At 37.4% G+C, this 144,179-nt stretch overlaps 7 protein-coding genes, 1 non-coding gene and 1 pseudogene across 9 annotated transcripts in view; 6 read left to right on the forward strand and 3 right to left on the reverse strand.

Moving 5' to 3' along the window:
- The first annotated feature begins 18,714 nt into the window (after window positions 1–18,714).
- On the forward strand, window positions 18,715–20,674 carry LOC143607195 (uncharacterized). 2 transcript variants are annotated; one of them, XM_077082736.1, is made up of 3 exons: window positions 18,715–19,179; window positions 19,213–20,205; window positions 20,371–20,673. In XM_077082736.1, exons 1-3 carry the CDS (start codon window positions 18,799–18,801, stop codon window positions 20,602–20,604), a joined length of 1,608 nt encoding a protein of 535 aa, XP_076938851.1. In that variant the 5' UTR covers window positions 18,715–18,798; the 3' UTR covers window positions 20,605–20,673. The 2 variants fall into 2 exon arrangements, with proteins under 2 accessions (XP_076938851.1, XP_076938847.1); XM_077082732.1 differs by having other exon boundaries at window positions 18,715–20,205; window positions 20,371–20,674.
- Window positions 20,675–39,531: 18,857 nt separating this feature from the next.
- Window positions 39,532–43,271, forward strand: LOC143605545 (sulfite exporter TauE/SafE family protein 4-like). The gene is made up of 12 exons (XM_077081623.1): window positions 39,532–39,757; window positions 39,843–40,002; window positions 40,948–41,148; window positions 41,363–41,424; window positions 41,527–41,572; window positions 41,664–41,716; window positions 41,816–41,902; window positions 42,141–42,191; window positions 42,273–42,512; window positions 42,600–42,693; window positions 42,932–43,072; window positions 43,154–43,271. The coding sequence occupies exons 1-12, from the start codon at window positions 39,617–39,619 to the stop codon at window positions 43,231–43,233; spliced, it is 1,356 nt and encodes a 451-aa protein (XP_076937738.1). The 5' UTR covers window positions 39,532–39,616; the 3' UTR covers window positions 43,234–43,271.
- A 667-nt stretch (window positions 43,272–43,938) lies between these two features.
- LOC143605554 (homeobox-leucine zipper protein ATHB-22-like) lies at window positions 43,939–45,412 on the reverse strand. Its single transcript, XM_077081631.1, has 3 exons — window positions 45,301–45,412; window positions 44,301–44,650; window positions 43,939–44,223 (listed from the first exon to the last, which is right to left on the reverse strand). Exons 1-3 carry the CDS (start codon window positions 45,410–45,412, stop codon window positions 43,966–43,968), a joined length of 720 nt encoding a protein of 239 aa, XP_076937746.1. The 3' UTR covers window positions 43,939–43,965.
- A 15,957-nt stretch (window positions 45,413–61,369) lies between these two features.
- LOC143605565 (F-box protein PP2-A15-like) lies at window positions 61,370–63,940 on the reverse strand. Its single transcript, XM_077081638.1, has 3 exons — window positions 63,601–63,940; window positions 62,070–62,188; window positions 61,370–61,985 (listed from the first exon to the last, which is right to left on the reverse strand). The coding sequence occupies exons 1-3, from the start codon at window positions 63,919–63,921 to the stop codon at window positions 61,526–61,528; spliced, it is 900 nt and encodes a 299-aa protein (XP_076937753.1). The 5' UTR covers window positions 63,922–63,940; the 3' UTR covers window positions 61,370–61,525.
- Window positions 63,941–69,339: 5,399 nt separating this feature from the next.
- TRNAR-UCU (transfer RNA arginine (anticodon UCU)) lies at window positions 69,340–69,412 on the reverse strand. The gene has a single exon. It is a non-coding gene; the product is annotated as a tRNA-Arg (tRNA).
- Window positions 69,413–71,457: 2,045 nt separating this feature from the next.
- LOC143607212 (uncharacterized) lies at window positions 71,458–75,968 on the forward strand. The gene is made up of 7 exons (XM_077082744.1): window positions 71,458–72,205; window positions 74,010–74,154; window positions 74,295–74,348; window positions 74,420–74,511; window positions 74,597–74,832; window positions 74,903–75,070; window positions 75,238–75,968. Exons 1-7 carry the CDS (start codon window positions 71,574–71,576, stop codon window positions 75,333–75,335), a joined length of 1,425 nt encoding a protein of 474 aa, XP_076938859.1. The 5' UTR covers window positions 71,458–71,573; the 3' UTR covers window positions 75,336–75,968.
- A 6,497-nt stretch (window positions 75,969–82,465) lies between these two features.
- Window positions 82,466–85,340, forward strand: LOC143605570 (cytochrome P450 76A1-like; annotated as a pseudogene).
- Window positions 85,341–105,208: 19,868 nt separating this feature from the next.
- On the forward strand, window positions 105,209–108,217 carry LOC143605581 (cytochrome P450 76A1-like). Its single transcript, XM_077081644.1, has 2 exons — window positions 105,209–106,132; window positions 107,449–108,217. The coding sequence occupies exons 1-2, from the start codon at window positions 105,209–105,211 to the stop codon at window positions 108,058–108,060; spliced, it is 1,536 nt and encodes a 511-aa protein (XP_076937759.1). The 3' UTR covers window positions 108,061–108,217.
- Window positions 108,218–142,540: 34,323 nt separating this feature from the next.
- LOC143605590 (cytochrome P450 76A1-like) overlaps window positions 142,541–144,179 on the forward strand; it is a 3,050-nt gene continuing 1,411 nt past the window's right edge. The window contains exon 1 of the mRNA XM_077081650.1: window positions 142,541–143,504. Within this exon, the coding sequence (XP_076937765.1) occupies window positions 142,581–143,504 (924 nt within the window). The 5' untranslated portion in view covers window positions 142,541–142,580. The remainder of the gene's footprint in view (window positions 143,505–144,179) is intronic.

Consider the following 144,179-nt stretch of genomic DNA (forward strand, 5'->3'; position numbering starts at 1 on the left):
AATATATTTGAGAAATTATTAATAAAATGTTTGAATTATTATAAATAAAATAATAAAATATACATTAAAAATAATATAAAAAATCAACAATTTTTTTATATACTTGAGAATGTAAACAAAAAAATGTATTATTATGAATAAAATAATAAAATATATATTAAAAATAACATAAAAAAGATCAACAATTTTTTTATATAGTTGAGAATGTAAACAAAAAATGTATTATTATGAATAAAATAAAAAAATATATATTAAAAATAATATGAAAAAATCAACAATTTTTTTATATACTTGAGAATGAGAATGTAAACAAAAAATGTATTATTATAAATAAAGTAATAAAATATATATTAAAAATAATATAAAATAATATAATATCTGCGATGTTGATTTGAAGTATAGATCACATCCGCGGCGGATCGCCCTATTCGTCGCGTATTGGTCTGCAGATCATATCCGTGGCGGATAGGGCGGTCCGCCGCGGATGTGATCCATAGTATATTATGTTAAATACATAAGCTCTTGCCCTCTTACCTTTCATCCCTAAAAAACGCTTAACCTTCCATTCAAAACATCAACAGATTATACCAGCAAAACCCCCACCAGAAAATAATGCGGCGGGGTTCGAAAATAGAATCTAGTTCAAAAATAGAGGTGGCTGTGTAAATGCTATTTTGGAGTCCGTTATTATTAAAAAAATAAAACCATATGTTGGCTATGTAGATACTATTTTGAACTTATGTGCTATTAGTGCAACTGTCGTGAGCTAGTGGAACACTTTAGTAGTCCGCCTTCATAAATACCAACAGTGTCGTAAATTGGCATTGTGGGGAGCTACACTGGTCAGCCGCATTAATAAATAATAATTTATGTCACATATCAACCTACTTGGGGTTGAAAATGATTCATCAAAGATTGCAGTGATGCACCCATGTGTGGTTCATCTAACAATCTGCGGTTTTTGATGAATTCGGTGTCACCCCAAATTGTTGCCTTGTTGATGTTAACCGATCAGTGACTCCATAATATCAGCAAGGGATGACACATCTGTAGGAGGAGATATGAGACCATAACTGTACCTATATAGGGTACATTATTTATATTTACCCGGTAGTGCCTGCCGGATTTGACATCCCAGTGGCTGGAGTGCTGTGACCAAAACTGGTTTGCTCACTTCCAGGTGAATGGAGTGTTGCGACTAAGCTTTGCTGTGTAGATGCTATTTTTGGAGTGGTTATACAGAAGAACTACTAATAAGCCGGTATTATTACAAGATGGGTAAAAAATAATCGTTGTATAGATGTTTTTTGATGTAATAATTCAAATTTGTAATTCTTTATTGGTTTAATATAAAATTTGTGTTATTATTATTAATCTACGATTTTGTATAAATATTATTACTCACAATATTTAAAAATTATATAATACTATTAAAGATAATACAAATTAATAATGGTTTTATTTTGTATAAATATTATCACTCACAATATTTAAAAATTATATAATATTATTATATATAATACGAATTAATGGTTTTATTTTGAATAAATATTATTAATTACAATATATATAAATATATATATAATATTACTATAAATAATACGGATGAATGGTTTTATTTTGTAAAAATATTACTCAGAATATTTAAAAATTATATAATATTATTATAAAATCAATCGTTGGTGGACGACGATTAGCGATGATCCTTGGCCTACCGACGCCCCAGACTCCCGAGCCTCATCCATCAGGGACCCGTTGCACATAATATAATATAATATAATATAATATAATATAATATAATATAATATAATATAATATAATATAATATAATATAATATAATATAATATAATATAATATAATATAATATAATATAATATAATAATATTGAATTGTGTTTTTGTACAGGTACGTACACATGCTTATCGCTTTGACCATACATGGTCATCACCTAGGGGTAGATCATTGCAACCTCTGTGACCTGTTTTTTTTGTGATGTCTGCTTACGGGGAGACACTGCAACCTAGCCCGCGCGTTCAGAGACGACTTCGCCATTAATTGGCACAAGCAGGGTCGCGGGTCGTTCGTCGGTGGCACATACGTTACGCGGGTTGCGATGAATTTGGGCTACATGGACCGACTGCCTACCCTACCCATTCAGCCACCGATTCTCCTGCGAGAGCTGGACCGTGCACGAGCACAAGGTATGCGCATCATCCGGAAGATTAACGGCCAGTTGCACCTGGTCACTGATCCACTTGGTCCACCCTACGTCGAGGTCCCACTTGTCGAGCCACCGCCAATCGAGGAGCCGAAGGTGCATATTCAGGACGTCGCGGTTGACAATGTGGACGGTGAGGGCGAGGACGGTGATCAGGTGGGCGAGGACGGTGATCAGGTACGCTCTATTTTACCGTTTAAATTCTTTTTGTATCTTTGTGTTATTAACGTTGATTTATCGTGTTCATAACAGCCACCACATCATGACTCGCAGCACGTTCCGCGTACATATCTTGCAGTGCGTTTGGATACGGCCACTGACTCCCGGCTACGGAGACCAGAGCATGGAGTGTCACAGCTCCGAAGTCAGATGACCTGGGTGGTTGGGTTTATGTCTGCCCAGCAGCATGGTGACCAGTACACAGCACCAGCTCCACGTTTCGACTAGGAAGGGAGCACGTCAGACGATGACGACGTGAGCGGTGCTGCATTTTAGATTTGTTTTTGCATGTTTTTTTCTGAACTCGTTTCGTTTTTTTCGAACTCGTTATGCATTTATTATTATATAAATCTCGTTCTGTTTATTTTGTTCGTTTTTAATTTTAAAATTGTTGTTTCGTTGTAACTTTAAAACCGATCAAAAAATGGTTACACCCGACTAACAAAAAAACAAAACAAACAGAACTCGTTATGTATTTATTATTATTAGTAGTAGTAGTAGTATTATTATTATTATATAAATCTCGTTCTATTTATTTTGTTCGTTTTCAATTTTAAAATTATTGTTTCGTTGTAACTTTAAAATCAATCAAAAAATGGTTACACCCAACTAACAAAAAAACAAAACAAACAAAATGCAGAAATAAAAATAAAAACAAAAAAAAGACAAAAAAAACAGTAAAATAATAAAAAAAAGACAAAAAAAGCAAAAAAACACACATTTTTCCAAAACACCCCACCAATCCGCCACTGATTGCCCAATCCGTGGCGGATTGGGTGGGTGTTTTTAATTTCCTTGGGTGTCTCTTGTAGAACCCTATTTTAATCCCTATTTTTTGTTGAAATCACTTTCTTTTATCATAAATCTAATAGGTATGCAAAATGTATTATTGGCTAAAGCAACATCAACACTTTGAAAGAAGGACATATTTCTTGATTTGTACCTCACAACTGTGAACAAATATGGGATCGAATGCATGTCATAACTCCAGTGCTGTTAATGAACAGAAAAATAAATATTCCAACTCGTTTGAAAAAACACCATAGAAGAAAATACAACCATTGAAATGAAACAATGATATAAGAACCTCCATCAAGTTTTCCATATCTATAATTCTATGCTATATATAAAAATAATGGCAAAGACCTCTTAAATATTAAGAGGTCCAATCAACAATGCATAATGTACAACACACATTCAAACGACCGATGATATCAATATCTTTGTAGTCTGCCTTCGTGCAATTACGCATCATTGAAGTAAGCTGCACCAATTTATAAAAACAACAAATCAAAATTCAGTGTAATAAATTGTTTCATAATGACATATATATTTTTTAACAAAAAAAATACCCTCAACATTCATTAAAATAATTCAACTGTTACATATATGTAATAAACTATTTTATATTGACATTCATTATAGAAGAACAAAAAACTATCCTCAACATTCATGTGATTATATGTATTAGTTTACATACTTAATATGTTAACTTTTAAAGATACTATATATAAGTTGGACTAATTAAAAAAACTATAAATCAACATTTAATGTAATAAATTATTTTATAATGACATGCCTATTTTTTAAAAGAAACAAAATTAAATTATTACACGGTTTGTATAAATTTTTGATACACTCTATAAATTTTGGGCGCAAAAAACTGTTAGACAATGTAATTCAAATATGAGGAAGTGGGTTAGTGGAATGACACATGGCAGAATTTTATTTGTTATGTAAGTTTAAATGAAACCTATTTAAATACATGATTGGTTGTTTAAAAACCCTTCAATATCTCAATCTCCTTCAACCACAATGAAGATAATTCTCAACATAACACAAATAGATCACAATGTAATATTTAATCCATCTTAATTTGCTTTCATAAGTTATATGTTGGTAACTATTAATGTCACACCCCGACCAAAGGCGGCGGAACATGCCGGGATGCGACGGATTGCCCATAAGCGCATGACATTATTTAAAGCGACAATATTTAAACAACTCATTTAATTTCACAACATCAAAATGTCACATAACGAACTTGTTCATACAATAATCATCACAAAATATAGCAAATAAATATATTGTTCATTTTGCTAATATCCTAAAGGTATTTATGACGTTTTCTTCAAGCTCCCAATATCAACCTAAATGCAAACCTGTAACATTTCATAAAATAAAGTTTATCAACACAAAGGTTGGTGAGCAATTCATAGATTTTGAACAATATGTATATAATAAGAAAAGCCATAATCTTGTATACAAAACAACAAATAAATAACAATAATTTGGACAATATGAGGTGGCTAATAAGAATACATTAGCGGCACCGTCTATAAGAGAATACCAAATAGATTCGGATTTCTTGAGGTCGTTAATAAGAGTACATTAACGACACCGTGCTATAAGAGAATACCAGATAGTTCACGGATTTATGATTCAACCCTCCAAAAGCGGTAAACACATAAGCATATAACCATGTAAGCATAGAACACCAAATCGGGCATTTATTTAAGTAAAGTATACAATAACGTTTTGTGGTTTAAGACTCAAGTATAAAGCATTTAATTTGAATAGGTATGAAATGTCACCGTCAAAACGAAAGATGGAAAACGGGGTATGAAAATACTCACATTCAAGTATAAAACTTGGTTAGGAAAAAGTCGGGTAAACGGAAGGACGGGTCTATCGAGCAATTCCTAAAATAAAAATAAAAGCCTTGTATTAGTAAGGTTGTTTTATGAAAACTTTAAGATAAAAGACACGAAATGTAAACAATTAAAGTTTAAGGTTTATAAAGTAACTATTTTAGAAATTATAGAAATAATCCTTTAAAATGTAAGTTTGCTCGAAACCGGGTTAAAGTATCTAACATTAATATTTACTCAACCTATATAAAGTAATAAGGTGGGTAAAAACGCAAGAATGCAAGTCCCTTTGGAATAAAGATACTAAAACGGGTTTTAACGTGTGTTTGAGTTGTTGGTTCGGGTCTTGATAATAGGTCAAACCTAAAGTCAACTTTCCAGAATATTAAATGTTATGAGATAACTCATAAAAATATATTAACACTTAACCAAGTATGTAGTTCTATTGTTTTAGAACTAAAAACACACGTTAAGCGAGTGTTCGGTTTTGTCGGTCCAAACTTTGTTATAAGATCAAGTTGGATTTAACATTCCAAGTACTTTAATAAAATATTTAAAATCAGTTTGTAAAGTATTTTTTAAATAAATATACAAGTCTTGATAGTTAAAAACACACTTGTGTGTCTTAAGCGAGTAAACGTCGGTTTAGTTCGGTTTGATTCGGTTTCCATCTCACAATAAGTTCATAGATGGTTTCCACATGCCCAAATTTCCAAGAACTTGTATAATAATGTACAAATGAAAATACTTAAGTTTTACAACCAAAAAGTTAAAAGTAAAGTCTTTAAACAAATGTTCGGTTTACGGTTCGGATCTAGTTTCGGGTTAAGACCGAGTTTAGAATCTACTAACCCACACCATGGAACTCATAAAAATTGTTTTATAAACTGAGATCTAACATTAAACATGTTTAAACAAGTATATAACAATAACTAGTAAGCAAAAGTTCGGTTTACCGTTTAGAGCTATTTACGGTTAAACCGAAGCATAGACCCTCAAACTCATAACCATGGAACTTGTAAATAAACTAAAATGAGAAGAAGTTAAGCATGGTTAGTAAGAAATAATAAAGTTAGATGGTTAGATGCGAAAAGTATATAACAAAGACCACGAAAGTCCTCCATGTAGCATTGTCTTACGAGGCCTGAACCTTAACTGACCGGGGCCGGAAAAGTAACTACCAAAGGTAACAAGGGTTGTATTCTATATATGTTGTGCCATATGATTCAAGTGTTAGTTTAGAGTTAATAAGTTGGTTAAAATGTAAGAACAAACTCAGTTTGACTTTGAAAGTCAAACCCGACAATAACATGAAAATAACCTTGTATGATCTTTAAATTTGAGAGAGGAAAGATTTTATGAGCCGGAATTAATGTTAGAAAGGGCCTTGTATTTATAGGATGAGCTTAGAGGGGTTAAACAAGTGATTTAGAGGGTAAAACTTGGATTCAATAGATCAAAGAACCAACAAACAAACATGTGCAGCAGGTCTGGTCTGGAGGGGGTCGCACCGCGCGACCGGAAGAAGCTCCCCCGTCGCGTAGCGCGGCGGGGTGCATGGCTGGAATTTTTGAAACTTTGAAAAATGACCTTTTTGGCCCCCGAAGTTCGTTTTAAGTGATTTTAACGCGTTTTAAGGCCCGAAAATGATGTTTTCAAGACCCAACAAGTGTAAAACATTATTGTAACATAAAAACCATAATTTTGATTATATCATAAGTGTCGGTTTACAAAACAGGTCGGTTTACATAATAAACGGTTACAAAACGAATCCAAACGAGTACAAATGGGACCGAATTTGACGAATGTCACAATTATTTTTTGTTAATCTTATATGTTAGGGAAAAGCAGTTTACACATCCAAAAAACATGATGCAGAGCAAAACTTCAAAGGGCAAATAACAAAAGGACAACAAACACTTCATCACTCACCTACAGTAAGTATAAGGTCTATTGTTTTTTAAAGTCTTTTTTTACCTAATATAACTTTTGCATGTCCAATTTTGTGCAGGCTAATTCTGATTGTGTTGAGGTCATTTCATATGATCTTAATTTCATTCCCTACAAATCTGCTATGCAACATGGAATTAATCAAAATGTATCTATATTTTTTTATGTTCCTTTTGTTCTCATTTGCTTATTTGAAAAAATGTTGACTATAGTTTCAAGGGTTCAAAAAAAATGCCAAGAGACTCAAAAACCTTTTAGAATGGTGTTTGAGTGATGTTATTAATGTTGATGACTCTGACGACAATCAAGATGCTAATGACCTACAAGATAAGCCGTCGGTTTTAAACCCCAATAAGAAAATCAAAAAACCCCGTGTCTCTGTCCAGAAGCGTAACCGAGTTACTCATGTTAACTCTTAGATCTACTAAGTTCAATTTTGTTTAGCATTATATTATGTTTTGCATGTTTGTTTTTGTTATCTTTGGTATGTTATCTTTATTTTAATTAATGCTTTTTGTTTTTTAGCTTTACTCATGTTAATTCTTAGATCTTCTATGTTTACTTTTGTTTAGCTTTAAACTATGTTTTTCAGTTTGTCATGTTTGTTTGCTTTTGTTAACTTTAGTATGTTATCTTAATTTGAATGAATATTGAAGGTATTTCTTTGTTCTTTTATTAAATATTAAAAAAGAAATATTGTTAAGTTAAGTATGTTATCATAATTTTAATGAATGTTGAGGGTATTACGTTCATTAAAAAAACCTCATGCAAAAACACGAAAATAACATTTTAAATTATTAATTTCTTAAAAACTTGTTCATGTTATAGAGAATTGTCATTGTTGGTTGCAAGAGTTATACAATTAAGGCATAGTATCTTAAATCGTGCAACTTCATGCAATATATAAAAGTTCATTGATTAAATATTTTATTTTATCAAATGCTAAAAAATCAAAACAAGACCCTTTTATTAAATTTTAAATATATAACACACTCTGAAAATGTACCTTGCAAAATGACCACTATTAGAAATGGAAATTCCATCCGAAATAGCCCTTTATGTATCATAACTTGAGAAATTCAAGACCCCTTTTGCAAATAAAATGTTTGCCAATACATTCTTGTCAACCATTTTCTTGATAGTTTTCCCTCAAAGCCTTAGAACATTTATAAAAATATACGTACACCTAATAAATATGAAAAAAAAATATGATTATGAATTTATTTTTTATCTTTGATTAACTAAACCTAAAAAAGTCTTAACATACAAAACCATATGCCGAAGTGAAGGTAATTATAATATATGTGGAGTAAAATAAAATCAAATTATATCTTTAAACTTTCTCCTACTTCTAAGCAAATATACTAGGAGGTTATGAGTTCATGGGTTGATAAGTATGATTACGATATTACACAATATGTTACATTTAGGTTTTATTGACTATAAGAACACCAACACCAATTTATGGACATATGTAACTTAGATACTTATAAAAAATATATGTCAATATTTTTAAGATTAATCCAAAAGCTACATAAAATATATAAAAAAGGGTAAATATATAACTTATGCTTGTTACTTGAACTTTAAAAATAAAATTAAATACAAAAAATATATGAAAAAGGTAAATAGATAACTTATGCTTGTTACTTGAATTTTAAAAATAAAATTAAATATAATTTATGTTAACAATTACTAAAACAACGTGGGTTCCTTTTTTTTATGGGTGTTGTCACACCCCGATCAAAGGCGGCGGAACATGCCGGGGTGCAACGATTGCTCATAAGCGCATGACACTATTTAAAGCGACAATATTTAACAAACTCATTTCATTTCACATCATCGAAAATGTCACATAACCAAATATTCATAACTCAAATACAACAAAATATAGCAAATCAAATATTGTTCAGTTTTGCTAATATCCTAACGGTATTTGTGACGTTTTCTTCACCGAACTCCATAATCAACCTAGATGCAAACCTGTAACATTTCATAAAATAAAGTTTATCAACACAAAGGTTGGTGAGCAATTCATAAGTTTGAACAATAGATATATAGTATGAAAAGCCACAAAACTAGTATACAAAACCATAAATAATAGCTATAAACTTGGATAAATAGTTATCGCTAACAAGTTAGCGACACCCAACTATAAGGGGTTGCCAAATAGTTTAGGATTTTATAGTTATCGTTAATTGCATTACGTTAACGACACCTTGCCATGAGGGGTTGCCAAATGGTCTAGGATTTATAGTTCCACCATCCAAAAGCGATAAACACCTAGTCAAATAAGCATAGAACACCAAATCGAGCAATTATTCAAGTAAGGTATACAACAACGTTTGTGGTTTAAGACCCAAGTATAAAACATTTAGTTTAGATAAGTTGAAATGTCACCCCCAAAATAAAAGATAGAAAACGGGGTATGAAGTTACTTACATTCAAGTAATAAACTTGAAAAATTGATTATTTGGAGATTTGCCGGAACGACGAGTTTAACGTATGAAGCCTAAATAAAAGAAAGTCTTGGATTTAGAAAGGTTGTCTTGAAGATCTTTAAATAAAATAATTGTTGCAAAAACTAATCAATTAAAGTTCAAGGTTTAAAATGTAACTATTTAAGAATTTATAATAATAACCCTTTTAAAAAATGTAAGTTTGCTCAAAACCGGGTTAAAGTATCTAACCTTAATATTTACTTAACCAATGTTAAGTAATAAGGTGGGGAAAATGCTAAAATGCAAGTTCCATTAGGCTAAAGATACTAAAACGGGTTTTTAACGAGTGTTCGGATTGTCGGTTCGGGTCTTGACAAATGGTCAAACCCAAAGTCAACTTTCCAAAATATTAATTGTTATGAGATAACTCATTAAAACATACTAACACTTAACCAAGTATGTAGATCTATTGTTTAGAACTAACAACGCATGTTAAGCGAGTGTTCGGTTTTGTCGGTCCAAGCTATGTTATGAGATCAAGTTGGATCCAACTATTCCAAGTACTTAAGAAAATAATTAAAATCAGTTTGTAAACTATTTTTTTAAAGAAATATACAAGTCTTGCTAACTAAAAACACACTTGTGTGTCTTAAGCGAGTAAAAGTCGGTATAGTTCGGTCTCCATCTCACAAATAGTTCATAGATGGTTTCTACATGCCCAAATATCATAGAACTTGTATATTGGTTTATAAATGAAGAAAACTTAAATTTTACAACAAAAAAAAGTTAACTACAAGTCTTTTAAGCAAAAGTTTCGGTTTAGTTCGGTTTCCATCTCCCAACGAGTTCATAGATGGATTCCATATGCTTAATATCAAAGAACTTGTAAAAATGATTTTTGAAACTCAAATCTAGCAATAAACATGTTTAAACAACTATTTTAACAAAACTAGTAAACAAAAGTTCGGTTTGGACTAGTTTCGGTTAAACCGAGGTTAGTCTTATACAAACCCACACCATGGAACTTGTAAATAAGATGAACAAACTAAAGGGTTAGAAGTTAGTCATAAGTGATATGGATAATAAGTTATGTGTGTGTAAATATATATCAAGAACACGAAGTCCTCCATGAAGCCTTGCCTTATGACATTCGAAACTTAACCAACCAAAGTCGATGAAGTAACAAATAAAGGAAACAAGGGGTGTGTATTATATATATGTTGTACCACCATATTCAAGACTTAGTAATGTTAGATGAACAAGTTAGAATGAAAGACTATAGTTAGTTTGACTTGAGAAGTCAAAACTTCAAGAATACATAAGAAATAACAACCTTGAATCTATGGAGTTTGAGAGAGTTTTTGGAGATGTAGCAAGAGTAAAATGAAGAAGATGGGTGTGTATATATAGGGAAGGAGTGAAGGGTTGGGTATAAAGATTCTTTTATGGTTTGCATAAAAATGGGTATGTTTAAATGGTCAAACAATGCATAATATAAAAATATATATATTTTATATATTTTAAATGACAAGATCCAATATTTTATATATTTGAAATGTTCGGGTTACAAACGGGTCGGGTTTACATAACAAAAGTGACCCGAAATTGACGAATGTCACAGGTGTGCTGCTTTAATATAGGGCATGTCACTCTAACCTCCTATATCATCTTCTTTAACTCTCATAACTCGGATTATCACTCCTATTTAGTAGTTTTTAACAAGTTTTTCCAATGATAGGTATGCAATGTATATTTTCTTTTTCTGTTATGCTTTTATGGTTTCTTATATGTTCTTTTGTAGTTGCATTCTTTGGTTTAATCCCCCACAAATCATTCTAAACGTAAACATGCCTTACATTCCCATATTATTTTAAGTCCTCTCCGTGAAAGCTTCAAGAATTTCAGTTGATCGCACACTACAAGACTTCATTGACATTAGAATCCCATTTGGTGGAAAGATAATGGTTATGGAAGTGATTTCAAACATGTGTTACATGTTATTAAACGCGACACTAGAGCGCAGATTGTAGACTCAAGTCTTCGAATGTCGCCTTTATGGCCCATTACTAAAAAGATGTGATTGACCATAAATATGAGAGCATTAAACGATTCGTGGTTTTCTGATTTTCTTTTTTGAGTCGGTGATGGAATTGAAGAATCGATAGAATGCAACTTTATCTGCATCCCGGATTACATGACTATTCCTTTCATTAGCAAAGAAAATTTATAAAGGAGTTGTTCAATGCAATCTTTCCATCAATCGAAAACAGTGTAACATCCCAAAATTTCACCAATAATATTTTATATAATATTTCTTATAATAGACAAGTTTACTTGGGTTAGTAAATAAAATAATAAAGAGGGAAAAATAAGTAGGCTAATGAGATGGATTAATCATGAGCTAAAAAGGAAAGATGGGCCTTAGGTCCATGTGATTAAGGGAGTATAAATACCCCTTAAACCCTAAATCTTTCCATTTCCATCCATCTTATCCATCTTATTCTCCCAAAAACACCATAAAACACACACTTAAGCCAAATACACCACCTTAGCCGCCGGCCACCATCCAAACCCAAAACCAAGCTTTGTAATATTGAATCTTCGATCATACAAGTAAGCTAACAAGTCCTAGATCACGTACCAAGTTCAACACAGTTCGGAGAGAGTTCTAAAGGTACGTTTTAAGCTTAAAGGTTACATTTTTATGAACGTTTTGCCATGAAACTTGACCCTAGAGTAGATCGGGTCTAGATGTGTAACATCCCGAAATTTCCAAAATAATATTAATTATATTACTTAATAATAGAGGGAAAGTTTACTCGGGTTATCGGGAAATAAATAAATAGAGTAGGAGTTGGTATGGGTCGGGCTAGTGTTGGGTAATGGATATGGGTTATGGACTTGGGTTATGAAAGAAGGAAGGAGAGTCCATGGGCTTTAGCCCATGATCCCTAAATATAAATACCATTAATCACCATTTAATCCTCATTCTCACATATTCCATACACCACCAAAACACACACTTAATATTTCTCTCTAGTTCTTCCTTATCTCTAGCCTAAATCAAGAAGGAAACCAAGCCTCGACCCGAGGTAATGATAGTTTAATATTGTACGAGCCTAAAACGTTAGTTATAGTCGCGTAACGACGAGCCGACACCGTTAAACCGTTTAAATCACAAGATCTGGGTGGAATCGGGTATAAACCGGACCTAAGATGAGTTTAGGGATCACCCTAGCTCAAATCTGGATCAAACGGGACGAAAAACGATGAAAACGGTGGAAGAACGAGTGAGATCTCGTTTTTCCGGCGAAAACGCGGTTTTCCGGCGATGACGGCGCCTGAAAGGCGGCGCCGAAAAAGATAAAGGTGTCAGGGAATATTCCCTGACCTAACCCTAGTTCGCTAAGGAAACTTAGAGAACTAGAGGGTGATTCTTTAGCTAGTTCGCTAAGGAAACTTAGAGAACTAAAGGGTGATTCTTTAGCTAGTTCGCTAAAGAAACTTAGCGAATCAGAGGGTGATTCGTTAGCTAGTTCGTTATGGGAGCTTAGCGAATCAGAGGGTCAATCGTTAGCTAGTTCGTTATGGGAACTTAGCGAATCAGAGGGTGATTCGTTAGTTAGTTCGTTATGGGAGCTTAGAGAATCAGAGGATGATTCTTTACCCAATTCGTTAAGGGCAAAGTAACGAACTAGGAGTTTAATATAAAGACAGAATGGTCCATGGACTTAGAAAAGAATTATATAATTACATAACAGCCCTTGGAGTTTGGCAATTTATGAAAGATACCTTTAAAGGTTAATGGGTAACGATTAACTAACCAGGTAATGATTTAATGAAGTAAAACAGCTTAGACGTGTAAGACTAATTAAGTAGCAATGAGATGACTAGAGCGGTACTTAATAATGTAATTATTAAACAGTTAGACGCGCACAACTCAAGAAGGAATAACCAGTAGCATAAGAAGTAACCAAGTTCAGGTGAGTTTCTAGCCCCATTTATGTGTTATGTTTTCGGGGCTGTGTGCATACTTGATGTGATTAGTTAATACACTTACCTTAAGTGGTAAGTGTATGCTATAGATGTTATACGAGGTAGCTATTATACAATGTTTGCCGGTACGTGAACGATCTTCGGATATGGCACGTATCGCCAAGGATAGTGATTGCCAAGTGGTTATTAGTGTGTATGAATGCTATGATGTGACTTGCTTATTATGTAAATGATATGAAGCGTGTTGTAGACAAGTAGAGGTAGAGTGTGTTAGAAGTGGCAAGAGTCTAGTAAGAGTGTTAGTGGCATGACGATAGTACGTGGTAGGGTAAGCCTATACGTGACTACGTCATTAAAGTGGCATAACGTTATACGTTATTAAAGTGGCAAAGTGGTAGGTGTAAATAAGAGGCTAAGTGGTAAGGTGAGCAGGTTAGATAGTGGACTACGTGTTTTCGGATACGTATATGATGCATGTAGTGGTTGTATGATAAGTTGCTTGAATAACGGAACTCACTCAGCGTAGCTGAATTTTAGTATGCACGCAGGTGATCAGACCAAAGAACTAGCATGAGGATGGCACATGGCATGGATTGAAAGGCTGGCATCTGAAGATGGAAGAAAAGATGTTTTAAATATAATGTTTTGTGTTATGGTATCAAAGAAAAGATCTAATGTTTTGTAATGAATTATTTAAGTTGACGTTTCCGCGAAAGTTTTAATTAACTCTGATTGTAAGAACTGTGTATGAGTAAATCCGACGCTAAAGTAGGGCTACCGGGTACGGGGCCTTACAAGATGTTTCATAAAAATACAAACTTGATGATTAAAATGGACGAAATGGACTCATAGGTATAAACGGTTCATAAAGGAAACCCTATATCTAGCCTAGAACGTTTTAACCTCATAAAGGTTTAAGCTTTATGTCTAAAACGGCTTAGATCTTGAAGCCGTGATGGTAATGGGTGAAAAACAGTTATGAATGATGGTAAAAAAAAGGGTTAAAAGCTCATGATTTGAACCTTAGAACAGTAACTGAGCAAGATAGAAACATAAAAATGGAATGATGAACTGAACTGGGTGTTCTCGGCCAAGATTGAGGGTTCTCGGCCAACCCATGTCCTCGGCCAGATACGGAATCTCGGTCAACGAGAGTTCTCGGTGACCTAGGTTCTCGGTGACTGGGGTTCTCGGTCAACATGAGATCTCGGTCAAACCTGAGTTCTCGGTCAGATCAGTGTTCTCGACCATCTCTGTTCTCTGTTTGGATTTGATCCTGAGTCCAGTTGGGCCCAAATACCATAATGGACAGTTGGGCTAAGCCCATATCTAATATAAAGCAAACTGGCCCACTATCTTAGGCTTATCAATAAGCCCAACTTAGAAAATAATTTAAAATGTTAATGGAAAATGTGTTAAGACAGTTAATGAAAATAAAATTTTTTCATGTTGACCTGACAGCTTAACCCCAGCCAGGGGCTCTGCCCCTTAGACCCCGCTAGGGGCTAGCGCCCCTAGAACCCCGCTGCCAGGGGGCGCTGCCCCCGGACCCCGTTCGTTGAGGGTAATAATTAAACTAGAAACACAATATGGGGTGTGATAGTTAAATTGATACGTGTAATTGTTATACAGTTAGTCGTGCTCAGCTCAAGAAATGGATAACCATAAACGGTGAGCGTAACCGCATTCAGGTGAGTTTCTAGCCCCATTCCTTGTTATGTTTTCGGGGCTGTGTGCATACTCTATGTGATTAGTTAATACACTTACCTTAAGTGGTAAGTGTATGCCTATTATGATATATGTGTATGTTATAAAAGAATGCTTGACGGTACATGAACGATCTTCGGATATTGCATGTATTGTCAGGAGATAGTTTGATGATGTGATTATTTATATATATGTTGTATGTATGAAGTATGTACGTTATAGAATATGAGAAGGAAAGAAAGTACGTAAAATATATAAATAAAAAAGGAAAGTATGATATGAAGGAATTGACGGTAAAGGGTGACATGCCCTAATAATATCTGTGAAGAAGGGTGGCAGACCCTAATAACATCTGTGAGGTTATAGGGTGAAAGGCGCTTTAAGGGTGGCAGACCCTAATAATATCTGTGATGTTATAGGGCGAAAGGCTCTTTAAAATGTATAAGTATGTACGTAAAGAAAGATAAAATATGAAGTATGAAAGTAAGAATGAAAGTATATACTTACATATGTATGAAAGAAAGTAAAGAAGGACAAGTATGTAATATAAGAACATATTGTATATTGATTGTATTAACTAGAACTCACTCAGCGTAGCTGACTTTTAGTATGCACGCAGGTGAGTAGAATGAGGCAGTTAGCTTGAGGAGGACACATGGCAGAGTTGGGCGAAGCTGGCATATGAGGATTTTGCTATGATGTTTTATTTCTTTAATTTAAGTTATGTTTTAAAGACAAAATATAGATGTTTGTAACGAATGGTTTAAGTTTTATTATTTCCACGAAAGTTTTTAATTAACTCTGATATTTAGAACTGCGTTTATGAGTAAATCCAACGTCCAAATTAGGGCACCGGGATCAGTGCCTTACAAACAGTGTATGTACTTCGGATTATATAGCATCTAGAGCAATATTATCCACAAGAAATGAGAGTGTTGACGAGGTTAACGATCAAATGATCGACAACTTTCAAGGCAAGGAAAAAATTTATTATAGTTTTGACGAAGTTGAGTACGATAACCACAACTTTTATCCGACCGAGTTCCTAAACTCACTAAATGTTAGTGGTTTTCCGCCCTCATAAACTTTGGTTGAAAATTGGATGTCCAATGATATTGATACGGAATATCGATCCATCACGTGGTTTATGTAATGACACAAGATTGATATGCAAAGGTTTCCACCATAATGTTATTGATGCCGAAATAGTTGTCGGATAACATAGTGGAGAAAGAGTATTTTTTTTATGAGAACCCCCCCAAGTCTTTCTGAAGATGACATGTTCCCATTTGAACTGATAAGAAAACAGTTTCCTGTTCGACTTTGCTTTTCCGGACCATCAGTAAAGCTCAAGGTCAAACGATTCGACCTGATAACACGTTGGCACATGTTCGACTTTGTTTATCTACCAGCATCTGTGTTTTCACATGGGCAACTTTATGTGGCGTTTTCTAGAGGGATATCAAGGGAAAATACAAAGGTGTCAAAGATTTCGGACGAGACGGAGTATACACCTCAAATGTTGTCTATCGGGAAGTGCTACGTAATGTATGATCTGCATATGTCTATCAAAATGTAAACACATTCATCTTTATACGTTTTGTGCCTTTGGTTTTTATATATTTAATTTATTTGAATCATTTTTATTGTTATTTTTCTTATCCCTCAATAATCAATGATTGTATGCACGAAAATTGGTTATTTAAAAATTCAAAGAAACCATATACATTAAAAACCTTCTAAGTAGCATATATTGAATGTGATAGACTTTTACTTTTTTTTCCAGAGTCCAAAAAGATACTTATATAATAATATTTTTGTTTTACATGTAACTTTCCATTATAACCTAACTAACTTAATAAACTTATACTTTTTACATTTGTGAATTTGTGGAAGTGTTAATGCCTAAAATAACAAATAAAAAATTGTTAATCAAACGCATTATATGACTTTTATGAGTTATGACTGTATCAGAATGAACGAGAATTGGATCAAAATACATGGAGAAATTTAAGCTAAAAAATCATGCAAATATCCCTATTCAAATGCTAATGCTCTTTTATATAGCTCAATTTCTCTTATCATTCATTAACACAATTCATCAACATAAGAACTACACAATTCACAAGTGTGAAAACCTTCCTGACTAAGTTCATATACTATATTGATGCTATTAACTTGAAACAATAATAACAGTAAAAAAAAATTATATAATATAGTTTTATAAAATATTATACGAATAACAAAACTAACGAAATAGAGTACTATTATAGAATATCTCACGAGTTGACTTACGAACCAACATAAACAACTTCAACGTTGTAAAACTGCCATTGGCGCAACACGCGGGCACTCTACAAGTTTGTTTAGAGTCATGCAAAATGTATGTTGTTTGTTGCATATATATATATATATATATATATATATATATATATATATATATATATATATATATATATATATAAAAGTGTAAACAAATAATCTCATTATGTTTCTTAATGTTAACAAAATATCACATGACACCACATTCTTCCCTATCAAATTTGTCATCAAATATTTTATGTTACTAGACACTCTATGTATATGAATGCTCTTGTATATATAGTTAATGTGTTTAAACACTAATTAATCATTTGGTTTTGTTAATGATCAAGATTATATAATCAGTTGTAATATTACTTCTCAATAATGGTGACCGTATGTGACATACATACATGTCCCTAAACACATATTCATTAGGTTTTCAACCATGCAATGATCAAGTGATAAGCGCCCCACCTTTTCATTCATGTGTCCTGAGTTAGTAAACAGCCCCATCTAATTACTTATTTCAATCGGTTTAATTTGTCTTTTTACTGTTTAAATTCACTTCTTTTACTTTTTAATTACGAATTACCCTTACCCTTAACAATATAGATTTAACTTTAGTTCAACTTTTTAATAAATTTTATGAAAACAAAACGAATGTTGGTTCCGATGATTTTAGTTTTACTTACTTTAAAACACAATGCTTTATACATTTAAAATGCTTATTTTCATGTACACTTTAATATAAATCGTATTCAGAGCCTGCCCGAGATTATAAATCCTGTCGCAACACATTTTCCGTCAAATCTTACAACTTTTAACACCCTAGTAGCTCGCAGATAATATACCTCTACTTAATTATTAATTGTTGATGATAGTATTTTGGTTTTAAAACAATCCAAAAATCTTTAATTAACTAAAACAATTTTATTCTTTTTCTTTATAACAAGCTAACCACGTATACTAGAACATATAATGTCTAGAGACGTAAAAGCGTTCACGTATCTGTTTCGAATAACTCTTCTTACTTTATCCAATAGAGTAAACTTGCCACCAAACTATTCTGCATGATGTCCACGTGCCCATCCACAAAGCTACGTGGCAACCAGCCATACCACCTTACCTCCATGAAACCTATTCGGTTCCTTAGCGACAACACCTTCAACAAAACTACACATTCCTATAAATTCAGTCACACCCTTTAATTCTATCATCCTAAACATAAACAATCATATAATATATTATATTATACACTTTCTTTAAAATATTTCAGTCACATTTTGTTGTGTTACATTTTATCAAATTACAATGGCTTCAAATAAGGATATTAGAAGGAAAGAAGAGGTTGCGGAGAAGGCAGCTCGGACGGCTGCGGACGAGCTTAGGGATATTAATCGGCAAGGCGGTACCGGTAAAGTGGTGGTGGAAACAAGTGAGCAGATAATAAATGATGAAAACCGTCCCGGGATTATTAGTAGTATTATTCATACGGTGACCGGGACGTTGGGGCACGCGAAAGACGCGGTTACTGGGAAGACGCATGATGCCGCGGATGTTACCGCGGAGAAAGGGCGGGAGGCCGCGGATAAAGGGAGGGAGTATAAGGATTATAGTGCGGCGAAAACGAAGGAGGCGGCGGATGTGACGGCGGAGAAGGCGAAAGAAGCTAAGGATTTTACGGTGGACAAGGTGGCTGCTGCTAAGGACACCACCATGGACAAGGCGGCTGCGGCCAAGGATACCACCATGGACAAGGCGGCTGCTGCCAAGGATACCACCATGGACAAGGCGGCTGCTGCCAAGAATACCACCATGGACAAGGCGGCGGCTGCCAAGGATTACACCGCTGACAAGGCGGCGGCTGCCAAGGACACCACCATGGACAAGGCGGCTGCTGCGAAGGACTACACGGTGGACAAGGCGGCTGCTGCTAGGGACACCACCATGGACAAGGCGGCTGCCGCTAAAGACTACACCGCAGATAAGGCGGTTGCAGCCAAGAACACCGCCATGGACAAAGCGGCAGCAGCCAAGGACTACACGGTGGACAGGGCGGCAGCTGCCAAAAATACCACTATAGACAAGGCGGCTGCGGCCAAGGATTACACGGTTGACAAGGCTGCTGCTGCTAAGAACACCACAATGGACAAGGCGGCTGCAGCCAAGGACTACACGGTTGACAAGGCGGCTGCCGCGAAGGACTACACCGCAGAGAAGGCAAGAGAAGCAATGGACAAGGCGGCCGCAGCAAAAGACTATACCGCCGAGAAAGCAGTAGAAGCAAAAGACGCAACAATGCAGAAAATGGGAGAATACAAAGATTATGCAGCTCAAAAGGCGTACGACACAAAGGACTACACAATGGAGAAGGCGAAAGAAGCCAAGGACTACACCGTAGACAAGGCGGCTGCGGCCAAGGACTACACCATGGACAAGGCAAAAGATGCAAAAGACGCCACAGTGAATACGACATCCGAATATGGTAATTACGCTGCTCAAAAGGCTATCGATGCAAAGGATTACACCGCTGAAAAGGCAGTGGATACTAAAGACTACACCACGGAGAAAGCGAAAGAAGGTAAAGATACGGTGGTGGGGAAGATGGTCGGATTAAAGGACGCCGCGGCGGATACTGCGAGAAAAGCCATGGATTTGTTAACCGGAAAGAAAGAGGAGGCTAAGGAGAAGTTGTCTGAAACTAGTGAGTCCACAAAGGTTAGTAAGATGTGATTAAAAGTTAAAACCAAACTTTTAGTTTATTTTTATTTTTTTTAGCTTAGCAAATATATAATAATGTAGCATAATGTACATCTTGTGTAATAAAAATAATATTTGAAGTAATTAATTAATAAAAATAATGTGAATGATTTATTTGGTTAGGAAATGTTTGATGATGTAACAAAAGAGGATGCAAGGAAGCGGATGGAGGCTATGAACCTGAGAGACAACGCTGATAAAGCCACGGTGGCGGCTGTGGAAGTCGATAAGAGAGGGTTAGGGACGGGGATGAAGGCGGTGGTGGACGTCTCCGACACGCCATTGGGTGCGTCCGGAGAGGTGCTCCGGCAGGCACACATAAGAAAAGTTGAAGAGGACGAGACACGTAGGCAATAGGGTGGTTTTGATGTTTGGTTTATGGTTTGGGGATTTTGTTGGTGGGTTGTGTTATGTGGTTTGTGTTTTCTGTTATGCATTTTGGGTTTTGTAAGGACATGGTCCCTTAGTTGTTTCTTTTGTTCTATATGTTGATATAAAATATATTTAAACTTATGTTATTACTTTCTAGAATAATATACATTATCGTTAAGGTGGCTGGTGATTATGGTTGTGTGAGGTGGGAGTGTGTTATTGTTTGGGTTTTGTGAATTAGTTTTTGTGGTCGTGTAAATCACCTGTGGGATCTCTATGCTGGTTTATGGAGTATTCACTTTCATAAAAAAATTGGATAAATAAAATAAAAAAATTAACAAGACTCAAAATTAACAAGATTTGTTGACTTTTTTAAGGTCAAATTACCTATTACTTTCAAGACTCAAAATTAGCAAGGAACTACAAAAAATAAAAAAATAAATAAAAAACCAACAAGATTAATGTTTCTCTGTGTTTGCAAACATACTACTTTTTGGTTACAAATATGACATGGGTTTTGTTAACGACATCCTTTAGAGGTGTTGAAATGGAATGTGTCCATGTTGGGTGACGAGTTTGAGTTAAAAACGGATCATTTGAATCATTTTCACGACACGGATTATTTGTTTTAACTTCTTTTTGGGTACAAATATGACATTGGTATTGTTAAGGACATCCTTTAGAGGTGTTGAATAATGAATGGGTGACGAGTTTGCATTAAAACGGATCATTTTTGCGAGTTTGGGTTAAAACGGATTATTTTCTCCGTATATAGTACATCAAAATGGGAGGGCTGAGTTGAATTGCGAACACCTATTTTGTCCATTATATGATATACTTTCTTAGAAATAGTTAAATGTATCAATGATCACATTTGATTACAAAAGATTTAAATTAGTACGGTATCTAAATTTTTAGAACAGAAAGATTCAAAGACATGAACTAAAAGTCAAATTATTGTGATGTTTGAATTTCCTTTTACATAAACAGGCCAAAGTTTGAACTTTGAAGGCTGGTATTGATGCGTCAGGCAGAAGCTGCAATTATCGATATGAGGAAACTAAATCTCACACATAATACAAGGTTTTTATAATGTCGTATGCAGTTAATACAGAAATGCAAGAGCAGATGGTGAAGCTAACATACACAATACATTGCAAGTGAACTTTGGGCAACATTATCACTCATTTAAAGTTATATTGTAATTTAATTATAGGGAAAATTCCCTAAATAACTCAAATGAAGAGAGAGAAAAATAAAAAGATCCAAAAAGTTTCAAGTTTCCCAATATAACCCAAATAGTTTGTACAGAGGCGACACATAGAAAATATAAACGACGAGATTTAAGAACCATTTAAAAGCTGACACGTGGCAAGATTCTGACAAGTCCGACCATATTTTTGAAAATCTTGGGGGTTCCGTCCAAATTTTTTCTTTAAATTATTTTATAAAAAACAGTCTCTTCAGACGGTTTTTTTATGTTTCTTATCTGGTCCGTTCATATTTTGATTATCCCTAACTTCTTCATTTTCATCTACATCTTCCTTCATCTTCTTCATCTTTATCATCTTCATCTTCAATGACCATGTTGGTTTCTTCAATCAATCAATCAAATTAAAGATTTTAAGAAAAAAAACGGATTTCACAGTTGAAAAGAAAAAAAAAAGGCTCTTCAAAATCTATTGTTTGCAGCCAATTCACACAAATTTCTTCAACGAATACACAAACCTTACTATAAATCAATTCCATTATTCAAGCAGGATCCTAAACAACACACGTAAATCAAACACCTAGCTAAAATTAACAACACATATCTGCATCTAATCAGAACCTGGATATTTGCTTCACCGCGATCCTTGTCGCCTTTAGTCGAATTCCAATCTATACCTCTTGAATCCGGACGCCTACGTTCCGGTCTAGGCGTAAGAAACGGCAACGGATTAGCCGCCATTCCGACTCCCACGTTTCCACTCTGATCCGGCGTCAATGAATTCATACTCCTCTTATATTTTTATTATTGGATGATGATGATGATGATGTGTGACACCCGGTAAATTCCCAATCCCTTAAACCAAGTAATCAACCTAAATATTAGGTAATTATGTTATGTGCGCCCTGCGCGAGCGCGCCATGTTAGTCAGCGCGTGCATTTGTTATGTGCGCCCTGCGCGAGCGCGCCATGTTAAGAATCAGCGCGTGCATTTGTTATGTGCGCCCTGCGCGAGCACGCCATGTTAAGAACCAGCGTGGGCATATGTTATATGCGCCATACACGAATGTTTTGGCTTTATGTTTTCATGTACCTTAACGTTATGTTGTCTAATGGGTTGACCATCCCGCATGATGCTAAGGCGGGTGCATCCTAAATCGTTTGTGCGCGTGCGGAAGGGAACTAACCTCCCCGCATGGCGGGAACATTGAGAGCTAGTTTGTCTGAAGCTCCAAGATGGAATTGACTTCAACATGACTGATCACTATGTTGAAATACCAAGGCCACCTGGAGAATCTACAAATGAAACTCAATGTCCCTAACTACGAGAAGGTTACGCACCTACCCGCAGCAAAGAAATGTCCTTCACGCAGAAAGCTATGCGCACAAAGTAATACGCGCAGAACACTTAGTCTATTCTCCAGACGTAAGGAGATTACTCCCGCCCAAAAGGAAACAGTAGCGTGTTTCAGAGATTTTCCACTTTTTACTGTACACGGACAAAAGTACCTGAAAAAGCACACTGTAACACGAAAAGTCAACTGTCAGCCACCCTATTCTCACCAACCCCAGACCTGCATGTCCTGACCAAATCAAAAATCAAAATCTTTTATCCACTACTCCACTTTTAAATAAATAATAATAATTTCCATACTTTATCATCATTACCCCTAGATATGAAAAGATTACAATCCCCTAAAGCAAGGGATTGTGTTCCCTTGAGTTTGCCTATAAATATGTAACCTAAATTATCACCCAAAACACACTTCAAAGAACTGCAAACTTGCACTAATCCTCTCCCAAGCATCCGTTGTTTTCATTTCCGATCCTGTTACTAGGTAAGCCGAGAATATAACCTTGAGATCTACTTTCCAACCCTTATATTCTCCCGTTTCTTGATCTTAATATATATACTTCTTGTTATTTAATCGTATTCTATACCTTCGATTTCGAGGCCAACACCAAGAAAACCCGAATCTCGATTAATCCCTTAACAAGAACCACAGGTGAGTCTCACAGCCCCTATTCTCGCTGTTTTCACTGTTTTTTTTTAAATTGTTTTCGGGGCGAGGGACACGTACTTAAATAATGTTTTATCATGGTATACTTACAAGCTATGCAAGCGATTATGTGTTTAAATTATATTTCATGATGAGCAATGCGAACGGTTATCTAAGGTTTTCGATGTATGTGCGCTAGAACTCGAGTAAGTGATCACTTTACCATTGGAACTCTAAGGGTAGGGACTGCTGGTTTGATCCACCCACTCGTAGGGGTCGCACCTCTTTGCATGGACGAGTGCCTAGTATGGTCATGGGGCAGTACTATGGGTTTGAGCCCGCTCGTAGGGGTCGCGCCTCTTTGCATGGACGAGCGCCTTGTTTTCCGGCACAACGTCCGCGCGTAACCCGCGGGACGGAATTATTGATTAGCTCGTAGTGGCAGCGCCACTTTGCATGGACGAGCACATTTTCCTGAAACGTTCGCGCGTAACCCGCGGGACGGTATTACTTATTTTAGCTCGTAGTGGCAGCGCCACTTTGCATAGACGAGCACAGTTCCCAGAAACGTTCGCGCGTAACCCGCGGGACGGTATTACTTATTTTAGCTCGTAGTGGCAGCGCCACTTTGCATAGACGAGCACAGTTCCCAGAAATGTTCGCGCGTAACCCGCGGAACGATTTTATCAGAATATGTTGATAGAACCATGTTTTACCAAGCATGTGTTTTAATGATGCTATCAGAATTATGTTTCAGAATGATTTGTATCAAGATTATGATGCAATACGATTTATCAAGTTACTAAAACTTGTGAACTCACTCAGTTTATACTGATTCAAATGTTTTCACGTGTCTTTCAGGAGATAACTAGGTAGCGCATGGAGTCACACTTAGAGCACCTCACGCTGAACATCTAAAACTAGCTTTTTGGAAGATTTTAGTTCTATCCCTTCGATGCGCGTGGTTGTTCCCGCCGCGCAAGGGGATATGGCATGGAAATCTTCAACAGTTTTTATACTTGGATGTTTTTTTTATGTAATTTTTAAACAATGTAATGTATTTGTATTAAACATTTCATGCGCAATGAAAATCTTTGAATGTTTGCAATGGCCCGTGCTTAATTATCAATCCCCACTCGCGCGCGCCCGGCTGTTTCCGCCGCTCAGGGCCGGGTGTGACAGATTGGTATCAGAGCACTGGTTATAGCGAACTAGGAAAAGAAGTTTTAACCTAGACTATAACCGTTGGGGAATCGCATGAAATATTTTTCAAAGAAAATATTTTCAAAAGAAACTATACACACACTTAGGAACACGGGTCACACAGTGTCTAGTAAATAAAGAAACATTATGTGCTCAGAGTACATGCGCTAAGTTTGATATATTTTCATTCTCTTTTAAAGCGAGAATGCCTCCAACTAAAGCCAAGGGAATTACCATGACACCCGAGGAACTCGCGGAAATAATCGCGCAAGCGATCGCAACACATGAGGCCAGCAAGGCCGAATCTAGTCAGGGTCGACAGAACGAGACCCCAGAACCCGAATCAGGAGCCTTGGACAAAGGATGCTCCTACAAGACATTCATGGCCTGTAAGCCTTGGCCATTCAAGGGTATCGAAGGGGCCATTGGGCTCTACAACTGGATTGACAAGATGGAGACAGTTCTCTCCATTAGCGGATGTAGTGAGGACCAGAAGGTCCTTTACGCAACCTGCATGTTCCAAGAAGCAGCTTCGTCTTGGTGGAAGCTTCAAGTGAAAACCTTGGGGCGAGAAGTTGCTCTTCACAAGACCTGGGAGGAACTGAAGGAAATGTTGATGAGAAAGTTCTGCTCTCGCGCAGAAATTCAGAACCTACAACAGGAGTTCTGGAACCACACAATGGTAGGAACGGATATCGACGCCTACAACAACCGGTTCAACGAGCTTTGCCAGTTGGTGCCAGACATGGCAAACACGGAGGAAAAGAAGATCGAGAGGTATATCTTTGGGTTACCTCCTGTTGTTAGGGTTCCGCTCAACGCCGCAGCGCCTCCAACCTTTGATGAGGCGGTAGCGCGGGCCATCACCCTTACAAGGGATACGGTCCGTGCGGGTATGTTAACTACGCGCGGAATCGAGCAGCGAACCTCTGATCCCAAGAGGAAGTGGAACTCTCACCACCGAGGGTCCGACTCCAAGCAACCACCGTTCAAGAAGCAGGAGAGCGTAAGGGCTTACGCGATCCAAGCCGCGGAGCCATCAAGGAAAGGATACAGCGGGCCTCGCCCATGGTGCAACAAATGCAAGTATCACCACGAGGGTGAATGCGCAAGAATCGAATGTGCCAAATGTGGCAGACCAGGGCACAAGACGATGAATTGCCGTGTCAGAGAAGCTGGAGCGAGCGACAACTGCTACGCATGCGGGAAGCCAGGGCATTTTAGTCGGGATTGCCCGCAAAAGGGAAACCAAGCTCGCGGGAGAGCTTTTGTGATCGGCGCAGGCGAAGCTAAAGAAGAGCCGAATGTGGTAACCGGTACGTTTTTGCTTAACGGACATTTTGCATCTGTCTTATTTGATACTGGCGCTGACCTAAGTTTTATATCCGCTGAGTTTAAAGACTCCCTAGTCTTAGCGACCAGTAGGCTAGACACACCTTATACTATAGAACTAGCCAATGGTAGGCAGTTATGCGCGAACGAAAGAACTGAACAATGTGTAATAGTCATGGGAGGTCACGGGTTCAATATTAACTTGTTGCCAATAGAATTGGGAAGTTTTGACATTGTGATAGGTATGGATTGGTTAGTCGAGAACCACGCGGAAGTTATTTGCCATGAGAAGCAGGTTCGGATCCCACTGTTGAACGGAGAAACCTTGGTGATTCAAGGGGAAAGAAGGGGAGTTGCGACGAAACTAATTTCGTGCCTAAAGGCGCGTAAGTGCCTAAGGAAAGGGTGCTACGCCTTCCTGGCGCATGTCGTAGAGAAGAAAGGAGATGAGCGAAGAATTGAAGACTTACCAGTAGTGCGCGAATTTCCAGAAGTTTTTCCTGAAGATTTGCCCGGATTACCGCCGCCGCGACAAGTCGAGTTTCGTATTGATTTGGTCCCAGGAGCTGCGCCAGTAGCTCGAGCGCCTTATCGACTAGCTCCATCTGAGATGCAAGAGCTATCCAATCAGTTACAGGAACTATTGGATAAGGGTTTCATACGCCCAAGCTTTTCACCGTGGGGAGCTCCAGTACTGTTTGTTAAGAAGAAGGATGGTTCGTTCCGGATGTGTATTGACTATAGGGAGCTGAACAAGCTGACAGTCAAGAATCGGTACCCCTTACCGAGGATTGACGACTTATTTGACCAGTTGCAGGGATCCAGTTATTATTCGAAGATAGATCTACGGTCAGGATACCACCAACTTAGGGTCCATGAGGAAGATGTGCCGAAAACAGCCTTCCGAACTAGATACGGCCATTATGAGTTCTTAGTGATGCCTTTCGGGCTAACTAATGCGCCGGCTGTATTCATGGATCTGATGAACCGCGTGTGCAAACCATACTTGGACAAGTTTGTGATTGTATTTATAGATGATATTCTGATTTATTCTCGGACCAAGGCCGAGCATCAGCAACACCTGAAATTGATTTTGGAATTGTTGAGGAAAGAAAAGTTGTATGCGAAGTTTTCCAAGTGCGAGTTTTGGCTTAGAAAAGTTCACCTTCTCGGTCACGTTGTAAACGAGAAAGGAATACACGTTGATCCTTCCAAAGTCAAGGCCATCGAAAACTGGGAAGCGCCAAAAACCCCAACTGAGGTGAGGCAATTCCTAGGACTAGCTGGCTACTATCGACGCTTCATTGAGAACTTCTCCAAGATAGCTCTACCTCTGACCGCGCTAACTCAGAAAGACAAGAAGTTTGTTTGGGGCGAAAATCAAGAAGCAGCGTTTCAAAAGTTGAAACAGAAGTTATGTAGTGCGCCAATTTTGTCTCTGCCCGAGGGGACGGATGACATCGTCGTTTACTGCGACGCTTCACATCAGGGACTCGGATGTGTCCTTATGCAGCGAGACAAAGTCATAGCGTATGCCTCGCGCCAACTCAAGACCAATGAAAAGAACTACACAACGCATGATCTGGAACTTGGAGCGGTTGTCTTCGCGCTAAAGATTTGGCGCCATTACCTCTATGGTACAAAGTGTGTAATCTTTACGGATCACAAGAGCCTTCAACATATATTTGATCAAAAGGATTTAAACATGAGGCAACGAAGATGGGTGGAGTTGTTGAATGATTATGATTGTGAAATTAAGTACCACCCTGGAAAGGCGAATGTGGTAGCAGACGCGCTAAGTAGGAATGAGCGAATAAAAACACTACGAGTCAAGGCTCTAAGGCTGACCATTCGCGTAGATCTCTTTACCAGCATCCGAGACGCTCAGCAAGAAGCTTTGAAACCAGAGTTTGCTAAAAACGAATCCCTTGGGGGTATGATTAAGAATTTGGAACTTAAGAACGGCAATCTATATTTCGCTAACCGCATATGGGTCCCTCTCAAGGGAGGATTGCGGGAGCGAGTATTAAACGAGGCTCACAAGACGCGGTATTCCGTACATCCTGGCGCAGACAAGATGTACCAAGATGTTAAAGCGCTGTATTGGTGGCCCAATCTTAAAGGCGCCATCGCGACGTATGTCAGTAAGTGCCTGACGTGTTCAAAAGTAAAGGCTGAATATCAGAAGCCGTCGGGGTTACTTCAGCAGCCAGAAATTCCCATGTGGAAGTGGGAACAAATCTCTATGGACTTCATCACCAAACTGCCAAGGACACCTGGGGGTTATGACACGATCTGGGTTATTGTAGATCGGCTAACTAAGTCAGCGCACTTCCTGCCGATCAAGGAAACCGATAAGATGGAAAAGTTAGCCCGATTGTATATTCGAGAAGTAGTTTCAAAACATGGGGTCCCAGTGTCCATCATTTCTGATAGAGATAGTCGGTTCACCTCAAGATTTTGGAGATCGTTACAAGGAGCTCTAGGTACTCGCCTTGATATGAGTACAGCTTATCATCCTCAAACAGATGGACAAAGCGAGCGAACAATCCAGACATTGGAAAATATGCTGCGCGCGTGCGCAATCGATTTCGGTGGTAGCTGGGATACTCATCTCCCATTGGTTGAATTTTCTTACAACAACAGTTATCACACAAGTATCAAGGCTGCGCCGTTCGAAGCTTTGTATGGGCGCAAGTGTAGATCCCCACTGTGCTGGGCTGAAGTGGGTGACAAGCAAATGACTGGGCCAGAATTGATCCAAGAAACAACAGACAAGATTTTTCAGATAAGGGATCGCCTTAAGACAGCGCGCGATAGATAGAAGAGCTACGCAGATGTGCGAAGGAAACCATTGGAATTTCAAGTAGGGGATAAAGTACTTTTGAAAGTCTCTCCATGGAAAGGAGTCCCCCGTTTCGGCGAGCGAGGAAAGTTGAATCCGCGCTTCATCGGACCATTTGAGATCCTGGAAAGGATCGGTCCGGTTGCTTATAAACTCCGTTTACCCGCCGAACTCAGTGGAGTTCATGATACGTTTCATGTGTCCAACCTCAAAAAGTGTTTATCTGATGAAACGTTGATTTTACCGTTGGAAGAGATTCACATCGACAAACAACTGCACTTCGTAGAAGAGCCTATAGCCGTAACCGATTGGAAAGAACAAAAGTTGCGCAGAAGCAGAATCAAGTTAGTAAAGGTTCAATGGAACTCGAGGCGTGGGCCTGAATTCACTTGGGAAAGAGAAGACCTGATGCGCATGAAATACCCACACCTCTTTCAGAGCATGGCTTCTGCCAGCAACGTCTCCTAAATTTCGGGACGAAATTCGCTTAACAGGGGGAGAATGTGACACCCGGTAAATTCCCAATCCCTTAAACCAAGTAATCAACCTAAATATTAGGTAATTATGTTATGTGCGCCCTGCGCGAGCGCGCCATGTTAGTCAGCGCGTGAATTTGTTATGTGCGCCCTGCGCGAGCGCGCCATGTTAAGAATCAGCGCGTGCATTTGTTATGTGCGCCCTGCGCGAGCACGCCATGTTAAGAACCAGCGTGGGCATATGTTATATGCGCCATACACGAATGTTTTGGCTTTATGTTTTCATGTACCTTAACGTTATGTTGTCTAATGGGTTGACCATCCCGCATGATGCTAAGGCGGGTGCATCCTAAATCGTTTGTGCGCGTGCGGAAGGGAACTAACCTCCCCGCATGGCGGGAACATTGAGAGCTAGTTTGTCTGAAGCTCCAAGATGGAATTGACTTCAACATGACTGATCACTATGTTGAAATACCAAGGCCACCTGGAGAATCTACAAATGAAACTCAATGTCCCTAACTACGAGAAGGTTACGCACCTACCCGCAGCAAAGAAATGTCCTTCACGCAGAAAGCTATGCGCACAAAGTAATACGCGCAGAACACTTAGTCTATTCTCCAGACGTAAGGAGATTACTCCCGCCCAAAAGGAAACAGTAGCGTGTTTCAGAGATTTTCCACTTTTTACTGTACACGGACAAAAGTACCTGAAAAAGCACACTGTAACACGAAAAGTCAACTGTCAGCCACCCTATTCTCACCAACCCCAGACCTGCATGTCCTGACCAAATCAAAAATCAAAATCTTTTATCCACTACTCCACTTTTAAATAAATAATAATAATTTCCATACTTTATCATCATTACCCCTAGATATGAAAAGATTACAATCCCCTAAAGCAAGGGATTGTGTTCCCTTGAGTTTGCCTATAAATATGTAACCTAAATTATCACCCAAAACACACTTCAAAGAACTGCAAACTTGCGCTAATCCTCTCCCAAGCATCCGTTGTTTTCATTTCCGATCCTGTTACTAGGTAAGCCGAGAATATAACCTTGAGATCTACTTTCCAACCCTTATATTCTCCCATTTCTTGATCTTAATATATATACTTCTTGTTATTTAATCGTATTCTAGACCTTCGATTCCGAGGCCAACACCAAGAAAACCCGAATCTCGATTAATCCCTTAACAAGAACCACAGGTGAGTCTCACAGCCCCTATTCTCGCTGTTTTCACTGTTTTTTTTTTAAACTGTTTTCGGGGCGAGGGACACGTACTTAAATAATGTTTTATCATGGTATACTTACAAGCTATGCAAGCGATTATGTGTTTAAATTATATTTCATGATGAGCAATGCGAACGGCTATCTAAGGTTTTCGATGTATGTGCGCTAGAACTCGAGTAAGTGATCACTTTACCATTGGAACTCTAAGGGTAGGGACTGCTGGTTTGATCCACCCACTCGTAGGGGTCGCACCTCTTTGCATGGACGAGTGCCTAGTATGGTCATGGGGCAGTACTATGGGTTTGAGCCCGCTCGTAGGGGTCGCGCCTCTTTGCATGGACGAGCGCCTTGTTTTCCGGCACAACGTCCGCGCGTAACCCGCGGGACGGAATTATTGATTAGCTCGTAGTGGCAGCGCCACTTTGCATGGACGAGCACATTTTCCTGAAACGTTCGCGCGTAACCCGCGGGACGGTATTACTTATTTTAGCTCGTAGTGGCAGCGCCACTTTGCATAGACGAGCACAGTTCCCAGAAACGTTCGCGCGTAACCCGCGGGACGGTATTACTTATTTTAGCTCGTAGTGGCAGCGCCACTTTGCATAGACGAGCACAGTTCCCAGAAATGTTCGCGCGTAACCCGCGGAACGATTTTATCAGAATATGTTGATAGAACCATGTTTTACCAAGCATGTGTTTTAATGATGCTATCAGAATTATGTTTCAGAATGATTTGTATCAAGATTATGATGCAATACGATTTATCAAGTTACTAAAACTTGTGAACTCACTCAGTTTATACTGATTCAAATGTTTTCACGTGTCTTTCAGGAGATAACTAGGTAGCGCATGGAGTCACACTTAGAGCACCTCACGCTGAACATCTAAAACTAGCTTTTTGGAAGATTTTAGTTCTATCCCTTCGATGCGCGTGGTTGTTCCCGCCGCGCAAGGGGATATGGCATGGAAATCTTCAACAGTTTTTATACTTGGATGTTTTTTTTATGTAATTTTTAAACAATGTAATGTATTTGTATTAAACATTTCATGCGCAATGAAAATCTTTGAATGTTTGCAATGGCACGTGCTTAATTATCAATCCCCACTCGCGTGCGCCCGGCTGTTTCCGCCGCTCAGGGCCGGGTGTGACATGATGAAGAAGAAGAAGAAGAAGAAGAAGAAGAAGAAGAAGAAGAAGAAAGGGATAATCAAAATATGAACGGACCAGATAAGAAACATAAAAAAACCGTCTGAACAGACTGTTTTTTACAAAAAGATTTAAAGAAAAAATTTGGACGGAACCCCCAAGATTTTCAAAAATATGGTCGGACTTGTCAGAATCTTGCCACGTGTCAACTTTTAAATGGTTCTTAAATCTCGTCGGTTATATTTTCTATGTGTCGGCTCAGTACAAATTATTTGGGTTATATTGGGAAACTTGGAACTTTTTGAATCTTTTTATTTTTCTCTCTCTTTATTTGGGTTATTTAGGGAATTTTTCCTTTGATTATATGCATGAACCCTAACTTTTTTGGATGATAAAAAGCTATGATGATGACTTATCAAAGCTAATTGTAATTATGTTACATAATACAAGTAAGGCTATGATATGTAATCGTTGAGCTATTTAATTAGACAATACTAAACAAATAAGATTAGACCGGCGTTTTGGGAACAAAAACGCCCCCGCGGCTGGTGTTTTGATTAAAGTTGTGTAGACAACGTTAGGAGGGGGGAAGGTTTAGCCAATCAAACTTTTTTATTTTATGTTAAATAATGAAAAATATGATGATTGTGTAATGTTTTCGGTAAAGTTTTGACTACGTTACTTTTTTGCAAAACTCTACAACGCTAACTGAAAGCCACGAAACGTAAAACGGCTAAAAATAAAGAATATATTTCGACTACACATGGTTCTATCCTCCTCGTGTTTCTGACAATTAACTAGCCAGCTACCGACATTTTTTTGTTTGTGATAAAGGTATACACCGTTTTGTTTCGAGTTTCGGGCACTTGCTCTCACTTTATCCAAATAAGGAAACTAAGTTGCCACCATTGCTCTGCATGAAGTCCACGTAGTAACTGGTAAGCAACCAATCTGCCCTATAAATACATTCACACACTAGAAAACTATCACATTTCAAATATTATTATACATATATACAATACAATGGCATCACAAAAAGATATTAGAAGCAAGGAAGAGGTTGCCGAGAAGCCCACGGCCGATGATCAGCTCAGGGACATCAGTCGGTAGGGCGAGGAAACCGGGAAGTTGGGCCAAGCGAAAGACGCGGTGACCAACATGGCCGAGGGAACGAAGATGGAAACGATCTCAGGGACATATTTAATTAGTGCTTATAGTTTTGATGGGTTGTGTTGGTTGTTTTAATTAGTGCTTATAGTTTTGATGGGTTGTGTTGGTTGTTTTATTGTGTGCTTTTGTGTTTTCTGTTGTTCATTTATTACAATATATTTTTGATATAACAAAGGGATATTGATTTTTAATACTCCTAACGTTCACTCATTGGTATATAACACTTCCAACTAACGATTTGTCTTCCATCACTCTTAACTTGTAACTTCTTTTCTTTTGTCACTCCTGAACTTAGCGGACCCTAATTCGTTTTTTTTTCCTGATGTGGCATTGTTTTGCTTACATGGCATACCATGTGGAATATAACTTATTAAAATAAGGAAAGACCTAAAAAAACAATAAATAATTAGTGTTTTGGTAGTGTTTACTCAAGAGATAAATTTTAATAGTGTTTACTCAAGAGATCGATGAGCCTAAATTTGAGTCATCTATGAATAAGTTTAGTTAGTGTTTTGGTAGTTGTTATATTTTGGGGGAAGTTATTATATGAAAATAATATTGTTTATTTTAATAAATGTACGTAACACTTTATAAAATGCATGCATGTGCATGTAGTTAGTTACTTAGTTATATTTTAAGTATATCGGATAGAATATAATTTATTACTTATGGGCTAGTGGAGATATGGGTTTGGACAAGCACTGGTAATTCGTAAGAAGTTAAATTAAACCCATATTCATTTGGGCCATAATAAACTTTTTTCTGACTGAAAATATCATCAGTTGGTGGGTGCTTCTTTTAGAGAACTTTAGATAAACTCAAAATAATGGGATTCACTAACATGTCACTTACACATTTTATTAAAACAGTTCAGTTGGAGTGCAGGGTTGAATAAAGTAAAAATAATAAAACCTGACATCCAAAGAACAAAACCCAGTAATCCAGTTGAGATCGTATTCAAACTTAAGATCTTACAGTTTTCAGCCCAAATATTTACTTCCCTCCGACTCCAAAATCAGCTGAGTAATACCAGTTAAATTAAAGGCTCATTACAGTTTCCAGCCCAAATATTTACTTCCCTCCGACTCCAAAATCAGCTGAGTAATACCAGTTGAATTAAAGGCTCATTGGTTGATTACAAACCAATTAAGTAATACCAACTGAATTAAAGCTGGTTGATTACAAACCAATTAAGTAATACCAATTGAATTAAAGCTCATTAAGTCCCATGATACAAACAAACAAATCTAAACAAGATCAAACTATGTCATCCTGCACTCCTTTATCTTATCCTAGAACATGTTATCTCCAACTTTTCATGAAATACTTCATTTCTTATCCACAACAATTTTTTGTGTCTTGTTGATTACTTAACTACACAAATAGCCGATCGAATTACAACCCTATAGAATTTCTCTTTTAGTTTTGTTGGAAACCTCTTATCATATAATACCTTGATGGTTGCTCTTCACTTGCACCAACCAGCGTTGGTGGACTACAGGACTGTTGATGTTACAGTCGCTATGGACAATTGATCATACACACTACATTAAAGTAGGGATAAGCGTGGGACAGTACATGCATCTGTACCCGTACCGGTACCCGATTGTACTCGTACCAAAAATCAATAAAAACATGTTTCGGTATGCTCTTGGTACGGGTATTTCGGTACAATACCCGTTTTTGTATCACTTTGCTTTTTTATTTCCAAATCTTCGACGATCTTGAAACCGGTACCGGTACGAGTAACAAACAACCTGAATTAGTCCGGGTATTGGTACTTTCACAGGTACATGATGGGTACAAATTAGTACATGTACCATATTGGCCGTCGATTTAATGATAAGATAGTATTGAAGAACCCTAATTCGGTCGCCGACTTTAAGTGATCTGTTTGTTGATTCGAGTCTTGGATGTTATATTATTTAATTTTGAAGAAACGTTTGGTACCTTAACATGGTTGAAGCATTTATTTTATATATTAAATATGAAGAATCTCAATTAAACATTTATATACTCCAAACAGGTACAAAATACCAAATGTACCCGTACCGTACCCGTACTTGTATCCGATTGTACCTGTATTAAAATTCAACAAAAATGAATACCAATACCCGTACCGAATAAGCTAAATCAGTACGGGTACAAGTACAAGTATTAGAAACAAAATGGCATCCCTACACTAAAAAGTAAAAACGTGGCTTCAAATTATCAAAAAGAGCAAAAGACTTCCAAAGATCTGGATATATAACAATCCAATTTAATTGTTATTTTAAGACGAACTTATATGTACATTGAAAATGAAAGTAGGGTCCATAACGTGGCCTAAGCATATAATTAATACAAAAAAAATGTCGAACACACACAATTTAATCTGATCCATCTCAAACTCTTTACCCTTTTTTTTTTGAATTCTTAGATGTATTAAAAGGTTCTAATAATTAATCCGTATCAAATTATTTGAAAACATCACTTTTACAAAGTAAGTTTCCGGTTTAATGTCCACATACAACTAGATGCATTCTGTTGCTACAACAAAAATATAGCTTACTATAAGTTTGAGTCTCTCCTTAACTTAGAGTTTTCTAGACCTATTAAGAGCAACATTTAGCCTCACCGTAGGAGGCCTCATCGATCAATCTTCAGCGTGAGAGTTGTTGGTGACAAGTAATAAATGAGAGTTATAGTAAGAGAGCGAGAGAGTTAAAATGAATGCTACCAAGTGCTAAGGAATTCGGATTCCTTTTAAAAATAGTCCGTTGATTTCTATAAGAGGTAAGAGTCATCTCATTGGTTTAACTTAAAAGATGCAACTAGTGCTTGTAGCTTATTGACTTCTAAGACTTATCTTTTTTTTTTTTTAAATTTCTAGGTTTGTTATTCGTTTGTATTATACTAGTTGATCAAAGTACCCACGTCATCACATTGCGTAACATATTATACAATATATAATAAGCATTCTAGATTGTTTGAGAAATAAAATAACCTTTTTTACTATATACAATGCTAAAATGATAAGGTTTGCCACTAAGATAACTTATTTCCACAAAACCAATAAAAACCGGACACCATGATATAATAAAATAAATTTATTTTCACCTTAATCACTAGACGGGTGAAAAAGTGCATAACCATACGATGTCCTAATTTTTTTTCCCTTAGATATCGACACAAATGTACTACATTCGATGAACCCAACAAAGTTATAATAAAAGTGTTGTTATCTACACTAGATATTTACTTTTAGGCCTTTAACTTAAAGTTGCCATTCAAAAATATAATGATATTTAGTTTACCTAATTACCTACCATGTGTAGTTATCCACTTATTGTACGGTGATGACATATGAAGCTTGTTTTCGTTCTTACGTTGATTAAATAAACAAATATGAATAAGGTCTAGCGAATTTCGTTCGACGAAACAAACAAACAGGCATAAACAAATGTCGTGTTTATTACTTGTGTACATGAAAGTTCGGTTATATACTCTTTATTCATTTACTTTCATTTTTTTCAGTTATTAAAGATTTTTTTGTTAATTTTATTTTGTTTACCGTACCGTAGCATTTAAGTTACTTGTATTTTTTTTTCTATTTTCAACTTTTTAGTTTATTAGCATTGCATTTAAACAAGAAACCTTTGAAACATTATTTTGGGTGTAACTATGTTTATGATGATTATGGCCAAGTATTTTTCAGATAATTATATGTCAAAAACTTAACTTTACTTTATATTTTGTATTTATTTTGGTTAATTATTGGTTAATTATGTATAATGCTCAATAACAAGAATATTGATTTTTGTTTTAAAGTAATTATGTGTTCATTTGTTAATTTTTATTCGTTTATGAAATAAGAATGGCCACAAACAAAAGTATTATCTTAACAAACGAACAAGAACATAATATTTTTTTTATTATGTTTTCATGATAGTTTGATTGTCCAATAAAAACTTAATGGATGAACATGAACAATGTCTTGTTCATTTCGGTTCGTTTGCAGCCCTGCCAACAATAATTGTTAAGAAAAAGTTACTCCCTAAATAATAATCAAGTATAATAATTAGGTCTGTCCAGCATGAGGTAATAGAATGGATGAGGAAATAGAATGAACGGGGTAATGTAATGGACAAAATAATAGAATTGATTATTATCATTCCATTAAGATGTGTGGTTACCATGTGGTAATGAAATGAATCATTATTTTGTGTTGTTTGGTAATCAGAAAAATATAAAGGAATAAAAATAAAAATAATAGTGAGTGGTAGTGGGTGGTGGTGGGTGATGGTGGTGGTAGTGGGAGTGACGATGGCGATAGTGGTCGACAACTGTGGTTTGCGGTGGTTGTCGACAGACGATAATGGTAGTGGGGATGGGGTGGTGGTGGTGGGCGGTGGTTGCGATCATTGGGGTGATGATTGGCGATGGTGGGTGACAATGGCCGGGGTGGTTAGTGGGGGTGGGTGGGTGGTGGTGGTGGAGGAGGACGGTGACAGTGGGTAGTAATGATGGAGGTGATGGAGGATGAAAGATGAAATGTAATGAAAAGAAAATAAAGGGGTGGATGTAATTAATTTAGAGTGTTTTAGAGAAAATAAAATGAATTAGATAATGAGTGATTCTATTCAATTAACCAATCAAAAAATATTTCTTTTACTTCACTTGGAATAATTCAATCTATTTCATTTTTCATTTCTATCAAACACCACCAAAAGTTATCAAAAGGTTCAAAATCATTGAATAATAATAAATCTTGAGTGATTTTTATTTTAAGAAAAAGCATTAGTGACTTTATCATTTAAACTAAATTATTATTTCATGAAATTATCTTCATAAATACATTATGGGATGCATGATTAAGCTAAGAAGGATTAAAATTCTAAAAAGCATTATAAGTTACTAGTACACGATACGTGTACCATAAGGTGAGTGGCAAACATTTCCATCGAAACATGTAAAGATGTGTTAATGATGTAACACCGTAAGTCTAAATACGCTAAACTCTTATGAAACGATGCATAAATAGGTTCGAATTCTTTTGTAATAACAAACGCTACTTAAGGTGCCACACTATTGTCTCAGAATAATTTCACCAACATTTGAAGGTGTTTAACAGGAAATCTAAGTGATTTTCTTTAAAAAAAAAAAAGACCGTTAACCTTCTAACTAACTTAACTAAGTTTATTTCAAAGACCATTGACACAATTAACTCACAGAATAGATAACAAAAGATGTGTACATGGTTTGTCCAAGTTCTCAATCCATCATCCATGAAATCTTGAGCTTTACCTAGTGCAAATAATCACCCTTTATTAGTATAAGAAGTGTATATAATCACTTACACATAAGTGACAACTTTAAATTAGAAAAATTCTCAAATATGGGTAAGCCAACAGCTATGTTGGCTCGGCGTTTACCTTGGCCTATTGGCCAGCATAGCCTAGGGGAAAACATCGTTCAACACCTTTTCCAACTTAGACTATTGTCACATAGTTGTATTCTCAGACTCCGCGTGGTGCCTAAAAGCTAGCCAATCGATCTGCTTATGATCCAGGTCTTCTGGTTTCTACCTGCCTTGGACTCGTCAGGCGAGTGGCAACAACTTGCTACAAGCGATGCATTCGTCGTGCAAGTATGACTAGGCATGTACGTCTCCTTTACCGTTGAGGTCCTGCCCGATGAAGTCCGGGACGAGCCAAGTGCCAACAAACCCAAACATTTCAACATAAATTAAGCATCTCGATCTTCAAATATTTTGTCTGTGACACTATGCTGGTATAAGTAAAAATGACATTTTTTTACGTATTCCCCAAACACCAAAGGTCTCAACTTATAAGTACTCTTTATAATAATATTTTAATAACAATAAATCCTAGTCTCAACTTACATGTGGTAATCGTAGCTCAACTAAAAAAACAAATAAGATAAAATCATAAACTTCAATTCAGATAAAAACAAAAGATCTAATCTTGATCTTCCTATATAGGAGACTCTTGATGACAAATGGTAGTTGGGAGGGATGATAAGATGTTGATAAGAATATTCTAAATTGGGAAAAGTTAAGATTATTAAAACTACGGGTTCGCAGATGGTACTAGAAAATGAGTATTTCGGTATCAGTATTAAGTTTCTAAGAAAATCAGAATCGTTACTCGTATAAGTATTTACCAAACTTTTTCTTATAATATCAGTACCGACCGAACATTTTCAATACCAGTATCAGTCTCGTCCGGAGTTAAAACCCGGGTTTTCTTATTATTTTATTATATAACTTTCCCATATTTGAATTGAGCAACGCTCTTCTTCTTCTTCTTCTTCTTCATGACCTCCATAAATTGACGCCATTGTTCGAAACCCCAAACCTTACAATCAATCCAACAGTAACATCAATGGCGACACGCGGGTTCGTTTCCGGTCTATCAATCGTCTTTTCGGCCATCATTCTCACCGTTTACATCCTTCACAAAACCCACAAACCCTTTCTCCATTCTTCCCCAAATCCCGAACAACCCGACGAGAAAATCTGGCCCGTAAGATTATTCATTTCAACATTAATTCATCAATTCACATTATTTTTGAATTGGGTTTTAATCTTTATTGTTTTAATTAATTTAGGAATTGGAGTTGAATTGGAGACTTGTGTTGGCAACTGTAATTGGGTTCTTGGGCTCTGCTTTTGGGACGGTTGGCGGTGTCGGTGGCGGCGGCATTTTCGTTTCAATGCTTACGTTAATAGTCGGTTTTGATGCTAAATCTGCTGCTGCTCTTTCTAAGTGTATGTCTTCCACTCTTTTCATTTCAATTTGGGATTCAGTTAGTGAAAATTGAATTGGGGTTTTGGTGCTCTGTTTCTTGATTGATCAAATTTATTAAAATTGATCATTTTAGTTGCTAATTTGGGTATATTTGGGGTGCATTTGGACTTAATTTTGAGTTTATTATTGAAATTTGAAGTAGGTTGTGTTGGCTTTTTGTTACTCTGTTTCTTGATTGATTCAATTTCATCAAAATTGATCATTTTAGTTGCTAATATGGGTGTTTTTAGGGTTAATTTTGACTTAATTTTGAGTTTATGATTGAAATTTGATGTGGGTTGTGTTGAATGTATGATAATGGAGGCATTAGCATCATCAATTTGGTAAAAAAAACAGAATTGGGTTTTAGTTACTCTGTTTCTTGATTGATTCAATTTCATCAAATTAATCCTTATAGTTACTGTTTATGATTGAAATTTGATGTGGGTTCTATTGGGTTTTTGTTACTCTGTTTCTTGTTTGATTCAATTTCATTTATGAATATCCCTATAGTTTCTAGTTTGGATATTTTGGGGTTGAAATGTTGGGTTTTTGATACTCTGTTTCTTGATTGATTCAATTTCATTTATATCCATCCCACTAGTTTTTAATATGGGTATTTTGCGTAGAGCTTGTAATTGGGTACCTGTTTAAGACACGATAATACATGTTAATAAAAAAAGTGCGGCATGTGTTTTTTTTATTTTCTTAAATAATTGAAATTAGTATGCTAGACTCTATTGGTATATGAAAATTAAACCTGTCTTATAGTCATGACACATAAAGTAGTTAAACAAGTCGTATTCATGTTTGATACTTGTGTTAAGCGTGTCGTTTCTAACCTGTTAAGACACGAATTGCCAGCTATTTTTCAGGGGTTAAATGCTGTCTTTGATTATTGAAATATGATTTGGGTTGTTTTGAAGGTATGATCATGGGGGCATCAGCATCATCAGTTTGGTACAATCTAAGAGTCCCACATCCATGCAGAGAAGCACCAATCATTGATTATGATTTAGCACTCCTGTTTCAGCCTATGCTCATGGTTGGAATCACTCTTGGTGTGACTCTTAGTGTTGTTTTTCCTTATTGGCTCATCACTATTCTCATCATCCTCTTGTTTTCAGGTAAAGTTTCTCATTAGTTACCATTGGCAAAGTTTTGTTATAACGTTATTTTTTTGAACGGCCAACAGACAGAGATTTTTTGTAGACCTCTTAATGACCAAGGATAGATTTAGTCATTTAGATGGTTGTTATTTTAACCAAATGAGTCTTAAATATTCATTAGGAAATAATTAACTCACTTTTGTGACTTTGTGTAATGATATGTTGTTGATAGGAACATCTTTAAGGTCTTTCTTCAAAGCTATTGATATGTGGAAGGAAGAGACAATAATGAAGGTGAAAATGATTATATTGATTTGGATTATAGCAACCAAAGATCGATAGAGTTAAACTTTACTGATATTATGATCGCGTTTTTTGTTCTTGATGTTATGACAGAAAGAAGTTAAAAGGCCAAAAGAATTCGTTAATTCTCGAGGGGAACGTAAGTCCGACAAATAACCATAAAATTTTTTTTGTCTTATGAATATCCCATGAATCTTATTCTTTGACTTTATGTTAATTTTTGTGTTTAGTGCTAATAGACGGGTACGAGCCACTGATTCCTAAAGAAGAAAAAACGCCAATGGTGATCATCGATAACTTCATTTTTGTTTGATAATTCACGTTTTCATCCAACTTAATAAATCGTGTAATCCTTTTTTTATGGTTCTACCAAAATTTACAGCAAATTTTTCGGTTCAATTTATGTTGGAAGATGCTTACAGCTCTAATAGTCGTATGGGCCGCCTTTCTAGCTCTTCAGATCATTAAGGCAAGCAGTTTTCAAATTCAGTCTCATCTCAGTTTGACTTTCAGGAGTCAAACATATTCATTCTTGTTTCTAAATTGTCTTCAGTTGTAACCTTTTATGGGAAAAATCATATAACATTTATATAATGAAAGAATATTACATTAGAAGCATTTCGAGTTAAAACATTAAGCTCACCTATGTGAAATTCGAACGTGAGAAGTCAAACATTTGACTTTTCAAAAATTGTGTTTTCCTGCAGAATGGCTTAGTAATATGCAGTACATCATATTGGGTGGTCACCATAATACAGGTAATTTGAAGCTACAAATGTTAATATCTAATAATCATTTGGTACATTTTTTTGAACCATATATAATCATGTTTCTTGCAGTTTCCAGTAGCATTAGTTGTATTCGGGTATGAATGCGTTAAGTTGTACAAAGAAAGCAAGAAAAGAAAAACAACAGGGAACCCTGACTCGGTTTGTGAGGCTGCAATCGACTGGACCGCACCCAACCTTATGTTTTGTGCATTTTGTGGTATCTTGGGTGGGACTGTTGGCGGCCTGTTGGGGTCTGGTGGCGGGTTCATTCTTGGACCTCTCTTACTTGAGATTGGCGTCATGCCACAGGTACACAACTCTTATACATCTTTAATTCAATAAAATTTATAAAAATTCAATTTTTATGATAGAATTGTAAGATGTGATGTTGTATAGGTTGCAAGTGCGACAGCTACATTTGTGATGATGTTTTCGTCATCGTTATCTGTGGTCGAGTTTTACCTTCTAAAGCGGTTCCCGATTCCCCATGGTATAATCTTCATCACCATTTGATTTCAATCCGCACACATTATTTTTCGGCCCGTTTTCAGTTTTTGTTAGATGATAATGCTTGGTTACGAAAACAATATTATTTTAGTAAGATTCAATATAAGATTAACAGGACGTATCCATTAAAAATATGGACTTTTATTTTCTGTTTGGCTCGTTTGAGATAAAAACACTGCAAAAGTTGACCCGCTCATGTTACGAATCTTTTTCACTTTTAGCTTTATACCTGATGGCGGTATCCGTTATGGCTGGCTTCTGGGGTCAGTTCTTCATAAGACGACTTATCGCATTTCTGCAGAGAGCTTCACTTATAGTATTCATTCTTTCAGCTGTCATCTTTGTCAGTGCTCTTACAATGGGTAACTTTCTAAATACACTTTTGTTATGCTTTGTGCTTGAGAAGAAGATGTATTATATGATGAACTTGGATAATAATGCAGGGGTCATTGGTGTGGACAAAAGCATCAGGATGATCCATAATCATGAGTTCATGGGATTTCTTGAGTTTTGTAGCAGTTAATAGTTTTAGAGAACATGTTTTGCATGTACAGAATGTAGATGGCTTATGTTTCTACCACGCTTAGGTAGTTTCGATGTGTAGAATGACTACGGCTTTTCAAGAGGCACACGGCTTTTTTCTCGCTTGAAATCGACTTGTTTGTAAATAGCTGAGGAGCCGGCTCGGTTTGTAAACAAGCCAAGGCTGAGCCAATGTACCCTTCGCTCGTTGGCTCACTCGTATTTTTTTTCTTTAATATATATGCATATCAATATGTGTAAAAATATAAAAATTTTAAATAAACGAGCTGGCTTGAGCCTTTTATGAACCGAGCTCGAGCTCAACATTAACTCATTGAGAAAAACTAGCTGAGCCGGCTCAACTCGGTTGTAAACAAGCCGGGCCAGGCCTAACTTAGCTTGGTTTAGCGTGGCTCGTTTACAACCCTAAAACCAACCTCTTATTCGGTTGAGTGGTTCCGGTTTGGGTTTCAAATTCGGTTATTTAGCCATCGTCCAAAGATCGAATAGAATCCTTTATGTACTAGAAAAGGTTCGATGTTTTCAGAATTGATGTCACTCAAGTGTCAGATACGTAAATAACACATTAGAAACGAATATAGGATACATAACAACTCTTATCTAATAAAGTTTTCTTAAAATTTTACTCACTATAACAAAACTAAAAAGCTATTATTTGATGATCTCTGATCTAAGTCATGTAAGCAAACAGCTAACCACTAGCTCTAGGAATTTATGGATAAGACGAAAAAACTGGCCAGTTGGAGTAAGATGGCATAGGCGCTGAAGGGACCGGACCATAGTTCATCGAATAGTTGCTGTCAGCGGCAATCATGGCGGCTGTGGTGGCAACAACAGGCTGATTGTTGGCTGCTGCGGACGTGCTCTCAACAGTCTCTTCAGTACCGGACATGTAGGTGTACCCAGCGCTAGACCCCGCCCCTTGTCTCTTGCTAACTTGTTCATGTAGTATGGTTCTCAATGCTAACACCTTTAAGTGATTAATAATATCAATACAATACTATACAATACAATACAATACGATCGAAGGATTTGATTAATTAGTACCTCTTCTTGAAGCTTTTGTTTCTCCCTAGAGACGGCATCAAACTCTTGTTTAAGGGTGTCGTACAAGCACTCGAGTTGTTTATTCTTCCATCGTGCACGTCGGTTCTGGAACCACACCGCAATCTGTCTGGGCTGCAAACCGAGGTCATGGGCTAGCTTCATCTTTGTATGAGTGTCAAGTTTCTTCACCTCTTGAAAAGTGTGCTCCAATGCCTCTAACTGCTCACTTGTTAACCTTTTCTTCTTGTCTAGATTGCTGTTTTCGTACTCGTTTTGGTTCATTTCCATCATCACTAATGGCGCCTGCAATATTTGATGCTTCATCTCTTCTATTCCTGCATCATTTGAGGCTGTTATGTTAACCACATTTTCACTATCTAAATTATATAAGTCGTTATTCGAATATGACTTTGTATATAGTGCAATGAGTCTTCTAGCATATAGAACTAGCGAGTATAGCCCATGCGCATGCGTGCAAGAAACTATGTGCTTTTTAAGAGATATTTATGTGTAAGACCATATATAGATTCGGTATATAATGTGTATAGAGGGACGTTTAATACAAAATCAGTTAAATTATCGATATTTTATGAAAAACTTAGCATGGTTTGTTTGCTCTTTATTTTCTTGACACTTAACAGGAAACACACACATATAAAATGTGTTGTGTAGAACAAGTTCTTGATTCACATAAATCGACGACTCGGGTATGCTCAAGAAATAATTTTGAAATTATACATATATGTATGCTATCTTACACACTCCAAGAAATTAATGTAAATCAAAGCAACTAGTAAAATGGAAACTAAAGATAAAGTCAAGAGACTTTGAAACCAAGCTTAGTTTGAAGATGTTGAGTTAATTTCCATAAAAATGCAACCCTTGAATAAGTTAATTAAGGAAATAAAGTAATAAAACAATAATAAAAGAATTTAGTTACATGATTAACATGACACACATAATATATTTGAATAAACTTAGGGAGCGAGAATTGACTTACCCGGTGGGTACGCATAGTGATCATTGTTATAGTTGTAAAGAAATGCAAACGAGCTTTGCACTGCAGGTCGAGGAATATTTAACGGTCGGGGATTCAAATCATTCCAATCCATGCTAGCTTTACCACCTTCAACTCTTTCTTCCTTTTGTTATGAAATTCCTTTAAAAGATTAATATTCTAACATGCAAGTATTTGTATAGTACTAGTGTGTGCTTTTGGTGGTGCTTTTTGGTGCAATAAAGGTGTAGTATGTAGTGTGTGTGTTGTATGGTGCTTTTTTGATGCAAGTATTTGTATAGTACTAGTGTGTGCTTTTGATGGTGCTTTGTGGTGCAATAAAGGTGTAGTATGTAGTGTGTGTGTGTGTGTGTTGTATGGTGCTTTTTTGATGCAAGAAAGGTGTGATATTTATATCAAGAGAGGGTATGTTTGAGTTGATAAAGGGTGGGACAAGTAAACAGTGGTGTTTGGGGAATATGTTATAAAGGTGGTCCTAAAGAGAACAAAAGGTTAGATCATATATACATGTACAAACACAAAGTGACAGTACTATGCCTTAATGTTTGCATGCTTCTTCTGACCCACTGCATCTATATATCATATCTATCTCTATAATTAAACTTGGTTTAAAATGTTGTTAAATTTTATTATTCTAATTAAAAGTTAGAACCACTTCAAATATGTTTTTTTTTTCTTTTGATACATATGTGTGCCTGTGTTTTGTATACTCTGTCATAAACTAGTGTTTGTGTAGGGGATGGGACTAAGGGGGGCCTACTTAAAAGAATACATCTATCCACTTATTATCTATATATAAATGCATGTCTGTATGTGTATGCTGACAGAGAGACCAAGCATAGGTGTGTATGTTAAATTCACAACACAAATTAAGGGATTATCTAACTATATTATATGTATAACCTAAAGACTTCCTAAACCAATTTTAAGTAATACATATGTTGATAATGCATGTGGTTAACCATTTAAGAGGGCAAATATATCTTTTTAGGCATAATCAATTGATCATTCATGGACTTTTATCGTTATCTAAAGAATATTTACAATTTTGTTCTTCATCTTTTCTTGAGTTTTGGTTATTTAAAACCATTTACACTTTTGCCCCCTTATATTTAGCTCATAAATATATTTTTTTAATTTCCTTCTTTAGCCCCATAAGGTCGTTTCCAAAGAGAATCGTTAGGAAATGCTATTTAACTATTAATCTAGGTTGAAAAACAATGTCAAGCTTAATTTAGAGAATTTGATTATGAAAAACAAATGCAAAAACAAATTATTTTTTAGTTGTGAAAAACCATTGGAAGGACTACTTTGGGTTTCAAATTTCGGCAATTAACTAATAGCATAATCCTGTTCATTGAAAAACCATTAACGGTGACTCTATAAGTGAGTTAAACAAGTTAGTGAAACCGAACTTAATGGGTTCTATTAACACCACTATCAAAATTATATCATGCAAGAACATAAACCAACACCAAAATGATAAAGCACTGAATCAACAAAATATCAAAGTATGACGTGCACAACCAGTCTTTTAAATGATAAAACACAAGTTGAACTATACGTAATTTAAGATGTTACAATTCAAACTCAGATAACTAAACATAATTAAATCACAAAGTATCTTACCATAATCATTCACCCGGAGGTGATCGCTAGAGGCTTTTAGCCTTGCGTCATCTTTGAATCTTCAAACCAAATGTTGGATTGCAAAACCATGGATTGAAATTTGATTAGGAGTTGCTGTAGGTGAAACAGTTCTGAAAATATACAGTCCTGAAAACGGCCGGGGAAGTGTGTGTGTGTGTGTTTTCGCAATATCTAGTTAAACATAATTAATTAATTCACAGAAACACACTAGTTAAAGAACAGGCTATTTAAAGTCTTCTACGTGACAGTGACGTGATACTTTAACTAGCCATTGCTAGTTAAGCCATAACGGATGGTCTAGCAACAACAGTTGCACATAGTCTTATGATTAGGACATGCGATATTCAGGTATAAAAACAAAAATGTTAGTTATTAAAAAAATCTTACATAGAACTGTACAAGTACCTTTTATTGTTTACATACACGTATATAAATTTGGGTTTGAATCAAATACAAATGAAATTAACGTGCTAAACGTGATAATCAAGTAGAGTAATTATATATACAAGTATAGTAATTATGTAATTACATCATAAAGTAATACTTGATTCTCACCTTTAGCACGTTAATTTCATTTGTACGTTAACTTTTCCCTATAAATCTAATAGGGTAGAGATACTGTACGCTAATGTCTTAACGTACGAGAGGTACGCGAGACTCTCAAAGACAAAAAACAAAGGCAAAAGCCTAAAACGCTCAGAAAACGCTCACAAAAACTTAAACGCTCAGCCAAAAACCTAAAACGCTCAAAAATCGGTCTTCGTGAAAAAAGTAAAAAATTGATCGATTAACGATCCAAAACTGTTTTTTTTCAGTTAACCAATGATTAATTGGATATGTATTGACGATTCCGAGATGTTGGGATGAGATTTCATGGATCAATTCGTGAAAAACAGGGTTCGCGTATTGGATCTTTTCATAAATCTAATATTACATAACTTTTTTATACGTATATAAATTTAATATTACATTTACTTTTTCACAAGGGAAAAATTTACAATTGTCATGATACACATGCTTTTACACCATAGCCATTTAATTTTGGCGTGGGAGTTATATACAAACAAGCAGCATAGTACAAGTCGGACACAAATATGACGTTTACTTTCTTTTGCTTGGTGACAAATTGCCAAATTTGCCCATGGTAGCGTTATAACTTTTTTAGAAATTAAATTAAAAAGAAAAAGGAGAAATTGAAGTTTTTTTCTTTGATGAAATGAAATGTGTTAGTGATTTTAATGTATGGATGATGTCAGTTTAGTAATTTGGATTTACTTCAAATCTAATGAGATATTGAAATAAACATTCATATGAATTACGAGGTGTATAGTGCACTCATATTCGAGACTGTAATGATTACGATAAATAAGAGTCATCTACTGCTCTTAGGTTGAGTTTCAAGGGATACCTTGGCGGGGTCAGGGTAACACCCCTTGTGAAGGTTGTGTTGCCCGATCGTCATGAATTTTCATATTTGTCTATTGAAGTATCATTGGGAATGCGTCGGTTTGCATGGCTGGTAAAAGAATGCATTAAAAATGATCTTCTGTTTTAACTAAGATCGGTGGTTACTAGTAACTTAAATTATTAGCGGCAAGTAAGTCCGGTACAAACTTATTACTTGGCAATTGCAAATTAGTGGTTAGTTGTGAAAAGCAATTATATACTTTTAGTAGGAACATGAGTAAAATTGTCATTTTATAAGTTATTTTTAATAAGGTATATTAAAATGATTAAATATATGAAATATTCATCCTATAAAATCGTTCATAAGATTTGGTCCCAACTGATAGTTACATCCAAATATTACTTAATGTTATAAGATAGGCAGCGCTAGCGATTTGGACGAAAATGGCAGAAATCTAAAACCTCAGGGCCCATATGTAAGAGAAAATAATTTTTGAACTAAACTTACGTAAATGACCAAACCTTATGAACTAAAAAGTCACTTGACTCTCCATTCTATAAATCTTTATTACTCAAGATTTAATATTTTCTTAATAATACACGAATTTATAGCCTAATAAGTATAATAGAATTTAAGTTGAGTTTTAATATTTAATGTTTTTTTATTTGTATAACATTTAAGGAGGATAATTTTGTATAATAGTAATCAAGTTTTAAAAATATTCCAATTAAGTCACTCAACTTTCATATTTTATTTTCTTAATTTTTGTTATGTTTATGTGGAGTGGTGACGTGAATTTTATTTTTTATTTTTAATTTATCTAACATTTTTAAACTTTTTTTAAATTATAAATACATATCTTGCAAATCCCGATCCTACATCTTCTCCTCATTGCTTTCTTAACGCACAAAAAATTCGATAAGACTCGACTTGAAGGTTTAGTGGTCCAATTTGGGCAAAAATTGCACGATTAATCTACATGCAACACCTTTGAAACTTCACTAATATTCCGTAATATTTTCCAAAATGTGTAACAAAGATTTTGTGCTTTTAGATTAAGATATATTTGTTAATATCATGAGAGGATGTCAACTCATCAATTTTCTATAAAAGAAATCTTTGAAGGGGTAAAATGGTATAGCCTATCATCAATTTCCGTCTCTCTTTTAAAATTCTTTTTAACTTTTTTCTATGCAACATTCTTTTAAAAAAAAAAAATACATGATAGAATCGAGCATTCAGTTTATCTGTAATCTAAATATTCTATTATTCTATTGCTATATCTTTTTAAAAAAATATTTTTTTTAAAAAGCTCAGATATACCACGCGTATACCGTTCGTGATTATTGACATGAGTAATTATGAAAAAGCATAATTATTTTTGTAAATTATGTAATTATGTACGTGTGTAATTTTCATACAAGTTGCATGATTATTTATTTTATGGGTATTTAAGGCGCGTACAAAGTTACTCTTTGCCTCAAGGACACACATTGCCTCCTAATAACTCCATACACTTTGTATGATAAGAGCTATTTGTACATTTACTGAACCCAAATTAGGTAAATGTAATAAGCTGCATTAGTAATAAAAAGTATATTGTTTTCTATAAATTATTTCAACTAATAAAGGTGGAGCCAATATTGCCGTATGGCCCATCCTTCTACATAAAAAAAGAACTCACTAAGATCATGTGTAGTGGAGCGTTTTCTCACCCAAAACTTCCTTAAAAAGCTGAAACCCCCTACCCCACCTCCACCACACACACACCCAGACCAGGGGCGCCTTGGAGGGTTTGGGGGCGCTTCCCACACAACGATGTTGGTGAAGGTTGTTGATTGGGGGGGTGATGATTGGTGGGTGTGTTTTTATGTTTTATTTTTAATAATAATAAAATAATAATGGGCTGATGATTAGAAAGAGAGTTATCCACTACACACATTTTGTGTATAACACCCCCTATGGTGACGTGACGTCATATGACACACAACGCCCCTGTAATGATGTTATCCATTACCACACGCTTTAACAAATCTTTTTTTTTTTTTTTTACTTTATCCATTGGATTTATCTTTCAACACACCGTTTTATATCACTTTTACCACATATATTAATATTTTTAATCTCATTTGTTCAAATATTGTCATATTTTAAATGCAAAGGCCGGCAAATCTTAGAAAACATCGAGAGGTTTCTTGTGCAATCAGATAACACTAATTTCTTGCGGTGTGTTTTTCCATCATTTAAAATGGTCCAAAAGGCAACATTGAAACAATGAAACCTATATATAAACATATTAATAGCTCATAATATAGTCTATATATATATCCAATAATGACAACTTACTCACCCTTAAGGGCATATGATACAATGTTAGACTCGAGATATTGTTACGGTTCAACCTCGCCATTCAAGTTTAGCGAATTCGAATCTAACTGTATGGTTGGTTGAGCCGCGTCAATATCGCGATCAAACTGTTTCACGACAAGGAAAGGCTTCAAAGGAATACATAACTTTTATAATTTTGTTACACAAGGTACACATTATACTAAAATTGTATTACCTTTTTCATTGCACGTACTTTTGGTATCATTTGACTTACTAAAACAATATGTTAGATTCGGATAAGACAAAAAATGGTGAGATGTTTATAAAGTAAGTGAAATGTTAATGCATAAGTTGAGTAATCAATTTATGCATTTAACATCTTGCTGAATCTAGTAATGCGTACACTAAACATTAGTACACAAGTTGCTAATGATCTTGACCAAAATAATTGCTAGAATCTAATACTTTCATACGTGTCTTATGTCCACAACACATAAACTTTCAATAATAAACCTACTTTCTTGAATACCATGACCAGCTACTTTTTCTTATCGACGAATTAATAATTAAAAAAAATAAGTAGGGTGCTGAAAGGGTACAAGGATATATACAAGAACCAACGAAGAAAAGACTCAAATAAGAAAAATTACCAACACAATAAGCTACATCCACTGATCCACTACACAAGACTCACAAAAAACATACTCGATGTGAAACAAAAACGTTAAAGTCCCAGGATCGATAATCAAACATGATATAAACAAATAACTCTTGTTTATTTAATAAGAAAATCTAAATCAAAAAATTGATTACATCAAACGCGCTAACTCGGTTTAACTCTGGATGAACCCTAACTCGGTTACATCTCGTGTGTGTCTCTAGATGAGCCCTAACTCAGTTACATCTTTCACCACCACACTCTATAATGTCAAACAATATCTTGGTTTATAGACTAACCTAACCTGTTAGTCAAGACATTACCTATTCTAATTATAATACAATTAGGAAACCTGCTATAATTATAAAACATAACCAACTATGACATACTTGTCAATATCGGTCCCTCAAGTTCACCAACTTGTGACTTGGAGTCTGAATTACTTCCAACAAACGCCGAAACATTCTATATATAGGAGATCCGTACCAGATCTCCCAATCGAGATCCTTCTACTTCGACCCGATTATGATCTAGTTGAACGAGTGTGTCTTAACTTCTTCGAAGATCCTTTGTGCTAATTTCGTTACTCAAGTATGTTAGAAACTTCAGTAACATAAAATATATATATATATATATATATATATATATATATATATACTATATATTAACCCCTTTTCATACTTGACCCAAAACCAAACCTTCTATAACTCTGATTCCTAATTCCTAAAGATTGGGAATATTTAACCTGCTACATATATATCACATGTTTCTTGGCCTAAGCTTGATAATAATAATAATAAACCAAATAAAACTCTCACTCACTCTAAGACTCATTAATCAAATAAAGTTCGACCTAAGACTCAATTTCACAATTAGCAGCTAGCAGCCCAAGTACTTCACATATGAACCATCATTATGATTAATTCTAACAATCACCCCCTTAATTAATCCTAATGTGGAGTTCCTAGATTATTGCCTAGTGGGATTTTATCATCATTTGCATCTTGAACCAAGTAATTTGCTTCCTTGTGCTTCGGCTTTGAGCCTATGACTTTGGGTATTCATATGCAAAGTGTCCAAGCTCTTTGCATTGGCAACACTTGACTTGTGACTCGTCACGCCCTCCTTTTGGCTCCCATCCTTCACCTTGTTCTAGTTGTTCATTACCTCTCAAACTAGACATGCCGTCATAACCCTTCCCATTCCACGATTACAACTTCTTAAATGGCAACAATCACATCATCGATTAACTTATTCATCATTATGAGTGAACAACAATTCACGAGTGTCTTTAGTTAAACTTTCAGCTTTCATATGTTCCTTGTATGCCTTTATTCGACCTATAAACCCTTCTCCAAAGGCATCGTTTCGTTTTTGAGTATTGCTCGATTGAAGCGACCATCCATGGATATTACTCCACCATGGAGTTCAATAATTTCCTTAATTACCATTATCTCATCATCAAGTGAAGACCCGAGACCCTTGTACTCCGACTACAACCCACTTAACTTGCAAATTCATCAAGGATTTCCTTCAGAGTCATCTTCATCATCTCCAAGTCACTTATAAATATCTGCAAGCGAGCCTTTTGAACCCTCTTGGCTTCCAGATAGATATATGACCCCAATGCATCCCACACTTCATTTCTGTCCTTGTGCTTTGATGCATGAAGGACATCTATGGATAACTGATATGTTAAGTTTTAGCTTTTTGACAGTTTAATGGTTCGGTATTGACTGTTTAAACCACTTATTATTAGTTGTTTTTTCAAAGGCATTAGTTTGTGTTGAAAATTCCCAAACACTAAGATGGTTCTTATTTTGCATTACTACATAAAACATATATATATAAATAATAAAGGTTGGGGCCATTTTGGTTTAAACTTTAAACATTCGTTTCCAACTGTTTCAAACTGGACACCATTAAGCCATCTAATCGATACGTTTGAATATCGAATCAACCAAATTTGCCGATTTGCTTAGGTTAAAATGATTTGATTGATTTAACGGTTTATAAAACCTTACCATGGTCATGTGAACACAAATCCAAACCTAGTTTTTACATGCTAGATTGATAGCATTTCAAGGCCTACAAATACTTAAGAAGTAACCTTAATGGTCACCCATGAAAAACGAGAATTGATTTGGTCACCGGCACTTTGGTGTGTGCATCATCAAGATGGTACCAACTTCCCATTAAAAATGACAAAATAGAAAAGGCAACACAATTGCTCGAACATAAATCAACTCAAGATAAGTCATCAAATAATTTTGGAAGAGAAAAACATGAAAACACATTTCTTTTAAGTGTATTTACACAATTGTCTAGCTTACAAGATTTCAAATATTAGTGTTAATATATATGAACAAATTTTTCGTATCACTTTGGCAACTAGTATCTTGAAATGTACAAATTTGATGATTTCCTAGGAAAAGTAAAGAAAATACCCGAAGATAATTAACGTAGATATGCGAAAGAAAAATACATATACAATATTAACAACACTAGGATAAAGCCTGTGTGATACATGGGTAGTTAAAAAAAAGTTAAGTTTAATAATATACATAATAACATATCTTATGAATAATTTTCTAAAATACACAGATTAGTAAGAATAATTAGTATTCGTATTTCAAAAGAAATCAAAATAGAAGGTTGCGAATCTATACCAACTAAGAAAATAGAATATTAAAATCAATTCATCTTAGTTGAGTTGTAAGACACAAACATTTTAAAAAGCAAGACAGACATATTTTTCATTTTATCATTTATAAAATAGAATTGTAAAAATGAAACGAGTACACTTGATAGCCTATGTAAAGAGTCTAAATGAATGACATGTAGAAAAATTGTGTTGCTTTAATAGTATATAGTATAGGTAGATGTCACAATTGTATGTTCCAGTGCATTATAAAGTATAGACTTGTTTAATATAAAATTTGTATATACTAATATACATATATCTAGAACTAAGTAGTAAAGACTTGTTTATAAAATCTTTGTATGCATATCTGAAACTTAGTATTGATATGGGAGGAGTACTCAAATGTAACATCCTAAAATTTATAATGTTGAATAAAGAAAGTTACGTTTAGTGATTTCCGCGTTATTAATTAATTAATACGAGTAAAGAACGGATCATGGATTTAGATTAATTGAGATGGGTTAAATGAGAATGGGATTTAGGTCCATGGGATTTAAGGGATATAAATATCCTCTAAACCAACCTAAAACCCTAAACCCTCATTTCATTTCCATCATAATCTCTACACACTCCAAAACACACACACACCACACACCGCCATATACGGCCGGCGGCCGAGGGAGAGAAACGAGCAAGATCCGAGAGAGAGTAAACGATTAGTTGTGATTAAACAAGTTAAACGAGATCCAAACGAGCACAAAAGGTATATTCTTGACCTTTAAAGTTTATGTTTTATTGAATGTCCTTAAGCTTAAAGATCCAAGCTTTATAGTATATACGGGATATATATACGAACGAAATGGTTAGGGAACGTTAGTGGGTGATGTCGAACCATAACAAGGGTATTAAAATCGCCAAAATGCTTGATAAAAACCAAACCCGTAGCTGAACTGGGCAACTTCGCCTGCGAACTGGGCAACTTCGCCTGCAAACTGATAACTTCGCCTGCAAACTGGTAACTTCGCATTCAAAGCTTAACTTCGCCTACGGCCAAGTTCGCCTAGCTGGTAACTTCGCCTAAAGCTAAGTTCGCCTAAGGTTTAACTTCGCCTAAAGCTAAGTTCGCCTAAGGTTTAACTTCGCCTAAAGCTAAGTTCGCCTAAGGTTTAACTTCGCCTAAGGTTTAACTTCGCCTAAAGTCACGTTCGATTAGAAAATAAATTAAAAACCTAATGGAAAATGTGTTAAGACAGTTAATGTAAATAAAATTTTTCCAAGCTGACCTGGCAGCTCGACCCCAGCCAGGGGCTCTGCCCCTTGGACCCTGCTAAGGGCTGCCGCCCCTAGACCCTGCTGCCAGGGGCGCTGCCTCCGGACCCCCGTTCGTTGTGGGTTGTATAAAGATAGAAATACAATATGAGTAGTAGTTAATTGATACATGTAAATATTATACAGTTAGCCGTGCACAGCTCAAGAAGGGAATAACGATTAACGGAGAGCGTAACAGGATTCATGTGAGTTTCTAGCCCCATTTATGTGTTATGTTTTCGGGGCTGTGTGCATACTCGATGTGTTGTTAATACATTTATCCTAAGTGATAAGTGTATGCCATATGTGATATATGTGATGGATATGAATGATTGCTTGTCGGTACGCGAACGATCTTCGGATATTGCGCGTACTGTCAGGTCAAAAATAAAGGTACGAATATTATATATCGAAGATGTATGAACATTACAAATGAATACTTGTCGGGGCGTGAACGATCTTCGGATATTGCACGTATCGACAAGAGGTATGGTTGTTAAATGAATGATGTAAAGAACGCCTAGAGTGTTCTTATGCTATAATGTAATTATTGTATATGTGAAGTATGTGTATACAGGTACACGAATGGTATGTGAGTTCTACGTTCGACATAGTAAGTTAGGATGGCAAATCCCTCTAGCTTTTGTCGGACATAGACTCGGCTGGTGATGGTGTAGTTAAGGACTGCGGGCCTTATACGTAATGTAGATGATAGATGTAAACGTAGATAGGGACGGTGGGCCTTATACGTGTTACAGATAATAGACGACAACGTAGTTAAGGACTGCGGGCCTTATACGTAAAGTAGATGATAGATGTAAACGTAGATAGGGATGGTGGGCCTTATACGTGTTATAGATAATAGACGACAACGTAGTTAAGGACTGCGGACCTTATACGTATTATAGATAGGCATCAGCATAGGAAAGGACTGTGGACCTTATACGTGCTGTATTTGTATTGTGGTAGCATAGGGGAGGACTGCGGACCTCGTACATGCTATGGTTTAGGTTGCAACATAGGGAAGGACTGTGGACCTTGTACGTGTTGTGGATGTAGGATGGTATAGGGAAGGACTGCGGACCTTGCACGTACCATAAATGGTGAACATAGGTAAGGACTGCGGACCTTTTACGTGTTCACGACCTTGAGTACAGGTATAGACGGCGGACTATGAACGTACTCTCGGTAGACTGAGGTTAGTGATTGTAGATATGTATGTATGTATGGTAGTAAGTATGTATGTAGAACAGAAGGGTAACTAGTTAGGTATGGATATGTATCTTCGGATATGTATGTATGTGTATGTATTGTATGGCGTCCGATTAACTAGAACTCACTCAGCGTGGCTGACTTTTAGTATGCACGCAGGTGAGTAGAATGAGACAACTAGCTTGAGCGGGCACATGGTGGGCGAATAGGAGACTGGCATTTAAAGACTCAAGATGTTTTAATGTAATTGACGTTTATTTTGAAAGACAAGAATGTTTAAATAAGGCAAGTTTTGGATTGTTGTAACGTTTCATGAAAGTTTTTATATTCCGCGAAAGTTTTAATGAACTCTAATTTGTAAGAACTGTGTTTATGAGTAAATCCGACGCTAAAGTAAGGCTATCGGGTTCGGGGCCTTACATCAAATATCTAGGGACTTGGTCGACATGAATCGTCAACCTCTACCAAAAGAAGCAACCAGGTTACCATTAAACCAGAAGAACACAATTCTTGAGAATTCAATTAACACTAGATAGATAATAAAAGGAATTGAAGTTGTCATAAATTTAGGAGCACATGCATGCATGGACCACACCACTGGGGCTATTAACTTGCCGGTAGCTAGAACTCCATAAATATAGGAAGAGTGCTCTCTCACTATAACTTTAAGATGATGATTATAATGATGCAGGCTGCGCTGACCGAACACCTAGCTTTGCAGGACAGAATTTATTGATCGATCCAACACCAAATAGACCAAGTATATATTCTACCATCTTGGATATCGATCTCTTCAGGTTCGGCTGCAGTTTTTGTATCAATAATTGTCGTACGTTCATTTATGATTCTAACCCCACAACATCAAGGCATCAACCCCCTCTCCATTTATTATGTGTTGTGTGAGAGAAAGAAGATAAAATTATGGATTAATCTACTTCTGGAGACATCATATATTAAGATGTTTTTATTTTTGTTTTTAGTGTCAAAACTTGATATTACTGTTTGATAAGTTGAAAGCTAGTAAAGTACAACGTGGCAAAGTTTGGACTGAGGCACCGAGAGAGCTCAAAATGTATAAGAAATTTCACAAACGAGGGGGGGCGGGCTCGAATTTTCGGCCGAAAAAAGGCTAAACTTACACTATGTATAAAAATTTTCGCCGAAAACGAGTAAATTTATACTACTGCGCAAAAAAAACAGGGGGGGGGGGGGGCACCCCGGGCCTCAATGAAGCTTCGCCCTTGAGTACAACAAAACAACTAAGGGTATTAGGGTACGTTATGTTTTAAGGGATTAAAACAACCCTAAAAACGAGTTTTTGGCAACCCAGTGAAAAGGATAAGATCATAAGACCATCTCTAATGCATCGGTCATGAAAGTGCATTTGGCACGTCTCTTAAGGTGATGAAGTTGGACCTAAAGTAATTTTAATTTATATATAACACAAACCGAGCTACATCTGGATAATGGGTAAGCGGACAACAAGCTGCGCCGCTATCCCCTTTTGAATCGCAAAGCCTATTCCACTAAATATAAATCCTTGGTTCCTCGGGCTCTGCGAGTCACTGTGGACCACCTTCTGCACCCGCTCCAAGAAGCGAACCGCATCGGAAGCTAGGGATCCAAAAGTGTCGAAGGCAAATGGAATGAACACGTGCTGATTCTCCAAACACGTGCTAATTTGTTGTATACTAGTGTGGAACCCACACGATGCCTCGGTGACGACAATTTACAATGTTGTAGAAATTTCGGTTAGTTTCTTTATTGATTGTACAAGGTACGCGTGTACGCAATACTAGTTTTCCAAATTAATATTCAAACTTAAAACAATTTAGGATATATGTGGCATAGGATGAACAAACTGTACCCGATACTAATTCGGATTACGATTTGGAGTAAGAAAATTCGCTAGGATGAGCGTGACGAATAATATTCCCTTGAAATGTGATAAGAACTAAGAAGCATACTTTTTAAAATGTTTTTCAAAAGTATTTATAATATGTTGTATATATAGTCGCTCGTATATGTGTTTATTTATCATTTTAAATCTAGTATTAAATAACTAAATTTATAGTGTTTTTACTTGCAAACTATAATGCCTTGAATTTTTACGCTATTTTTATTTCCTTTAACAAAGTATTTCATTTCATAAAAAGTTGTACATTCTTATAAATATTATTTGATTTGGTATAAAAATGAATATATTTAAAAAAATGTAAAAAGTGGTGATAATATGAAAATCAAAGGAGTGTTGAAAAAATATGAGTTTTTGGGTTTTATGAAACTTTGATGTAGCGGCTGAGTGAGCACGGACACGTAGTGGATGCATTTACTCCTTTGCCCTAAGGCTATGTGTAGTAGAAGGGCTACAAAACGGGGCGATTCACATCATGTGACGCCCCGTCAGCAAATGGTGGGTTTTTATATAATAATAAACACACACAACACACGCGATGAAAATAACTACCCCTATCGCCCCATTTATCACCTAAGGGGGCGGTGTTCAGCCCAAAAATTGTCTCATTTTTTATCGTCCACTATATGTGTCCTTATGTTGAGCTAAGAAGTTGACCATGATTGTAAAACCAATGGAAAAGAGACAACTGGCTTATGCTTTTGACTGAAATTAGAGTAAATCTAATATTACAATTTCCACACAAAATAGTTCATTACTTATAAACCCAAGCAACAAATACTGTTTATTATGACTTATTACCCCTTACAATTTATGAGCCATTTTATTCTTTAGTTTTAAGTAGATGACATTACCTGTTTGTACTATATTTGGACCAGAATACGTAAATCTGTGATTAAATCGTATGATTTTAATTTCACCAAATACATGAGAATAAGCCAGCATTGTTACAAACTAGGTGGTGAGGAGCACACACTTGTACAAATATTATCATTTTCGACATCTTTAAATCCAGTTGTTCAAAGCTTGCCCCCTGGCGGTCGGGCAGTACCTGACTCGTCCTTGTATTCCCTTTGAATTACACGATTAAAGATTTTTAAGAAGTACCATAAAAATGCCTTAATTTGAAAAGTGATTATTTACATAATTCAAATAGATATAGGCTGCTTACAAACTACAATACATACATGTAAGTATGTAACATGTAACCTATGAATAAATCATGTTATAGCTATATATAGAGGTGCACAAATCGGGTTTTTTAAATACCCGGGTTTTGGTATGAAACCGGGTTCGGGTATGACCGGGTATTGGTAATAATCGGGTCGGGTATTGTTTCAAAAAACCATACCCTATGCATCGGGTTCGGGTCGGGTATGGAACCGGGTATTCTAAAATTGGGTATTTGAATACCCTATTATGAGTTATTGAAAAAACCATATTTAGTGGTTTTTTCGGGATTTTTCCGGGTATAGATTGGATTTTTTTAAAAGTTTGCACTTTTTAGGTGTATTTTTCGGGTATTTTTAAGGTATTTTTTCGGGTATACATCGGGTATTTGAAACACCCGGTTCCGGGCATGGAACAGGTTCGGGTTTCCGGGTATTACCGGGTACAAATCGCGTTCGGTTTGGGTTCGGGTTTTAGTGCCAAAATACATACCCTATCCGTACCTTACGGGTAGGGTCGGGTACGAGTTCGGGTATTAAAAAAGCCTGTTCCAAGTTTTTTTTCAGGTCCGATTCCAGATTCGAGTTTTTTTTTTGCACCTCTAGCTATATAGCCATAATGTGATAACAATTTCATACTTCTACTTGTGTCTTTCACCATTTGCGCCAAATGACACTATGACAGTACCAAAAAACTTGGCCCAATAAAAATTTTTAGGATCTAATTTGTGTAGGGCTTGACCCAAAGACTCTTTTTTACTATATTTGGCCCAATAAAATTTTTATTTACGAGGCGTTTGAGATTGCTTATTTTTACCAACTTATAACTTATAAACTTTTTGAGAAGTAATAAGGTGTTTGGGATTGTTTATATTATGAGAGGAAAAGTTCCATAAGTTATACTTTTGTAACTTATTAACTTAATGAAAAGTTATAAGGAAGTAAAATAAGGAATCCCAAACACCCCCTTACTATACACGTGACTGTAAATTTCAGAAGTATCTTTATGTCTTCTTTCTCAAAGTTCGTCCAGGGCGTAAAAGATGAGTTGGCATGTTAGCGGGCGTTAAACGGCACTCACTTGGGGGCATTAAGGGTGTTAAGAGGGGAATACGTTAATGAGCGAGACGGTTGAGGGGTGAGAGCTGAACCTTGGGGGCTTTAAGGTCAATAAAAGGGTTAAAGTATTTCCTTGGTTTAAGGGGCGTAAATTTAGTCAATGAAATGGGGTGAATGGTGAAGTTAACGGGCATGAATGTATAACCCCATGGCCTAACACACGATCTACAATTATATTTAAACTAAGGGGGTGTTTGGCTAAGCTTTTTCTTTTTGCTTTTTTGCTTTTGGAGGGGTAAAATGTCCAAAATGCCCCTCCAAAAAGCAAAAAAGCTTTTTGGAGCTTTTGGAGAGGTATTTTGGACATTTTACCCCTCCTAAAGCAATAAAGCAAAAAAGCAAAAACAAAAGACTTAGCCAAACACCCCCTAAGTTGGAAATACATAACACCTAAGAATTTACACAAGTATGACAATTTCGACTCATTTCCTTATAAATAACCGATATGTAGTTGTGTTGCGATCAAATCCACGAACTTAGCTAAAAAACAGGCCAAATTGGTTTAAGTTATTCATGATTGTTTGCGACTCAGCCGATATTATAAATGGCCCGTACCAACCCGAAGTGATTGTAATGCGGCTCAACCCACATTACAAAAACGGACAAGGAAGATGCAAAGTTCAACAGCCCAGTGACCGAAACAAAATCGGACCATATAGATTAAACACAACTACAAATGTACATCGGACCTTATACATTAAGCACAACTACTAATGTACCTAAATAACGCAATCAACAAACCGCGCTATATTTCTTTACTAAAACCTTAAACTACGCAACATGTTCTTACTTGGGATTACTTCAACAACATCCTCCTACTCTTTTTAAGATCACTCGGGATTATAGACACATTATCGACATATATCCCGCCTTTAGAATGTGTGCAATCTATCTGTTTCATAGAAAACCTGATTTCAGTAGCAGGATCCGACGCACTCACAATGAACTCCCCTACTTTATACTCGACCCAATAACCGCGTTTATAACTACCAGTTATTTCATCTTTATCACAATCATCTAAAAAACATTCAGCACACGAGTCTTGACCACCTGAAGTAGACAACTCAAACCTTACCGGTTTAATGTCCCAACCATGAGTGTTTTCAAAACTGCAAACGCGTCTTCCCAAACGTTTGGAGAATTTGCCTAGGTGTGTCCTGAATGATAATGTGTACACATCTGCTGGAAACGGGAACTTGACTGAACCGTCTGCTTCAAACCACCATATTTGCTGCAAATAGGCTGCAATGTTAAACCTGAAAAGCAGTAAGAGAATTAGTAATTTAGTACATCAAGTTAAATAAAAATGATGGTACAAAATCAAATGAAAAGATTCAAACCTAGATTCTTCAGTATGAATCCAATTCCAGTATCTTCGATCTTCGATTCCGGTTATCGCCATTGCCTTTGCAGAGATTGAAACACACACTCTTCCGGTTACCATATCCAACCACACTTCCTGCAGTTCACACATTACAATTAGCACATCATGAAAGCATTCAAGTGCAGCACAATCCACATAACAATAGATGCACTCAGTCCAATTTTAGATTTAATTAACCTGAATTACAATCCATCATATCTTTTTATGAAAAATGAGTAATTTGGGTTGCCACATGTCAACTTCTGGTGAAGTTTAGAATTTTTTTCGCACGTCTCTTTCGTATTAAAAATAATGTTTTTTTAATAATTATATATTTATAGTTTATTCTAATATTATATTAAAAGTTAGTAAAAAATAAGAAGATTTCAGTTATATTTTATCTTAAAATATAATTTTATAATTCTTAAAACTTCATTAGTTCTTATTTTACCAGTGCTGATGACATCTAACATGCAAATCTTCATAGAAACTACTGGCTTACAATAGAGGTGCAAACGAGCTGAGCTGTTTGCGAGCTACTCGAGCTCGGATCAATAAAAAACTCGAAACAAAGCTTTTCAAGCTCGAGCCAAGCCTCAAATAAACTTGTTTAGCTATCAAGCCCGACCTCTACCCTTGTATGTGAAGCTCGTTTAGGGTTGTTGAGCCTTAATGAACCTTGTGTGCTTTTAAGTTTTACAACTTTTGGACTTCTATGTATTAATTTCACCTTGCCAAGCTCGAGCCGAGCTTTGGCTTGTCTAAGGTACAACATGAGCTAAAGCAGATCTTTGGCTGATTGCCTCCTTTAGTTAAGGTACTACACGAGCTCAATCTGAGCTAAGACTCGTTTAAGAAACGGTGAATTGCAAGAAAAACTGAGGAGTAGCGTGGGGTAAAAAAAAATTTTCAAGGAAAGCCTATTACATAAAACGAAGAAAATTTTTTTTCACTAAAAACGTATTTCGCAAAGAAAGTTGAGGAGTAGCGTGGGCACAAAGCTACCCGTCACCCAATGCCAGATCCGCCCCTTCGTTTAAGTTTTTTCTCAAATAATAATAATAATTATAATAAAACATATATTATGTAATTTATAAACAACAAACGAGCCAAGCCCGAGCTTGAAAAAACAGCTCACGCACCGAGCTCGAGCTCCCGTAAGTCAAAACGAGCTGAACTCGAGCCTAGTCAATCTCAGGCTTGATTTAGCTCGTTTACACCCCTAGTTTACAATAGAGGTGCACAAACTGGTTTAAAACTTAAAATCAATTCGATTTGGTAAACAAAAGTCAAATACAGTTAATGATCGGTTTTGGTTCGGGTTGAAATTTGTTTCTTGACAAGGTTGGTTCAGGTTTTGGTCAGTTTCGGTTCAGTTAGCCGGTTTTGTTAGAGAATTTTACAAACCGGTTCCAAACCTACGGTTTCAGTCGGTTATAAACAGTAACTGTAACTGAATTAAATCCAATTAACATTTCAAATTTCAAACTAAAACATAAACCGCTTGCCTTATTGCCATCATCAAACGGGACAGGTCGAGAGAGAAGGGCAAATATGTCTTTTTTACACAAATTTCGGTACCGTTCGGGAGGCATTATTAGATCGAGCAGATCTCGATAATTATGCGGAAGCTTTGATTCCCACACGGTGTCCGAAGAAGCTGCGCCGCGGAAGGCACGGTTGAGGCGAGCTAGCGAACATATCTCGGGTGGTGATAGGTAGGTGAACATACAAGCCACGCAGCTCTCTGGCATGTCGCCGAGACATGGTCCGGTGCGGGTGGATGGTCGGAGTCCGGTTACGGTTAAGTTAGATGATGAAGCTCCCATGTGGTTTGAGTGAAAGGTGTGAGTGACAGCCTTCCCCTGGGCGGTTGTGGATTTATTTATTTTAGTTAGGACTGTTCAAAACTCTGTGTGCTGATATCTTATCCGGACTTTTTACCCTTCTAGAAAGAAATGTGGACCCGAGACCCTGTCCTCTAACCAATAAAAGAGTCGAGTATAAATAAGGGTCTAACCCTTTACCCTTTAAGACACTAATCACATCTCATTTTCTGCATTACTAATTGCATATCTCATAAATGACTTTAATTTAAGAATCCTAAAACAATTATACTTTCATTTAATAACATTATAAAGTTTAACTTCGAAAGTTTATAAGTCATTTGAACTGATGCAAACAATATTCACATTCACGAATTACTTGTAAAGAACAATTCAGTAATTTCTTTATATATGTTTCCATTCATTAGTATGGTCCTTTATTTTTATTTTCCTTAGTAGTTGGGAAATTTTTGATGAATCATATATGAAATACAAACCTCTTATAAATTTCGGATTAATCGTGAATCTGATGTATTTCTATCGAGTAAAAGGGTCAAGGGTTTGAAAAAGGGTCGGACCATTGAAACTCTTTTACCCTTTAAGGTGAAATTTAAATACCCCTTTACCCGACCCATAATATTTATTTGGGTCTAATTAAGGGTTTAAGAGTCGGGTAACCGGGTTTCAAGGGTCCTACCCTTATCTTGCTCACCCCTAATTTTAGTAATCAAAGATTTGCTATCAGATAATTAATAATAAATTTATAAAATAGAATATAAAAAGTCACGTAAAAGCTATGAGCGGGTGATGAAGTGATAAAGAAGAGACTTGGTATTTCATGTGATTGAGGTTTGATTTATGTCCTTCGACATTTAGTTTTGGCGACACCTGGTGATGATGGGAGACTAATTGGATCCTTAACACTGTTTTTCCGAGTTTCACTTATGGGGAGAAATGAAAGGAAGGGAAAAAGTAGATAAAGTGTGTTCCTGAGTTTTTTATGGAGAGAAAGATAAATTTGATGTGTTTCAGAGATTCATTTAACATAATAAATGAAAGGAAAGAAAAAGTAAAGAAAGTAGTGTGTTTAAAAGAGTAAAATGAGATGGATAAATTTTCTTCCAATTTAGAAGGAATTGTAAGGAAAAGAAAGAGAAAGGAAAGGAAAGAGAAAGGAAAATAATTCTTTTTTCTTTTCTTTCTTGAGTGAAATGAACTCGAGAACATATCATAAATTAAACATATTTTATCTCATCGTACTGTCATGTCTTCGGACAAACATTTACAAACATCGGCCTTTAAGTGAGGGTTTTTCTCATATTATAAAATAAGAATATCCTGAAATAATGAATGTAGCAAGTACTTATTTAGATAATTTGTTGACCACTAAAAAGAAGGAGAAAAAAAAGTCGGCCAAATCATCAAAGTTGGTGATGTTTATAATCTCTCTCGGCCATTAAAAAATAAGGCACGTCTTTTTTTTCATTCTTTGACTCATCTCTCTCTCTCTATACTCATTAAATGTACAGGTTGAATAGTGTTAATCGTGAAATGGATAATAGAGAAAGTAAATTGAGGGGGTTAAACGGTTAAGTATATTATTTTAAAAATGGTAGGAAATCGGAAGGAAACTTGGTTTCCAATTGAGAATAAGTTTTCTTGTATTTTTAAGTTAGAGTTTTAATATAAAGATAGTAAGATACGGTTAGATTTTAGAGTATCTGTAATTTGTGCGTCAAGAATTAATAAAAACATAAAAATGTCGATGTTAGTTGAGATCAAATTTCATGTTCATGTTCTCCAACAAATAGTTATCGGCTTATCGCATGAGGTAACTTTTTACAGTACTCCAAACCTAGGTGTTGTTCATACCAGTACTCATGGCAATGGGTCGTGTTTGGAGTTATGGACTTAGGTAATCCCTACCCCATACATGATTATAAAGATTATAAAAAAGTTGACTCATACCTGGCTTCGAGTATATTATATACAACATATACTTAAAATTAATAAGTTATATTATATATCATATTAAATAAATTGGGTTGTTAGGGACTAATAATATAATCGGATAAATTATATATCGTATATACGTAAAATAAATAAACAACTAAATGATATCAGGTTTATATATGAGTAAACAAGTATATGTTGTGGGCATATAACTAATCCAATACCCATTAAAAATTTTGAAAATAATCTCAAACCTGATTACCAGACTCAATAATCGTCCCAATACTTGCAATTACGGATAGTCTAAGATTAATATTATACGGTAAAGGGATATATATAGTCAAATGGTCGTACGATTTTATGAAAAAGAAATATCATTGAGAGCGTATAATTAAGGTTGATATAGATTCCTGGGAAAATTGTGTGTATTTTTTAAATATGTTCAAGCCGAGATATTTATGGGTTGATAATATAAATTTAGCTTTTCTTTTTTCTATTTTCCACCACATAATATATTTTTAGGATGTCTATATGTTATCTATGATCATAAATTCGCTTGGCATCTATTTATGTTTTTGTAACAATGCTTGGAAGTACACAATACTCAGTGAGTCTTTCTAATACGGAATGTCAATTTATCATACTGTTTTTGACATTTCAGGTATGATTCATTCATAAACACCATCACAAAGGAAACTCATTACTATGAGAAAAACCACTTAAGTCAGGTCCTGAGACCTTGAGATCTCAAACACTAATCATCAACTTTATGTTATTGGACCAGAAGACCAACCGCTAACATCTATACATGTGATAGATAATTTAGCTATTTTGTATTGGATTTTAAATCTACAAAAGACTTAGGGAAAGGACTACGCACCACCGACCACGATCATTTCTTGTCTCATGCTTTTTCTAATAGGTGTCACCTCAATTTCATGAAATTCTTTAAAGTTGTTTGGCCGACAATTATTTCTGATACTTATATTGTAACTATGGTTGGTTGATGATCAATAAATGAAGGATTATTAAATAGGTTTTTTTTTTTTTTTTTTTTTTTAAGAAAAGTTGGTTTAAAATAATCATAACTATTTATTATTTCAAATAAGAGTCCCAACTAACGACATTGTTGACGACGATCAAATTTTTGAACATATTTGTGCTCAATGGTCCGCGACTAACAGAATCTTGACGCTGTTAGTTGCAGGTCGTCGGATAAACATTACAAAATGAGAATAACGGAGAATAATAGAAGAATAATAGGAATTTGGTTGCATCTTGGTGGGATATACATCTAGAAGTTCTATTTTCATGGGTTCTTCATGAAAGCAATTTGTGATTCAAACATCATAACGAAGAATATATAATTATCATTTGACAAAGAAATAAGCAGTCGTTGGTCCGAGTCTCACCTAGAGCCCTAGAGCAATTTGCTTCAACAGTTCAGATTAAGACATGAGGTTTTCGCAGTTGTGAGTGTTTTCCTAGGTAGGGGAGCCAGGTCACCACGTTATGGTCTTCATACGGAAAGGTAACCCCATTTGTCAGGATAATCACAGGTGTTCGGGTGTTAAAAAAACTAACAATGAAAGCAACAGTTTAATAAGTCAAACTTATCACTTAAATAATTGTATTTAAGGTAACCATCTTCTATATTACTAAGCAAAATATCCTATTTTATGAGTTTGACATGAGGCTTTTGTTACCTTTAGACAATATTGGTGGCGTGCCTCAATTACATGAGAACATAATGATCACAAGTGGCTCACTTTGTCACTGATGAAGATGTTGACTAACCAGTGGAGAAAAATATCTCCTTAACACAACAAACAAAACCCTACTTGAATCACCAGTCAACATCATCAAGAGAAAAAAATAACCTTAAATGTTGTAGACATTTAATCAAACATGTTAAGTATGAGTTTGATGTAAGCACGTACTCTAAAGCGGAATTTAAAATCGAAAGAATATGTTTTTGCTTTGGATGCTAACGCGTAAAAATATTTATTTGTACATAATTTCTCTTAGACACGGTTATACTTCAAATATATCACAAACACGTATACTAGAGTTAAAGTATATCTTAGTGAAAATAAAATAACGTTCCATATACTTAAGTGTACAACTACTTCATATTGAAACAACGTAATAAGGATTTGGTTGATTACTTTCAAGGCTTCAAATTTTGATTAAAACTACTATTAAATATGTTATCTAGTTATAAACGAGCAAAGTAGCAGACCCAACTGAATGATCCGATAATTTCATATGGTTTTTGTGTCGCGGTTCTTACAAGGATGCTGATCGATAGCAATTAATAGATGAAGAATTGAGAGAGTTGTGATCAAAGAGAAAGAATCAAATATAAGGTGGCACCGAATCGAAGGCCAATCTTTTATATTTTTATTTTTTAATAAATGATTGTATAGGTTCTCACAACAAATGAATTCTTTTGAAAGGCAACTTCTTTGGGTCGAGAGCAACACTAAACATGATAGCTTTGAAAGAGACATTAGCTAAAGGCAGTGCCGGCTCCGAAAAGACGAAAAAATTTTTGGGCCAAAGGCGAACTTTTTTTTTTTGTCTAAGTAAAAGAAACATTTTGTTGGGTTTAAACAACTTAATTATAAATGGGCTTATTTGATTATGATTTAAGTTGTGTAAAACATCTTTGTATAAAAATGAGCTTAAAATTGTCTCAAATAAGATTAGAACCCACAACCTTTTGGTTAGATGTCATACCCTTTACCATTAGACCAAGCTAGTAGTTATGTAATTGTGTTGAAACATTGATTATACACATGTTTTTGATAAAAATACATATAATTTAAAAAAAAAAAATTCGGGCCTAGCGGGGTGTCGGGCCTGTGGCCGTTGACTACCCTGCCATGCCTCAAAGACGGCCCTGGCTAAAGGAGAAATAAATGTCGAGTCATCGCCTTCCATGGAAACGCTACTAAATCACACATCACCTATTAGCTTATTGTCTATTTGCAAGAGCAATGTGGTCACGGGTTTACTATTGGTGCATAATGAATTTCTCATCTATTAACACAACGGTGAAAGTAAGCCTCGAAATTAGTTGCAAAACTGTCGAAGCACAAGTGATTATCCGATCGTATGCTAGTTCACTTGGAAAACAAGAAATGACAAATATATTCAACAACAAATCACTGAATGCTTCAAATATGATGGAAGAAATTAAAACAACCACTTTTCTTTGAATAAGAAACGAAGCAAAGCTAGTCTCATTAGATTCGACATCTTAGTGTAAGCTTCATATCACCATTTCCCGATTGCTAGATAGGCTATCGGTTTTGTACTCTATTATTCAAGCTCATTGGTATTTATTGTAATAAAATGTATTGCTGTTAAAAAAAAGATAGGGCTGCCTGTGTAAAGTTGTCAACGGTTGTTGCAAGATAAAATTGAGATAAAAAGGTGCTAAAAATTAAATACCAAAAAATACACGCCCAGTGGGACTCGAACCCACAATCGCCTGATTAGAAGTCAGACGCCTTATCCATTAGGCCATGGGCGCTTTTGTTCTATTCTCTTCATATAAAATTACATAGTTTTTTTAATGTTTGATAAGATATTGATTAAATTGTGGTTTAAACATAATCTTGCTTAGTAATGTTACTAATTAATAATTCTTAGCCAAACATATAATTTTGATTTGGCATTAAAACAAAATAAATGTAACTCTATAAACTAGACTTGAGATTCGGAATTTATATGAAGTAATAAAACAGTTGAAATACACACACAGCGTTATAAAGAAAGAGTATACAATGATTGTAACAGATGAGACCTTTGATCGATTTGGAACTCCAAGTTCATGTTATTAATTTGACTAGCTTTTTCTTCCTTTTTTTTTCTTCTTTAAAGTGAGAATCTATCCGAAAACTTACGGGGTTTCATCAATGCACTGCTAATTAAGGGAATCCGGTAAAACGCAGTTTTGTGTTGGGCATATGACCTCCACGACGTTTAAAGATAGAAACTAGTGGAAGTTGGATTTGAACCATAGACCTTTGCTAGAGGACTCAAGCGATTATTACACCAACCCCTTAAGTCCTTAACGACTGATTGTTTGGCTAGTTAATTTGGGAAAATGCCCATTTTATATCCATATCATGTTTGTATGATGCGTTTAATCAAATGTATTCAAAAATTTATATAGTTTCACATGGTTTAGACAATAGAGAGATAAGGGAACAAGAGCTTAAGCCTTCGCGTTAAAGACTTAAGGAATTTTCACATAATCGATCGAAGTAAATGAAATTATGACTTAAAAGCATTGCATTGATCAAGAGAATCAAGAGGAACTCAAGGTCTGGTGCTTTGACAAGTTTCTATATTGATGCTGTAACTCTCTTGAGCATGCATGCCAAGTGGTCAAATTTGTGAAAAAATGTGTTACTATCAAACGTGGTTAAGGAATGAGGATACATATGTGTAGTTATGATACATATTTGATTAAATTTATGCAAAGAAATAAAATTTTACAATGTTTTTGTTAAAACTTTGGTTAACGGCGGATTAAAACACCAAATTATTGTATTTTTGTGTTTGATATGCATCCAAATATGTTTGGGATATATAGTTATAAAGTTTGTAGTGTTAGATATGAAATTGATTGTGTTTTGACTGATTTTAAGATGAAAATAAATTCCTATATAGATATAAGTTTTGGGTGTGCATACAGCTTAACATGCATGTTGTGTTGATGAATGGTATATACATGTTCATAGAGTATGATTTATATGCACATGTCAAATGTTGGACAATCATGCAAAACCTAATAACTAGAACATACATTTGTAGCGTTGACAGCTAACGTACACCCCTCGTAACAAACTTTGTCAAAGCGGTGAGCATAAGATGTATACATTTTGAAATTCATATACATTAAATAAAACTATAGAAAAATAGGTTTGTTTACTTGTTTAAACCAACAACCTAATCGAGCTTGATAAATGAAGCTCATGCTCAAACTTGTTTATTAAACAAACATACTTATAAATTAGAACATATTTAAGCTAGGCTTGATTCAAGCTTTTGATGAACGCATCATAACCGACTGCTTAACTCATGCACACAATTAAATCAGTGTTGTAGAAATCGCTAGTCGCTAGTTGGACAATGTAGTGAGGACTAACGATTAATCAGGATTAATCGAGATTAATCTGGATTAAAAGGATCAAACTCTAATGTACATTTTTCAGTTTTTATACACACACACATTTTAATATGTAATTTTCAGTTTTATATATACACAAACACATTTTGGCTGGAAATTTGCTGGAATCTCGTCGGAAACTGCTGATTTTGGTCAGAACCTTGTTAGAAAAAGCATAACAAGTCTGGTTAGTCCTGATTTTGGCTAAATTTAACCATTGACTGATTAATTGACCGATTATTCCAAAATTAATCGGTAAAATGTGGACTGGTGATTAATCGATATCCAGGATTTTTATAACATCAGTTAAAACTTAAAACAATATATATCAAGGGTATTTATGACAAAACACTCAATTAAAAGATGGATGGCGTCACGTTTCTGCCGTCGACTATATCCGTCTTACTTAACGGTTCTCCCAACGATCTTCACCCCAAAACTTAACGTCGTCTGAAACTCAAACGCTGTTCCGTCTTTCACTAACCCTAACCCTAACCCTAACCCTAACGTCCATCCGATGTCTTCGTCGTGTGACGACGAATTCACACTCATCACCGACACCACCACCACCACACCAAACCCTACCTTCCACCATCACCACCACCACCACTTCTCCGCCGCCGCCGCCGCCGCAGCAGTAGCACACTTACCGCCGGAATCCATCCTCCAATCCACCGACAACAGCAATTACACCGACGACGGCGGCGTCACGACGCCGCGTAGCTACAGTAAGAAAGCGAAGGTAACGAATAATATAACGAGTAATAATAGTTCGTCGGATTATCGTAAGGATAGAGAGGAGTGGAGTGACGGTGCGATTGCGTGTTTGTTGGATGCTTACTTGGAGAAGTTTGTGGAGTTGAACCGGGGGAATTTGAGAGTTAGGGATTGGGAGGAAGTGGCGGTGGCGGTGAGCGAGAACCGGACGAAGAGCGTCGAGCAGTGTAAGAATAAGGTGGATAATTTGAAGAAGAGGTTTAAGTTGGAGAGGAATAGGAGTGTTGATAATACTAGTGGTGTGAGTCATTGGCCGTGGTATAAGAAGATGGAGATCATCGTTGGGAGTTCCGTGCCGGTGAAATCTGCGGGCGATGAGGATAAAGGTGTTGGTGTCGGTGGAGTTAGTGTCTCCGGGAGACAATCGAAAAGGTATATTTGGTAAAAAGTAGACTTGCTAAATTGACTGGTAAAAATAAATGTATGGGTGTAAAAGAGCTGAGGCTGAGCTCAACTAGGCTCGAGCTTGGGTTTGTTTTGAGCTACGAGAGAACAAGTTCGAGTTCGGCTCGTTTCAAGCTTATTTTCTAAAGCTTCAACTCGGCTCATTTTGGGCTCGACTTGTCTATATTTATTAGTTAATTTATATATATTTTTTGTTGTTTCTTTTTATATATATTAATAAAAACCTTATACGTAAGGCGCTAAAATCGAAAGTGTATATTCGGTATATGAAACTTTAGTTGAAGTTTATGATATTTTTGTTTCCATAGAAAGTAGACTTGATAAATTGACTGGTAAAATTGTATGGATGTAAACCTTGGTTTAAAAAGGCGCGCCTGAGGCGTGAGGTGCCCGAGGCGTTTTTGAAAACGCCTTATTTTACATAAGGCGCTAAAATACATGAGGCGCCCTGAGGCGGCGCATTAGCTGGCGAGGCGTGAGGCGCTTGAGGCAGCGCCTCATGTGATTCAGTCCAAATTAGATTAAAAATGTAGCTGTTTGGGCCATCTGCTTAAAATAATAACGTTGGGGCTCATCTAAATATGTTTTATAATGTTTAACCTACGTATTAAGTATTCATGTTTAGTTTTACAATTATGTTTTATCTTTGTGATTGATTTTCAAGTAAAATATGTCATGTATAATTAATTTTTAGTAATTTTTAAATTGAGCGCCTCACATACGTGAAGCTCTCGCTTCTCGCTTCGGATTTTTGAACCAAAACGCCTCGCCTCGCCTAACGCTTTTTTAAACCAAGGTGTAAACGGGCTGAGCTGAGCTCGACTAGGCTCGAGCTTGGGTTTGTTTTGAGCTACGAGAGATCGAGCTCGGCTCGTTTCGAGATTATTTTCTAAAGCTTCAACTCGGTTCATTTTGGGCTCGACTTGTCTATATTTATTAGTTAATTTATATACGTTTTTAGTTGTTTTTTTATATATATTGATAAAAACCTTATACGAGCCAAGGTTAGGATCGAGCTCAGCTGTGCAGTGAGAAATTAATCGAAAGTGTATATTCGGTATATGAAACTTCAGTTGAAGTATATGATATTTTTGTTTCCATAGAAAGTAGACTTGGTAAATTGACTGGTAAAATTGTATGGGTGTAAACAGGCTGAGCTGAGCTCGACTAGGCTTGAGCTTGGGTTTGTTTTGGCTTACGAGAGGTTGGGCTCAGGTTATTTTGAGTTCTTTTTCTAAAGCTTAAACTAGGCTCATTTTTTCAAGCTCAGGCTAGGCTCGGGTTTATGTTTTTTTATATATTATGAGAAAAACGTTAAACGGGGCGTAAGCTCGGCTCGAGCTCATGTAGTACTTTAAAGGAGCCATAGCTCGGTTCGAGCTCGGCTGTGTAGTGAGAAATTAATATATAGAAGTCCAAATGAGGTGAAACTTAAAAATACACAAGGCTTGTTAAGGCTTGGCGAGCCTAAACGAGCTTCCCATACAAGGCTATAGGTCGAGTTCGATAACAAATGTAAACGAGCTTTTTTTGAGGCTTGGCTTTGGCTCGATCTCGAAAAAGCTCAGCTCGTTTTGAAGATTTTTTGAATCTGATCTCGAGTAGCACGCTAGTTGGTCGGCTCGTTTGCACCCCTATAAATACATAAAAGCTTAACAAAGTTTGAGATCCAGAACTGATAAAATACCGTAAACAAGTTGCAAATGACTAATGTAACTTAATCCTAATATAATTTTGATAAAATTAGGTCAACTCATGTATTTTTGTGCAGATATACAACTGCAACTTCAAGCCCAAGTGGTCAAATTACTAACATGGAGCCAAAATCAGTGGCAAGTCCAAGATGGCGGAGAGTTGTTTTCAAAATTAGTGGTGCTGCACTGGGTGGAACTGGCTCTGAAAGCACTGATCCAAAGGTAATTTAACATTTTAATGTAAAAGTTTGGTATATCAGTGTAATACACATTTGAATAGATAATTGTAGATTTGTAGTCAAACCTTGGGTGCTGCCATGCATAAAATTCTAAGTTTAAAGTTGGTTTCTTTTACTTCATAGGTGGCAATGCTGATTGCTAGAGAAGTATCGTTGGCTTGCCAAATGGGCGTTGAGGTACTCTTAAAGTTCAGATACTTGTCAGTTCAGTAAGATTTGTACTTTCTTATCTGACATGCATTATTCAGGTGGCGATAGTAGTTGGTGGTCGCAATTTCTTTTGTGGGGACTCGTGGGTATCAGCTACTGATATGGATAGAAGTACTGCTTATCAAATTGGGTAATGATGTTAGCTCTTATGTGATAATTGCATTATACAATGTTCAAAGCTCATGATATTTGTTAAACTCTGATATGTTTACTAGTATGATGGCAACTATGATGAACTCGATACTACTCCAATCAACATTAGAGAAACTGGGAGTTCAAGCACGTGTACAATCTGCCTTAAGTTTGCCAGATATTTCTGAACCATACAACAGACAACGAGCAATCCGACATCTAGAAAAGGGTAGAGTCGTAATATTTGGTGGTATTAGTGCTGGCATCGGGAATCCTCTATTCTCTACCGACACAGCTGCAGCTTTAAGAGCCTCAGAACGTATGATTATTAATATTTATCTTAATTTATTTATGATTTAGTCTTGATGGTATATCCATTTTTTCTGCAGTTCATGCTGATGCGGTTATTAAAGGTACTAATTTACATGGTATCTACGAATGTGACACCATTAGTAGTGTCACATATGAGCACATTTCTTTTAGAGAGTTAGCTTCTAGAGGTTCATCTCAGATAGATATGATGGCTGCAACATTTTGTGAAGAGAATTCGATTCCTGGTTTGTATCTTTTCATCCTCACTCCTGGTTTTTCTATATGTTATCTTTTGTTCAACTAGCATTGTTAAATAATGTTTATAAATTGATGGTTATTCTGCATTATTGTAGTGGCTGATAATGCTATTGTCTCTTTCATAACTTGATTCCAGCTGCGTATATTTTTGCAGTTGTCATATTTTCACTTCACGAGCCTGGAAATATATCAAGGGCGTTATCTGGGGAAAGTATCGGCACATTAATCGATCGAACAGGGAGGATTGGTTAAACGTTAATGATCCCTGCACACCATCAAGTTTATATATGCTCAATTTATCAGGTATCAATACTGGTTTGCTCTTAGATGTGGTTAGACGTAACAGTGTTTAGAAATTGATGATTTGCACAAAGCGGGTGTTGGTACATTACCACTTCTAGCCGTACACCACTAAATTAACGCTTTTGACTATTTTACCCATCACTGGTTAAATCTTCTTATTACCATTTTGAAGGTTAGTGTGATATTTTTTTTCTTCCTGTAGTGGTGTATGGCTAAAAGTGGCTTTGTAAAATCACCCTCCATTGTGTTATAGGTGACAGTTATTCGCGGTCATTGTTGTTTGTAAATTAACTAGATGTAGAGTTTAAAGTATGATGTTGTAGCATTGTCATGCTATTTTGGGAATGTAACTTAACATAACAATGGTCTTTTGGCACAAGTGACTTGCCTAAAGCCAATTTGTGGATAACTCAAAATATTAATGGTTACTTATTTTAGTAAGTTATCTAGTTATTGATGGTTTTATAGTTTTTTTTGGGAGGTAGTTTATTAGTATTTCATCATAATTATTGTAGTAGTTTGTTATTTAATACTAATTAGTTAATTAGTCTTTTATCTTATTTCTATAGATTTATGCAAGTAAATTCAAAAATTGAGAAAAATACACAATTTTACAATATCATATTATGTATATTTAAATAGTTTAGAATTGCTTTGTGATATTAGAAGCGAGTTTAAGGACCATATAAATCTTTTATTTCTTACAAATCAGGCTAGGCGTGAACAAAAACAAAAAACTGTCCCGTACCTGACTCGGTGGAACCGACCTGGAACCGGTTTCGGGTTGTACTCGGTATACCTAGTACCCGGTTTGGACTTGATAATACCTGGAAATCCCTATCCGGCTCTACTATTTATTATTGATACTGGTTCTTACCTGGTTCCTGTTTCGGTTCCAACCCGGTGCGGTTCCGTTGCCTACCTGAAATAACCGGTTCCAGCGGGAATTGCATTTATTGAGCTGTTGGACCCGGTTTCAACGGCATTATAGCCGTTTATAACCGTTGGAACCGGTTTTTTACCTCTTCCAAGTGAATAAAATGTGGTTGGATCAATTGGTTGAGTACCCAAGTCAAAACACACAAAAAAAGAAAAAAACACACACCAAAATAAACCTCTCGGTTTACACTGTGACTTGTGTGTCATAATAGACACACAATATATGACTCAGTGCAAGTACTGTGAGAAGTTCCTAAAATCTCTGCCGGAATTTACTATGAGAAAACATATCATTAAGTGTTGCCGGAAATATAAAAGTTTGGACGCCATGAAAGCGGAAGAGTCGTCCAGCTCTGTAACTCTCGCCATGGGTAACAAAGCTTAATGAACGTAGAGAGTGGGATGAAGATGACGAACGATGTTTATTATTTTAATTTTTATGTTTAATAATGTTTGTCGTATAATAAAATCTTCGTCGTTATGTTAATAAAATGAGTGGTTGTTTATTTGTTTTTGAGTTGCGACTTTATGAGTTTATGCTGTTTTATTTTAGATTTTAATTGGTTATTTTTTAAATTCTTTTTAATTTTTTTAAAGAAAGAAAGACCAATAATATAAACATAACATTTCTTTATATTAAAATTTGGACAATCGGATACATCAAAGTTGATAGGGTGATTCAAGTCCAAATACATAAAACTTGACTAGAACATATACAAATTTATTTTAATCATCTTAACTCTTTCAAATGTCTTCAAAATATTCTTCTTAGTTGTCTTTGTTTTCTTCACCGGATAGCACGGAAGATATTCCTTGTTCCAGCTCTTGATCATGAGTTGGACGTTTAAGTGGGTATCTCATCTTCAAAGTATGTGTTGTTTTGTATACGATCCACCACGTCCAAATGATCATTTAGGCAATTATAACGACTCCGGAGTGAGTTTCGTTCTTTGCATCAATACGACCCTTCCGCTAAAAAAACCGATTCCGAAGCTAACGTTGAAGCTTGGACTCTTAGCAAATTACGGGCCATGTCGGGATGAAAAGGAATTCTAAAGCTACCGTCCAAGAAATAACCGATGTTTAACCAAACAACATTTGAAAACATATCGGTTTCACATCGATCCACAAGAATTTTATTAAAAGATTGCAATGTTTCTTGTTGGGCAAAAGCTCACGAGAGCATATTACAAATTGAGTTCTAACGTGTTGAAACGTCCTAATTTTTTTCCACCAATTTCTATTCAAGATGTATTATTTTCGCACTTTTACAAATTTCAAACCTCATATATCTAGAAATTTCAAACCTCCCTCAATGGTTTCAATAATAATAATATGGGCAACACATCAAATATGAAACAACTTTCCATAGCAAGACGGTGAATATTTTAAGTAACGATTATTAACTATCGTGATATTGTTTGCTGCGTTATCAAAGGAAATTGAAAGTATTTTTTTTCTATAAATTAAACGTCTTTATTAGCTCATTTAGAAATTTGAAACAATATAACGGCTGTATGTGAATACGGAAAGTTTTCAAACGTCACTGGGCGTTTCATCATTTGCTAAGAAACCGGAACGACCCAATGGGCGGTAACACAGAGGTAGGATTCCGGTAAACCATGTGGTGCCGACAAAACATCAGCAGTTATATTCACACTCGTTTGTATAGTTCGAAAAATCTCAATTAAATCAAATTTTGCACAGTCCCAAAATTTTAGACAATGACGTCTAAGAGTGGTACGACTTACATTAGTGTAGCGAGGTTGAAGTGTCTCTCGAATCATGGCCGTTAAAGGAGGGTTGTCTAAGTGGTTAATCGACAAGCCCTCTTGAATCACGAACTTCGTCATTCTATCATGAACCGATTTTATGTTGTACCAATTTGACTTGGTTCGACGTGGGAACTTTTTTTAACTCCTTGCAAAAAAAATTTTAATATGTTTTTTTTAAAGTTGAGTTAGAATCATGTTTTAGAAAAGTGTCACGTAATTTGCAACAAGCCTTAACGTCTCTGGTGACCAACTTCACCAAATCTTAATTACGCCATACATCTTTGTTGCGGTTGTGTGGGATGACCCGTGCAACCAGGGCCGGCTCCGAAAAGACGAAAAATTTTTTAGGCCAAAGGCGAAAATTTTTTTGGGCCTTAATTAAAATAAACATTTTTTTTGGGGTTTAAACAATTTAATTTTAAGTGGGTTACTTACTATTTAGTTATGATTTGAGTTGTGTAAAAAACTTTTATATAAAAATAAATATTAAAATGTCTCAAGTAAGACTAGAACCCACAACCAGATGTCATACCTCTTTGCCATTAGACCAAGCTAGTAGTTATGAAATTATGTTGAAACATTGTTTATACATAACCTTTTTTTTTAATAAAAATACATAAAAAAATTCTAAATTTTTTTTGGGCCTAGCGGGGTGTCGGGCCTGTGGCCGTCGACTACCCGGCCACACCCCTAGGCCAGCCCTGCGTGCAACCTTAAGATCATCTTCAACATCGACCAGGGTCAATTAAAACGGTTGAAGAAGGCGCCTTCTTTTTGCCTTTGTTTTGGCTTGCCATAACAAGTGGTGGAACCAGGTGGGAGTGGAAAAAATTGAAGGTGTAGGTGAGTCGTGAGTGTAAACCGAGAAGTTTTTTTTGCGTTATTTTTGTGTTTTTTTAACTTGGAGGAGGTCAAAAACCGGTTCCAACGGTTATAAACGACTTTATTGCCGTTGGAACCGGGTCCAACGACTCTTTTTGAGCTGGTTATATTCAATATCTGGCGGAACCAGTTATTTCAAGTAGGAACTGGTATAAAAATAAATAGTAGAACCTGGTAGGGATTTCCAGGAATGATCAGGTCCAAAATGGGTACCTGGTACGACCCGGAAGACCATTCATTTGTTGTCATGAAGTGAGATAAAGGCTATTTGTAGTTGGGGGCTACAAGTTGTGGATGACTTTTGCCATGTGACACTCGGTCATTAAATGAGAGGTATTTGTTTTATGGGTGTAGTGGTATGAGTATATATATATATATATATATATATATATATATATATATATATATATATATGATAAAGTTTACAACATCAAAGGGTGGTTCGGTTGATCTCGAAGGGGCGGTTTGGAAGAGATCATAAAGTCCAAGGGGTAATTGTGTTAACTTGGAGAATAAGTTTAGTTAAGTTATCTTATTAGTTTTTGAATAAGTTTTTTATGTTTTAAAATACAAATTCCTTAGTACGTATTGGTTTAGGAGTCTGCTTGTTTGGGTACCATATAAAACCTTTAGTATTTTATTTATTATTGTATTGAGTTCTTATTTTCTTTCATTCGTTAGTTGAAGTAATAAAACAGAAAACGCTCGTTGAGCAAACCGTGTGTCGGTGTGTTGGTGTTCTTTGATTTTGATCCGCTTGTGTTAAACGTAACAATATATATATATATATATATATATATTATACACAAAAGATTAAAATAATAATAATTAAAGCAAGACACCGGGCAACAAATGCATGTTACCCACCTCCTTGTCACACTATATCACCTCAGGGGTGGTGTTGTCGCCTCTCATCACCCCAAAATTGCTGCACACTACGTATACGTATAGACTATAGTGTAATTATTTTATTATTATTAGTCGTAAAGTTAAAAGCAATTTGAATTTTCTGCTAAGATATTTAAATGACGATGTAAAATGGCAGTATACATTTTGCTTATTTTATAATTTATAATAGATAATAAATGTGGTGTGTGATTCTTTAATGAAACGTGTTTACTTTTTTAATAAACATATATTTAGCCGCTTATTAAACTCTTTGTGTAGATTATTTTATATATTTTGTTTTTAAGGAAACGTCATACAGGTAAGTATTTAATATAGAACTAGTTTAATTAAAAATATAAAATATTCGGATAAGAAAGAGTAAATTTACATTACATATAAAACTTTTTGAAAGAAAACGAATAAATTTACACCTCTTAGCAAAAAACAGGGTGGGGTCGTAAATCGTATACGCCCATCTTTCTTTTATAAATTAGGACTCGCCGTCTCAGCACATACGACCTTCCCTCACAACAAGGCCGTCCGGATACTTTACGTCTGTTTCATTTGGACCTACAAAACGCATTGTTGTAATGATGGGCTCGCTGGAGTCATACTTTTAGCCTATATACAAACATTTGATTAACACTGTGTTCCCGAGTTATACTTAATAGAGGAAAGGAAAGGAAATAGATGAAAAGATTGAGATGTTTGTGTTCCCAAGTTTCATTTAAGGAGGGAAAGGAAATGAATTAAGAATATTTGTGTTCTAGAGTTTCATTAAAAGAAAGAAAAGAAAGGAAAGGAAATGAAAAAGTAGGGAAATAAAGAGTAAAATGATGGGGTTTGATTTCTTTCCAAATTGAAAAGAATATGAAGGAAAGAAAGTTGGGAAGAAAGGACAAAAGAGAGAAAAGAAAGGAAAGGAAAGACATCCATTTTCTTTTCCTCTCTCCTTAATTAAACTGGGGAACACAGTTGGTCCAAAAAGAACTGCATATTCTTTTATATTCTATCATTTCTATCATATAAGAAAATCTAAAAGGTACTAAAGATTTATATTTATATCTATGACAATCTTACAAGCCAAAACTTCAATTTGTTTATTCTATGGCATCTTTCAGTTTTCTTAGGTTTTTCTTTTACATATTCCGGTACAAAGTTCGCAATTTATTGTAATGTTATTGAATGGTTCATAGTTTACTTTTAAATCCACCTAACCTGTCCACTGCATGATTTAAACTCCTAACATCAGTAAAAAAAAGAAAACACATGTTACACAACCATATATTATATTAAGCAAATACATCTTGAATATTTTACTAGGATTTATTTCAATAACCTAATCATAAATAACAAGGTTGCAAAAGTCGCTAAGCGGACCTTAGGCGGCTGATTGGGAAGTTGGGTGTACTCGGGGAGTACTTGGAAAGTACGTACTCGGACATGATATATGTAAAGAAAATTAATTTTTAATTATTATATATATGTCAAATGTCATAAATTTACTAATATTTATAATAAAATAAGTAAAGATCAATATAAATAATAGAAATACATTTTTAAATAATAAACTGTTCTAAAAATTGTTAGTCACAAAAAAATGATATTTATTCTTTAATATTAAAGATATACGAGTTGTACTTTATTTTTAAGTCAAAATCGGTTAAAGTTCACCGACTAGATGCGATTCTGACTAAGGTTGACCACCTTTAATCAGTTCTTAGCAACTAGACGGAATTAAAGAAACTCGCTTCAGAGACATACCTTGTAGCGAGTACTTGTCATTGGAAACCTACTTTTACAACATTGATAAATAAAAAACATTTCATTAGTATTTTTTAATTATCTTGTTACCTAATACCACATAATATTTTATCTGGATTATCTTTAACAAAGTCACTACAGAACAAAACTTATTTTTAGAATCTAGAGAACAAATATACCAGTCTGATTAGTCTTAGATTGCCATTTGCCACTTTCATTCTAACTAACGAATGTTAAATCTTTAAAAAAACATTGTATTGGCACCAAGTAACGAAATTACTTGAATATCATTTTTTCTAAATTTATTTAAAATTTTGTTTAACCTATAACGTCTTATTCTGCATCTCTATCTCAATCTAGTTAAGATTGTGTGTTGTCGTTGAAGGCCAACCACAATTCATCTTCTAAATTTCGTCACCTAGTGCTAACTAGGCAATGGATGAAGCCTTCGTTAATGCCACCTCCACCTGTTGTGGTTAAAGCCACCAATTTCACATTCCCAAGCCTCCAACGTTCCAAAATGGTGTTCATGAGTGACGTGGCAGTGACCCTGTTTAAGCACGACAACGGACCGTCTCACAAACACTTATTCATTGTTAATAGTATTTCTTAGATATTCACAAACAATAGATCTCTGAATGACTTTATTTGGAGGTGCCTCATGGTGTCTAAAAGATAAAAGGGCTACCAAATTTAGGTTTTTAAATTTTTAGTTAGTAGAAACTGATTAGTAATTAAAAATATTTTTAACATGTTTAATATTGATGCTTAGTTTAATACCAGCCGGCAGATTCCATTTTCACTATATATAACTAAAATAACAATTTAACATATGATCCAAAATAGACCAAAATGGAGTTTAATTTGACACTCTATTTAGTTTCTTTCATCACTCTTTTATTTATTATTGTTTTCATCCACCGGAAAAAGGCAGCAACCACCAGAAAAAGACAGCCACCAGCGCCACCGGGATGGCCGGTGTTCGGCAACCTTTTCAATCTCGGTACCATGCCACACAGGACCGTAGCAGGGCTAGCTACCCGTTACGGTCCTGTTGTTAGGCTAAAACTTGGATCAGTCAACACGGTGGCGATCTTGACTGCCAAGGCCACCACCGAGTTATTTAAAAACCATGATTTGACGTTCATGGAACGCACAATCACCGAGACTAGTAAGTCTCATGACTATGACAAGTCTTCCTTAGCACTGGCTCCATATGGAATGTACTGGAGAGTGCTGAGGAAGATTTGTACAGTTGAGATGCTCGTTGCTAAAAGAATCAACGAATCATCCATTGTCAGAAGACAGTGTGTGGATAAAATGTTGGATTGGATTGAAACAGAATCCAATTCGGCTGGACCTGAGAGTGGGGTCCACGTAGCGAAGTTTGTTTTTCTAGCGTCGTTTAACTTGCTAGGGAACCTTATGCTCTCCCAAAACTTGGCGAATCAGGATTCCAAACTCGGGTCGGAGTTTTTCGACGCAATGTTAGGGTTGATGGAGTGGGGAGGTCATCCAAACATTTCGGATTTGTACCCGTGGCTAAAGCGGTTTGATTTGCAAGGGTTGAGAAGGAAAATGGACCGCGATGTTGGAAAGGCAATAGATATAGCCAAAGGGTGGGTGGACGAGCGGGTGGAGAAGCGGTTGAATGAGGCGGCACAACGCGGCGGTGAGAGGAGGAAGGATTTTCTAGACGTGTTATTGGACTATGAAGGGACTGGGAAAGATGAACCGGAAAAGTTGTCCGAGAAAGACATTACCATTTTTATTTTGGTGAGTTTTATTTGGTATTTAAATTGTTGGTTACTATCATATGTTATAATGTTACAATCATATAATTTAAGATATTTATAAGACACTTGACACAAAAGGCTAAGTCTAGTCTTTGAGGTTGGGTGTTAAAAGTAGTTAGAAACTGTCCCGATTGAACTAAACTAGTTAGTTTAATCGGGTTAGGAGTGAGCTGGTTCAGTTTACATTTTATTGTTTGAAACCGGCCCTCAAAACTAAATCGAAGCAAATTGTTTTTTTTTTCACGTATAAAAATAAAACAATTATAGGGGGGTGTTTAGGTGATCTTCTTAAAACTGTTTATTTATTTAATTGTTGAAAAATAAAAGTTGTTTGGCAAACAATAATTGTTGTGAGTTGAAAAACTTTAAAATTGAGTTTTTTAAACTGATTTTGTTTTTCCGAAAGCAAATAAGCAGTTTTTAAAAGTTTATCCAAACATCCCATACGTATAACTTTATAAGTAATTTTTTATTAGAGCAATGGAAATGGGTGCTGTGAGACCCCCGTGAGACATACTTTGGCGCCGTGAAAGGCGCGAAACACCACCCCCTTCCTCCGTGATCCACCCACCGCCACTTCTTTCACGGCCATAGTTGGTGGGCCCACTCAATTTCAAACAACTATATAGCCGTTGGGTGGCTTTAAATTAAAAAAAAAAATTACCTATAAATACCCCACTATTTCATACAAAAAACATACCAAACTCACACCTTTCTCTCTACTTTTTATAAACTTTCTCAACTTTTATAAAAAAAATATCATGGATCCCAACATGCCTCGTCTAATAAGTAATGTAGTTTTTTTTAATAAGTAATGTAGTTTTTTTAATAAGTTAGTTTTAATGTAGCTCTTTTATTTAATTTATGTGTTATATCAAAAAAAATAAATTTATAAAAAAATTAATATAATAATGGTTTCACCCCTGTTTCACACAACCCATTTCCAGTGAAAAATGTGAATGTGAAATGGGTATGTGAAAGCTGATGTGGCGCAAACGTGACAGAGAGAGAAAGTTTCACTAGCTTGTTTCACCCCACCCATTTTCATTGCTCTTATAAGTACATATATTATTGATTTAACCAATATCATTATATTATATCTTAAACCTATGTTTTCCTAAACTTTCAGCTATATCCGAACATGTGCATGTATCACGTTGTTTGACCAGCCTCAAAAGACATAAATGAGTCTTTTGCACTCACGTGCCAACTTGTACAGATCCAAAAAATCAATGTTTTTTTTATAACTTGGCTAATATTTATTTTGATTTTCTGGTTGGTAAATTATTTTGTTTGCAGGAGATATTTCTAGCCGGTTCGGAAACAACGAGTAGTACGGTTGAATGGGCTCTAACCGAGCTACTACGATGTCCTGAAAAAATGGTCCGTGCCAAAGACGAGCTTGCCTCGGTCGTTGGCCCAAACAAGAAGCTCGACGAGAGTTTAATTGATAGCCTTCCGTACCTACAAGCCATCATAAAAGAAACCCTACGGTTGCATGCTCCGATTCCTTTCTTAGTCCCACGAAAGGCGCTCCATGATACCAATTTCATGGGATATCATATACCTAAAGATACTCAATTGTTTGTCAATGCGTGGGCCATAGGAAGGACCCTGAGTGCTGGGAAAACCCTAATTCGTTTGAAGCCGAGAGGTTCTTGGGCTCAAAAGTTGACTACAAAGGTCAACATTTTGAGCTCATACCGTTTGGGGCTGGCAGAAGGATGTGTGTGGGCGTACCTCTTGCGCAACGTGTGTTACACCTTGTGCTAGGTTCATTGCTACACGAGTTTGATTGGGAACTTGAAGCACATGTGAAGCCTGAGGCGTTAGACATGAGGGATAAAATGGGGATTGTTGTAAGGAAATTGGAACCACTGAAAGCAATACCCAAGAAAGTTAAGTATTAATTGGTTTTTATATTTGTCTAATCTTGTTTAATTATGTGATGAGTGCTAATAAAACATATTTACTATAAATAGTATGTGTATATGTGTTGTAGTGTCATAAGTTTAATGTTAGTGAGTCTAATTAATGAACATGTTAAAAAAAGTTAACTATCAAATGATCAAAAGTGGTTAAACTAACCACTTATTTAAACTCATAAGTAGTTTGGCACTATCTTATTGTTCAGAAATTAGGTAGAAAATATCTTCTGGTGGTATGGATAGTCATGAAAAAGGACAAGTTGACCACTCGCAGGCGCGTGAACAGGTGATGGAACGTTTTTTACGGCTGTCACTTTACCCTACTGTACAACTTTTTCTCTTTTTTGAATTTCTCGCGTGACGTGCCAGTCGCTGGTTGGGTGATGTTTTTCTCTCTCTACTGTTCATATCCCATCGCATTAATTGCGATAGGTATAAATAAGGAGAGACTCCTTTCTTTAGAGGTTTTATCACTCTTTTCCTTTGATTATCTTCTTATTTTCTCTCTGATAAAGTATCGAATCTTTCTTATATGTCTTCCTTAAATCTTCCTAAAATTTCGAATGTTCAGACTGAAGTTGATGAGAGAGAAATTGCATGGGACTACTCAGAATATGAAAAGTTACTGGAAACGTATGGTATTCCACCCGAGTGGGAACCAGAGTTTCCTTCTATCGGTTCTATAGCCAGTTTCCCACCGCCTGGGAAAATGGCTTTGTATGCCGATTATTTTGTTCATGGGAACTTCCGTTTACCCATAACGAGATTCCTTCAGAAGGTGTTAACTGCCTATGGAATCCATTTATCTCAATTGCATCCCCGTGCTATGATGCGAATTCGTCACTATGAATTCGTATGCATAGCATGTGACATGGTGCCACATATTGATCGATTTCCAGTTTTTTACCGTCTTGCCATTCGTGATGGTTGGTATACATGTCAGGGGTTTTCTGACCGAAGCATCGGATATGAAGTTGAAAAGGTATCTAAAGATTGGCGGAATAAGTTCTTTTGGATTTCTGAGGACGTGGTGCCGTTAAACATGGTTCGCCGTCCGGTGAATTCTGCCCTTCCGGACATTGTTACCGCTAATCATGAAGGTCAAGAATGGTATCGTGTACTTACGATGGAACCAACACCAATGCGGGCACTGCCAGAAGAAGCCCTGGTGTGGGCAGGCATGAGTCGCTTATGGGCCGGCATGAGTCGCTTATGGGCCTCAGAATTTATGGAGCCTATTTTTGTTGACTTATATGAACGTAAGTTATTCTTACTGTTTTTTTCTTCTTTTTTCGATGTATTCTATAATTAAATTTTTTTTCTCCTCAGGTCGGGGTTCGATGTTCAATGCCCTTTTTGAAGATAGGGGTTGTGTCCGACATGGCATCCGGGATGCCAGTGGCATGCCTATTCTCGAGAAAACTAAGTCCCGCTTCCTTTTTCCAAAGAAGGTGCGGGCTGAGCCCATTGTCTCGAACGCCACCTTTGAGACAGGTGCGTATGTTCTAAACCCTCATCTGCTTTTTGCTATTACTTCTGACGGGACGATCGCCACTTTATTGTCGAGTGACGATGACGGCGATAGTTCTGACTTCTCGATCTCCCAAGGAGAGAGGGAATATGATGATGACATACCTGAACCTTCTTCTGTCTCCCATTTGTTGGCAGAATTAGAGAAAAAGAGAGCTTTTATGGCTTCTCAAGCAGGACAAGCGGGCGTCGAGACTGCGGATGTTGAGGCGGGACATTCGAAGAAGAAACGAAAAATTCATCGTCCTAAGAAGCCCCAATATAGCCTTGCTGACCGTATTGACACTGTTGAAGGTACATACTAATCTTTTTAAGTACTATATTTTCATAAGATGTGTAGCTAAAAATAGCTTTTGTGTTTGTAGACCCACTGATCTTTAGTGAAGATGTCTTTGAGAAGTTGCCTACACCAACTCCTCAAACTGAACAACAACCATCTCCTTCTCCAGAGAAGAATGTGGATGATAAGCCTCAGACTCCTCCTAGCAATATTAACACGGAGGATCAACCATCCTCACCTTTGGTAGAGGAGAGAGTATCAACCCCTCCGATTGATACTGCCACTATAGAGGGGGCTAACATCCAGTCTACTGATGATCGTTTTAACTATCTTTTTGAGGCTGGGGGTGGTACTGGTGGTCAGCAGGACAATCCTGCTGTTAATGAGGAGGGTTACAGGACTCCTCAGCCTCCTCCTCAATAACTTTTTTCAACCCCAACTCGCCTTAAACATTCGGGTTCTCGTTACTATGGGGATACGGGCCTGGGTGATACACATGAATTGTTTATCCCTCCATGGGGGATTACTAACGGGTCACGGTTCTCCCATCCTAGAACTTGTATGGATTTCGTTGAACATTGTACGCCACCCGCTGAGATGTCAGCTCAACGTGACCTTTCCCGCCATGACCTACATACCAACGTGGCCTACCACCTGGCTAATGCTTTAGCCGGTAGCCAAGAAGTCCTATGTGAATGGCGTACTTTAGGCGGGAAAGTGGGAGAGGCCCGGCGGGCCACTGAGGCTGAGGAGCATCGCATTGCTGCCCAAACTGCTAAGTGGAAATAGATCGATGCGGAGAATGCCTTTAAAAGTGAACAAGATCGTAATGCTGCTGCTGCTCACCGATGGAAGGAAGCTTGTGAGAAACAAAATTCCCTTCTTGAAGCTGCTCGGGCGAAGACCCAAAAGGAAAAAGATGACTTAGCCCGCGCTCAAGAAGCCAATTCTTCATTGGAAAATCAAGTGGCCCTTCAAGGTGCATGTATTCATGATTTCGAGGCGGAGCTAAAGTGCAGAAGGAGCGAGTCGAACTCAAAGACCAGAGCGCTGCTGAAATTCAGACTGCCTATGACTCTCTTCTTCGAGCTCATGAGGAAGCTATCGCGGAATCGAAGGAATTTCAAGCGCGGGCAGAGCGTGCAGAGCAGGACCGTCAGTGGTTCCTTACTCGGGGAGTTGATGCTGTAAGTTAATCTTTATCGTTTATTATTTCGCTCTTATTCTTTGATATTGGGAACTTATGTTTTTGTCTCAACAGGTCGTCCGCCATATTAATGGAAGTAAGGAGCTGAATGATAGCTTTGCCAATGTGATGGCTGCCTCTTCTTCGCTTGGGCGTGTGGCGAGCTTCCATGAAGGAGTGAGTTATACTCGAAGCAACCGCACATTTCAAGACCATCCGCTATATGGCGTAAACGTCAAACAAGACCGTGCGGACCGGGTCAAGGAGCATGACACTCTAGTGTTTCCTTTACAAAATGCGCTTCCGGAGTTTCTTCCGTATACGACGGCGTACAAATTTTGAAGAGTTACCTTGGGGAGGAATCTGAGGATGATTCCTCAGAAGATACTTCGCAGAAGGCTCCGGAAGATCCATCAGGCTCGAACCCTTAGGATAATCTTAGGTTTTTATCACTTGTAATTTTTCTTTCTCATTTTGTAATTATCTTTTGAATAATTAATGAGAAAACCTCTTTGAATTTTGTGGACAATCAACTATTTGGAGAAAATATCTCTAAAAGATATTTTTGAAATTTACAGCTTTTTTTTGAAATGTTTAAATGTTTGGATAACTATGACGACGTGGCGGAGAGAGAAACTCTTTGAGGACAACTGACAAGACGTGGAGAACGCCAGTGACAGCCTGTTTGCATTATCTTGAAATTCCCGCCTGACGTGTCAACCATCTGGCGGTCTGCGGTTTCTCTCTCCTCTGTCACTTTATGAATCACATTAATTGCGATGGGTATAAATATAACCCTTGCGATTTCCACTTAATCTTTATCGCTTTCAAATTTCTCCCAAACACTTGAAACTTTTCTGCAACTTTCTGAGATTTTTTAATTTTCTTGAAACTGATATGGCTAAAGAGAAGAAGAATACCCCCACCATCAACGACGTTGTCGTCTGCCTTAAAGAAGAAGATTATAATGACGTTGTTAATGTTTACGGATTAACAACGGAGTGGAAACCAGAACGTCCTGCTAGTGGTTCTATTGCCACTAGTCCTCCTCCGAATAAAATGGCTGTCTACGTGGACCATTTTACCACGGGGAACTTCCGGGTTCCGATTACCAAATTTTTCGGATCGATCTTAACAACTTATGGGATTCATCTATCCCAGATCCATCCCTTTGGGATGTTGAGGATTCGACATTTCGAATTTTGTTGCCAAACTCATAACCTAGAACCGACTGTTGGCATGTTTGCCGTTTTTTATAAGATGACCTTTCGTGATGGATGGTACAGTTTTGCCTCCATCGAGAAGAGGATTATAGGCACGGAATGGCTCCGTAGCCTTCATGGCTGGAAGCCAAAGTTTTTCTGGATTCATGAGGACGTCATTCCGTTCAAGTTGACGAAACGTAAGGCGGACGCTCCCATGCCCGTAGTTATTGCCAGTGCTCATGAGGATCAGGCGTGGTATAAAACACTGGTCTCCACGCAAACTTCTCTACGCCCGATTCATGAAGGGGCGATGGTGTGTGCAAAGATGAGCCGCCTGTGGCCGTTTCCATGTCTGGAACCGTACTACGAGGAGACCAATAAGAGTAAGTTTGTTGTTTTTTCTATTTCGTCATTAAGTAACTTCTAACTTTATTTTCTTGTTTTGTGTAGGTGAAGATTCCGCTTTTAGCACTTTGCTGGATCGCGAGGGGGGAATGATGGTGCGCCGCCCAATCGATAAGAGGGATGCGCCTTTTCTTGAGCGCACTCGTCATAATTTTGTATTCCCCACAGCTTTCCGCCCGGAACCTAAAGTTTCCGAGGCGATGTATGCCAAAGGTGATGCATATCTTAAAGATTGCATCCATAAAGGTGAGGGCATTTTGAAACCCAAACCTATGACTGATATTACTTCCAGCAGAGTGATTGTGCTCTTCTCGTCTAGCGAGGAGTCATCACTTTGTGAAGAAGCTTGTTAAACTGATGTTAATAGAGCTGTGGACTCATCTGCAGGTCTCACTTGCCAGAGGGCTGCGTCTAGCCAAACGGAGGATCAAGATGATGCTACAATTGAAGCAGAAGGTAAGAGACCCGCTGAGGGTGATCGTCAAGCGAGTGAGGCGGGCGTCTCCAAAGCGGCTGGAAAACGCAAGGTTAATCCAGTCAAGGTTGTCTCAAAGAAGAAGAAATCTAAAAAGACAAACCCTGCTGCTTTGGGAGCTCGTTTGGATCAACTCGACGCTGTCGATCTTTCGTTAGGTAAGCTAAATCTTTATTATTGTGAATTAGAATGTTTCTAACTCATTTGTTGATGTTTTTCAGTGAACCTGGATAACCTCTCTGAATGTATTTCCGGTTTGAAGGATTCTCCTGTTCATCCTTTTCGTTCATTACGACTGTCATTCCTCCCTTCTTGGGTACTACTTGAACGGGACTTACCCAAGGTGAATCTGAGATCGGGTAGATTAATCCAGCGTCAAGCAGTTTGATTACTTCCTTCTTCACCACATCTTGCATGTTGGGGTTGAGACGTCTTTGATGTTGGACCACGGGAATGTATTCTTCTTCCATGAGGATTTTGTGAGTACAAAAGGAGGGACTAATGCCCTTGATATCCATGATCTTCCATGCGATAGCCTTCTTATGGTTTTTGAGAACCTTAAGGAGTTCGTCTTTCTCTTCTTTAGAAAGGTGAGATGAAATAATTACTGGGAGTTGAGAATCTTTCTCTAGAAAGGAATATTCGAGATGTTTGGTAGTTCTTTTAATTCCAAGGCTGGTGGTTCTTCGATTGATGTTTTTGATTTTTCATTGTTTTCAATGACTTCGTATATCGTTTCTGATTCTTCGTGGTAGTTGTTATTGAAATTTTCATTTTCTAAAATGGGTTTGTTTAGTGTTTTGTCTAAGACTTGTGTTTCTAGGGGAGTATTGATGGAGGAATCTCGCATATAGCAACTTACGATGGAATCTATGATGTCAACACAGTATAAAGTGTCATCGTGTTGTTGCAGATATTGCATAGATTTTCCTATATCAAAAGTGATTGCCTCGTCATTGACCTTAAGAGTGAGTTTGCCGGTGCAAACATCAATGATAGCCTTTGCAGTGGCTAAAAAGGGTCTTCCTAAAATTAGAGGTACGCTTTTGTCTTCCTCCATGTCTAGAATCACAAAATCTACTGGGAAAACAAACTTGTCAATTTTGACAAGCATGTTTTCAACAATGCCCCGAGGATATTTAATGGATCGGTCAGCTAACTGAATGCTCATGCGGGTGGGTTTTGGTTCTCCTATCCCTAGTTTTGCAAAAACCGCATAAGGCATTAAATTAATACTAGCTCCTAGGTCAGCTAGGGCATTGCTAACAGATAAATTTTCTATGAGACAAGGGATAATAAAGCTCCCTGGATCGGTCATTTTTGTTGGTAGCTTGCTTTGGAGAATAGCTGAACATTCTTCACTCAAGGTGACATGCGAGAGCTCCTCCAGCTTCCTCTTGTTGGTCAGTATTTCTTTGAGAAACTTGGCGTATTTAGGCATTTGAGCGATATCTTCGACAAAAGAGATGTTGATATGGAGTTTCTTAAAGAGTTTCTAGAAACTTCCCATACTGGGCTTCCAATCATTCCTGCTTCAGTCTTCCAGGGTATGGAATAGGTGGAACATAGGTTCGAACTGGCTCCTTAGGCAGTACTGTGCTTGTTGGGGTCAGCCTTTCCTGCGTTTCATCAGGAGACTTTTTCTCCAAAGTTGGTGAAACAACAGTGGTTGTACCACTCCTGAGTGTAACGGCGTTAGCTGTTGCATTCGGATTGGTGATTGTATTGTTTGGAAGAGTGCCAGGTGGTCTTTCGGATAGTTGTCGAGCAATTTGCCCGATTTGGGTTTCTAGGTTCTGAAGTGATGCTTGTTGACTTTTGAGATCAGCCTCATGCTTCTGTAATACTCCGCTGATATCAACAGCTCTTGAGTCGGCTTTCTTCTCGACTTCATTTGTTTTGGTCATTAATTGGATTAACATTTCTTCAATCTTCGAGTAGTTTGGGTTTTGATGGCTATTATAACTTTGATCTTGAAATTGAGGTTTAGGTTGGAAGGGTTGATTCATTGGTCTTTTCTCAAACCCGGATAATGGTTGAGTGTTACCTCCGTCTTTCCAGCAGAAATTCGGGTGGTTTCTCCATCCTGGATTGTAGTTATTGCTGAAAGCGTTGTTCTGTCGAGCGATGAAATTGACTTCTTCCATGGCCATAATGACTTGTTTACAGTCACTCGTCTTGTGACTTCCTCCACAAGTGTCACAGGTAAGTCTGGTTTTTGATAGTTCGGCTTGAAGTTGTTCGAATTTTTTAGAAAGGGCTTCCAGCTGGGCTGTGACAAGAGTGTTGGAGTCAACGTGGTGTATTCCCTTATGGGTAGGTGTAGATCTTGGTGGGTTGTAAGCGAAACACTTCTTTGCGGCCTTCTCCAGGACTTCAAATGCTTCGTTAGGTGATTTGGATCCCAGGTCTCCACCAGCGATCTGGTCGATGGCCTGTTTGTTTTGACTGGATTGTGCGTCAAAGAAACTTTAGACTTGTAACCATACGCTCAGTCCATGATGTGGGCACCTTCTAAGAAGACTTTTGTATCTTACCCATGCTGCGTGTAACGATTCATCATCATCGGTCCGGAATCCGGTAATGCTGGCTCGATATTTGGCAGTTTTATCGGGCGGAAAATATTTGAGGAGAAACTGTTCAATCATCTGGTCCCAAGTGGTGATGGAACCAGAGGAAAGAGATTCTATCCATTCTTGGGCTTGGCCCCTTAGAGAGAAAGGAAAGAGTTTAAGCTTGATTTGATCTTCTGAACAGTTTTGAATTTTAAAGGTTCCGCAAATTCGTAGAAATCGAGATATGTGAGAAAGAGGGTCTTCGTCGAGGAGACCATGAAATTGAACTGAATTTTCTACCATATGAATGGTGCTAGATTTGATTTCGAAATTTTCAGTGATTTCGGGAGGAGCCACTCCATTGCCATAGCCTTCGAGAGTCGGCTTGGCATACTGGCTCATGTTCGGCTCATTGTTCTGGGCCGCCAACAATTTCTTTTGTTTGATTTTCTCCTGATGTGGTGGCGTCTACTGATTTGTCTTTGATTGCTTCTGCGTTTTCTGTAGCCCGTTTACGAGTTCGTCGACGAAAGAGTCGTTCCGGTTCAGAAATTGGAGAAACAAGCTCAGGCTCAAAAGTAGAGGACATACATGAGGCTAAATCAAAATTACGCTAAAGTAAAAGTCAGTTAAAGTTAGTCTAGGTTGAACTATAAGTTAAGCTATTTTAAACTAAACTAATGTCTAAGTTAGTTAAACTATTCAAAAGTAAGGTAAATAAAGGTTAAAAATTAGGCTAGCCGTAAAATTATATAGTTTAATATTTAGTAAAAATTAAAGATAAAATAAAATAGAAGTTAAAAAATTTGTACAATTATAGAAAATGATTAAATTAAAACTTGGATTGTTCTTAGAAACGTACCGTGTATCCCCGGCAACGGCGCCAAAAACTTTGATGTGTGCGTGCTAGTGGTATAAAATATGAAAGGATGGAATGATTTGCCTTTGCACAAGATCGTGTTTTAAATTTATAAAAGTGATTTCTACAAAGACTAAACACACACAAAATAGGCAAGTGTACCTATCGTATATGTAGAATAGTAATGGTAAGAACCAAGTATCGATCCGTGGACACACAGGTTTCTAATAATAAATCGTTGTACTTCAATCGGAGGTTTTAATCATTTTGGGGTTGATTTTTAAACTTTTTGTAAAATATAAACACTTATATATATAGTATATAGGTGACCGAGACAAGAGATTCTAAACGAGTTGTTCAATTATGCGAAGGTTACCATCTAAGATCAAGAATCCACTCCATTTTTAGCGTTGATAATTAATATGTAGACATGTGATAGACTTGCCGTAGCAATATATGATAGATGGCTCCTTAAACATTAAGTGAGCATCTTCGGCACTAAGGAGATGGTATGCGCATTTTAAAGTCCACCCTTTCCTAATGTCATACCATCTCAATGATGTCGATTTGAGTTGACAAGTAGTTTCGTAAAGTAGAAAGATCAGGATTGACTTCGATTTCTCAAATACCAATTCTATCAACTTCGGGTGGTTGTAGTTCATCACACAACCTCCCCTTGGTTGATTTATGTAGGTTATAATTACACATTCCGTTAACATATGGTTTCTTTAACTAATTTGATATCCTAAGCAAAGCCATTTTCGGATTACCAAGGTTTAGAAAAATACACCATAACTTATATCTTATCATTTCTAAGTACAATATAAGGATCCATGTTTCGATAATGTATCAAAGTATTTCTATCTTTCAAGAACATGAATCGATCATGAACGATTGCCAATGATATTGACAACCACCAACTTTGATTTAGTGATTTAAGATGGTGAAACATTTCTCATCAAAAGATAATTGTAATATAACCATGTACTTTACTAGACTACATCACATGTCTTGAATAATTATCAAGTAAAACAAAACTTCTTCATAGATTTTAGATGGTAAAAGGAGTTTAGCTCATAATGAGCATAATGATGAACATTAAGATGATTGATAACAACAAATACATGATTAAACTTAGAACAATCTAACCAAGTATAGATGAATCCTCCTTCTTAATGATGGTAATGATGGTTGATGATGATGATTAGTGGTGATGACCTCCAAGCCTTCAAACTCTTCACTAGATCTTCAAAGTGAGTGTTAGTGTGTGTTTTTATAAGTGAAAACTGGAGAGAACTCTTTTCAAAGCACCCTTGATGAACGCAACATGAGCCACTATTTATAGGCAATCTGGACGATGAGACACGACCCCGTGTATTTTTATGACATGTGCCAGATTTGTTTTGTCTTTTGTGTGAGGTGGCAACGGCCCCGTGGTTAGCAGGCACGGCCCCGTGTTGTTTAGTGACATGTGCTCAATTCTTCTTTGTCTTTTCTGCATTCCCGTCCACGGCCCCGTGCATGCTGAGCACGGCCCCGTGCTTTTGCTTCCAGATTTTGTCTTTTCTTGTTTAAGAAGCATGGGGGCGTGTTTCTTGTGGCATGGGGGCGTGTTTCTTTGTTTTCTTGTGTTTTCTTCTGTTTTTCTTCGTCTTTTTGCTTGTTTCTTCGTTTGAGGCTTGGTTTCTCCTGAAATTATGTTTTATTATGATAAGTAGTCTTTTATGCTATGTTATTAGATAGAAATTGCAGTTTTTAGAGATTATTTGATGCCGAAAAGATGTATATTTCTATGTACATCAAACATCCCCACACTTGAACATTGCTTGTCCTCAAGCAATCGTCTTATAAATGTTCTCTAAAAACAGCAAATTTAGATATTAGCTATTCCTTAAGTGAGCTCCAAGAAGATGAAACAAAATAACCAATCTTTATGTTAGTGATAAAAGAGAAAAACCTCTGTTTTTATGAGTTTCTGTTTATGCAAAACGTCACGTTCTCACAATGTTCACTCACACTCGGTTTTATATCTGATTATACCTGTGATGTAGGTATGTGAACACTCTTAGCCAAAATGCAACCTGTGATAATTAAGCTTGTAACAGTTCAAATCTCCACCTTTTGAAGGGTCGCATAGATCAGAAGGTAAAAAGGGGTTTTGGTTTAGTGTGAGTAGGGATTGGTATTTTGTGGTGGTTCAAGGGTTAATGGTAACTTCTAATGTTCTTCGGGAGTTTGAGATGTCTTCATTGGTTAGCCCTTTTTTTAGATGCCTAATGACTCTTTTAAGGTCAGATCGTCAAGACCAGTTTTATCGAGGATATGGATCAATTATTCCTCAATCCTGTTCTGAATATAACTTCCAACTCTAATGGATCGTTCGGCTTTGAGCCTAATATCCCCCACACTTATTAGTTCGGTATATTCATGCTGAGACTGAGTTTGACTTTTTCTACATCTTCCTTCGTGGGACCAGTTTCCGCAACCTAAGCATCGTTCATATCTTTTTGCTCTTCTCTTCATTGCGTTTTTGGAAATTCCACAGAATGGTGGCCTTTGTTCGTTTTGGCGCCACTTTTTCCTCACCTCATTGCTAAAGAGAAAGATTATCTCCCTAAGTTCTGGAGGCAACCTAGGTTTTGTGAAGTGTATGCAGCAAAGGAAATTGAAATCGAAAGAATGCATTTCCAGTTCTTTAGGGTCTGCCGGTAAAAGACCAGTGTTGTATTTTACCGGTGGAAATGGATAGGGTGATCGGGTTTTTGGGTTTTGTGGTTTTGGTAATGGGTTTGTGTCACTATTACCTTCTTCTTTATACAACGTTTCGTGCGGTCTTGAAATGAATAATTGGGACAAGTTCTAAATCACACGAAACATATTGACTCACTCAAAGCTTCCGAAAAAATATTTATATGGCATGAGTTTTGTCTCACAGTAACGGAGGAATTGGGTATTAACGCCATATTTTGCATAAATTTATTCTTAATATTACAAAACTTTTTCTTACTTTTTAACTTTTAAATGATTAATTATTTGCAAAAAAATTTTCTTGGAATTCTTTTTAGGTTTAGAATAATCTTGTGCTGCAAAAATATTTGTTTTAGAGAATTTTTATAATTAGCTGGACAAAAAAATTGGTCAAGTAATTCCCCTCCCCACACTTGAATCTCACATTGTCCTCAATGTGATAAGATTCATGGAAATATAAAAATTATAATTGAGTATTATGGGTATAATGGAGAGTTACTTCCCTACGGGTTAACGAAATTTCGACAGAGCGTCCCCTGTTTTTCGTCCGTTTTCCTGTTTTTGTACTTGTATAATTTAAAACTGCAAACATCCACAAACAACCAAGCATAACTACTGAAAATTGGGTATGGAGTCATCCATCCCTTGCCCTATCGGGCTAGATTAGTACCCAATAAAATGTCTTTGGCACTCATGGCCATAGTAGTATCCAAACCAACACAAACAAAAATAAACAAGTACGACGAAAAGTAAAGTGTTCAAACACAAACAATAATAAGTTCATGAAGTAACACCAACCCATGCCCGTGCCCATGCTCAACTATCTGTGCCGTCAGTCATCAGTTACCCGTGTCCAGGTCACACGGATCCTTGTTCGTTTGTATTCAGCTTCTCTTCTTTTTCTCCGTTCGTCTTCCATAATCATTTCTGACTGGCTTTTCGGGTCCCAAATGTGACCGCGGCTGTTCACGAACCTCCAAATTTTCTGTTCTACACTAAGGATTTGGGCTATCTGCAACCTGTAACAGAGGTTGAGGTCAAGAGCAATAGGTTTCGGATTTTCGGTCCCTTCCACATCTACATCATAATCTTTGTAAAGCTTGTAGATCCATGTGCCACCGACGAGTGGAGTTCTAGGATTTGCAGCTGTTGCATTAGTTCTGAAAAGTTGACAGAAGAGATAAGTAATGTTGCAATCAATTTCATTCCTTATGCAGTAAAGTGCCCACAGATCTCGTAAATTCATCACTCCTTTATTTCTGCCACGTGCTGTTAGCGTCTTGCTTAGTAGCTGGTGAATATATTTCATCAGTGGATCTCGTAAGGCCGTGCTTTTCGATGTGTTGATGTGGTTTGTTTCAACCTCGAAACCCAACAATTCCCATGCTCGTGTCTGTGTATCTCCATACCAGATATTGTCTTCCTTCTCAAATGCTACCCTTGCGCGGGCCCAGATTAATTGTTTTGTTTCTTCTTTTGTGTAAATTCCCATATCAATCCTGAGTTGGGTGAAAGACGTTCTGTGCCATACACCTCCACACCTAAATTCAATTGCATCTTCATCCAACATATCTGAATTGTTCTTTATATTAAAGGATGCTAAGAATTCCTTTGTCAGTTCCGTCACGGCCTCTCTTGTTTGCTCAAAAACCCTCTTCCATGGCTCTGTCACAAACCTGTTGTATCTCTTCCACTGATTGACTAGGCGTAGTGTGTTATGGCAAGCATAGAAATTTGGTTCAGGGATTCGTTTGTTCAGGCAGCTTAGTCTTGCATTGGCTTGCCTATCTCTTTCATCATGTCCGGTGAAGACTAAAAATGCGTGAATTTCTTCCCCATACTCGGCCATCTGCAATTTAAACTTAAATTAGTCCAAATTCATAAAAAAATCAAATTTGCTGAAACAGATAGCAAAGCACGGTGGCGTGCTTTCAGAAGCACGGCCCCATGCTGCTGCTTCTGGTTCAGTTTTCTTTGAAGTTTGACTTTTTGTTGACCACGACTCGTGTTGTTTTTGGGCACGGCTCGTGTTTCTAATACCGATTTCTAACTTACTTAAACTCGAACCTTCGTTTCTAACCGGTTACATCAATTGGGTTTAATGGTTTGTCGGGTATTTATTCTAATACCCAAAACCCGAATTGTTTCTTTCAATTAATTCCTAACCATCAAACAATCTACAATCTATTCATCATAATAACCCATACCCTTTTCGGGGTTTGACCCGATTTGGTCGATTTGAACAATTTTAGGGTTAATCTAAACCTATAATGACGAATATGAGTAATGCAATTGTTAAATTTACATACCTTAGGTTTAGAATCGACGATTAGATGAAGAAATTCGTAAAATGGTCGAGGGTCGGCGGTTTTTGGTTCAGAACGCAGTGAAATTAGGGTTGGATGTGTGAGAAAGTACTTTTATTAAAGGTAAAACTCGTAACTGATGTTTGACCAAAAACACGGCCCCGTGCAGTAAGAAGCACGGTATCGTGCTGCTAAGTGCAGACAATACTGTTTTGTTTATTTTGTTTATTTGTCGAGCTTGGTTCGTTTTTAACTGGTTTTTATTTATTTTCTGGTTATTTTTACATGGTAATTAAAAATCCTAAATTTCATTAAAACATAAAATTAAAGCCATAATTAAAGATAGATGAAACGAAAAGTACAACAACAATTCTCGGATCCTAACACATAGTACTAGCGGAAACAACACGAAACGAAGTCGGAACTTCAACGGCTACCACCCCCGAACAAGTCCTGGATGTGTGGTGGTGCTCGTTTAGCTTCCAAAAGTTCGTCAAGCTTTTTATTGAGCGTGACGAGTTCTCGGTTGAGAAAGTTAAGTTTGGAAGTCACATCGTTGTGGTGGCCATCCACAACATGGAAGTTCTCGAACCTGAGCAGGTCGACTTTGTTAATCAGCTCGACCACTCGAGCCTCGGTTTGCATGTTGCTCTCAACTTGGTCTCTTACGATGCATTGGAGCCTCATGATTTGTTCCTCAAGGAAGGAAGATTCATGTTGTTTCCCTTTCTTCACTGGTTTGCATTCAACCCGTTTCCCTTCCATTTAGGTAGTTTTTGTTTGGTGTGAATGAAATAGTGAATTTATGCATGCATTATATAGAGACTGGAAAGTTGAACACGACACCGTGTTCTTGGAAGCACGTCCCCGTGCTGCTAGAAGAATAAATGTTTATGATTCAGAGAATTGTACGGAGTTAGCGCGTATCATGCTGAAGATTCTGGGTGACCACGGCCCCGTGCTTAGGGAAGCACGACCCGTGCTTTTTGTCACAACGATTTTTCTTTTAATTTTCAACATGATTCATGGTCCTGAATTTTTAGAGTGATGTTTATTGTAATAATTTGAAAGTTTGGTTATCTAAAAATTACTTTTCATTGAATAAAGATCCTAAAACAGTTATGGGATAAGCCCGGGTTTCTTAAGAAAAGAATATAACCGGGTTAAGCCCGAAGTCCTAACACATTGTGCTTAATTCACCTTTTTAACATATAAAAACATAAAATTAAGTTTCCTAGAGCTCTCCGAAAGGTGCTCCTCCTCCGAATGGTCATGGTGGTGGAAAATACGTGAAACCAAGAACTTGAAACTGGAGTTGTTCGTTAATGTCTCGGAGTTCCATTTTCATGTTTTCCACCGATTCGGTGAGTTGCATGAGACGCATCTCTGCGAGGACATTCATTTCGGTGAGTTCTCTCACGAGTTCTTGAAGTTTCAAGAGAAGCTCGGTTTTGGAAACATGGCGGGCATCGTTTCTCGGATGTCGGGAAACGAGAATTGCTTCATTCATCTCAGTTGGCATACTGAATTATCAGAGGTTTTTGGTTTTGGTTTGTGCAAGGAATGCAATGACACAAGGTGCCTTTTATAACCAAACAGGAAACCGAGCACGGTACCGTGCTTTTGGAAGCACGTCCTCGTGTTTTAACTCTGACAATTATGTTACAAACCAGTCTGACTGAGATTTTTGCAGCGTAGATGTTGGCCCGCATTTTTAGGCACAGGACCGTGCTTTAAGGAGCACGCCCCCGTGGTTTTTTTTCTGAATTTTTTTTATTTTTTTTTATTTTTTTGGTAAACATTATTTACAAGGCCTACTTTTGTGAAGGTCTTGGCCAGACCTTGTTTCCTTAATTTTTAATTTAAAAAGTTTGGAGGGTTAGTACCTCCAAAACTTCTTTAAGTGGACCGTCGATGTATGGTTTTAATCGATGTCCATTGACCTTGAACTTTTGGCCGTTTGAACTTGAAATTTCGATGGTTCCATAGTCAAAAACTATTTCAACTACGTATGGACCTGTCCATCGGGATTTCAGTTTTCCTGGGAAAAGACGTAAACGAGCGTTGTATAACAGTACACGATCACCGACTTGAAATTTCTTGTTTCCTTTTAAATGGGCGTCGTGTATTCGTTTAATATTTTCTTTGTAGGACCAGGAATTTTCGTAGGCCATCGCTCTCAGTTCCTCGAGCTCACGAATTTGATCTTCCCGGTTTGCTCCGGCGGGCGTTAGATCACAATTCACTGCTCTGAGAGCCCAATAAGCTTTTTGTTTTAATTCTACTGGTAGATGACATGCCTTCCCGTAAACGAGCTTGAAGGGTGTCGTTCCTATGGGAGTTTTGTAAGCCGTCCTGAGGGCCCACAATGCGTCATCTAACTTTTCTGCCCAATTTGTGCGATTCATCCCCACACTTCTTTTCAAAATTCTCTTAATTCCTCGGTTTGAGACCTCCACCTGCCCACTGGTCTGTGGGTGATATGGTGTTGCTAGTCGGTGGTGAACCCCATATCGTGCTAAGACCTTGTCCATCAGGGTGTTACAAAAGTGAGTACCTCTGTCGCTGATGAGGGCTTTTGGAGTACCGAATCTTGAGAATAACTTTTTCAGAAATCACGACTACTCGAGCATCGTTGGTGGGAAGAGCTTGTGCCTCCACCCATTTAGACACGTAGTCGACTGCTACAAGGATGTATTTATTTCCGAATGAGTTAGGAAATGACCCTATGAAATCTATCCTTCATACATCAAAGATTTCACAAATTTGAATGCCTTTTTGAGCCATCTCATTTTTCGATGAGATGTTCCCGACTCTTTGATAAGCATCGCATGCTTGGATCAAAGCATGTGTATCTTTGTATATAGTTGGCCAGAAAAATCCTGCGTCAAACACTTTCCTGACCGTGGTGGCAGTACCGTGGTGTCCGCCTGTTGGTCCTTCATGGAAGTGTTTGAGAATGTCTAAGGCCTCCTTGCCTGCTACGCACCTACGAATGACTTGATCCGCACCTATCATAAACACATATGGATCTTCCCAGAAGTAAAACTTAAGGTCGGAGAAAAATTTCTTCCGCTGTTGGTGGGTAAGTCCTTTTCTGAGGATCCTACAAGCTAAGTAATTAGCGAAGTCGGCATACCAAGGACTTTCGTCTTTTTCCTCTATCACTTCTTGAATGTGCATGAGAACTTCATGTGGGAAATTATCATTGATAATTTCCTTGTGGAGTTCTTTGGAAGTTGCACATTCTAAACGTGAAAGATGGTATGCGGCTACATTTTCTGCTCCCTTCTTGTCTTTAACTTCGATGTCGAATTCTTGGAGTAGTAGGATCCATCGGATGAGTCTAGGTTTGGCATCTTGCTTGTTGAATAGGTATCGTATTGCGGCATGATCGGTGTAAACTATGGTTTTGGAAAGAACTAAGTAGGATCTAAATTTTTCAGAGGCAATTACTACAACTAGTAATTCTTTTTCAGTTGTGGTATAATTTTCTTGTGCATCATTAAGAGTTTTACTGGCGTAATAGATTGGGTGAAAGTGTCTTTCTTTGCGTTGTCCGAGTACGGTTCCAACTGCAAAGTCACTTGCATCGCACATGATTTCGAATGGAAGGGTCCAGTCGGGTGTGGTCATGATTGGTGCGTTGACAAGCTTGTCTTTCAGTGTATTGAATGACTCAACGCATTCCTCAGAGAAGAAGAATGGTGCGTCTTTCTCAAGAAGTTTGGTCATAGGTCTTGAAATTTTTCAAAACTCTTTTATGAAGCGGCGGTAGAAACCGGCGTGACCTAGAAAACTTCTAATTGCTTTGACTGAAGTCGGTGGTGGGAGTTTGGATATGGTTTCTATTTTGGCCCTATCGACATCTAGTCCGTTTTGAGAAATCTTGTGACCTAGGACAATGCCTTCCTTTACCATAAAGTGGCAATTTTCCCAGTTGAGCACTAGATTTACTTCTTCACACATAGCTAACATTTTGTCTAGGTTTTTCAGACAATGATTAAAGGGGGTATTTAATATAGAACTAGTTTAATTAAAAATATAAAATATTCGGATAAGAAAGGGTAAATTTACATTACATATAAAACTTTTTGAAAGAAAACGAATAAATTTACACCTCTTAGCAAAAAACAGGGTGGGGTCGTAAATCGTATACGCCCATCTTTCTTTTATAAATTAGGACTCGCCGTCTCAGCACATACGACCTTCCCTCACAACAGGGCCGTCCGGATACTTTACGTCTGTTTCAGTTGGACCTACAAAACGCATTGTTGTAATGATGGGCTCGCTGGAGTCATACTTTTAGCCTATATACAAACATTTGATTAACACTGTGTTCCCGAGTTATACTTAATAGAGGAAAGGAAAGGAAATAGATGAAAAGATTGAGATGTTTGTGTTCCCAAGTTTCATTTAAGGAGGGAAAGGAAATGAATTAAGAATATTTGTGTTCTAGAGTTTCATTAAAAGAAAGAAAAGAAAGGAAAGGAAATGAAAAAGTAGGGAAATAAAGAGTAAAATGATGGGGTTTGATTTCTTTCCAAATTGAAAAGAATATGAATGAAAGAAAGTTGGGAAGAAAGAACAAAAGAGAGAAAAGAAAGGAAAGAAAAGATCCATTTTCTTTTCCTCTCTCCTTAATTAAACTGGGGAACACAGTTGGTCCAAGAAGAACTACATATTCTTTTATATTCTATCATTTCTATCATATAAGAAAATCTAAAAGGTACGAAAGATTTATATTTATATCTATGACAATCTTACAAGCCAAAACTTCAATTTGTTTATTCTATGGCATCTTTCAGTTTTCTTAGGTTTTTCTTTTACATATTCCGGTACAAAGTTCACAATTTATTGTAATGTTATTGAATGGTTCATAGTCTACTTTTAAATCCACCTAACCGTCCACTGCATGATTTAAACTCCTAACATCAGTAAAAAAAAGAAAACACATGTTACACAACCATATATTATATTAAGCAAATACATCTTGAATATTTTACTAGGATTTATTTCAATAACCTAATCATAAATAACAAGGTTGCAAAAGTCGCTAAGCGGACCTTAGACGGCTGATTGGGAAGTTGGGTGTACTCGGGGAGTACTTGGAGAGTACGTACTCAGACATGATATATGTAAAGAAAATTAATTTTTAATTATTATATATATGTCAAATGTTATAAATTTACTAATATTTATAATAAAATAAGTAAAGATCAATATAAATAATAGAAATACATTTTTAAATAATAAACTGTTCTAAAAATTGTTAGTCACAAAAAAATAATATTTATTCTTTAATATTAAAGATATACGAGTTGTATTTTATTTTTAAGTCAAAATCGGTTAAAGTTCACCGACTAGATGCGATTCTGACTAAGGTTGACCACCTTTAATCAGTTCTTAGCAACTAGACGGAATTAAAGAAACTCGCTTCGGAGACATACCTTGTAGCGAGTACTTGTCATTGGAAACCTACTTTTACAACATTGATAAATAAAAAACATTTCATTAGTATTTTTTAATTATCTTGTTACCTAATACCACATAATATTTTATCTGGATTATCTTTAAAAAGTCACTACAGAACAAAACTTCTTTTTAGAATCTAGAGAACAAATATACCAGTCTGATTAGTCTTAGATTGCCATTTGCCACTTTCATTCTAACTAACGAATGTTAAATCTTTAAAAAAACATTGTATTGGCACCAAGTAACGAAATTACTTGAATATCATTTTTTCTAAATTTATTTAAAATTTTGTTTAGCCTATAACGTCTTATTCTGCATCTCTATCTCAATCTAGTTAAGATTGTGTGTTGTCGTTGAAGGCCAACCACAATTCATCTTCTAAATTTCGTCACCTAGTGCTAACTAGGCAATGGATGAAGCCTTCGTTAATGCCACCTCCACCTGTTGTGGTTAAAGCCACCAATTTCACATTCCCAAGCCTCCAACGTTCCAAAATGGTGTTCATGAGTGACGTGGCAGTGACCCTGTTTAAGCACGACAACGGACCGTCTCACAAACACTTATTCATTGTTAATATTATTTCTTAGATATTCACAAACAATAGATCTCTGAATGACTTTATTTGGAGGTGCCTCATGGTGTCTAAAAGATAAAAGGGCTACCAAATTTAGGTTTTTAAATTTTTAGTTAGTAGAAACTGATTAGTAATTAAAAATATTTTTAACATGTTTAATATTGATGCTTAGTTTAATACCAGCCGGCAGATTCCATTTTCACTATATATAACTAAAATAACAATTTAACATATGATCCAAAATAGACCAAAATGGAGTTTAATTTGACACTCTATTTAGTTTCTTTCATCACTCTTTTATTTATTATCGTTTTCATCCACCGGAAAAAGGCAGCAACCACCAGAAAAAGACAGCCACCAGCGCCACCGGGATGGCCGGTGTTCGGCAACCTTTTCAATCTCGGTACCATGCCACACAGGACCGTAGCAGGGCTAGCTACCCGTTACGGTCCTGTTGTTAGGCTAAAACTTGGATCAGTCAACACGGTGGCGATCTTGACTGCCAAGGCCGCCACCGAGTTATTTAAAAACCATGATTTGACGTTCATGGAACGCACAATCACCGAGACTAGTAAGTCTCATGACTATGACAAGTCTTCCTTAGCACTGGCTCCATATGGAATGTACTGGAGAGTGCTGAGGAAGATTTGTACAGTTGAGATGCTCGTTGCTAAAAGAATCAACGAATCATCCATTGTCAGAAGACAGTGTGTGGATAAAATGTTGGATTGGATTGAAACAGAATCCAATTCGGCTGGACCTGAGAGTGGGGTCCACGTAGCGAAGTTTGTTTTTCTAGCGTCGTTTAACTTGCTAGGGAACCTTATGCTCTCCCGAAACTTGGCGAATCCGGATTCCAAACTCGGGTCGGAGTTTTTCGACGCAATGTTAGGGTTGATGGAGTGGGGAGGTCATCCAAACATTTCGGATTTGTACCCGTGGCTAAAGCGGTTTGATTTGCAAGGGTTGAGAAGGAAAATGGACCGCGATGTTGGAAAGGCAATAGATATAGCCAAAGGGTGGGTGGACGAGCGGGTGGAGAAGCGGTTGAATGAGGCGGCACAACGCGGCGGTGAGAGGAGGAAGGATTTTCTAGACGTGTTATTGGACTATGAAGGGACTGGGAAAGATGAACCGGAAAAGTTGTCCGAGAAAGACATTACCATTTTTATTTTGGTGAGTTTTATTTGGTATTTAAATTGTTGGTTACTATCATATGTTATAATGTTACAATCATATAATTTAAGATATTTATAAGACACTTGACACAAAAGGCTAAGTCTAGTCTTTGAGGTTGGGTGTTAAAAGTAGTTAGAAAGTGTCCCGATTGAACTAAACTAGTTAGTTTAATCGGGTTAGGAGTGAGCTGGTTCAGTTTACATTTTATTGTTTGAAACCGGCCCTCAAAACTAAATCGAAGCAAATTGTTTTTTTTTTCACGTATAAAAATAAAACAATTATAGGGGGTGTTTAGGTGATCTTCTTAAAACTGTTTATTTATTTAATTGTTGAAAAATAAAAGTTGTTTGGCAAACAATAATTGTTGTGAGTTGAAAAACTTTAAAATTGAGTTTTTTAAACTGATTTTGTTTTTCCGAAAGCAAATAAGCAGTTTTTAAAAGTTTATCCAAACATCCCATACGTATAACTTTATAAGTAATTTTTTATTAGAGCAATGGAAATGGGTGCTGTGAGACCCCCGTGAGACATACTTTGGCGCCGTGAAAGGCGCGAAACACCACCCCCTTCCTCCGTGATCCACCCACCGCCACTTCTTTCACGGCCATAGTTGGTGGGCCCACTCAATTTCAAACAACTATATAGCCGTTGGGTGGCTTTAAATTAAAAAAAAATTACCTATAAATACCCCACTATTTCATACAAAAAACATACCAAACTCACACCTTTCTCTCTACTTTTTATAAACTTTCTCAACTTTTATAAAAAAAATATCATGGATCCCAACATGCCTCGTCTAATAAGTAATGTAGTTTTTTTTAATAAGTAATGTAGTTTTTTTAATAAGTTAGTTTTAATGTAGCTCTTTTATTTAATTTATGTGTTATATCAAAAAAAATAAATTTATAAAAAAATTAATATAATAATGGTTTCACCCGTGTTTCACACAACCCATTTCCAGTGAAAAATGCGAATGTGAAATGGGTATGTGAAAGCTGATGTGGCGCAAACGTGACAGAGAGAGAAAGTTTCACTAGCTTGTTTCACCCCACCCATTTTCATTGCTCTTATAAGTACATATATTATTGATTTAACCAATATCATTATATTATATCTTAAACCTATGTTTTCCTAAACTTTCAGCTATATCCGAACATGTGCATGTATCACGTTGTTTGACCAACCTCAAAAGACATAAATGAGTCTTTTGCACTCACGTGCCAACTTGTACAGATCCAAAAAATCAATGTTTTTTTTATAACTTGGCTAATATTTATTTTGATTTTCTGGTTGGTAAATTATTTTGTTTGCAGGAGATATTTCTAGCCGGTTCGGAAACAACGAGTAGTACGGTTGAATGGGCTCTAACCGAGCTACTACGATGTCCTGAAAAAATGGTCCGTGCCAAAGACGAGCTTGCCTCGGTCGTTGGCCCAAACAAGAAGCTCGACGAGAGTTTAATTGATAGCCTTCCGTACCTACAAGCCATCATAAAAGAAACCCTACGGTTGCATGCTCCGATTCCTTTCTTAGTCCCACGAAAGGCGCTCCATGATACCAATTTCATGGGATATCATATACCTAAAGATACTCAATTGTTTGTCAATGCGTGGGCCATAGGAAGAGACCCTGAGTGCTGGGAAAACCCTAATTCGTTTGAACCCGAGAGGTTCTTGGGCTCAAAAGTTGACTACAAAGGTCAACATTTTGAGCTCATACCGTTTGGGGCTGGCAGAAGGATGTGTGTGGGCGTACCTCTTGCGCAACGTGTGTTACACCTTGTGCTAGGTTCATTGCTACACGAGTTTGATTGGGAACTTGAAGCACATGTGAAGCCTGAGGCGTTAGACATGAGGGATAAAATGGGGATTGTTGTAAGGAAATTGGAACCATTGAAAGCAATACCCAAGAAAGTTAAGTATTAATTGGTTTTTATATTTGTCTAATCTTGTTTAATTATGTGATGAGTGCTAATAAAACATATTTACTATAAATAGTATGTGTATATGTGTTGTAGTGTCATAAGTTTAATGTTAGTGAGTCTAATTAATGAACATGTTAAAAAAAGTTAACTATCAAATGATCAAAAGTGGTTAAACTAACCACTTATTTAAACTCATAAGTAGTTTGGCACTATCTTATTTGATATTTGATATTGTTAACTTGTTATTTTATACATTTGTACTTTATTGAAATTTTATAGAAGTAAAACATACAAAATCATCCAAATTGAAAAACACAAGTTAATTCGCCGAACCATGAGCTAACTTGAGTTGTAGAAGAGCCGAAGACAAGCTTTGTTTTTGACTTGGTTGGAAATTTTTGAACAATATAGATTAAGATTTTAAATTAGATGATCAAAGATAGAATTAATTATTATTATTATTATTATTATTATTATTATTATTATTAGTTTGAAAGATGCTCTCCCCTTCTAGAGAGAGAATGAACGATGGTTGACCAAATCGTAATAAATACAAATCTTATTCTGAAGGCAACTAGATGATATGACATATTTTATTAGAAAATACGAGTAAGAAATATAATTTTTTAACAACTATTTGTGAGTGTATATATTATCTAGATGGAAAAAAAAATGAAAGTAAGTGAATGTCACGTAACATCCATTGGTTGATTAATCACTCAGTAGGGATGGCAACATGTCGGGTTTGAGCCGGGTATGGTAATTTCATGCCCATACCTGTTGTAAAACCGTGCCCCATACATGACCTATTAGTCTATTATCTGTCGAGTATTTGCTGGGTAATTACCAGTCGGGTATCGGGTATACTCTTAGGAATTGTAAGTACATTTTTTCTATCATTATAATTCTTTTATACCTTTAATTTCACACAAAATTTATTACAAATTAAAATAAAATACACTTCACATATATAAGAGCTACACGAATTAAATAATATCATTACAACTTTCTATATAATTTATTATATATATACTTCACAACCTATAAAATACATAGAATTTTTCGGGTATACGATTCGGGTATATCGTTCGGATAAACGGGTATGCGTTTTTGGGTAATGGGTCGTGTATCATCTAATCCCATACCCTGCCCATACACGTGAAAATTTTTAAGTCCTAACCTCATATCCGGCTCATACCCATTGGGTTTCGAGTACGTCCCATTTTTTCGGGTTTCAGGTATACCTATTGTGCTTGGTCTTTTTTTTGCCATCAAGGTATGAAATTTATATTAAAGATAATTTTAATAAACTCTATACTTTATAAATGTATTTAAATACTATTATTTACACAGACCCACACATATGTTTCTCTTTGGAAATCATAGCAACACACGAATGGGTTCTGAAGAAACACGGATCCACTCCTCGGGTATGGGTCCTGGATCCAATGAGTCCACAGGGTAAGATACGATAATTACTACCAATGATATGAATGTGACTTCCCAAAGTCCAATGACCGGAACCTGCAAAACAGACACCGTGAGTCTCGTTACAGGAAGGACAAGAGGGGGGGTCTTCCTGTAACCACCCTCCGGCGTGAGAATCAGTAACGTTCGTAAATGGAGAAAGTACTGAAGTAAACAGACTAAGTGTAGTCAGAATGCAAGTGAGTGAATGAATACCTCATACCGTTTGACAAGGTATTTATAGCCGAAGGATGTAGGAAGATGATTGGGCCAACTGTTCTCTTCCAGAAGATCTTTGATAACTGCCTGAACGCGTGTCCTCTTGTGATAGGTTGAGCTATACGTCCCATGTGCATGGGTATAACAACCTGGACACGCGTCGCCCAATGATAGGATGGATTGCACCCTGGCCATATGCACGGTTATAACAAACTGGCCAGGTGTCCATTATTTATTGGCTGTTCAGTCACGTATTCCCCAAGTAAGAATCATGAACCTTCTTCTAGAGAGTATTTGAGTGATGACAGCTGTCCCGCTGGCATTGCCTTCCGGATGTTTAGGCGGACAGATAGCCTGTCCTGCGGATGACTTTTGAGGATGCCAGGATGCTTCCGCGTGTGTTGTGAGGACGTTCCTCCTCATTCGTGATATGCGGGTGGTCCATGTGTTCCGTGGGTGGCTTACAAGAGGATTCTCTGTGACCCGCGGGTGGTACTTAAGGGTATTTGGGTCTTTTTGGTACCCTACCTCTACAAGTCCACCCAGTCCAGTGTTTCTTTCGTGAGAAATCTTTATGCGGGTGAAATTCTGGACTTAATGCGTGTTGGGGATTTTTATTGTTCATAAATTAGGTAGAAAATATCTTCTGGTGGTATGGATAGTCATGAAAAAGGACAAGTTGACCACTCGCAGGCGCGTGAACAGGTGATGGAACGTTTTTTACGGCTGTCACTGTACCCTACTGTACAACTTTTTCTCTTTTTTGAATTTCTCGCGTGACGTGCCAGTCGCTGGTTGGGTGATGTTTTTCTCTCTCTACTGTTCATATCCCATCGCATTAATTGCGATAGGTATAAATAAGGAGAGACTCCTTTCTTTAGAGGTTTTATCACTCTTTTCCTTTGATTATCTTCTTATTTTCTCTCTGATAAAGTATCGAATCTTTCTTATATGTCTTCCTTAAATCTTCCTAAAATTTCGAATGTTTAGACTGAAGTTGATGAGAGAGAAATTGCATGGGACTACTCAGAATATGAAAAGTTACTGGAAACGTATGGTATTCCACCCGAGTGGGAACCAGAGTTTCCTTCTATCGGTTCTATAGCCAGTTTCACACCGCCTGGGAAAATGGCTTTGTATGCCGATTATTTTGTTCATGGGAACTTCCGTTTACCCATAACGAGATTCCTTCAGAAGGTGTTAACTGCCTATGGAATCCATTTATCTCAATTGCATCCCCGTGCTATGATGCGAATTCGTCACTATGAATTCGTATGCATAGCATGTGACATGGTGCCACATATTGATCGATTTCCAGTTTTTTACCGTCTTGCCATTCGTGATGGTTGGTATACGTGTCAGGGGTTTTCTGACCGAAGCATCGGATATGAAGTTGAAAAGGTATCTAAAGATTGGCGGAATAAGTTCTTTTGGATTTCTGAGGACGTGGTGCCGTTAAACATGGTTCGCCGTCCGGTGAATTCTGCCCTTCCGGACATTGTTACCGCTAATCATGAAGGTCAAGAATGGTATCGTGTACTTACGATGGAACCAACACCAATGCGGGCACTGCCAGAAGAAGCCCTGGTGTGGGCAGGCATGAGTCGCTTATGGGCCTCAGAATTTATGGAGCCTATTTTTGTTGACTTATATGAACGTAAGTTATTCTTACTGTTTTTTCTTCTTTTTTCGATGTATTCTATAATTAAATTTTTTTTCTCCTCAGGTCGGGGTTCGATGTTCAATGCCCTTTTTGAAGATAGGGGTTGTGTCCGACATGGCATCCGGGATGCCAGTGGCATGCCTATTCTCGAGAAAACTAAGTCCCGCTTCCTTTTTCCAAAGAAGGTGCGGGCTGAGCCCATTGTCTCGAACGCCACCTTTGAGACAGGTGCGTATGTTCTAAACCCTCATCCGCTTTTTGTTATTACTTCTGACGGGACGATCGCCACTTTATTGTCGAGTGACGATGACGGCGATAGTTCTGACTTCTCGATCTCCCAAGGAGAGAGGGAATATGATGATGACAAACCTGAACCCTCTTCTGTCTCCCATTTGTTGGCAGAATTAGAGAAAAAGAGAGCTTTTATGGCTTCTCAAGCAGGACAAGCGGGAGTCGAGACTGCGGATGTTGAGGCGGGACATTCGAAGAAGAAACGAAAAATTCGTCGTCCTAAGAAGCCCCAATATAGCCTTGCTGACCGTATTGACACTGTTGAAGGTACATACTAATCTTTTTAAGTACTATATTTTCATAAGATGTGTAGCTAAAAATAGCTTTTGTGTTTGTAGACCCACTGATCTTTAGTGAAGATGTCTTTGAGAAGTTGCCTACACCAACTCCTCAAACTGAACAACAACCATCTCCTTCTCCAGAGAAGAATGTGGAGGATAAGCCTCCGACTCCTCCTAGCAATATTAACACGGAGGATCAACCATCCTCACCTTTGGTAGAGGAGAGAGTATCAACCCCTCCGATTGATACTCCCACTATAGAGGGGGCTAACATCCAGTCTACTGATGATCGTTTTAACTATCTTTTTGAGGCTGGGGGTGGTACTGGTGGTCAGCAGGACAATCCTGCTGTTAATGAGGAGGGTTACAGGACTCCTCAGCCTTCTCCTCAACAACTTTTTTCAACCCTAACTCGCCTTAAACATTCGGGTTCTCGTTACTATGGGGATACGGGCCTGGGTGATACACATGAATTGTTTGTCCCTCCATGGGGGATTACTAACGGGTCACGGTTCTCCCATCCTAGAACTTGTATGGATTTCGTTGAACATTGTACGCCACCCGCTGAGATGTCAGCTCAACGTGACCTTTCCCGCCATGACCTACATACCAACGTGGCCTACCACCTGGCTAATGCTTTAGCCGGTAGCCAAGAAGTCCTATGTGAATGGCGTACTTTAGGCGGGAAAGTGGGAGAGGCCCGGCGGGCCACTGAGGCTGCCAAGAAAGAGGCTGAGGAGCATCGCATTGCTGCCCAAACTGCTAAGTGGAAATAGATCGATGCGGAGAATGCCCTTAAAAGTGAACAAGATCGTAATGCTGCTGCTGCTCACCGATGGAAGGAAGCTTGTGAGAAACAAAATTCCCTTCTTGAAGCTGCTCGGGCGAAGACCCAAAAGGAAAAAGATGACTTAGCCCGCGCTCAAGAAGCCAATTCTTCATTGGAAAATCAAGTGGCCCTTCAAGGTGCATGTATTCATGATCTCGAGGCGGAGCTAAAGTGCAGAAGGAGCGAGTCGAACTCAAAGACCAGAGCGCTGCTGAAATTCAGACTGCCTATGACTCTCTTCTTCGAGCTCATGAGGAAGCTATCGCGGAATCGAAGGAATTTCAAGCGCGGGCAGAGCGTGCAGAGCAGGACCGTCAGTGGTTCCTTACTCGGGGAGTTGATGCTGTAAGTTAATCTTTATCGTTTATTATTTTGCTCTTATTCTTTGATATTGGGAACTTATGTTTTTGTCTCAACAGGTCGTCCGCCATATTAAAGGAAGTAAGGAGCTGAATGATAGCTTTGCCAATGTGATGGCTGCCTCTTCTTCGCTTGGGCGTGTGGCGAGCTTCCATGAAGGAGTGAGTTATACTCGAAGCAACCGCACATTTCAAGACCATCCGCTATATGTCGTAAACGTCAAACAAGACCGTGCGGACCGGGTCAAGGAGCATGACACTCTAGTGTTTCCTTTACAAAATGCGCTTCCGGAGTTTGCTTCCGTATACGACGGCGTACAAATTTTGAAGAGTTACCTTGGGGAGGAATCTGAGGATGATTCCTCAGAAGATACTTCGCAGAAGGCTCCGGAAGATCCATCAGGCTCGAACCCTTAGGATAATCTTAGGTTTTTATCACTTGTAATTTTTCTTTCTCATTTTGTAATTATCTTTTGAATAATTAATAAGAAAACCTCTTTGAATTTTGTGGACAATCAACTATTTGGAGAAAATATCTCTAAAAGATATTTTTGAAATTTACAGCTTTTTTTTGAAATGTTTAAACGTTTGGATAACTATGACGACGTGGCGGAGAGAGAAACTCTTTGAGGACAACTGACAAGACGTGGAGAACGCCAGTGACAGCCTGTTTGCATTATCTTGAAATTCCCGCCTGACGTGTCAACCATCTGGCGGTCCGCGGTTTCTCTCTCCTCTGTCACTTTATGAATCACATTAATTGCGATGGGTATAAATATAACCCTTGCGATTTCCACTTAATCTTTATCGCTTTCAAATTTCTCCCAAACACTTGAAACTTTTCTGCAACTTTCTGAGATTTTTTAATTTTCTTGAAACTGAAATGGCTAAAGAGAAGAAGAATACCCCCACCATCAACGACATTGTCGTCTGCCTTAAAGAAGAAGATTATAATGACGTTGTTAATGTTTACGGATTAACAACGGAGTGGAAACCAGAACGTCCTGCTAGTGGTTCTATTGCCACTAGTCCTCCTCCGAATAAAATGGCTGTCTACGTGGACCATTTTACCACGGGGAACTTCCGGGTTCCGATTACCAAATTTTTCGGATCGATCTTAACAACTTATGGGATTCATCTATCCCAGATCCATCCCTTTGGGATGTTGAGGATTCGACATTTCGAATTTTGTTGCCAAACTCATAACCTAGAACCGACTGTTGGCATGTTTGCCGTTTTTTATAAGATGACCTTTCGTGATGGATGGTACAGTTTTGCCTCCATCGAGAAGAGGATTATAGGCACGGAATGGCTCCGTAGCCTTCATGGCTGGAAGCCAAAGTTTTTCTGGATTCATGAGGACGTCATTCCATTCAAGATGACGAAACGTAAGGCGGACGCTCCCATGCCAGTAGTTATTGCCAGTGCTCATGAGGATCAGGCGTGGTATAAAACACTGGTCTCCACGCAAACTTCTCTACGCTCGATTCATGAAGGGGCGATGGTGTGTGCAAAGATGAGCCGCCTGTGGCCGTTTCCAAGTCTGGAACCGTACTACGAGGAGACCAATAAGAGTAAGTTTGTTGTTTTTTCTATTTCGTCATTAAGTAACTTCTAACTTTATTTTCTTGTTTTGTGTAGGTGAAGGTTCCGCTTTTAGCACTTTGTTGGATCGCGAGGGGGGAATGATGGTGCGCCCCCCAATCGATAAGAGGGATGCGCCTTTTCTTGAGCGCACTCGTCATAATTTTGTATTCCCCACAGCTTTCCGCCCGGAACCTAAAGTTTCCGAGGCGATGTATGCCAAAGGTGATGCATATCTTAAAGATTGCATCCATAAAGGTGAGGGCATTTTGAAACCCAAACCTATGACTGATATTACTTCCAGCAGAGTGATTGTGCTCTTCTCGTCTAGCGAGGAGTCATCACTTTGTGAAGAAGCTTGTTAAACTGATGTTAATAGAGCTGTGGACTCATCTGCAGGTCTCACTTGCCAGAGGGCTGCGTCTAGCCAAACGGAGGATCAAGATGATGCTACAATTGAAGCAGAAGGTAAGAGACCCGCTGAGGGTGATCGTCAAGCGAGTGAGGCGGGCGTCTCCAAAGCGGCTGGAAAACGCAAGGTTAATCCAGTCAAGGTTGTCTCAAAGAAGAAGAAATCTAAAAAGACAAACCCTGCTGCTTTGGGAGCTCGTTTGGATCAACTCGACGCTGTCGATCTTTCGTTAGGTAAGCTAAATCTTTATTATTGTGAATTAGAATGTTTCTAACTCATTTGTTGATGTTTTTCAGTGAACCTGGATAACCTCTCTGAATGTATTTCCGGTTTGAAGGATTCTCCTGTTCATCCTTTTCGTTCATTACGACTGTCATTCCTCCCTTCTTGGGTACTACTTGAACGGGACTTACCCAAGGTGAATCTGAGATCGGGTAGATTAATCCAGCGTCAAGCAGTTTGATTACTTCCTTCTTCACCACATCTTGCATGTTGGGGTTGAGACGTCTTTGATGTTGGACCACGGGAATGTATTCTTCTTCCATGAGGATTTTGTGAGTACAAAAGGAGGGACTAATGCCCTTGATATCCATGATCTTCCATGCGATAGCCTTCTTATGGTTTTTGAGAACCTTAAGGAGTTCGTCTTTCTCTTCTTTAGAAAGGTGAGATGAAATAATTACTGGGAGTTGAGAATCTTTCTCTAGAAAGGAATATTCGAGATGTTTGGTAGTTCTTTTAATTCCAAGGCTGGTGGTTCTTCGATTGATGTTTTTGATTTTTCATTGTTTTCAATGACTTCGTATATCGTTTCTGATTCTTCGTGGTAGTTGTTATTGAAATTTTCATTTTCTAAAATGGGTTTGTTTAGTGTTTTGTCTAAGACTTGTGTTTCTAGGGGAGTATTGATGGAGGAATCTCGCATATAGCAACTTACGATGGAATCTATGATGTCAACACAGTATAAAGTGTCATCGTGTTGTTGCAGATATTGCATAGATTTTCCTATATCAAAAGTGATTGCCTCGTCATTGACCTTAAGAGTGAGTTTGCCGGTGCAAACATCAATGATAGCCTTTGCAGTGGCTAAAAAGGGTCTTCCTAAAATTAGAGGTACGCTTTTGTCTTCCTCCATGTCTAGAATCACAAAATCTACTAGGAAAACAAACTTGTCAATTTTGACAAGCATGTTTTCAACAATGCCCCGAGGATATTTAATGGATCGGTCAGCTAACTGAATGCTCATGCGGGTGGGTTTTGGTTCTCCTATCCCTAGTTTTGCAAAAACCGCATAAGGCATTAAATTAATACTAGCTCCTAGGTCAGCTAGGGCATTGCTAACAGATAAATTTTCTATGAGACAAGGGATAATAAAGCTCCCTGGATCGGTCATTTTTGTTGGTAGCTTGCTTTGGAGAATAGCTGAACATTCTTCACTCAAGGTGACATGCGAGAGCTCCTCCAGCTTCCTCTTGTTGGTCAGTATTTCTTTGAGAAACTTGGCGTATTTAGGCAGTTGAGCGATAGCTTCGACAAAAGAGATGTTGATATGGAGTTTCTTAAAGAGTTTCTAGAAACTTCCCATACTGGGCTTCCAATCGTTCCTGCTTCAGTCTTCTAGGGTATGGAATAGGTGGAACATAGGTTCGAACTGGCTCCTTAGGCAGTACTGTGCTTGTTGGGGTCAGCCTTTCCTGCGTTTCATCAGGAGACTTTTTCTCCAAAGTTGGTGAAACAACAGTGGTTGTACCACTCCTGAGTGTAACGGCGTTAGCTGTTGCATTCGGATTGGTGATTGTATTGCTTGGAAGAGTGCCAGGTGGTCTTTCGGATAGTTGTCGAGCAATTTGCCCGATTTGGGTTTCTAGGTTCTGAAGTGATGCTTGTTGACTTTTGAGATCAGCCTCATGCTTCAGTAATACTCCGCTGATATCAACAGCTCTTGAGTCGGCTTTCTTCTCGACTTCATTTGTTTTGGTCATTAATTGGATTAACATTTCTTCAATCTTCGAGTAGTTTGGGTTTTGATGGCTATTAGAACTTTGATCTTGAAATTGAGGTTTAGGTTGGAAGGGTTGATTCATTGGTCTTTTCTCAAACCCGGATAATGGTTGAGTGTTACCTCCGTCTTTCCAGCTGAAATTCGGGTGGTTTCTCCATCCTGGATTGTAGTTATTGCTGAAAGCGTTGTTCTGTCGAGCGATGAAATTGACTTCTTCCATGGCCATAATGACTTGTTTACAGTCACTCGTCTTGTGACTTCCTCCACAAGTGTCACAGGTAAGTATGGTTTTTGATAGTTCGGCTTGAAGTTGTTCGAATTTTTTAGAAAGGGCTTCCAGCTGGGATGTGACAAGAGTGTTGGAGTCAACGTGGTGTATTCCCTTATGGGTAGGTGTAGATCTTGGTGGGTTGTAAGCGAAACACTTCTTTGCGGCCTTCTCCAGGACTTCAAATGCTTCGTTAGGTGATTTGGATCCCAGGTCTCCACCAGCGATCTGGTCGATGGCCTGTTTGTTTTGACTGGATTGTGCGTCAAAGAAACTTTGGACTTGTAACCATACGCTCAGTCCATGATGTGGGCACCTTCTAAGAAGACTTTTGTATCTTACCCATGCTGCGTGTAACGATTCATCATCATCGGTCCGGAATCCGGTAATGCTGGCTCGATATTTGGCAGTTTTATCGGGCGGAAAATATTTGAAGAGAAACTGTTCAATCATCTGGTCCCAAGTGGTGATGGAACCAGAGGAAAGAGATTCTATCCATTCTAGGGCTTGGCCCCTTAGAGAGAAAGGAAAGAGTATAAGCTTGATTTGATCTTCTGAACAGTTTTGAATTTTAAAGGTTCCGCAAATTCGTAGAAATCGAGATATGTGAGAAAGAGGGTCTTCGTCGAGGAGACCATGAAATTGAACTGAATTTTCTACCATATGAATGGTGCTAGATTTGATTTCGAAATTTTCAGTGATTTCGGGAGGAGCCACTCCATTGCCATAGCCTTCGAGAGTCGGCTTGGCATACTGGCTCATGTTCGGCTCATTGTTCTGGGCCGCCAACAATTTCTTTTGTTTGATTTTCTCCTGATGTGGTGGCGTCTACTGATTTGTCTTTGATTGCTTCTGCGGTTTCTGTAGCCCGTTTACGAGTTCGTCGACGAAAGAGTCGTTCCGGTTCAGAAATTGGAGAAACAAGCTCACGCTCAAAAGTAGAGGACATACATGAGGCTAAATCAAAATTACGCTAAAGTAAAAGTCAGTTAAAGTTAGTCTAGGTTGAACTATAAGTTAAGCTATTTTAAACTAAACTAATGTCTAAGTTAGTTAAACTATTTCAAAAGTAAGGTAAATAAAGGTTAAAAATTAGGCTAGCCGTAAAATTATATAGTTTAATATTTAGTAAAAATTAAAGATAAAATAAAATAGAAGTTAAAAAATTTGTACAATTATAGAAAATGATTAAATTAAAACTTGGATTGTTCTTAGAAACGTACCGTGTATCCCCGGCAACGGCGCCAAAAACTTTGATGTGTGCGTGCTAGTGGTATAAAATATGAAAGGATGGAATGATTTGCTTTTGCACAAGATCGTGTTTTAAATTTATAAAAGTGATTTCTACAAAGACTAAACACACACAAAATAGGCAAGTGTACCCATCGTATATGTAGAATAGTAATGGTAAGAACCAAGTATCGATCCGTGGACACACAGGTTTCTAATAATAAATCGTTGTACTTCAATCGGAGGTTTTAATCATTTTGGGGTTGATTTTTAAACTTTTTATAAAATATAAACACTTATATATATAGTATATAGGTGACCGAGACAAGAGATTCTAAACGAGTTGTTCAATTATGCGAAGGTTACCATCTAAGATCAAGAATCCACTCCATTTTTAGCGTTGATAATTAATATGTAGACATGTGATAGACTTGCCGTAGCAATATATGATAGATGGCTCCTTAAACCTTAAGTGAGCATCTTCGGCACTAAGGAGATGGTATGCGCATTTTAAAGTCCACCCTTTCCTAATGTCATACCATCTCAATGATGTCGATTTGAGTTGACAAGTAGTTTCGTAAAGTAGAAAGATTAGGATTGACTTCGATTTCTCAAATACCAATTCTAACAACTTCGGGTGGTTGTAGTTCATCACACAACCTCCCCTTGGTTGATTTATGTAGGTTATAATTACACATTCCGTTAACATATGGTTTCTTTAACTAATTTGATATCCTAAGCAAAGCCATTTTCGGATTACCAAGGTTTAGAAAAATACACCATAACTTATATCTCATCATTTCTAAGTACAATATAAGGATCCATGTTTCGATAATGTATCAAAGTATTTCTATCTTTCAAGAACATGAATCGATCATGAACGATTGCCAATGATATTGACAACCACCAACTTTGATTTAGTGATTTAAGATGGTGAAACATTTCTCATCAAAAGATAATTGTAATATAACCATGTACTTTACTAGACTACATCACATGTCTTGAATAATTATCAAGTAAAACAAAGCTTCTTCATAGATTTTAGATGGTAAAAGGAGTTTAGCTCATAATGAGCATAATGATGAACATTAAGATGATTGATAACAACAAATACATGATTAAACTTAGAACAATCTAACCAAGTATAGATGAATCCTCCTTCTTAATGATGGTAATGATGGTTGATGATGATGATTAGTGGTGATGACCTCCAAGCCTTCGAACTCTTCACTAGATCTTCAAAGTGAGTGTTAGTGTGTGTTTTTATAAGTGAAAACCGGAGAGAACTCTTTTCAAAGCACCCTTGATGAATGCAACATGAGCCACTATTTATAGGCAATCTGGACGATGAGACACGACCCCGTGTATTTTTATGACATGTGCCAGATTTGTTTTGTCTTTTGTGTGAGGTGGCAACGGCCCCGTGGTTAGCAGGCACGGCCCCGTGTTGTTTAGTGACATGTGCTCAATTCTTCTTTGTCTTTTCTGCATTCCCGTCCACGGCCCCGTGCATGCTGAGCACGGCCCCGTGCTTTTGCTTCCAGATTTTGTCTTTTCTTGTTTAAGAAGCATGGGGGCGTGTTTCTTGAGGCATAGGGGCGTGTTTCTTTGTTTTCTTGTGTTTTCTTCTGTTTTTCTTCGTCGTTTTGCTTGTTTCTTCGTTTGAGGCTTGGTTTCTCCTGAAATTATGTTTTATTATGATAAGTAGTCTTTTATGCTATGTTATTAGATAGAAATTGCAGTTTTTAGAGATTATTTGATGCCGAAAAGATGTATATTTCTATGTACATCAAACATCCCCACACTTGAACATTGCTTGTCCTCAAGCAATCGTCTTATAAATGTTCTCTATAAACAGCAAATTTAGATATTAGCTATTCCTTAAGTGAGCTCCAAGAAGATGAAACAAAATAACCAATCTTTATGTTAGTGATAAAAGAGAAAAACTTCTGTTTTTATGAGTTTCTGTTTATGCAAAACGTCACGTTCTCACAATGTTCACTCACACTCGGTTTTATATCTGATTATACCTGTGATGTAGGTATGTGAACACTTTTAGCAAAAATGCAACCTGTGATAATTAAGCTTGTAACAGTTCAAATCTCCACCTTTTGAAGGGTCGCATAGATCAGAAGGTAAAAAGGGGTTTTGGTTTAGTGTGAGTAGGGATTGGTATTTTGTGGTGGTTCAAGGGTTAATGGTAACTTCTAATGTTCTTCGGGAGTTTGAGATGTCTTCATTGGTTAGCCCATTTTTTTAGATGCCTAATGACTCTTTTAAGGTCAGATCGTCAAGACCAGTTTTATCGAGGATGTGGATCAATTCTTCCTCAATCCTGTTCTGAATATAACTTCCAACTCTAATGGATCGTTCGGCTTTGAGCCTAATATCCCCCACACTCATTAGTTCGGTATATTCATGCTGAGACTGAGTTTGACTTTTTCTACATCTTCCTTCGTGGGACCAGTTTCCGCAACCTAAGCATCGTTCATATCTTTTTGCTCTTCTCTTCATTGCGTTTTTGGAAATTCCACAGAATGGTGGCCTTTGTTCGTTTTGGCGCCACTTTTTCCTCACCTCATTGCTAAAGAGAAAGATTCTCTCCCTAAGTTCTGGAGGCAACCTAGGTTTTGTGAAGTGTATGCAGCAAAGGAAATTGAAATCGAAAGAATGCATTTCCAGTTCTTTAGGGTCTGCCGGTAAAAGACCAGTGTTGTATTTTACCGGTGGAAATGGATAGGGTGATCGGGTTTTTGGGTTTTGTGGTTTTGGTAATGGGTTTGTGTCACTATTACCTTCTTCTTTATACAACGTTTCGTGCGGTCTTGAAATGAATAATTGGGACAAGTTCTAAATCACACGAAACATATTGACTCACTCAAAGCTTCCGAAAAAATATTTATATGGCATGAGTTTTGTCTCACAGTAACGGAGGAATTGGGTATTAACGCCATATTTTGCATAAATTTATTCTCAATATTACAAAACTTTTTCTTACTTTTTAACTTTTAAATGATTAATTATTTGCAAAAAAATTTTCTTGGAATTCTTTTTAGGTTTAGAATAATCTTGTGCTGCAAAAATATTTGTTTTAGAGAATTTTTATAATTAGCTGGACAAAAAAATTGGTCAAGTAATTCCCCTCCCCACACTTGAATCTCACATTGTCCTCAATGTGATAAGATTCATGGAAATATAAAAATTATAATTGAGTATTATGGGTATAATGGAGAGTTACTTCCCTACGGGTTAACGAAATTTCGACAGAGCGTCCCCTGTTTTTCGTCCGTTTTCCTGTTTTTGTACCTGTATAATTTAAAACTGCAAACATCCACAAACAACCAAGCATAACTACTGAAAATTGGGTATGGAGTCATCCATCCCTTGCCCTATCGGGCTAGATTAGTACCCAATAAAATGTCTTTGGCACTCATGGCCATAGTAGTATCCAAACCAACACAAACAAAAATAAACAAGTACGACGAAAAGTAAAGTGTTCAAACACAAACAATAATAAGTTCATGAAGTAACACCAACCCATGCCCGTGCCCATGCTCAACTATCTGTGCCGTCAGTCATCAGTTACCCGTGTCCAGGTCACACGGATCCTTGTTCGTTTGTATTCAGCTTCTCTTCTTTTTCTCCGTTCGTCTTCCATAATCATTTCTGACTGGCTTTTCGGGTCCCAAATGTGACCGCGGCTGTTCACGAACCTCCAAATTTTCTGTTCTACACTAAGGATTTGGGCTATCTGCAACCTGTAACAGAGGTTGAGGTCAAGAGCAATAGGTTTCGGATTTTCGGTCCCTTCCACATCTACATCATAATCTTTGTAAAGCTTGTAGATCCATGTGCCACCGACGAGTGGAGTTCTAGGATTTGCAGCTGTTGCATTAGTTCTGAAAAGTTGACAGAAGAGATAAGTAATGTTGCAATCAATTTCATTCCTTATGCAGTAAAGTGCCCACAGATCTCGTAAATTCATCACTCCTTTATTTCTGCCACGTGCTGTTAGCGTCTTGCTTAGTAGCTGGTGAATATATTTCATCAGTGGATCTCGTAAGGCCGTGCTTTTCGATGTGTTGATGTGGTTTGTTTCATCCTCGAAACCCAACAATTCCCATGCTCGTGTCTGTGTATCTCCATACCAGATATTGTCTTCCTTCTCAAATGCTACCCTTGCGCGGGCCCAGATTAACTGTTTTGTTTCTTCTTTTGTGTAAATTCCCATATCAATCCCGAGTTGGGTGAAAGACGTTCTGCGCCATACACCTCCACACCTAAATTCAATTGCATCTTCATCCCACATATCTGAATTGTTCTTTATATTAAAGGATGCTAAGAATTCCTTTGTCAGTTCCGTCACGGCCTCTCTTGTTTGCTCAAAAACCCTCTTCCATGGCTCTGTCACAAACCTGTTGTATCTCTTCCACTGATTGACTAGGCGTAGTGTGTTATGGCAAGCATAGAAATTTGGTTCAGGGATTCGTTTGTTCAGGCAGCTTAGTCTTGCATTGGCTTGCCTATCTCTTTCATCATGTCCGGTGAAGACTAAAAATGCGTGAATTTCTTCCCCATACTCGGCCATCTGCAATTTAAACTTAAATTAGTCCAAATTCATAAAAAAATCAAATTTGCTGAAACAGATAGCAAAGCACGGTGGCGTGCTTTCAGAAGCACGGCCCCATGCTGCTGCTTCTGGTTCAGTTTTCTTTGAAGTTTGACTTTTTGTTGACCACGACTCGTGTTGTTTTTGGGCACGGCTCGTGTTTCTAATACCGATTTCTAACTTACTTAGACTCGAACCTTCGTTTCTAACCGGTTACATCAATTGGGTTTAATGGTTTGTCGGGTATTTATTCTAATACCCAAAACCCGAATTGTTTCTTTCAATTAATTCCTAACCATCAAACAATCTACAATCTATTCATCATAATAACCCATACCCTTTTCGGGGTTTGACCCGATTTGGTCGATTTGAACAATTTTAGGGTTAATCTAAACCTATAATGACGAATATGAGTAATGCAATTGTTAAATTAACATACCTTAGGTTTAGAATCGACGATTAGATGAAGAAATTCGTAAAATGGTCGAGGGTCGGCGGTTTTTGGTTCAGAACGCAGTGAAATTAGGGTTGGATGTGTGAGAAAGTACTTTTATTAAAGGTAAAACTCGTAACTGCTGTTTGACCAAAAACACGGCCCCGTGCAGTAGGAAGCACGGTACCGTGCTACTAAGTGCAGACAATACTGTTTTGTTTATTTGGTTTATTTGTCGAGCTTGGTTCGTTTTTAACTGGTTTTTATTTATTTTCTGGTTATTTTTACATGGTAATTAAAAATCCTAAATTTCATTAAAACATAAAATTAAAGCCATAATTAAAGATAGATGAAACGAAAAGTACAACAACAATTCTCGGGTCCTAACACATAGTACTAGCGGAAACAACACGAAACGAAGTCGGAACTTCAACGGCTACCACCCCCGAACAAGTCCTGGATGTGTGGTGGTGCTCGTTTAGCTTCCAAAAGTTCGTCAAGCTTTTTGTTGAGCGTGACGAGTTCTCGGTTGAGAAAGTTAAGTTTGGAAGTCACATCGTTGTGGTGGCCATCCACAACATGGAAGTTCTCGAACCTGAGCAGGTCGACTTTGTTAATCAGCTCGACCACTCGAGCCTCGGTTTGCATGTTGCTCTCAACTTGGTCTCTTACGATGCATTGGAGCCTCATGATTTGTTCCTCAAGGAAGGAAGATTCATGTTGTTTCCCTTTCTTCACTGGTTTGCATTCAACCCGTTTCCCTTCCATTTAGGTAGTTTTTGTTTGGTGTGAATGAAATAGTGAATTTATGCATGCATTATATAGAGACTGGAAAGTTGAACACGACACCGTGTTCTTGGAAGCACGTCCCCGTGCTGCTAGAAGAATAAATGTTTATGATTCAGAGAATTGTACGGAGTTAGCGCGTATCATGCTGAAGATTCTGGGTGACCACGGCCCCGTGCTTAGGGAAGCACGACCCGTGCTTTTTGTCACAACGATTTTTCTTTTAATTTTCAACATGATTCATGGTCCTGAATTTTTAGAGTGATGTTTATTGTAATAATTTGAAAGTTTGGTTATCTAAAAATTACTTTTCATTGAATAAAGATCCTAAAACAGTTATGGGATAAGCCCGGGTTTCTTAAGAAAAGAATATAACCGGGTTAAGCCCGAAGTCCTAACACATTGTGCTTAATTCACTTTTTTAACATATAAAAACATAAAATTAAGTTTCCTAGAGCTCTCCGAAAGGTGCTCCTCCTCCGAATGGTCATGGTGGTGGAAAATACGTGAAACCAAGAACTTGAAACTGGAGTTGTTCGTTAATGTCTCGGAGTTCCATTTTCATGTTTTCCACCGATTCGGTGAGTTGCATGAGACGCATCTCTGCGAGGACATTCATTTCGGTGAGTTCTCTCACGAGTTCTTGAAGTTTCAAGAGAAGCTCGGTTTTGGAAACATGGCGGGCATCGTTTCTCGGATGTCGGGAAACGAGAATTGCTTCATTCATCTCAGTTGGCATACTGAATTATCAGAGGTTTTTGGTTTTGGTTTGTGCAAGGAATGCAATGACACAAGGTGCCTTTTATAACCAAACAGGAAACCGAGCACGGTACCGTGCTTTTGGAAGCACGTCCTCGTGTTTTAACTCTGACAATTATGTTACAAACCAGTCTGACTGAGATTTTTGCAGCGTAGATGTTGGCCAGCATTTTTAGGCACAGGACCGTGCTTTAAGGAGCACGCCCCCGTGGTTTTTTTTCTGAATTTTTTTATTTTTTTTATTTTTTTGGTAAACATTATTTACAAGGCCTACTTTTGTGAAGGTCTTGGCCAGACCTTGTTTCCTTAATTTTTAATTTAAAAAGTTTGGAGGGTTAGTACCTCCAAAACTTCTTTAAGTGGACCGTCGATGTATGGTTTTAATCGATGTCCATTGACCTTGAACTTTTGGCCGTTTGAACTTGAAATTTCGATGGTTCCATAGTCAAAAACTATTTCAACTACGTATGGACCTGTCCATCGGGATTTCAGTTTTCTTGGGAAAAGACGTAAACGAGCGTTGTATAACAGTACACGATCGCCGACTTGAAATTTCTTGTTTCCTTTTAAATGGGCGTCGTGTATTCGTTTAATCTTTTCTTTGTAGGACCAGGAATTTTCGTAGGCCATCGCTCTCAGTCCCTCGAGCTCACGAATTTGATCTTCCCGGTTTGCTCCGGCGGGCGTTAGATCACAATTCACTGCTCTGAGAGCCCAATAAGCTTTTTGTTTTAATTCTACTGGTAGATGACATGCCTTCCCGTAAACGAGCTTGAAGGGTGTCGTTCCTATGGGAGTTTTGTAAGCCGTACTGAGGGCCCACAATGCATCATCTAACTTTTCTGCCCAATTTTTGCGATTCATCCCCACACTTCTTTTCAAAATTCTCTTAATTCCTCGGTTTGAGACCTCCACCTGCCCACTGGTCTGTGGGTGATATGGTGTTGCTAGTCGGTGGTGAACCCCATATCGTTCTAAGACCTTGTCCATCAGGGTGTTACAAAAGTGAGTACCTCTGTCGCTGATGAGGGCTTTTGGAGTACCGAATCTTGAGAATAACTTTTTCAGAAATCACGACTACTCGAGCATCCTTGGTGGGAAGAGCTTGTGCCTCCACCCATTTAGACACGTAGTCGACTGCTACAAGGATGTATTTATTTCCGAATGAGTTAGGAAATGACCCTATGAAATCTATCCCCCATACATCAAAGATTTCACAAATTTGAATGCCTTTTTGAGCCATCTCATTTTACGATGAGATGTTCCCGGCTCTTTGATAAGCATCGCATGCTTGGATCAAAGCATGTGTATCTTTGTATATAGTTGGCCAGAAAAATCCTGCGTCAAACACTTTCCTGACCGTGGTGGCAGTACCGTGGTGTCCGCCTGTTGGTCCTTCATGGAAGTGTTTGAGAATGTCTAAGGCCTCCTTGCCTGCTACGCACCTACGAATGACTTGATCCGCACCTATCATAAACACATATGGATCTTCCCAGAAGTAAAACTTAAGGTCGGAGAAAAATTTCTTCCGTTGTTGGTGGGTAAGTCTTTTTCTGAGGATCCTACAAGCTAAGTAATTAGCGAAGTCGGCATACCAAGGACTTTCGTCTTTTTCCTCTATCACTTCTTGAATGTGCATGAGAACTTCATGTGGGAAATTATCATTGATAATTTCCTTGTGGAGTTCTTTGGAAGTTGCTAATTCTAAACGTGAAAGATGGTATGCGGCTACATTTTCTGCTCCCTTCTTGTCTTTAACTTCGATGTCGAATTCTTGGAGTAGTAGGATCCATCGGATGAGTCTAGGTTTGACATCTTGCTTGTTGATTAGGTATCGTATTGCGGCATGATCGGTGTAAACTATGGTTTTGGAAAGAACTAAGTAGGATCTAAATTTTTCAAAGGCAATTACTACAGCTAGTAATTCTTTTTCAGTTGTGGTATAATTTTCTTGTGCATCATTAAGAGTTTTACTGGCGTAATAGATTGGGTGAAAGTGTCTTTCTTTGCGTTGTCCGAGTACGGTTCCAACTGCAAAGTCATTTGCATCGCACATGATTTCGAATGGAAGGGTCCAGTCGGGTGTGGTCATGATTGGTGCGTTGACAAGCTTGTCTTTCAGTGTATTGAATGACTCAACGCATTCCTCAGAGAAGAAGAATGGTGCGTCTTTCTCTAGAAGTTTGGTTATAGGTCTTGAAATTTTTCAAAACTCTTTTATGAAGCGGCGGTAGAAACCGTCGTGACCTAGAAAACTTCTAATTGCTTTGACTGAAGTCGGTGGTGGGAGTTTGGATATGGTTTCTATGTTGGCCCTATCGACATCTAGTCCGTTTTGAGAAATCTTGTGACCTAGGACAATGCCTTCCTTTACCATAAAGTGGCATTTTTCCCAGTTGAGCACTAGATTTACTTCTTCACACCTAGCTAACATTTTGTCTAGGTTTTTCAGACAATGATTAAAGGAGTCTCCAAAGACTGAGAAGTCGTCCATGAAAACTTCCATAGAGTTTTCGATCATTTCATGAAAGATGGCCACCATGCAACGTTGGAAGGTGGCTGGAGCATTACATAATCCAAATGGAATTCTTCGGTAGGTGAAGGTTCCATATGGACATGTAAAAGTAGTTTTCTCCTGGTCTTAAGGGGAAATGGGAATCTAAAAGTATCCGGAAAATCCATCAACAAAACAGTAGAACATCTTTCCAGATAATCGTTCGAGCATTTGATCTATGAAAGGAATTGAAAAATGATCTTTTCTTGTGGCATCATTAAATTTCCGGTAATCGATGCAAACTCGTCAGCCTGTGATGGTCCTCATTGGTATTAGTTCATCCTTTTCGTTCATTACGACTGTCATTCCTCCCTTCTTGGGTACTACTTGAACGGGACTTACCCAAGGTGAATCTGAGATCGGGTAGATTAATCCAGCGTCAAGCAGTTTGATTACTTCCTTCTTCACCACATCTTGCATGTTGGGGTTGAGACGTCTTTGATGTTGGACCACGGGAATGTATTCTTCTTCCATGAGGATTTTGTGAGTACAAAAGGAGGGACTAATGCCCTTGATATCCATGATCTTCCATGCGATAGCCTTCTTATGGATTTTGAGAACCTTAAGGAGTTCGTCTTTCTCTTCTTTAGAAAGGTGAGATGAAATAATTACTGGGAGTTGAGAATCTTTCTCTATAAAGGAATATTCGAGATGTTTGGTAGTTCTTTTAATTCCAAGGCTGGTGGTTCTTCGATTGATGTTTTTGATTTTTCATTGTTTTCAATGACTTCGTATATCGTTTCTGATTCTTCGTGGTAGTTGTTATTGAAATTTTCATTTTCTAAAATGGGTTTGTTTAGCGTTTTGTCTAAGACTTGTGTTTCTAGGGGAGTATTGATGGAGGAATCTCGCATATAGCAACTTACGATGGAATCTATGATGTCAACACAGTATAAAGTGTCATCGTGTTGTTGCAGATATTGCATAGATTTTCCTATATCAAAAATGATTGCCTCGTCATTGACCTTAAGAGTGAGTTTGCCGGTGCAAACATCAATGATAGCCTTTGCAGTGGCTAAAAAGGGTCTTCCTAAAATTAGAGGTACGCTTTTGTCTTCCTCCATGTCTAGAATCACAAAATCTACTAGGAAAACAAACTTGTCAATTTTGACAAGCATGTTTTCAACAATGCCCCGAGGATATTTAATGGATCGGTCAGCTAACTGAATGCTCATGCGGGTGGGTTTTGGTTCTCCTATCCCTAGTTTTGCAAAAACCGCATAAGGCATTAAATTAATACTAGCTCCTAGGTCAGCTAGGGCATTGCTAACAGATAAATTTTCTATGAGACAAGGGATAATAAAGCTCCCTGGATCGGTCATTTTTGTTGGTAGCTTGCTTTGGAGAATAGCTGAACATTCTTCACTCAAGGTGACATGCGAGAGCTCCTCCAGCTTCCTCTTGTTGGTCAGTATTTCTTTGAGAAACTTGGCGTATTTAGGCATTTGAGCGATAGCTTCGACAAAAGAGATGTTGATATGGAGTTTCTGAAAGAGTTTCTAGAAACTTCCCATACTGGGCTTCCAATCGTTCCTGCTTCAGTCTTCCAGGGTATGGAATATGTGGAACATAGGTTCGAACTGGCTCTTTAGGCAGTACTATGCTTGTTGGGGTCAGCCTTTCCTGCGTTTCATCAGGAGACTTTTTCTCCAAAGTTGGTGAAACAACAGTGGTTGTACCACTCCTGAGTGTAACGGCGTTAGCTGTTGCATTCGGATTGGTGATTGTATTGCTTGGAAGAGTGCCAGGTGGTCTTTCGGATAGTTGTCGAGCAATTTGCCCGATTTGGGTTTCTAGGTTCTGAAGTGATGCTTGTTGACTTTTGAGATCAGCCTCATGCTTCAGTAATACTCCGCTGATATCAACAGCTCTTGAGTCGGCTTTCTTCTCGACTTCATTTGTTTTGGTCATTAATTGGATTAACATTTCTTCAATCTTCGAGTAGTTTGGGTTTTGATGGCTATTAGAACTTTGATCTTGAAATTGAGGTTTAGGTTGGAAGGGTTGATTCATTGATCTTTTCTCAAACCCGGATAATGGTTGAGTGTTACCTCCGTCTTTCCAGCTGAAATTCGGGTGGTTTCTCCATCCTGGATTGTAGTTATTGCTGAAAGCGTTGTTCTGTCGAGCGATGAAATTGACTTCTTCCATGGCCATAATGACTTGTTTACAGTCACTCGTCTTGTGACTTCCTCCACAAGTGTCACAGGTAAGTCTGGTTTTTGATAGTTCGGCTTGAAGTTGTTCGAATTTTTTAGAAAGGGCTTCCAGCTGGGCTGTGACAAGAGTGTTGGAGTCAACGTGGTGTATTCCCTTATGGGTAGGTGTAGATCTTGGTGGGTTGTAAGCGAAACACTTCTTTGCGGCCTTCTCCAGGACTTCAAATGCTTCGTTAGGTGATTTGGATCCCAGGTCTCCACCAGCGATCTGGTCGATGGCCTGTTTGTTTTGACTGGATTGTGCGTCAAAGAAACTTTGGACTTGTAACCATACGCTCAGTCCATGATGTGGGCACCTTCTAAGAAGACTTTTGTATCTTACCCATGCTGCGTGTAACGATTCATCATCATCGGTCTGGAATCCGGTAATGCTGGCTCGATATTTGGCAGTTTTATCGGGCGGAAAATATTTGAGGAGAAACTGTTCAATCATCTGGTCCCAAGTGGTGATGGAACCAGCGGAAAGATATTCTATCCATTCTAGGGCTTGGCCCCTTAGAGAGAAAGGAAAGAGTTTAAGCTTGATTTGATCTTCTGAACAGTTTTGAATTTTAAAGGTTCCGCAAATTCGTAGAAATCGAGATATTTGAGAAAGAGGGTCTTCGTCGAGGAGACCATGAAATTGAACTGAATTTTCTACCATATGAATGGTGCTAGATTTGATTTCGAAATTTTCAGTGATTTCGGGAGGAGCCACTCCATTGCCATAGCCTTCGAGAGTCGGCTTGGCATACTGGCTCATGTTCGGCTCATTGTTCTGGGCCGCCAACAATTTCTTTTGTTTGATTTTCTCCTGATGTGGTGGCGTCTACTGATTTGTCTTTGATTGCTTCTGCGGTTTCTGTAGCCCGTTTACGAGTTCGTCGACGAAAGAGTCGTTCCGGTTCAGAAATTGGAGAAACAAGCTCACGCTCAAAAGTAGAGGACATACATGAGGCTAAATCAAAATTACGCTAAAGTAAAAGTCAGTTAAAGTTAGTCTAGGTTGAACTATAAGTTAAGCTATTTTAAACTAAACTAATGTCTAAGTTAGTTAAACTATTTCAAAAGTAAGGTAAATAAAGGTTAAAAATTAGGCTAGCCGTAAAATTATATAGTTTAATATTTAGTAAAAATTAAAGATAAAATAAAATAGAAGTTAAAAAATTTGTACAATTATAGAAAATGATTAAATTAAAACTTGGATTGTTCTTAGAAACGTACCGTGTATCCCCGGCAACGGCGCCAAAAACTTTGATGTGTGCGTGCTAGTGGTATAAAATATGAAAGGATGGAATGATTTGCTTTTGCACAAGATCGTGTTTTAAATTTATAAAAGTGATTTCTACAAAGACTAAACACACACAAAATAGGCAAGTGTACCCATCGTATATGTAGAATAGTAATGGTAAGAACCAAGTATCGATCCGTGGACACACAGGTTTCTAATAATAAATCGTTGTACTTCAATCGGAGGTTTTAATCATTTTGGGGTTGATTTTTAAACTTTTTATAAAATATAAACACTTATATATATAGTATATAGGTGACCGAGACAAGAGATTCTAAACGAGTTGTTCAATTATGCGAAGGTTACCATCTAAGATCAAGAATCCACTCCATTTTTAGCGTTGATAATTAATATGTAGACATGTGATAGACTTGCCGTAGCAATATATGATAGATGGCTCCTTAAACCTTAAGTGAGCATCTTCGGCACTAAGGAGATGGTATGCGCATTTTAAAGTCCACCCTTTCCTAATGTCATACCATCTCAATGATGTCGATTTGAGTTGACAAGTAGTTTCGTAAAGTAGAAAGATTAGGATTGACTTCGATTTCTCAAATACCAATTCTAACAACTTCGGGTGGTTGTAGTTCATCACACAACCTCCCCTTGGTTGATTTATGTAGGTTATAATTACACATTCCGTTAACATATGGTTTCTTTAACTAATTTGATATCCTAAGCAAAGCCATTTTCGGATTACCAAGGTTTAGAAAAATACACCATAACTTATATCTCATCATTTCTAAGTACAATATAAGGATCCATGTTTCGATAATGTATCAAAGTATTTCTATCTTTCAAGAACATGAATCGATCATGAACGATTGCCAATGATATTGACAACCACCAACTTTGATTTAGTGATTTAAGATGGTGAAACATTTCTCATCAAAAGATAATTGTAATATAACCATGTACTTTACTAGACTACATCACATGTCTTGAATAATTATCAAGTAAAACAAAGCTTCTTCATAGATTTTAGATGGTAAAAGTAGTTTAACTCATAATGAGCATAATGATGAACATTAAGATGATTGATAACAACAAATACATGATTAAACTTAGAACAATCTAACCAAGTATAGATGAATCCTCCTTCTTAATGATGGTAATGATGGTTGATGATGATGATTAGTGGTGATGACCTCCAAGCCTTCAAACTCTTCACTAGATCTTCAAAGTGAGTGTTAGTGTGTGTTTTTATAAGTGAAAACCGGAGAGAACTCTTTTCAAAGCACCCTTGATGAATGCAACATGAGCCACTATTTATAGGCAATCTGGACGATGAGACACGACCCCGTGTATTTTTATGACATGTGCCAGATTTGTTTTGTCTTTTGTGTGAGCTGGCAACGGCCCCGTGGTTAGCAGGCACGGCCCTGTGTTGTTTAGTGACATGTGCTCAATTCTTCTTTGTCTTTTCTGCATTCCCGTCCACGGCCCCGTGCATGCTGAGCACGGCCCCTTGCTTTTGCTTCCAGATTTTGTCTTTTCTTGTTTAAGAAGCATGGGGGCGTGTTTCTTGAGGCATGGGGGCGTGTTTCTTTGTTTTCTTGTGTTTTCTTTTGTTTTTCTTCGTCTTTTTGCTTGTTTCTTCGTTTGAGGCTTGGTTTCTCCTGAAATTATGTTTTATTATGATAAGTAGTCTTTTATGCTATGTTATTAGATAGAAATTGCAGTTTTTAGAGATTATTTGATGCCGAAAAGATGTATATTTCTATGTACATCAAACATCCCCACACTTGAACATTGCTTGTCCTCAAGCAATCGTCTTATAAATGTTCTCTAAAAACAGCAAATTTAGATATTAGCTATTCCTTAAGTGAGCTCCAAGAAGATGAAACAAAATAACCAATCTTTATGTTAGTGATAAAAGAGAAAAACTTCTGTTTTTATGAGTTTCTGTTTATGCAAAACGTCACGTTCTCACAATGTTCACTCACACTCGGTTTTATATCTGATTATACCTGTGATGTAGGTATGTGAACACTTTTAGCCAAAATGCAACCTGTGATAATTAAGCTTGTAACAGTTCAAATCTCCACCTTTTGAAGGGTCGCATAGATCAGAAGGTAAAAAGGGGTTTTGGTTTAGTGTGAGTAGGGATTGGTATTTTGTGGTGGTTCAAGGGTTAATGGTAACTTCTAATGTTCTTCGGGAGTTTGAGATGTCTTCATTGGTTAGCCCATTTTTTTAGATGCCTAATGACTCTTTTAAGGTCAGATCGTCAAGACCAGTTTTATCGAGGATGTGGATCAATTCTTCCTCAATCCTGTTCTGAATATAACTTCCAACTCTAATGGATCGTTCGGCTTTGAGCCTAATATCCCCCACACTCATTAGTTCGGTATATTCATGCTGAGACTGAGTTTGACTTTTTCTACATCTTCCTTCGTGGGACCAGTTTCCGCAACCTAAGCATCGTTCATATCTTTTTGCTCTTCTCTTCATTGCGTTTTTGGAAATTCCACAGAATGGTGGCCTTTGTTCGTTTTGGCGCCACTTTTTCCTCACCTCATTGCTAAAGAGAAAGATTCTCTCCCTAAGTTCTGGAGGCAACCTAGGTTTTGTGAAGTGTATGCAGCAAAGGAAATTGAAATCGAAAGAATGCATTTCCAGTTCTTTAGGGTCTGCCGGTAAAAGACCAGTGTTGTATTTTACCGGTGGAAATGGATAGGGTGATCGGGTTTTTGGGTTTTGTGGTTTTGGTAATGGGTTTGTGTCACTATTACCTTCTTCTTTATACAACGTTTCGTGCGGTCTTGAAATGAATAATTGGGACAAGTTCTAAATCACACGAAACATATTGACTCACTCAAAGCTTCCGAAAAAATATTTATATGGCATGAGTTTTGTCTCACAGTAACGGAGGAATTGGGTATTAACGCCATATTTTGCATAAATTTATTCTCAATATTACAAAACTTTTTCTTACTTTTTAACTTTTAAATGATTAATTATTTGCAAAAAAATTTTCTTGGAATTCTTTTTAGGTTTAGAATAATCTTGTGCTGCAAAAATATTTGTTTTAGAGAATTTTTATAATTAGCTGGACAAAAAAATTGGTCAAGTAATTCCCCTCCCCACACTTGAATCTCACATTGTCCTCAATGTGATAAGATTCATGGAAATATAAAAATTATAATTGAGTATTATGGGTATAATGGAGAGTTACTTCCCTACGGGTTAACGAAATTTCGACAGAGCGTCCCTTGTTTTTCGTCCGTTTTCCTGTTTTTGTACCTGTATAATTTAAAACTGCAAACATCCACAAACAACCAAGCATAACTACTGAAAATTGGGTATGGAGTCATCCATCCCTTGCCCTATCGGGCTAGATTAGTACCCAATAAAATGTCTTTGGCACTCATGGCCATAGTAGTATCCAAACCAACACAAACAAAAATAAACAAGTACGACGAAAAGTAAAGTGTTCAAACACAAACAATAATAAGTTCATGAAGTAACACCAACCCATGCCCGTGCCCATGCTCAACTATCTGTGCCGTCAGTCATCAGTTACCCGTGTCCAGGTCACACGGATCCTTGTTCGTTTGTATTCAGCTTCTCTTCTTTTTCTCCGTTCGTCTTCCATAATCATTTCTGACTGGCTTTTCGGGTCCCAAATGTGACCGCGGCTGTTCACGAACCTCCAAATTTTCTGTTCTACACTAAGGATTTGGGCTATCTGCAACCTGTAACAGAGGTTGAGGTCAAGAGCAATAGGTTTCGGATTTTCGGTCCCTTCCACATCTACATCATAATCTTTGTAAAGCTTGTAGATCCATGTGCCACCGACGAGTGGAGTTCTAGGATTTGCAGCTGTTGCATTAGTTCTGAAAAGTTGACAGAAGAGATAAGTAATGTTGCAATCAATTTCATTCCTTATGCAGTAAAGTGCCCACAGATCTCGTAAATTCATCACTCCTTTATTTCTGCCACGTGCTGTTAGCGTCTTGCTTAGTAGCTGGTGAATATATTTCATCAGTGGATCTCGTAAGGCCGTGCTTTTCGATGTGTTGATGTGGTTTGTTTCATCCTCGAAACCCAACAATTCCCATGCTCGTGTCTGTGTATCTCCATACCAGATATTGTCTTCCTTCTCAAATGCTACCCTTGCGCGGGCCCAGATTAACTGTTTTGTTTCTTCTTTTGTGTAAATTCCCATATCAATCCCGAGTTGGGTGAAAGACGTTCTGCGCCATACACCTCCACACCTAAATTCAATTGCATCTTCATCCCACATATCTGAATTGTTCTTTATATTAAAGGATGCTAAGAATTCCTTTGTCAGTTCCGTCACGGCCTCTCTTGTTTGCTCAAAAACCCTCTTCCATGGCTCTGTCACAAACCTGTTGTATCTCTTCCACTGATTGACTAGGCGTAGTGTGTTATGGCAAGCATAGAAATTTGGTTCAGGGATTCGTTTGTTCAGGCAGCTTAGTCTTGCATTGGCTTGCCTATCTCTTTCATCATGTCCGGTGAAGACTAAAAATGCGTGAATTTCTTCCCCATACTCGGCCATCTGCAATTTAAACTTAAATTAGTCCAAATTCATAAAAAAATCAAATTTGCTGAAACAGATAGCAAAGCACGGTGGCGTGCTTTCAGAAGCACGGCCCCATGCTGCTGCTTCTGGTTCAGTTTTCTTTGAAGTTTGACTTTTTGTTGACCACGACTCGTGTTGTTTTTGGGCACGGCTCGTGTTTCTAATACCGATTTCTAACTTACTTAGACTCGAACCTTCGTTTCTAACCGGTTACATCAATTGGGTTTAATGGTTTGTCGGGTATTTATTCTAATACCCAAAACCCGAATTGTTTCTTTCAATTAATTCCTAACCATCAAACAATCTACAATCTATTCATCATAATAACCCATACCCTTTTCGGGGTTTGACCCGATTTGGTCGATTTGAACAATTTTAGGGTTAATCTAAACCTATAATGACGAATATGAGTAATGCAATTGTTAAATTAACATACCTTAGGTTTAGAATCGACGATTAGATGAAGAAATTCGTAAAATGGTCGAGGGTCGGCGGTTTTTGGTTCAGAACGCAGTGAAATTAGGGTTGGATGTGTGAGAAAGTACTTTTATTAAAGGTAAAACTCGTAACTGCTGTTTGACCAAAAACACGGCCCCGTGCAGTAGGAAGCACGGTACCGTGCTGCTAAGTGCAGACAATACTGTTTTGTTTATTTTGTTTATTTGTCGAGCTTGGTTCGTTTTTAACTGGTTTTTATTTATTTTCTGGTTATTTTTACATGGTAATTAAAAATCCTAAATTTCATTAAAACATAAAATTAAAGCCATAATTAAAGATAGATGAAACGAAAAGTACAACAACAATTCTCGGGTCCTAACACATAGTACTAGCGGAAACAACACGAAACGAAGTCGGAACTTCAACGGCTACCACCCCCGAACAAGTCCTGGATGTGTGGTGGTGCTCGTTTAGCTTCCAAAAGTTCGTCAAGCTTTTTGTTGAGCGTGACGAGTTCTCGGTTGAGAAATTTAAGTTTGGAAGTCACATCGTTGTGGTGGCCATCCACAACATGGAAGTTCTCGAACCTGAGCAGGTCGACTTTGTTAATCAGCTCGACCACTCGAGCCTCGGTTTGCATGTTGCTCTCAACTTGGTCTCTTACGATGCATTGGAGCCTCATGATTTGTTCCTCAAGGAAGGAAGATTCATGTTGTTTCCCTTTCTTCACTGGTTTGCATTCAACCCGTTTCCCTTCCATTTAGGTAGTTTTTGATTGGTGTGAATGAAATAGTGAATTTATGCATGCATTATATAGAGACTGGAAAGTTGAACACGACACCGTGTTCTTGGAAGCACGTCCCCGTGCTGCTAGAAGAATAAATGTTTATGATTCAGAGAATTGTACGGAGTTAGCGCGTATCATGCTGAAGATTCTGGGTGACCACGGCCCCGTGCTTAGGGAAGCACGACCCGTGCTTTTTGTCACAACGATTTTTCTTTTAATTTTCAACATGATTCATGGTCCTGAATTTTTAGAGTGATGTTTATTGTAATAATTTGAAAGTTTGGTTATCTAAAAATTACTTTTCATTGAATAAAGATCCTAAAACAGTTATGGGATAAGCCCGGGTTTCTTAAGAAAAGAATATAACCGGGTTAAGCCCGAAGTCCTAACACATTGTGCTTAATTCACTTTTTTAACATATAAAAACATAAAATTAAGTTTCCTAGAGCTCTCCGAAAGGTGCTCCTCCTCCGAATGGTCATGGTGGTGGAAAATACGTGAAACCAAGAACTTGAAACTGGAGTTGTTCGTTAATGTCTCGGAGTTCCATTTTCATGTTTTCCACCGATTCGGTGAGTTGCATGAGACGCATCTCTGCGAGGACATTCATTTCGGTGAGTTCTCTCACGAGTTCTTGAAGTTTCAAGAGAAGCTCGGTTTTGGAAACATGGCGGGCATCGTTTCTCGGATGTCGGGAAACGAGAATTGCTTCATTCATCTCAGTTGGCATACTGAATTATCAGAGGTTTTTGGTTTTGGTTTGTGCAAGGAATGCAATGACACAAGGTGCCTTTTATAACCAAACAGGAAACCGAGCACGGTACCGTGCTTTTGGAAGCATGTCCTCGTGTTTTAACTCTGACAATTATGTTACAAACCAGTCTGACTGAGATTTTTGCAACGTAGATGTTGGCCCGCATTTTTAGGCACAGGACCGTGCTTTAAGGAGCACGCCCCCGTGGTTTTTTTTCTGAATTTTTTTTATTTTTTTTATTTTTTTGGTAAACATTATTTACAAGGCCTACTTTTGTGAAGGTCTTGGCCAGACCTTGTTTCCTTAATTTTTAATTTAAAAAGTTTGGAGGGTTAGTACCTCCAAAACTTCTTTAAGTGGACCGTCGATGTATGGTTTTAATCGATGTCCATTGACCTTGAACTTTTGGCCGTTTGAACTTGAAATTTCGATGGTTCCATAGTCAAAAACTATTTCAACTACGTATGGACCTGTCCATCGGGATTTCAGTTTTCCTGGGAAAAGACGTAAACGAGCGTTGTATAACAGTACACGATCGCCGACTTCAAAATTTCTTGTTTCCTTTTAAATGAACGTCGTGTATTCGTTTAATCTTTTCTTTGTAGGACCAGGAATTTTCGTAGGCCATCGCTCTCAGTTCCTCGAGCTCACGAATTTGATCTTCCCGGTTTGCTCCGGCGGGCGTTAGATCACAATTCACTGCTCTGAGAGCCCAATAAGCTTTTTGTTTTAATTCTACTGGTAGATGACATGCCTTCCCGTAAACGAGCTTGAAGGGTGTCGTTCCTATGGGAGTTTTGTAAGCCGTCCTGAGGGCCCACAATGCGTCATCTAACTTTTCTGCCCAATTTTTGCGATTCATCCCCACACTTCTTTTCAAAATTCTCTTAATTCCTCGGTTTGAGACCTCCACCTGCCCACTGGTCTGTGGGTGATATGGTGTTGCTAGTCGGTGGTGAACCCCATATCGTGCTAAGACCTTGTCCATCAGGGTGTTACAAAAGTGAGTACCTCTGTCGCTGATGAGGGCTTTTGGAGTACCGAATCTTGAGAATAACTTTTTCAGAAATCACGACTACTCGAGCATCCTTGGTGGGAAGAGCTTGTGCCTCCACCCATTTAGACACGTAGTCGACTGCTACAAGGATGTATTTATTTCCGAATGAGTTAGGAAATGACCCTATGAAATCTATCCCCCATACATCAAAGATTTCACAAATTTGAATGCCTTTTTGAGCCATCTCATTTTTCGATGAGATGTTCCCGGCTCTTTGATTAGCATCGCATGCTTGGATCAAAGCATGTGTATCTTTGTATATAGTTGGCCAGAAAAATCCTGCGTCAAACACTTTCCTGACCGTGGTGGCAGTACCGTGGTGTCCGCCTGTTGGTCCTTCATGGAAGTGTTTGAGAATGTCTAAGGCCTCCTTGCCTGCTACGCACCTACGAATGACTTGATCCGCACCTATCATAAACACATATGGATCTTCCCAGAAGTAAAACTTAAGGTCGGAGAAAAATTTCTTCCGCTGTTGGTGGGTAAGTCCTTTTCTGAGGATCCTACAAGCTAAGTAATTAGCGAAGTCGGCATACCAAGGACTTTCGTCTTTTTCCTCTATCACTTCTTGAATGTGCATGAGAACTTCATGTGGGAAATTATCATTGATAATTTCCTTGTCGAGTTCTTTGGAAGTTGCACATTCTAAACGTGAAAGATGGTATGCGGCTACATTTTCTGCTCCCTTCTTGTCTTTAACTTCGATGTCGAATTCTTGGAGTAGTAGGATCCATCGGATGAGTCTAGGTTTGGCATCTTGCTTGTTGAATAGGTATCGTATTGCGGCATGATCGGTGTAAACTATGGTTTTGGAAAGAACTAAGTAGGATCTAAATTTTTCAAAGGCAATTAGTACAGCTAGTAATTCTTTTTCAGTTGTGGTATACTTTTCTTGTGCATCATTAAGAGTTTTACTGGCGTAATAGATTGGGTGAAAGTGTCTTTCTTTGCATTGTCCGAGTACGGTTCCAACTGCAAAGTCACTTGCATCGCACATGATTTCGAATGGAAGGGTCCAGTCGGGTGTGGTCATGATTGGTGCGTTGACAAGCTTGTCTTTCAGTGTATTGAATGACTCAACGCATTCCTCAGAGAAGAAGAATGGTGCGTCTTTCTCAAGATGTTTGGTCATAGGTCTTGAAATTTTTCAAAACTCTTTTATGAAGCGGCGGTAGAAACCGGCGTGACCTAGAAAACTTCTAATTGCTTTGACTGAAGTCGGTGGTGGGAGTTTGGATATGGTTTCTATTTTGGCCCTATCGACATCTAGTCCGTTTTGAGAAATCTTGTGACCTAGGACAATGCCTTCCTTTACCATAAAGTGGCATTTTTCCCAGTTGAGCACTAGATTTACTTCTTCACACCTAGCTAACATTTTGTCTAGGTTTTTCAGACAATGATTAAAGGGGGTATTTAATATAGAACTAGTTTAATTAAAAATATAAAATATTCGGATAAGAAAGGGTAAATTTACATTACATATAAAACTTTTTGAAAGAAAACGAATAAATTTACACCTCTTAGCAAAAAACAGGGTGGGGTCGTAAATCGTATACGCCCATCTTTCTTTTATAAATTAGGACTCGCCGTCTCAGCACATACGACCTTCCCTCACAACAGGGCCGTCCGGATACTTTACGTCTGTTTCATTTGGACCTACAAAACGCATTGTTGTAATGATGGGCTCGCTGGAGTCATACTTTTAGCCTATATACAAACATTTGATTAACACTGTGTTCCCGAGTTATACTTAATAGAGGAAAGGAAAAGAAATAGATGAAAAGATTGAGATGTTTGTGTTCCCAAGTTTCATTTAAGGAGGGAAGGGAAATGAATTAAGAATATTTGTGTTCTAGAGTTTCATTAAAAGAAAGAAAAGCAAGGAAAGGAAATGAAAAAGTAGGAAAATAAAGAGTAAAATGATGGGGTTTGATTTCTTTCCAAATTGAAAAGAATATGAAGGAAAGAAAGTTGGGAAGAAAGGACAAAAGAGAGAAAAGAAAGGAAAGAAAAGACATCCATTTTCTTTTCCTCTCTCCTTAAGTAAACTGGGGAACACACTTAGTCCAAAAAGAACTACATATTCTTTTATATTCTATCATTTCTATCATATAAGAAAATCTAAAAGGTACGAAAGATTTATATTTATATCTATGACAATCTTACAAGCCAAAACTTCAATTTGTTTATTCTATGGCATCTTTCAGTTTTCTTTGGTTTTTCTTTTACATATTCCGGTACAAAGTTCGCAATTTATTGTAATGTTATTGAATGGTTCATAGTCTACTTTTAAATCCACTTAACCTGTCCACTGCATGATTTAAACTCCTAACATCAGTAAAAAAAAGAAAACACATGTTACACAACCATATATTATATTAAGCAAATACATCTTGATTATTTTACTAGGATTTATTTCAATAACCTAATCATAAATAACAAGGTTGCAAAAGTCGCTAAGCGGACCTTAGGCGGCTGATTGGGAAGTTGGGTGTACTCGGGAAGTACTTGGAGAGTACGTACTCGGACATGATATATGTAAAGAAAATTAATTTTTAATTATTATATATATGTCAAATGTCATAAATTTACTAATATTTATAATAAAATAAGTAAAGATCAATATAAATAATAGAAATACATTTTTAAATAATAAACTGTTCTAAAAATTGTTAGTCACAAAAAAATGATATTTATTCTTATATATTAAAGATATACGAGTTGTACTTTATTTTTAAGTCAAAATCGGTTCAAGTTCACCGACTAGATGCGATTCTGACTAAGGTTGACCACCTTTAATCAGTTCTTAGCAACTAGACGGAATTAAAGAAACTCGCTTCGGAGACATACCTTGTAGCGAGTACTTGTCATTGGAAACCTACTTTTACATTGATAAATAAAAAACATTTCATTAGTATTTTTTAATTATCTTGTTACCTAATACCACATAATATTTTATCTGGATTATCTTTAAAAAGTCACTACAGAACAAAACTTCTTTTTAGAATCTAGAGAACAAATATACCAGTCTGATTAGTCTTAGATTGCCATTTGCCACTTTCATTCTAACTAACGAATGTTAAATCTTTAAAAAAACATTGTATTGGCACCAAGTAACGAAATTACTTGAATATCATTTTTTCTAAATTTATTTAAAATTTTGTTTAACCTATAACGTCTTATTCTGCATCTCTATCTCAATCTAGTTAAGATTGTGTGTTGTCGTTGAAGGCCAACCACAATTCATCTTCTAAATTTCGTCACCTAGTGCTAACTAGGCAATGGATGAAGCCTTCGTTAATGCCACCTCCACCTGTTGTGGTTAAAGCCACCAATTTCACATTCCCAAGCCTCCAACGTTCCAAAATGGTGTTCATGAGTGACGTGGCAGTGACCCTGTTTAAGCACGACAACGGACCGTCTCACAAACACTTATTCATTGTTAATATTATTTCTTAGATATTCACAAACAATAGATCTCTGAATGACTTTATTTGGAGGTGCCTCATGGTGTCTAAAAGATAAAAGGGCTACCAAATTTAGGTTTTTAAATTTTTAGTTAGTAGAAACTGATTAGTAATTAAAAATATTTTTAACATGTTTAATATTGATGCTTAGTTTAATACCAGCCGGCAGATTCCATTTTCACTATATATAACTAAAATAACAATTTAACATATGATCCAAAATAGACCAAAATGGAGTTTAATTTGACACTCTATTTAGTTTCTTTCATCACTCTTTTATTTATTATTGTTTTCATCCACCGGAAAAAGGCAGCAACCACCAGAAAAAGACAGCCACCAGCGCCACCGGGATGGCCGGTGTTCGGCAACCTTTTCAATCTCGGTACCATGCCACACAGGACCGTAGCAGGGCTAGCTACCCGTTACGGTCCTGTTGTTAGGCTAAAACTTGGATCAGTCAACACGGTGGCGATCTTGACTGCCAAGGCCGCCACCGAGTTATTTAAAAACCATGATTTGACGTTCATGGAACGCACAATCACCGAGACTAGTAAGTCTCATGACTATGACAAGTCTTCCTTAGCACTGGCTCCATATGGAATGTACTGGAGAGTGCTGAGGAAGATTTGTACAGTTGAGATGCTCGTTGCTAAAAGAATCAACGAATCATCCATTGTCAGAAGACAGTGTGTGGATAAAATGTTGGATTGGATTGAAACAGAATCCAATTCGGCTGGACCTGAGAGTGGGGTCCACGTAGCGAAGTTTGTTTTTCTAGCGTCGTTTAACTTGCTAGGGAACCTTATGCTCTCCCGAAACTTGGCGAATCCGGATTCCAAACTCGGGTCGGAGTTTTTCGACGCAATGTTAGGGTTGATGGAGTGGGGAGGTCATCCAAACATTTCGGATTTGTACCCGTGGCTAAAGCGGTTTGATTTGCAAGGGTTGAGAAGGAAAATGGACCGCGATGTTGGAAAGGCAATAGATATAGCCAAAGGGTGGGTGGACGAGCGGGTGGAGAAGCGGTTGAATGAGGCGGCACAACGCGGCGGTGAGAGGAGGAAGGATTTTCTAGACGTGTTATTGGACTATGAAGGGACTGGGAAAGATGAACCGGAAAAGTTGTCCGAGAAAGACATTACCATTTTTATTTTGGTGAGTTTTATTTGGTATTTAAATTGTTGGTTACTATCATATGTTATAATGTTACAATCATATAATTTAAGATATTTATAAGACACTTGACACAAAAGGCTAAGTCTAGTCTTTGAGGTTGGGTGTTAAAAGTAGTTAGAAACTGTCCCGATTGAACTAAACTAGTTAGTTTAATCGGGTTAGGAGTGAGCTGGTTCAGTTTACATTTTATTGTTTGAAACCGGCCCTCAAAACTAAATCGAAGCAAATTGTTTTTTTTTTCACGTATAAAAATAAAACAATTATAGGGGGTGTTTAGGTGATCTTCTTAAAACTGTTTATTTATTTAATTGTTGAAAAATAAAAGTTGTTTGGCAAACAATAATTGTTGTGAGTTGAAAAACTTTAAAATTGAGTTTTTTAAACTGATTTTGTTTTTCCGAAAGCAAATAAGCAGTTTTTAAAAGTTTATCCAAACATCCCATACGTATAACTTTATAAGTAATTTTTTATTAGAGCAATGGAAATGGGTGCTGTGAGACCCCCGTGAGACATACTTTGGCGCCGTGAAAGGCGCGAAACACCACCCCCTTCCTCCGTGATCCACCCACCGCCACTTCTTTCACGGCCATAGTTGGTGGGCCCACTCAATTTCAAACAACTATATAGCCGTTGGGTGGCTTTAAATTAAAAAAA

The sequence above is a fragment of the Bidens hawaiensis genome, unplaced genomic scaffold (assembly GCF_021521415.1).
Source record: "Bidens hawaiensis isolate Kalapana, Puna unplaced genomic scaffold, B.hawaiensis_p1.1 tig00002123_1, whole genome shotgun sequence".
NCBI classification, from domain to species: Eukaryota; Viridiplantae; Streptophyta; class Magnoliopsida; order Asterales; family Asteraceae; genus Bidens; species Bidens hawaiensis.

Excerpts from the sequence above, each read along its gene's own strand:
- LOC143607195 (XM_077082732.1), top strand. The coding sequence starts at position 18,799 with ATGGCTTCAAATAAGGATATTAGAAGGAAAGAAGAGGTTGCGGAGAAG. Across the intron at positions 20,206-20,370 it reads AAACTAGTGAGTCCACAAAG|GAAATGTTTGATGATGTAAC; the intron begins GTTAGTAAGATG and ends TTATTTGGTTAG.
- LOC143605545 (XM_077081623.1), top strand. The coding sequence starts at position 39,617 with ATGGCGACACGCGGGTTCGTTTCCGGTCTATCAATCGTCTTTTCGGCC. Across the intron at positions 41,149-41,362 it reads CATCATCCTCTTGTTTTCAG|GAACATCTTTAAGGTCTTTC; the intron begins GTAAAGTTTCTC and ends TGTTGTTGATAG. Across the intron at positions 41,425-41,526 it reads AGGAAGAGACAATAATGAAG|AAAGAAGTTAAAAGGCCAAA; the intron begins GTGAAAATGATT and ends ATGTTATGACAG.
- LOC143605554 (XM_077081631.1), bottom strand. The coding sequence starts at position 45,412 with ATGGATTGGAATGATTTGAATCCCCGACCGTTAAATATTCCTCGACCT. Across the intron at positions 44,651-45,300 it reads TCACTATGCGTACCCACCGG|CCTCAAATGATGCAGGAATA; the intron begins GTAAGTCAATTC and ends TTAACATAACAG. Across the intron at positions 44,224-44,300 it reads AACAAAAGCTTCAAGAAGAG|GTGTTAGCATTGAGAACCAT; the intron begins GTACTAATTAAT and ends AATCACTTAAAG.
- LOC143605565 (XM_077081638.1), bottom strand. The coding sequence starts at position 63,921 with ATGGGAGCTTCATCATCTAACTTAACCGTAACCGGACTCCGACCATCC. Across the intron at positions 62,189-63,600 it reads CGTTTGATGATGGCAATAAG|GAAGTGTGGTTGGATATGGT; the intron begins GCAAGCGGTTTA and ends TGTGAACTGCAG. Across the intron at positions 61,986-62,069 it reads ATTCATACTGAAGAATCTAG|GTTTAACATTGCAGCCTATT; the intron begins GTTTGAATCTTT and ends ACTGCTTTTCAG.
- LOC143607212 (XM_077082744.1), top strand. The coding sequence starts at position 71,574 with ATGTCTTCGTCGTGTGACGACGAATTCACACTCATCACCGACACCACC. Across the intron at positions 72,206-74,009 it reads TCCGGGAGACAATCGAAAAG|ATATACAACTGCAACTTCAA; the intron begins GTATATTTGGTA and ends ATTTTTGTGCAG. Across the intron at positions 74,155-74,294 it reads CTGAAAGCACTGATCCAAAG|GTGGCAATGCTGATTGCTAG; the intron begins GTAATTTAACAT and ends TTTACTTCATAG.
- LOC143605581 (XM_077081644.1), top strand. The coding sequence starts at position 105,209 with ATGGAGTTTAATTTGACACTCTATTTAGTTTCTTTCATCACTCTTTTA. Across the intron at positions 106,133-107,448 it reads ACATTACCATTTTTATTTTG|GAGATATTTCTAGCCGGTTC; the intron begins GTGAGTTTTATT and ends TTTTGTTTGCAG.